Source organism: Eleutherodactylus coqui, chromosome 8, assembly GCF_035609145.1.
Source record: "Eleutherodactylus coqui strain aEleCoq1 chromosome 8, aEleCoq1.hap1, whole genome shotgun sequence".
NCBI lineage: Eukaryota > Metazoa > Chordata > Amphibia > Anura > Eleutherodactylidae > Eleutherodactylus > Eleutherodactylus coqui.
In genome coordinates, this window is record NC_089844.1 from 42,818,431 (window position 1) to 42,962,609 (window position 144,179).

Sequence of the window (144,179 nt, forward strand, 5' to 3'; positions counted from 1 at the left end):
GCCCAATAGTTAATCCAGAGAATTATTTCATATTTAGCTTTCTGTCTATCTCTCTCATATCTACCTATCTATCTCATATCTCTCATATCTCTCTATCTATCTATCTATCTATCTATCTATCTATCTATCTATCTATCTATCTATCTATCTATCTCATATCTATCTATCTATCTATCTATCTATCTATCTATCTATCCCATCTCTCTCTCTCTCTCTCTCTCTCTCTCTCTCTATCGCTATCTCTCTATCTAATATTCTATGCCCATAAATGTTAATCTTAAAATTAGCAGGACATACAAGCTGTAGTGAGATTTTAGCACCATGGAGAGCAACACTGAAAAGAAACCATTGTTTCTGTCCATCTATGAAGATTTTAATAAAGGGATATTTCCACTATCATATCCTACGTGTAATTGCCTTCAATTTTCCATGTTGCAGCTTTCTATGAGAAATTTTCCCTGAGTCCCTCCAGTAATTGGCAGTGACAGGTTTGAGAGCTGAAAGTAGTATACTTACCTTTCCCACCATTCCCCCACTATCAGCTCTCAGACCCATGACTCCGGACTTCATAAGCCCAAGCTAAGTAGTCCCCTCATTCTATGTGCATGCCATGTAGTCTATTGGAAGAGTTCAGCAGCGGGTTTGACGACTGACACTCAGGGAATGGCGGGGAAGGTAAATACAACACTTATAACCCCGGACTCAGTGGGCCAAATACTTTGTTCCCATAAGCTCAGAGAGTACATAGTACTCAAAGCGGGTGACAGATTGCCTTTAAAGATCCCGCCTAATACCTCCATATAATTAGCACTTAGTGTTGAAGCTCAGTTCTCGACATACACTGCTTATAACATGTAATTTCAGTCTTATCCTCAAGGATCTCCCAGTATATTATTGCACCCCTTGAATGTGTCCCTGCTGCAGTCCCCCATAACAGCTACATAGGTGACCCCTGATATCTATAAAGGTCTATAAAGCACTGCAGCGATCGGCTCTTATAACCCGCTAATCATTTCTGTCCGTATCTTTACTTTTAGGTAAACATTGTACAGACTCAGAAAGCACTGCGGCGAGGGTCCGGCCGCGTACAGACGCTCCCCTCAGGACTCTTTTTGATTTGATGAATGTACCAATTCTTGCTTCACATTTAATATCGTTCTCCTTTACGGCACTTTATTTTTGTCTGGTAACTTTTGACCTTTCGCAGATCCCTGGATTTGTTGTTCGGAGTTACATTTCAAATGACTTGTTTTCTGTCCAGAACGCGCCGTGTTTACTGCCTCGTGTTCTCGGCCCCGAGCGAAGTCATTCTGCTCACATTTATAGCTTCTTACAGAAAAAGAACCTGAACAATGCAAATCTTTAAGGAAAAGAGGATTTTAAAGGGGAACAGCATCTTTATGTAAGATACCTATTGTGGGGTCCATGAGATAATGTAGGACTCCTGCTATAGTTGCCACCCGGTTGACAATTAGGTCCAAAGGACGGTGCTAATTAGGTGCAAAGGACGGTGTTGGTATTTATTTTTTACTGGCAATTAATATTGCATTCAACCATCCCACTTTATTAGAGTCCCCAACACTCTCAAGATTGGTGCTTGCCTGTATGGAAATTAGAGCGATCTGAGCAATTCCAAGGAGGCCTGCTCATCAGTACTAGACTAGCCAGGGCTGGGATCTCACGGTCAATCTTGTGGGATTTTCTTATGTAATTGTGTGGAGAGTATACAGAGAATGGTGGGATCAAGAAAAACATCAAGAGAAAAGAAGATCCTGTAGACGTAAACAACTCATCACCCAAAGGGGTCAGAGGAGGATGTCAGGAATCCTTCTGACCAACAGGTTAAGGCCAACTGAGTACAATGCTCATGCTCCAACTAATATGTCTGAATAAACAGAAAGGCGAGATGCCAGGGAGGAAAAAAGCACAAAACTTGTATGACTAAGCAGTAGAAAAACATCTCCCGGTCAGATGGATCCAGATTTCTGTTGCACCATGTTGATGGGAGGTCAGAATTTGAAAGAAGCAGCATGAATCAGTGACCCCTTTCTGTCAGCTGGTTAGAACATGTCGGTATCACCGTCTGATTGCTTCCTGTCCACAGGGGCCAATATTTCTGCAGAACTATTTAATCACGTAATGGAATCAATACCATGACAAAGCGCTGCAGTTCTGAAGACCAAGGGAGGTCCAACATGCTACTAGTTGGGGGTCTCTAATAAAGGGACCATTCAATGTATGTCTTATTATTTGGGGAAGGGGTTACACTTTTGTTCGTTCTTTGCCTACTCTCATTACACTAGAGATTTTCTTGCAGGTAGACTGGAATTTTCTCATTTTAATTAGTTCATGATTGCTAATTAATACAATTAATTTAAATTGGTTCGGCATTTTAGGCATCTAATTGGCATTAAATAGAATTTTTAGGATGCACTAATTATATATGATTTGACACCGAGCACTCGGTCTTCATTCGCCCCTATTAATTGATGTTGTATCATTGGAAGTTATTTGTTAAGAGAAGATTGTGGTGTAATGTTCTCATTGTAAGCAGTTATTTTATATCTTACCAGTTTCTTAATTATCCGGGTAAGGAGTGCGCAGCTCTTGGATTTATGAGCGTCTCAGACTGACTGGTGGGGTAATTGAATAAAACTTCCCGATTATTCACAGTGGATAATCCTTGTGATTTAATTGTCATCATTAATGTGGAGCTGGGACTAATGATATTTCTTACACCTCTGTGATCACATGGAACATGCTATAACACCGAAATACCAGGCAAATGGGTGCAAGATCCGAATAGTACACACCGTTACTGTGTATATGTATGGGACGGGCTTCCAGCAGTGTTCAGTCTCAGGACTCTTTCACATGAGCGTAAGCGTTTTTACGTTTGCTCGTATGCACTGCTAATTCGCATGAATGGACGATTTTCCGTGATCAAGTCTCAAAATTAATTAGCGTTTTCTCTCTATTTACATGGCTGGGTATGACGTATTAGCCCAGCATAAACCCTTGGAATTGCATCAAAAGCCTAAACAGAGGCACCTGTTAGCTTTTCCCTGCATTGGCTGCAGCTAAACTCCGCCCCTCCCTATTTTTTCAGCTCCCATAGGAGCCTATGGAAACAGCCAGAGTATATCGGTTGAAGGATGGATCCAAACCTATCTTTTCGCGCAGTGTATAGAGACATTGCCGATTTCAGTCGCGTATGTTCTATTTTTTCCAGTGCAACGTTTTTACACGCCACAAAATTGCCCATGTGAACGAATTGGAAGTCAGTGCCTCAGATGGTTGCATTTTTCAGCCGGGCATAAAAATGCAGCTACATACCTGGGTAAAAATGCTCGTGTATAATTTAATTTGTACGGATTCTCTCTGTAGGGCCTACATAGTAGTTGTATGGGCTGCCTTTATATATATATATATATATATATATATATATATATATGTGAAAGCCCTCACTGACTCACTCACTGACTCACCACTAATTCTCTAACTTCACGGTGTGGTACAAAGATGAAATTTGGCAGGAGCATTCTTTAGGTCCTATATAGGAAAAATAAAGGGGTCACAACTCCATTAATGAATGCTTAGTGCAAAAGTATTGGCACCCATGTGTAATGTACCTAATCTAATTCTCTAACTTGCCAATGTTGTACAAATATGAAATTTGGCAGGAGCATTCTTTAGGTCCTAAATAGAAAAATAAAGGGGTCACAACTCGATTATTCAATGCTAAGTGCAAAAGTATTGGCACCCCTTTGCAATGGAACTTCCTGGTGTCGTACAAACATGAAATTTAGCACGACCATTGTTTAGGTCCTAAATGGGAAAAACAAAGGGGTCACAATTCGATTATTCAATGCTAATTGCAAAAGTAAGTGCACCCCTATGTAATGTAACTTCCCGGTGTTGTACAAGCATGAAATTTGGCACGAGCATTCTTTAGGTCCTAAATGAGGAGAGAGGGAGGGATGGCACATTCTGCAAAGGGACATCGGTACAGTCAGTCTAAGAAGAATCTAACGCTTCTCTATATGTATACATATTTTATTCCTCGGTTACTCTAAAGAAACCTTGACTTCATAAATTTTTTGTGCGAACAACACATAAACACCTGTATCAAATTAACTCGGGCGAAGCCTGGCATTATATATAAAAGTTTATTTTTGTTGTCTGATCTTTATGCACAGCCAAACATAGATGAATCTGCACCACAGTTGCCACATAGATTAATCATGTGCTTCCGAAGGTCTTAGACAGGGTTTCAGCTCTTTATGACCTAATGCTATGGCTGGTAGGGGACAGGTGGCCAAAGGGGGGTCCCTACACGAGCCCTCTCCCATATCCCTACCTACTTGCCCCCCTGGGCTAAGCCCCAGGGTGACAACTGGGTGGCGGTCCCTAGTCTGAGCTAGTGACAGGGACCCCAAGGGAGAGGGGCAGGAGATGGATGTTCAAGCAAGCCGGGTCAAAACCTACCGAGAGCAAATGACAAAGGGTAACACACAGAGTAGTCGGGGGAAACTAAGTCAAGCTGGGGAGACATGTGCATAGTACAAAAGGATCAAGACAGGAGTGGAGTCAAAGGCATAAATGGGTCAAAGAACAAAACAGTCGGGAACAGTATATGCGGGTGCTAGCAGAGCTATGTGTAACCAAACACTGGCAACCTCTGCTAGCACTCAGCAGTCTGATATATGAAAGTCCCTGCCCAGACAGGGTGGAGAAAGGTGACATGCTGATAGGGGAGATAATAAGAGCGGCTCTCCCCATGTACTATACAAAGAGCCGCACGGCCGGCCGGAGGGAGAGCATCCCCGAGCGTGGCGGGCATGTGCTGCCGGCGCAAGCAGGCAACCACCAACACGAGGGAACCCCAACCGGAGCCACCCGCACTGACACCCTTGGCGCCAGGAGGAGCAGAGCGCGACCGCCGGCCAGCATCTCCCCCAGCGGTGACCCTATACCTAACACCTAACATTTGTGACACATTCACAAATAATCGGAATGCAGCCAAACAACTGGTCAATCTGCACCAAATTTGTCACTTAAATACATTGGGCTCTTCTGAAGCTTTTAAAAAAGGTTTCAGCTCTCTAGGACCTAATGTTCATGACATATTCATGAAAAATCGGAATACGGACAAACAACTAGACCAATCTTTAAAGACTAGATGAGTCTCCACCAAATTTGTCACATAGGTAAAGCAGACATTTTGGAAGGTTTTATGCCATCTTTCAGCTCTCTGGGACCTACTGTAGACAATATATTCACAAAAAATCAGAATATAGCCAACTGACTGCATCAATCTGCATCAGATTTGCCACATAGGTAAATCAGGTGCTTCGGAAGGTTTTGGATTGTGTTTCAGCTCTCCAGGATCTACCGTTTACAACATGTTTGCAAAAAATCGGAATGTGGCCAAATGACCGGATCAATGTGCACCAAATGGACCAATCTACCCCTAAGTAAATTAGGCTCTTCCAGAGGTTTTAGACCAGGTTTCATCTCTATAAGATTTACCATTCTCAACATACATACAAAAAATTGGATTATGGGCAAATGACTGGACCAATCTGCGCCAAATTTGTCACATAGGCAGATCAGGTGCTCTGAAAGGATTTAGACCAGCTTTCAGCCTTATGGTACCTACACAAAAAATTGGAATGCGGCCAAACGACTACACCAATCTGCAGTAAATTTGCCATACAAGTAAATCAGGCGCTTCGAAAGGGTCTAGACCAGGTTTCATCTCAACTTCCGTTTTTGACATATTTGGAAAAAAGGAAATATGAAACCTGGTCTAAAAACTTTCAAAACACTTAATTTACCAGTGTAGCTAATTTCATACTGTAAAGACGTTGACTTTATATGAGTAGCAAATTAAGTTTTTAACCACAAAGAGCTACATTGAATAGAGTTATGTGAAGCCGCGTAATTCTGCTAGTAGTATAAAAGCCCTTGTACATACAGTATAGTAATTAATTAGCCCTTTAAGAAATTATATAAAAAATTATTTAGAAGCAACAAGAGAAAGAAATGCATCTCACATCTCAGATTTGTATCCATCTGTGAGTGCAGAGACATCAACAGAATCTGACAGTATATGCAAATGTATTATGAGATAGTAACATCTAAAAGGGCACGAAAGATCCCATCGTGCAACAGGTCAAGCGGAAAATGTATAGTTTCCAATTTTGGATGCGCTCTCACTTTCTGCTGCGCGTTTCGCGGCACTGGCATTGTTGAAACATGAGCTCTCTGACATTATTTTTAAAAGTTCATTTATTTCTCTGCGGGAAGCGAGCGAAGGAGGAAAAAATACAGCGGCACAGGAGAACAAGATCAAAGAATATTTGCTTTGTGTTTTGCTCTCTGCTCAAAGAGAAAGAGACCAGGAGGACGAGTTCTCCTTATTAGGAATTTAGGATGAGAGGTATAGAGCGGCTGGAGGGACGTACAATACAATGCTTCTGCACAGAGAGAGGGTCAACAACTCTAATGGAAGAGAAATCAGGAGATATCCACTTGTTACTTTACTTGTGATCTCCTTCAGAATTTCTATGTGATGCCGGGAAGAAAAAGGATGATCCTCAAAACAGTGAAAGAAATGAAGGCACAAGATCAACCTCAACACCAACCTCAACAAGCACATAAAAGTCTACTTCCTGCATGGCTAGCTCCAATATAAACCAAATCTCCGGGGATGAAAGTTCTGTACATTGCATACATCACCCGGCTACAGAATCCCTTTACAATCAACTGATAGTCAAATCATAACCAGAGAAAGTCAGATATAAATTCTAGTCAACAGGATGCAGAAAAAGTACAGCCAAAGAGCGGAAGTATTACAGTAGTAATATCCGTGCATATAACAACAGTATTACAGTAATTATATGTGTCAGGACGGGATTCGGGATAATGGAAGTCCCTGAGAAAACCCGCAACCCCTGTCCCTGCCTACTTGCCCCCCTATGCTAAACCCAGGGCGACAACGGGGCGGCGTTCCCTACACTCACTAGGGAAGCGGAACACGGGAAAGACAAATAGACACTGGAGACAAACAAACAGTAGAATGGTCAGACTATCCAGGTCGGCAATAGGAGGGTACGTGGTACAAAGGGGTCAGGCAAAAAACGACGTCAAGTCCAGAAAGCAGAAAGTCAGAAAGCCGGGGTAACAACAGGAGTCAAACAATACGCGGGTGCAGCTGGAAGACCAAACTAACACTGGCAATGCTGGAAGGAAACAGACACATTTAAATGCTGTCAGAACTCCCACCCCAGCCGCTGATTGGGGTGGGGAGCCTGACAGCAGCAGGACCCAATCAAGGAGATGCTGGGAACACCGCCCCCAGCCTTGCTGAGCAGATGGATGCCAAGGAAGCACGCCTGGTAGTCATGGAAATGGGGTCACGGCGTGGGGCGGCACCCGCTGTGTCCCTAGCAACCCGGCGGCGACTCGAGTTACAGCAGCCAGGGGATATCACTAGACCCAGGGCTCTCCTACTCTGCACTCCTGCAGCCCAGTTGGTAGGACCGGCAGTGCGTGCACAGAGGCCCCGAGAGTTGCCAGTTCTGACAGTACCCCCCCCTTCTAAAGGGGGACACCGGACATCCATGACCAGGAGCGGGCTTGAGAGGGAAGGCCCCGAGGAACGATCAGACTAGGCGTGGCGCATGAACATCCCTGGTAGGGACCCACGTCCTATCCTCAGGGCCAAATCCTCTCCAGTAGACCAGATATTGTAGCACACCTCTAACCCGTCAGGCATCAACAAGCCTTTCAACTTCATACTCCAGTTATCCCTGTACCAGAGTTGGAGAGGGCGGGTTCTGGGTGGGTAGAACTGGAGTCACGTACCATTTAAGCAAATTTTTATGAAAAACCTTGTGAACCCTCCAGGAGTCAGGAAGGGACAACTTATACGCCATAGGATTGATAACCTGCGAAACAGTAAACGGACCAATGAACCAAGGAGTAAGCTTCAGGGACTGAACCTTAAGTCTAAAATTCTTGGATGACAATAAAACTTGCTCCCCAACCACAAAAGGTGCCGAGATAGTACATCTTTTCTTAGAGTATTAAAGCAGTTTCTCTTGGGAACCCTGAAGGTTCTTACGAACCTGGGCCCAAACTGTGCACAGTTCATCAGAGGATATGTCAGCAGCCGGATTGTCCAAAACAAAAGGAGCAGAGAGCGAGAACCAGGGATGGAACCCATAGTTACAGAAAAACGGTGACATTTGAGAAGACGAGTTAACATGGTTGTTGATTGCAAATTCAGCGAGAGGTAAATAGTTGGCCCACTGAAACTGGTTATCAGAAAAAAAAAGTCGTAAGTACTGGATCAGTTCTTGGTTCATACGTTCTGTTTGTCCATTAGACTCAGGATGGAAAGCGGAAGAAAAAGACAAATTAACATTTAGATTTTTACAGAAAGCTCGCCAGAGGCGGGCAACAAACTGTACCCCTCCATCTGAAACAATATCCTCGGGGATCCCATGTAGCCGAACAATCTCCTTGATGAGCATTTCTGACAAAAGTTTGGTGTTAGGCAGTTTGCAAAGAGAAACGAAATGTGACATTTTGGAGAAACGGTCAACTATAACCCAAATGACCGTTTTTCCCAGCGAGGATGGCAAATCAGTAATAAAATCCATGAACAGATGGGACCATGGCCTGGATGGAATGGGCAAGGGAAGAAAAGGACCCTCAGGATGTCTCCTGAGATTCTTCCCCCTTGCACAAACCAGGCATGCGGACACAAACAACCGTACATCCCTGGCCATATGCGGCCACCAATAGACTCCTGATAGTAACTCTTGAGTACCCCTGATACCGGGGTGACCAGCTAGGACTGAAGCATGTGTCTCCTCTAACATTTTCAATCTCAGTGACAAAGGAACAAAAAGTTTGCCTTCCGGAAGGGCTTCAGGGGCAGATTGTTGAGGAGCGTGTATAAGAGGTGAAAGATCGGAGGAGAGAGCAGCGAGAACCACCCTGGGGGAGAGAATACTCTCAGGCTCAGAAGGTTCCAGGGTACCAAAACTCCTAGACAGGGCATCAGCCTTAACATTTTTTGAGCCAGGTCTATAAGTCACAACAAAATTGAACCGAGAAAAGAACAAGGCCCAGCGGGCTTGCCGAGCATTCAACCTCTTAGCGGAGTCTAAATAAGTGAGGTTCTTATGGTCTGTGAGTACCGTGATCTGATGACGAGCCCCTTCCAAAAAATGCCTCCACTCCTCAAAAGCCCACTTAATAGCCAGTAATTCCCGGTTGTCTATATCGTAGTTCCGTTCAGTAGATGAGAACTTTCTAGAAAAATAGGCACACGGTCTAATGTTAGTGAGTGTTGAGAGACCTTGGGACAGTATCGCTCCCACACCAAACTCCGAGGCATCTACCTCCACCACAAACGGGCAGGAAAGATCCGGTTGTACAAGGACAGGTGCTGAAGAGAAAGCTGCCTTTAGGGTACCGAAGGCCATAATAGCGTCAGAAGACCAGGTATTCACATCTGCTCCCTTTCTGGTGAGATCTGTTAAAGATTTAGCTGACACGGAGAAGTTTTTAATGAACTTATGATAAAAATTATCGAAGCCGAGGAAGCGTTGAATAGCTTTCAAAGTACTTGGACGGGCCTACTCCGTGATGGCTTTCACCTTTCCAGGATCCATCTGAATATCACATGGTGTGATGATATACCCTAAGAATGATATTTTTTGTACCCCAAAAACACATTTCTCGAGCTTTGCAAATAGCTTGTTACGTCTGAGTCGAGCCAACACGGTCCGAACATGTGCACGGTGGCTCGCCAAGTCGGAGGAAAAAATCAGAATGTCATCTAGATGTACCACGACGAACTCCCCCATGATATCCTGAAACACAGAATTCATGTACCCCTGAAAAATGGCTGGGGCGTTACATAACCCAAAAGGCATGACTAGGTATTCAAAGTGACCGAGAGGCGTATTAAAAGCAGTTTTCCACTCATCCCCTTCCCGAATGCGAATGAGATTGTAAGCTGCCCTGAGGTCAAGCTTCAAAAACCACTGGGCACCAGCAACCTGGTTCAGGAGGTCGGGAATGAGCAGAAGAGTGTACTGGTTTCTGACCATGCTCTTATTTAGCTCTCTATAGTTAATACGGGGCCAGAGACCCCCATCCTTTTTCTCGACAAAGAAAAACCCGGCACCCACTGGGGATTCTGAGGGTCGGATGTGCCCTTTGGCCAAGCTGTCCAGAATATAGTCTTTCATAGACTCTCTCTCTGGAATGGTAACGTTATAGATGCGGCCTTTAGGAAGTTTGGCCCCAGGAACCAAATCAACTTTACAATCCCATTCCCTATGGTGGCAGGGCTTCAGACAATTGCTTAGAGAAAACGTCTGAAAACTCGGAGAGGTAATCTGGTAGGGAAATCCCCTCGCAGGTGGAGATACCCACCTCAACCAGACATAGGTGATTGGCACAGCGGGGACCCCACTCTACCAGTTCCAACATGTCCTAATTAACTACTGGATTGTGCTCCCTTAGCCAGGTTAGACCTAAGATGACGTCCATAGACAAGTCTCTCATCACAAGAAATGTGCAGGACTCAATATGTAGGGCTCCTACCATAAACCTTACATCCGGGGTAACCAGATTAACTAGACCCGCCAGCAATGCAGTGGAATTAACCCGTGAAACCAAAATCGGAGTCTCTAAGCGTAACAAAAACCCCGACAGTTGAGCCACAAAACTAAAATTAACGAAATTATCAACAGCCCCAGAATCAACGAAGGCTTGGCCAGTATGGTAAAAAGAATGGAATTCTAGGGTGCAGGGCAATAACATCTTGGACATCACAGAGAATACCGTAGCTCCTAGACAGTCCTCCCGACAACTGCCTAGGAGCGGAAGTTTTCCTGCCGCGGCTTCTTATTGCAGGTCGCAATGTGGTGACCCGACTCCCCACAGTAGAGACAGAGATTCTTCTTTAGGCGATATATTCCCGTCGATGTTTAGGGTTCATGATTCCAAGCTCCATGGGCTCTGCGGAGGGAGGTGATAAAGTTGGGTCATTAGAAGAAGTGGAAGTGCGGAGTGGACTCGTCCGAGTGGAGTGTCTGGCCCTCGAGCGTCGGTCGGCCCAAATAGCCAGCGACATGGCTTGCTTCAAGGTTCTAGGCTCCGGGTGGGCCACCAGTAGGTCCTTAAGACCCTCAGACAGACCGTCCAAAAATAAATCTTTCAAGGCGGCGTCATTCCACCTGGATTCCGTACAATATTGGCGGAATTCGAAACAGTAGTCTTCCGCCATCTTGCAACTCTGGCGCAGGGCTAGAAGTATAGAAACTGCATAGCCAGCCCGGTCGGGTTCGTCATATATTTGTCCCAAGGCGGAAAAAAAGGCATCAAGAGACAGTTGGGTGGGAGAGCCAGCAGGTAACGAGAAGGCCCAATTTTGGGGCTCTCCTCTCAGGCGGGTAATTACAATTCCCACTTTCTGGTATTCAGTACTGGAGGACTGGAGTCGGAGGTCAAAGTAGAGCTTGCAGCTCTCTCTGAATGCGAAAAACTGACTTCTCTCCCCAGAGAAGCAATCAGAATGCGTGGCCCGAGGTTCTGACACAGTTCCTGGAGCGGAAGGGGGCTGCATGGAACCCGCAGCCAACACCTGTTCCTGTAGCTGCAAGCGGGTGGTTAGGTTCTGGACAAGGTTTGTAAGGACCTAGACCTGGTTCGCTAAAGCTGCCACAGCCTCCATCAAGGGGTTCAAAGTTGTCAGTCGGATACAAGGGCCTGACCTTCCTTTGGCCAGTGTTACTGTCAGGACAGGGTCCGGGATAATGGAAGTCCCTGAGAAAACCCGCAACCCCTGTCTCTGCCTACTTGCCCCCCTGGGCTTACCCCCAGGGCGACAATTGGGCGGCGGTCTCTACACTCACTAGGGAAGTGGGTCACAGGAAAGACAAACAGACACCGGAGACAAACAAACAGTAGAATGGTCAGACTATCCGGGTCGGCAATAGGAGGGTACGCGGTACAAAAGGGTCAGGCAAAAAGCGAAGTCAAGTCCAGAAAGCAGAAAGTCAGAAAGCCGGAGTAACAACAGGAGTCAAACAATACGCGGGTGCAGCTGGAAGACCAAACTAACACTAGCAATGCTGGAAGGAAACAGATATATTTAAATGCTGTCAGAACTCCCGCCCCAGCAGCTGATTGGGGCGGGGAGCCTGACAGGACAAGAGCCCAATCAAGGAGATGCTGAGAACACCGCTCCAAGCCTTGCTGAACAGACGGATGCCGGGGAAGCATGCCTGGTAGTCATAGAGAAGGGGACGCGCCACGGGGCGGAACCCGCTGCGTCCCTAGCGACCCAGCGGCGACCAGAGTTACAGCAGCCAGGGGGTATCACTAGAACCGGGGCTCCCCTACTCCGCACTCCTGCAACCCGGTTGGTAGGACCAGCAGTGCATGCACAGAGGCCCCGAAAGTTGCCGGTTCAGACAATATGATTGTATATCGGGGCATTATTATAGTAGTTATACTTCTGTACATAGGGGGCCAGTATTATAGTAGTTATATCCTTGTACATAGGGAGCAGTATTATAGTAGTTATATTCTTGTACATAGGGGGCAGTATTATAGTAGTTATATTCTTGTACATTGGAGGCATTATTATAGTAGTTATATTCTTGTACATAGAAGGCAGTATTATAGTAGTTATATTCTTGTATATAGAAGCAGTATTATAGTAGTTATATTCTTGTACATAGAAGGCAGTATTATAGTAGTTATATTCTTGTATATAGGAGCAGTATTATAGTAGTTATATTCTTGTATATAGTTATAGACTAAAATGTATATACTTTAATGGAAATTTAACTTAAAAACATGAATGGGCTCACACACATGCGTATCGCATGGACGAACAAAACAACCACACAAAAACACAAAGGTCGCCTCTTCCTTATCTCAGGAAACTTATGGAGGCTAGAAAAATCAATATTGATAAAGGACTACTAATGTTATGTCCTCTATTTTTTATTTGTATCACATAGGAGGTAGGAGGAAGGCTCTATCTGCTGTAGGGCGCCTGTAAGTATAATGCCACCCGCAGAGTATTTTAGGTAGGGAACCTCTTCCTAACAAAAATTCGCCCCTCTGTGATTACAATATAGCGCTTAGCGCATGACGAGATGGTTCAAATAGGAGAAACTCCAAGAGAACTAGACCCTTATGCGCAAGAATTACGGCGCAGACCAGGGTTATTCAATTGCAGTATGCTCGGCTCAACGCGTTTCCCCACACGAATGTGGTTCATCAGGAGCACATATATTTTGAAGAAAGAATGATAAATCAGGATGATAACTGATTCTGCTTTTTGTTGTTTTTTCGTGATAAATAGATATTTTAAAATATTAGAAGAGGGTGGCTTGGGAAAGCGCAATTTATGTGCTCGATCATATATCGACTGGATCACAGCATCTGATTTATTCAGGACAATTTCGAGCACTAAATCGCCATGGCGTATCTCTATAGCCAAGTTCTTGGGAAATCCACACAATGGATAGCTATAGTGAAAAATAACAGTACAGCTAGGGCTGAATGTGATTCACCACAAAAAGCCCACAAGTAGATCTTGCCCAGAACTAGGTATTGATTGCCGCAGGCAAAAGAAGTTGTTGCAGAGATAAATGCAACAGCCCCAAAAAGGCTAATAAGCCCTAGAGATTTTTTGACCCTTATTTGGTGTATTAGCTGCAGATGGTGCAGCCAATTTCAAGAGTCAGCAGCTCATGAGCAGCAAATGGTTGTTGCAGAGATAAATGCACCAGCCCCAAAAGGGCTAATAAGCCCTAGAGATTTTTTGACCCTTATTTGGTGTATTAGCTGCAGATGGTGCAGCCAATTTCAAGAGTCAGCAGCTCATGAACAGCAAATAGTTCTATCATAAAACCCAGTGAGGGTATTAGAGGAGCTATCTAATAGAGCCTGCAAGTAGATGTCAGATATCTAATTCGCCAAAGTATCCCTAAAAGCACCCAATAATAGAAAAACAAATAAATAAAAGGATAAAGCCTGTGGCTCTGATGGTGAGCCACAGGAGTAAAAAATAGAGGACATAACATTAGTAGTCCTTTATCAATATTGATTTTTCTAGCCTCCATAAGTTTCCTGAGATAAGGAAGAGGCGACCTTTGTGTTTTTGTGTGGTTGTTTTGTTCGTCCATGCGATACGCATGTGTGTGAGCCCATTCATGTTTTTAAGTTAAATTTCCATTAAAGTATATACATTTTAGTCTATAACTGTGATAAGGGCCAAATAATTTAGTCTATAGACTTATTCCGTCTCTGTGACAAATATTCTTGTATATAGAAGCAGTATTATAGTAGTTATATTCTTGTACACAGGTGGCAGTATTATAGTAGTTAAAGTCTTCTACATAGGTGGCAGTATTATAGTAGTTATATTCTTGTACATAGAGGGCAGTATTATAATAGTTATATTCTTGTACATAGGGAGCAGTGCTATAGTAGTTATATCCTTGTACATAGGGAGCAGTGCTATAGTAGTTATATCCTTGTACATAGGGTGCAGTATTATAGTAGTTATATCCTTGTACATAGCGGCTGCATTATAGTAAGTAGATTCTTGTACATAGGGGTAGTATTAAAATAGTTATATTCTTGTACATAGGATGCAGTATTATAGTAGTTATATTCTTGTACATAGGAAGGCAGTATTATAGTAGTTTTATTCTTGTACATAGGGGCAGTATAATAGTAGTTATATTCTTGTAGATAGGAGCAGTATTACTGTAGTTATATTCTTCTACATAGGGGGCAGTATTATAGTAGTTATATTCTTGTACATAGGGGGCAGTATTATAGTAGTTATATTCTTGTACATATAGGTATAGTATTATATTAGTTATATTATTGTACATAGGGGTATAGTATTACAGTAGTTTTTATCTTGTACAAAGGGGGTAGTATTATAGGAGTTATATTCTTATACAGGGGGGCAATATTGTAGTAGCTATATTCTTGTACATAGGGAGCAATTGTATAGTAGTTATATTCTTGAACATAGGAGGCAGTATTATAGTAGTTATATTCTTGTACATAGGAGACAGTATTATAGTAGTTATATTCTTGTACATAGAGGGCAGTATTATAGTAGTCATATTCTTGTACATATAGGTATAGTATTATAGTAGTTATATTCTTTTACATAGGGGCAGTATTATAGTAGTTATATTCTTGTACATAGGGAGCAATTGTATGGTAGATATATTCTTGTACATAGGGGGCAGTATTATAGTAGTTATATTCTTGTACCTGGAGGGCAGTATTATAGTAGTTATATTCTTGTACATAGGGGGCAGTATTATAGTAGTTATATTCTTGTACATAGGGGGCAGTATTATAGTAGTTATATTCTTGTACATAGGAGGCAGTATTATAGTAGTTATATCCTGGTAAACAGGGGGCAGTATTATAGTAGTTATATTCTTGTACATAAGGGGCAGTATTATAGTAGTTATATTCTTGTACATAGAAGGCAGTATTATAGCAGTTATATTCTTGTACATAGTGGGGAAGTATTATAGTAGTTATATTCCTGTACATAGGGGGCAGTATTATAGTAGTTATATTCTTGTAAATAGGGGGCAGTATTACATTAGTTATATTCTGGTGCATAGTGGACAGTATTATAGTAGATATATTCTTTTACATAGGGGGCAGTATTATAGTAGTTATATTCTTGTGCATAGTGGACAGTATTATAGTAGATATATTCTTTTACATAGGGGGCTGTATTATAGTAGTTATATTCCTGTACATAGAGGGCAGTATTATAGTAGATATATTCTTGTACATAGGGGGCAGTATTATAGCAGTTATATTCTTGTACATAGGGGGCTGTATTATAGTAGTTATATTCCTGTACATAGGGGGCAGTATTATAGTAGTTATATTCTTGTACATAGGGGGCAGTATTCCATTAGCTATATTCTTTTGCATAGTGGCCAGTATTATAGTAGATATATTCTTTTAAATAGGGGGCTGTATTATAGTAGTTATATTCTTGTACATAGAGGGCAGTATTATAGTAAATATATTATTGCACATAGGGGGCAGTATTATAGTAGTTATATTCTTGTGCATAGGGGGCAGTATTATAGTAGTTATATTCTTATACATAGGAGCAGTATTATAGTAGTTATATTCTTGTACATAGGAGCAGTATTAGAGTGGGTATTTTCTTGTACATAGGGGGCAGTATTATAGTAGTTATATTCTTGTATATAGGAGGCAGTGTTATAGTAGATATATTCTAGTACATAGCGAGCAGTATTATAGTAGTTATATTTTTGTACATAGGGGGCAGTATTATAGTAGTTATATTCTTGTACATAGGGGCAGTATTATAGTAGTTATATTCTTGTACATAGGGGCAGTATTATAGTAGTTATATTCTTGTACATGGAGGGCAGTATTATAGTAGTTATATTATTGTACACAGGAGACAGTATTATAGTAGTTATATTCTTGTACATAGGGGGCAGTATTATAGTAGTTATATTCTTGTACATAGGAGGCAGTATTTTAGTAGTTATATTCTTGTACATGGAGGGCAGTGTTATAGTAGTTATATTCCTGTACATAGAAGGCAGTATTATAGTAATTATATTCTTGTACATAGAAGGCAGTATTATAGTAGTTATATTCTTGTACATAGAAGGCAGTATTATATTAATTATATTCTTGTACATAGAAGGCAGTATTATATTAGTTATATTCTTGTACATAGAAGGCAGTATTACAGTAGTTATATTCTTGTACATAGAAGGCAATATTATAGTAGTTATATTTACTGACATAGGAGTATTATAATAATAGTTAAATGTTTGCCATAGTTTGAGGTGCTCATGACAGCCAAACGTAACTTGAAATTTGTTAATTGTTTTTAATCACATTTGCAAATGAACACAGTTACAGTTTCTAGCTGTGGATGTTTCATAGGAAGCTCCTCTGGAAGCACAGACCTGTTTTTTATTTTGCATATTACCACTACAATTCTTTTTTCCCATACCAGTCTCCTTGTTTAACGGTTCACTTTATCTCTCTGTATTGCAGACAGAGTGCAGTGAACATTTTGGAGAATGTGTTTTTTAGCTTTCACAATGTACGCAAAATCTATCAAAATAAGCCAATTTTGCCAGCTGATGCTCCCGCTCACGGCTGGAATATTGAATGATCGTCAGGTTCCAATCTGAAAGCAATCCTCTTGATCGCACCGTTCGCCCTGTTTACTTTATTCCCACAAAGAAAGGACTCCTGCAGACAGTCATTAAACCTGATTGCCTTTTTTACTGAAGCAAGAAATGCATTTTGGTTATTATTCCAGAGCTGTGAACAGTAAAACCATAACAATAAAATAATCTGCGCAGGTCTGCAAGTGTAGCCTACAGTGGGTGTTGGCTTTTTCTCACATTCTCCATTCTATTTTTGCTGTACTTTGTTCAATTGTGATAAACAGGACGATAAACCGAAAGTCTGTTTTATTCCCATTTGCTGTGCAGTTCAATTCAGTCTTTTATTCCCTGTTATCAGCTATTTTGGACTGGTAAGTGTGTGAACATAATGTTCATCGAAGTTTGCAGTATAAAAATCACGTGTTTTGTTTACATGGGGCAACACTATAGTACTCTCTTAGGGTAAATACAAATGGGCGTATGCGCTACTATGCTCACTGCTATGGAACTTAGTTGTTCATGTACAAGGCAAATTTTTATTTCACCTTTCAAACTCCCTGCTATTCCGCAAGAGTTTTAAAAAAACAACGGGAAGGTACGTCCTACCCTATCTTTTTTGCATGTAGTATTAACACCCAAAAATACCGCTGGTTAAACGAAAACCATTGAAATCAATGATTTTGTTTTGTTCAATTACGTGCCCCTGATGACGGGACACAATTGCACCTTCATGTTTAAGCCCTTATACATAGGGAGCAGTATTATAGTAGTTATATTCTTGTACATAGGGGGCAGTATTATAGTAGTTATATTCTTGTACATAGGGGGCAGTATTATAGTAGTTATATTCTTGTACATAGGGGGCAGTATTATAGTAGTTATATTCTTGTACATAGGGGGCAGTATTATAGTACTTATATTCTTGTACATAGGGGCAGTATTATAGTAGTTATATTCATGTACATAGGACCAGTATTTTAGTAGTTATATTCCTGTACATAGGGGGCAGTATTATAGTAGTTATATTCTTGTACATAGGGGGCAGTATTATAGTAGTTATATTCATGTACATAGGACCAGTATTTTAGTAGTTATATTCCTGTACATAGGGGGCAGTATTATAGTAGTTATATTCTTGTACATAGGGGGCAGTATTATAGTAGTTATATTCTTGTACATAGGGGGCAGTATTATAGTAGCTATATTCATGTACATAGGACCAGTATTATAGTAGTTATATTCTTGTACATAGGGGGCAGTATTATAGTAGTTATATTCTTGTACATAGGGGCAGTATTATAGTAGTTATATTCTTGTATATAGGGGGCAGTATTATAGTAGTTATATTCTTGTACATAGGGGGCAGTATTATAGTAGTTATATTCTTGTACATAGGGACAGTATTATAGCAGTTATATTCTTGTACATAGAGGGCAGTACTATAGTAGTTATATTTTTGTACATAGGGGCAGTATTATAGCAGTTATATTCTTGCACATAGGGAGCAGTATTATAGTAGTTATATTCATGTACATAGGAGGCAGTATTATAGTAGTTATATTATTGTACATAGGGGGCAGTATTATAGTAGTTATATTCTTGTACATAGAGGCAGTATTATAGTAGTTATATTCTTGTACTTAGGGGGCAGTATTATAATAGTTATATCCTTGTACATAGGGGCAGTATTATAGTAGTTATATTCTTGTACATAGAGGGCAGTACTATAGTAGTTATATTTTTGTACATAGGGGCAGTATTATAGCAGTTATATTCTTATACATAGGGGGGCAGTATTATAGCAGTTATATTCTTGTTCATAGGGGGCCGTATTATAGTAGTTATATTCTTGTACATAGAGGGCAGTATTATAGTAGTTATATTTTTGTACATAGGGGCAGTATTATAGCAGTTATATTCTTGTACATAGGGGGCAGTATTATAGTAGTTATATTCATGTACATAGGACCAGTATTATAGTAGTTATATTCTTGTACATAGGGGGCAGTATTATAGTAGTTATATTCTTGTACATAGGGGCAGTATTATAGTAGTTATATTCTTGTACATAGCGGGCAGTATTATAGTAGTTATATTCTTGTACATGGGGGACATTATTACAGTAGTAATATTCTTGTACATAGGGGGCAGTATTATAGTAGTTATATTTTTGTGCACAGCAGCATTATTAGGCCTTAGTCAGATGGGCGTTTTTTCGCGCGATTTGCGGATCGCATGATGGATGCGCATTCACAAATCGCGTGACCGGTGCCCGAAAATCTGCTCCTAGCCGCGTTTCATTAGAAACGGGCCGGGGCTGTCCAGCGCATTGCATTCAATGGAGCCGGCAATACAGCCCGCTCCATTGAAAGCAATGCGCTGCGGGCGAGTGTGGGATGAATTGTCGGGAAGGGCTTAAATATATAAGCCCTTCCCTGCAATTCATCCAGAAAAGTGTTAAACTAAAAAATATATATATACTTACCTGCTCCCGGCAGCCGGAGTTCCGCGCGGCCGTCCTGCAGTGGGTGTGAAGGTGGTGTGAGTCAGACCAGCCCCCTGATTGGCTCAGCGCTGAGCCAATCAGGGGGCAGGTCTGACTCACACCCCCTTCACACCCACTGAATGGGTGTGAGTGAGACCTGCCTCTGATTGGCTCAGCGCTGAGCCAATCAGTGGGCAGGTCTGACTCACACCCCCTTCACACCCACTGCAGGACGGCCGCGCGGAACTCCGGCTGCCGGTAGCAGGTCAGTATATATATATTTTTTAGTTCAACACTTTTCTGGATGAATTGCAGGGAAGGGCTTATATATTTAAGCCCTTCCCGACAATTCATCCCGCGATCGTCGGCAGCCCATTGATTTCAATGGAGTCGGCTGTATTGCCGGCTCCATTGAATTCAATGGGCAAACATCGTTCTTCTCTGCCACAGCTGTTACAGCTGTGGCAGAGAAGAATGATTTGTCTTCTATATGTTCTCAATGGGGTCGGCGCTGCTGCCGCCGGCCCCATTGAGCGCATATAGTGAAGAGAACAGGAATCGCAGATCGCAGATAGGTGCGATCTGCGATTTCTGTTCTATAATTTATCGGACGAGCGCATTAAAAGCGCTCATGTGTCCGATACCATTGCAAAGCAATGGTTTTATAAAATCGCCGGACGCATGCGCAAATCGCGGCAAAAAACGCACGTCTGACTAAGGCCTTATAGTAGTTATATTCTTGTACATAGTAGGCAGTATTATAGTAGTTATATTTTTGTACATAGAGGCGGTATTATAGTAGTTATATTCTTGTACATAGAGGGCAGTATTATAGTAGTTATATTCTTGTACATAGGGGCGGTATTATAGTAGTTATATTCTTGTACATAGAGGGCAGTATTATAGTAGTTATATTCTTGTACATAGGGGGCAGTATTATAGTAGTTATATTCTTGTACATAGGGGGCAGTATTATAGTAGTTATATTCTTGTACATAGGAGGCAGTATTATAGTAGTTATATCCTTGTACATAGTGGGCAGTATTATAGTAGTTATATTTTGTACATAGAGAGCAGTATTATAGTAGTTCTATTCTTGTACATAGGGGGCAGTATTATAGTAGTTATATTTTTGTGCACAGCAGCAGTATTATAGTGGTTATATTACTTTATGAAGCACTGCTTTTACTGAGGGCACAATAACCATAGTTTCTGTAATATAGATTGAGTGAATAGGTCTTGGCAGTTCACACTAGTAATTTGCACTTTAGTTTCTGTTCTCACACAAGCACAGTCAGCTGTTGCATCATGTCTGAAGCTTATTATTGTATACTGTGTATTAATTTATTTTCTATCCAGTGTCGTCAAGCACATTGGCCTTTTGCTAAATCATGAAACAAACACAGAAATTAATTTTATAATCTGATGAATATAGCGTTTTCTGTCCTTGTAAGGCGTGTAAACCCCACAAACAGCGGATTCAGCAGAGTTTTACATCTTATTGTTCATTTTGCTGCCAGTTTGCCGTAGAGCTGTAGATTTCTGTCCTGGAAAGGAGCATTCTGGGAAGTGGCGGTAGATTAGATGGCGCTGTGCCAAGAGCAGTGTGTGCAGGTGCGTTGCAGTATGTAGCCTTGTGGTTTGTTACAGAAGTATCAAGGTTGCATTCATCACTTTCAGCCCCGGAATCCTTTGTTTTATGTCCCATTAATGGATTCAGTGTTTCTCTTTGTTTCCACATTGTTAAAGTCATTGCCAATTTATAGATAAGTAGCTGTAAACATTGCTGTTTGTTCTTCTCAGTCCCTTCTCACGGCATCTGAACCTCATAGGTAAGCGGAATTAGTGTTTCTATCCTTTCATTGCAGCAACATTCAGTAATTAAGGTATATCTGTTACTTTTTGCATATGCCAATAAAAGGTGTGAACAGATAAAAGTTTTCTATAATTTATCATTAGTGGATGCGTTGTTTTTCTCATTTTCTAACAGTCTAGTCCCTCTTTACCATCAAGTATCCAGAAATCCCTTCTGCTTGAGAAGGTGGAGGTAAATGGGGCCGCAGCTGCAACTCCTCTCTGTATGTGAGACAGCACTGTTACATCTGAGCTGCATGCAAAACATCTCATCTGCATCGGACGTAATTAATTGTCCTAAAAGGATGGATATACTCAGAATATTTTCACGTGGATAACAAAAGAGCAAAACCTAAAAGTGAGGAGAGTGTTAAATCTGACCCTAACATACTAATGGAAGAAGACGCTATCTAAAGTGGATCACTCGCCCTGATGAGGGCAACCCCATGTCAGTAACCTGGAGCAACTCTTGAAACTGTAATAATGGTAGAAATGATTAATAATATAAGTAAACTTAGATATTAGACTAGTATGCTGTGAACTATATGATACACCAATCCATATCTAGCTGCAAGTCAGGAGATGAAAAAAAAAATCACAGAAAGTGGCCATATACTTACCAATGTACTGATACAAGAGGGCAGGTAGGAGCACCACATTCCTCAGCATGCAGACAGCCACACTGTAAGTGGTACTGATAACAAATGTATTTTGAGTGCTGCTGCCACTTTTTTGGTTTCTGCTTCTATGTTGCAGCCATAGGTTTAAGGCTGCTTCCATATGGGCGACATGATATCACCCTGAGGATATTGCATCGGTGATCCGTGTGATATTGCTGCGCTTGCGCAATTTTGTGCCGCTACAAAGTCGCACGTAGTGCTACAAAGTCACGTGACTTTGTTGCCCGACATGCATGGATTTTCGGGGTGGGGTTTGAAAAATAATCCCTCTTTGATTTGATCCTCTAATCCAGGAAGGGATTTGATCAAATGATATACCAAGAACCTTGCATTAGTTAATGTGGTTAGTGTGTATACCGTAATTTGGTATATTTTTGATGACAATTGTATTTTGAGTGCTGTTGCCACTTTTTTGGTTTCAGCCAAACTGTACGTATCAGTGATATGCAGTGTGGCTCTGAATGCTGGGGGAGCCCAGGGTGCCTGTGTGGTTCACCTATGAGGTGCAGGGCAAGCGACTGGAATGAAATATGATGTTATTAATAGGTTGTAAGCCTGCATGGTGCACTACACGTACTATGTTGCCTGAGACACTTTGCACACTTCATCTTTGTGCAAGTATTGTACTAAGCAGCCGCCCCCTCAATATAAGGAAGGTCTGTGAGTGGCTGTTCATCAGTACCCTCACCGATGCAATGCTCCACCATATAGTTGTTTGCCTGTCTGTATGTTGAGGGATGTGGTGCTTCTACCTGCCCTCTTGTATAGTACATTGGTAAGTATATGGCTGCTTTCTGTGATTTTTTTTTTCAAGTCAGAAGATAGATGTAACCAACACCCTGGATAACGCTAATGCTAAGCAGACTTATCTGAACTATGGTATAGGACAGGAGCCACTGACATAACTAGGAACACCTTCAGACAAGAAGTATAACTGGCATCCTCTGTGAGGAGGAGCCAAAATTAATGTGAACAGGCAAGTGCTGATTGGTTGGCTGGGATGCAAACCTCTAAGCCAACCAATCCAGGGAAGTGCTCATGTTGAAGTCCAATGACAACATGATATATTGTGCCACCATGTGGATCACGTGAGCCGGGGTTGATGCCGTGACATCACCTCAGTTCCAATATGACACAGCCAACCATGCATGCTGTGAGACAAAGATGCTTGAAGCTCCTGGGCTTCAATGCACCATCTGTAACAGGTATCCCACCTACAATGTACCATTTATAATACTGGTGTTTGTTATTCAGCAGAAGGGCTTTTAGATTCTCAAACACCAGGGACCATATGTGACTGCTCCCTGCATCTAAAAGTGAAGTGGCTATGACCTCCACATGGAAAAATCCTGGTAAGCCAGCTAGGCCATGGACTGGTCTGGCCAGGTAGCACTGGTATCAGCATCTTGGCAGATGCCCGACACACCGCACTCCAGTTGGCTCACTGCAGCTGAATTATGGTTTGTGTAAGATGGGGCACTTGCTACAGACCTCACTCTCTCATTGGGGTCCAGGGAGCAGCTGTAGGCTGACTACTTTAGGGTAATCAGGAAAGAGAAATATCTGTGGATGAATGTTCTGTCTCTAGATGGGACCAATCAGCTGTAGATGGACCGCATTGACCATAATGGGGTTCGCCTGTTTTCCGCTGCCTGGCCCGCTGAATTTTCCAACACAAGTATGAAATTGGCTTGAGGTCTAGTTCAGACGAGCGCTGTTAGCAGTGCTCAGAACGTGCTTCCAATGGGAACCCAAAGGTACCTATAGAAGCGTTCACATGAGAGAATGTTAGGCTTGCTGAATCAGCGCACCTAACAAAACATAGAACATATGAGTGCAATCTCACATGTCGTCTCTGAGGTGCGCACAAAGATAGGACGTGTCCTGTCTTTGCTGCATGCTTTCCATATACTCCTATGGGAGCTTTGAAAGCACGTAGCTCGCACCTCGGATCGTGTGAAAGCGTGACTTCAAGTAGCTGGAAGCAGCCCATTCACGCCATCTTTACAGCACTACAGCCATGATCTTTTCTCACGTCTATAGAGCACAAAAACAGCGCTCATCTGAACGAACCCTTAGAGGTATATCTTATTAATACAATACTATTGGAATTATGAGCAGCAGAGGTAAGGCCGACAAATAAAAGCTCATCCGTGTTGTGTTCACAAAAAGATTAATGCCTTTTCATCCATGTGCAGTTCTGTACAACCACTTTGGCAAATGGTGGAGCATGCATAAATATCTGAAAAGTTGCAATTTTGATGAGTGTGCCAAAATTTGGACGTTCAATTCTAGGAAATTGACGTACAGGGCATAATACACATATAGATAGATAGTATATAGATAGATAGATTATAGATAGATAGATAGATAGATATGGGATAGATATGAGATAGATATGAGATAGATAGATAGATATGAGATAGATATAAGATAGATAGATAAATATAAGATAAATATGAGATAGATAGATATGAGATAGATAGATAGATATGAGATAGATATAAGATAAATATGAGATAGATAGATATGAGATAGATAGATAGATAGATTGAAAGATAGATAGATAGATAGATAGATAGATAGATAGATAGATAGATAGATAGATAGATAGATAGATAGATATGAGATAGATATACGATAAATATGAGATAGATAGATATGAGATAGATTGATAGATATGAGATAGATAGATAGATAGATAGATAAGAGATAGATGGATAGTTAGATATGAGAGCTAGAGATAGATAGATAGATATGAGATAGATGATAAATAGATAGCTAGATAGATAGATATGAGATAGATAGATAGATGGATATGAGATAGATAGATATAAGATAAATATGAGATAGATAGATAGATATGAGATAGATATAAGATAAATATGAGATAGATAGATATGAGATAGATATGAGATAGATTGAAAGATAGATAGATGATAGATATGAGATAGATAGATAGATATGAGATAGATAGATAGATAGATAGATAGATATGAGATAGATATAAGATAAATATGAGATAGATAGATATGAGATAGATTGATAGATATGAGATAGATATAAAATAAACATGAGATAGATAGATATGAGATAGATATGAGATAGATAGATAAATAGATAGAGATATAGATATGAGATAGATAGATAGACATGAGATAGATATAAGATAAATATGAGATAGATTGAAAGATAGATAGATAGGAGATAGATAGATAGATAGGAGATAGATAGGTAGATGATAGATAGATAGATAGATAGATAGATAGATATGAGATAGATAGATAGGTAGATGATAGATAGATAGATGGATAGATAGATAGGTAGATGATAGATAGATAGATGGATAGATATAAGATAAATATGAGATAGATAGATAGAATGATAGATATGAGATAGATAGGTAGATGATAGATAGATAGATATAAGATAAATATGAGATACCTGTAGATAGATAGAATGATATACACACACATACATATTTGGTATCCCTATGTTCCTTTTTAATAAGAAATGCATACCATATATGATGATCAGTGCATTTCAAAAAGGGAAAATGGCGGTGGAAACATTGATGCCCATTTATCACCGGTGTTGTGCCAGAATACTGACGTACGCTGACTCTCCACCTTTGTGTTTGGCAAGAATTTAGAGACATTTATGAAATACGTTTAGAAAAACACAACAGTTCAGACAGCGCCAACGGATAGTGAGCAAGTTCTCCGGTATGCTATTTTCCTATCCTCCGTACAGGAGGAGAGCTGCAATGACAATGTGAGGGGTCCCCCAATGAAGAACAAACAGCAAGTTTTAAGTAAAAAAAAGTATGCGCTCGTTGAAAATGCAAATAAGTAAAATAAAGAAGTCCGTTAGGTGGAAAACATAAAAGGAAAAGAAATAGAATGGCACTTACTCGGGAGGAGGGGGTGTATTGAACAAGAAGCCCCCTCCTTTAAGTGCTGACTCCTCTAGATCCTCTCGATCGCGCATGCTATTTGCAGCAGGCAGGTTGATTTTTCCGATTTTATTTATAAAATAAATTCAGATTACAGGCAGGCAACGCGTTTCGGTGCGACAAACAGCTTTCTCAAGCCAATGCATACATATACAAGAATAAAAACATACTGACATTTATAGGCATCTAGGTCTCACTTTCATTTTGTGTGGCACCATTTTATGGGTGGAGTCGTGTAGTTCTAGAGGCAGGAGCTTATTGTGATAGGTTTGGATAGGTCACATGATCAACGCGAAACGCGTTGCCTGCCTGTAATCTAATTTTATTTTATGAATAAAATCGGAAAAATCAACCTGCCTGCTGCAAATAACATCCGCGATCGAGAGGATCTAGAGGAGTCAGCACTTAAAGGAGGGGGCTTCTTGTTCAATACACCCCCTCCTCCCGAGTAAGTGCCATTCTATTTCTTTTTCTTTTATGTTTTCCACCTAACGGACTTCTTTATTTTACTTATTTGCATTTTCCACGAGCGCATACTTTTTTTTACTTAAAATTTGCTGTTTGTTATTTATGAAATAAGACTTTTACAAAAAATTTCAAAATTTGCCGGAATCTTCCCCAGCAGCTGGGTGGTGTGCAAAGTGACTCCAAATCTCCAGACCGATTTATAGATGTGACACATTCATTAACATTGTGCAACATTTAATATATTTGTTATGTTTTAAACGAGAGAAAGAGAAAAAAAAAGCTGAAAAGTGGCATCAAACCTCCCCTGATGATAAATGACTCCCTTAGTGCTTTTTAGGGGGTTGTTTCTTTTTTATTAGCTTTATACCTTTCCTCTCCTAAAATAAGCTGAGTGCTACATACATTTTTCCTAAATGTGTTTTTTTTTATCTGCAGTTTGTCCTGCAAAAAACGAGACCAAACACGGCTATACTGAAAAAAAAGGTAAGCAAAAAATATTTCCAGCTGTACAATTTGTTCTGTTCTTTAATGTTACAATCTGGAACCTCTCTGAGGGGTTAATATGCAGTAAAGGGACCTGAATTATGAACCAATTATATTTACATGAGACATCATTTAAATGTTTACAATAAAGAAGAGACTGTTTTGGAACATTTTTCACATTTTGATGTACTATTAGGGGCTTGTGTGTTCTCTATTCCCGCTTCCACTACGGGTACAGCGTGTTCATCTTGCAGCATCCGCACAGCTCATTAAACATTCTCTCCATCTATTGTAGCTGCTGGAGAGTCTCTATCAGTGCCGTCCGTGAGTTTTTCTTCAGGAGTTATAATGTAGAATTGTTATTTATGCACCTGATAAGTTCCCACAAGTCTCCGGCACATTCTTTCTTGAGGAATGATCAAGCAGCCGTTCATTAGCTATTATTGTCTTTTATGGATTCGTAAACACTCGACAAGGAGAAACTCAAGAATGTTCTCAGCAAAAACTTCTTAATGGATCGCTGTGGAATGTACCAAATTTTTTGTCAAGTGGTTATAATGTAGCAATTTTGTCTTTTACTATAGCAATTTCAATTAAGGCAGGCTTAGTGATGAGTGTTCTCTTCTTACTTGCGGAGAAAGGAAAAGAATATATGGGATCCTGTTATCTATATGTCGCCTTTGGGTTTGTTGGTCTTTTGTTTAAATCAAGTTATTACATATTTTTTTTTCCTTTTGCAATCTGTGTATTAGTTATAGAGCATGCCCACACTATTCTCCTATAGAAGTCAAAAAGTGATGATCATAGCTCACCTCCTCCCCTTCCCTGCACAGGTCACAAAACATGCCCATAACATTCTCCCATGGAAGTCAATAGGTAATGGGGACAGTTCAGCTCCTTCTCCCTCCTGATGCACAGTAACATCTATACAGGTCACAGAGCATGCCCACAACATTCTCCCAGGAGTTGATAGGGACAGTTTAACTCTTCTCCTTTCTCATGAATGGTGTAATCTACACATCATTTTCTGCTGAAACCAGTTATTGTCTGCAGCGGTCATATGCGTATATGGACTGCCACTGTTGCAGTCAAGTAAACTAAGGTCAACAAAGAGGACAAGAGTCATGCTTGCCGGACTGACAGGGAATATGGCTTAGTTTTATATTTGTAACCATTTCCTGCCCTATGTCCAATTTTGCAAAAACTTGGAAACCATCTTTAATACATTGCACTCAGCTGCTGAGCTGTGGCCCCACCCCTGCTTATCATTATTTAGGATTTTTTTCATGGACTTATGATTTGCACCTTGGACTTTCTGATGTTTTGTGCCATTCACTTCATACTTTGCTATAGAATTCATAATGCTGTCCTATTCCTTCCTGTACTGCAGCAGGGGATCATGACCTCAGTCACTACCCATCATCTTTTATGCCATCAACGAAGACATTCATCACCATCTCCGGATGAATGACGCATACTGTGGACTCTCAGGCATACACAGCCTGGAGCTTCTTCCTTGCACTCTTCGACCAAGGATCCCGACCCCTATTGACCTTCCAAGTCACCAGTCCAGGGTCGGCAGTGATAAAAATAGTCTACTGTCAGATGATGAACATAGAAGAGGAAAACAAGAGTATGCAAGGTTTGAGAAATTGTCTGCAGTTCCTAGTAACCTACCGGAGAGGGCAGATCTGATAGAATTATTTTGAAACATTAAAAGAAAAGTATAACTGGGTCCTTAGTTTTGCATCTTAAGCCTTGATGTATGGACTGAATGATCACTGCACTAGGAACACCTACTCATTAATAGATTGGTCCACCTTTATGCAGATCTTGGCTTTGAGATGTTGGGGAACAGCTTCTACAAGGTGGCAAACATCCTCTATCCCCAATTTACCCCATGCCCACTGCAGCAGCTCCGTCAGTTGATGCACATTTTGTGGATAAGTGGGAGCAGATCGCACGGCCCTTTCCAGCATATCCCAAACATGTACAATGGGGTTACAATCCAGTGAGTTTGGGGGTCAACGAATGTGAAGATCTCATTGTCGTATTCCTCCAACCACTTTCTCGTGAGTCAAGCTCAATGACATGGAACATTTTCATGTTGAAAGATGGCACTGTGGTCGGGGAAGACATCCTGAAGATATGCATGTAGATAGTCATCAGGTCCTTGCAGCATTCATCATTCAAGGATTGTGGTATGATGACCAACGGTCCTAGGCTATGCTGGAAATATTCTCCTCAGGCTATATCATTGCTATCGCCATCTCATTTAACCCCAAGCAATGCACCCATGGGATATGGCTTCATCAGGTCAAGAAGGACACCCTTGTCCATATCCAACTATTGAACTTCAATTGATACAGGAGATGTCACATGATCATTGCAGAAATTAGTCCCACTTACCCACTGCTGGGTCAGTTGATCCACTATGGTACATTGTTGCCAAGATACCAGTTGTGCTACCAGACACTTGCCTTTATGATGAACCACACATGGCATGCCACTGTGTGATCTTCTGTTGAATGTCTGTCTATGGTTGAACCAATCTTGGTTCACTCTTGATGCCATGGTTTGGGACCGGCGAAGAAGTACGACTGTTTCAGAAATACTGGCATCACACCTCTGGGCACCAACAATCTGCCTGCTGTTAAAGGCACTCAAGTTGTCATTTTTACCTATAACTGACAAATGTTGCCTTATGCTGTTTAGAGGAGAGGTCAGCATATTATCAGAGAGCAGATAATGATATGGCCATCACATGGTACTACATTGCTGATCACAAGATCAGGAACGCTATATTTTCTCCTTAGGGAGAGCACCTAGCAGATTAGTGAGTAAGCAGACCTAAAGGGCAATTATTGCTCCTCTTGGTAATATGCAAATAAGGGAGCTGAAACAATACCTCTGCAGTGCCACCTATTGGATAGCAGCATTCCTGCAAGTCAAGATCACAAGTTGTCACACACCAGCTGTTTCTAATGCAGTGATCATTCAGTGTATAATGTTTAGGGTGGCTCCACACCAGCGTGTTTTTGTGTGTGCATGCGCACGCACAAAAACACTCTTCTATTTGCAGCAATGCATTCCCTATGGTGTGTGCACATGTCCGTGCTTTACAGGCGTGTGCCTGCAAAGATAGGACATGCGTGCACCATAAGGAATGCACGCATTGTTTTCAATGAAGCCAGGGCTGCTGCCGGCGGCTCCATTGAAAACAATGGTCTGCCGGCACCCCAGTATTCTTTTTCAGGGAAGGGCTTCACATAAAAACTCTTCCCTGACAAAGAAACATTTTAGTGTAAAAAACAAAATAAATAAAATATATATACTTACCTCTCTGCCGCTGCCGTGACCCCCGCGGGGATGAAGAACACATCTGCCGCATGCGGCAGATGTTTCCTTCATCCCCGCTAGTTAAAAGAATTCCCTGCTGCTACATCTACCACATCTGTGACAGATGCAACAGAGGAATTCTTCAATTCTCTACCGCAGCTGTCACACATGTCAGCTACGGTAGAGGATTCTGCTGCCGGCAACCACTTTAATTGAATTCAGGGAAGGGTTTTAAATATAAGCCACTCAGCCAATCACATTCAGCTCTTTCAGCGGGGAGGCTTTTTTCAATCCCCGCCTGCTGATAGATTAGCACCACACTGCAGGGGACAACAGGATAAGACTTGGCTGAGCCCCGCAGCTGAAGCAAGGTGAGTATCTATTTTTTTTGTTTTTTTAAACCACTTTCACTTGATTTTCAGGGAAGGGCCTATATTTAAAGCCCTTCCCTGAAATCAATTGCCGGCAGCAGAATCCTCTCCAGCAGCTGTCATGTGTGACACATGCGGTAGAAAATTGAAGAATTCCTCTGCTGCATTTGTCACAGATGTGGCAGATGTAGCAGCAGGGAATTCTTTTTACTATCGGGGATGAAGTAAACATTTGCTGCATGCGGCAGATGTGTTCTTCATCCCCGTGGGGATCACGGCAGCAGCGGACTGGCAAGTATATTTTTTATTTATTTTTTTTTTTTAACACAAAAATGTTTCTTTTTCATGGAAGGGCTTATATGTAAAGCCCTTCCCTGAAAAGGAATGCAGGGGTACTGGCAGACCATTGCTTTCAATGGAGCCGCCGCCGGCAGCAGCCGCGGCTCCATTGAAAACAATGCATGGACCTGCATTCACGCGAGTGTTTGCACATACATGGGTGCGCACCTATGTACGCACTTATGTGCGGACAAAAACACGCTCATGTGAAGCCACCCTTAGTAAGCTTTGGCTACTGTTAATTAAGGGTACTTGACAGTGTTGGGAGGGGACACCTATGGTAGGCTCTATTCGTGTCCCCATTAGTGAATTGACCATAAATATCAGATTGTTGAAGGTCTAACTCTCAAACCTGCTGTTGATCCATTGAGCAGTGGCAGGCTGGTGAGCATTGAATCCCCTTTATTCTTTACTGAGTAGAGCTCCATATCTTTGGCTGTGGCCGTGCTTGGTACTGCAACACTCTGAGGCTCAATCCCTCTGAAGTTAGTGCAAGCACGGCCTGGTAGTGCCATAGCCCTTCCTTCAGCTGATCAGGATATACCATCAATTTTGTAGTTCTGGAGAACCCATGTAACCAATCCCCGTGTATCAAAAGACGACCACTCAGATAGCGGTGCATAAATAATGTATCTCTGTAATAAGGATCCTAGTTATAGGTGGTGGGAACACAGCAGATGCACGGGGTCTTGAGGGGGCCAAAAAACTTCTCTGCCACATAAGCAGCCAACAGTATTATACATGACATGTGGAATTAGTTAGTCTCCTTGGGGTTCAGGAGCTTAATTTATGCCTCCGACGGTAATGTATGTTTAGGGAATGCAGGTGGTGCAGTTGCATCCAGGCCCTGGTGCAAAAGGGGGTCCAAACACTCATCTGCCACATTAGAAGACATTGGTTTTATACATGGAGTATGGTAGTCAGGGGCCTCTGTTACAGGTTTGTAGCAATTTGCGCAATTGACTACAATGGCATGTTTTCCTGCACCCTTCCAGTAGGAGGCAGTGCGCTCTTGCAGTCAGGTAGCCCTCCTTGTAACAGCACCCCAAAAATATGATTAACGACTTACGAATTTAACGACTTCAAAGTGCTCTTTCCTGTAGGTAGTCATTTCCTGAGGCTTTATTTCTTATTATTTAAAGTCAAGTTTAATATAACTTTATGAAAATCCCTAAAACAAGTACGGTAACTTAAGAATAAAAACAAACAAAATTCCTCTCCTGTTATTTGATCAGGGAATTAAAGTAATTTGTGCTGATTTATTGCACTGCTGTCATTACTTACAGCTTCCTTTCCTCCCACTTCTATTTCTCTTCTTTTAATTACCTTGTTTTGTCTTTTTGTCTGCTTTTAAAACTGAAGAAGCTGGTAGTTTTTTTCCCAAAAGCTTGTCTTAAAAAAAGAATGGTTCGTCAGAGCTGTAAAATGTCCCCGAGCTCTGCTTTACTCATTATGTTCCATGCAACCTTGCAACATAATTAATGAGAGGACAACAATGGTAAACATGGCTGAGCCGGATGTAAATGTGTGTAAACTTTCAAAATCAGTCTGAGTTGTTAACTTTTTGAGAGTCTCTAACATAAGATTACAAAACAGAACGCAGATATTCAGAATCAAATAGTTCCTGAAGGCAAATCTGACACATAGCGTTGGCAAATGACTGCAATTCAAATCACGGTGTTTTGCCATGATGTTACCGCCATTTTCTTTACTGCGTCCGGCCGCGATTTTTTACACACCCCATCATTGCGTTAAAAAGCACGAAAACGTGATAAATAGAGCAGACAAAGATAGTAGCATTAGAGAACGCCACATTCGAGTGCATCTCTGCAGGGCCCCATTGAAAACAATGGTAACGTTTTACCCCAATTACTTCCGTGTTCAAAATACTGCAGTAATCGCAGCAAAAAGGGCAGGTGTAAGAGTTGTCTTACTCATCCTTGTGGATGGTATGAACTAGCACACTACTATAAAACTGCCCTATGAGCAAGAATATAACTACTTTAATACTGCCCCTATGTACAAGAATATAACTACTATAATACTGCTCCATATGTACAAGAATATAACTATTATAAAACTGCTCCATATGTACAAGAATATAACTACTATAATACTGCCCCTATGTACAACAATATAACTACTATAATACTTCCCCCCATGTACAAGAATATAACTACTATAATACTGCCCCCTATGTACAAGAATATAACTACTATAATACTGCTCCTATGTGCAAGAATATAACTACTATAATACTGCCTTCTATGTACAAGAATATAACTACTATGATACTGCCCTCTATGTACAAGAATATAACTACTATAATACTTCCCCCTATGTACAAGAATATAACTACTATAATACTGTCTCCTATGTACAAGGATATAACTACTATAATACTGGTCCTATGTACAAGAATATAACTACTATAATACTGCCCCCTATGTACAAGAATATAACTACTATAATACTGCTCCTGTGTGCAAGAATATAACTACTATAATACTGCCCCCTATGTACAATAATATAACTACTATAATACTGCTCCTATGTGCAAGAATATAACTACTATAATACTGCCTTCTATGTAGAAGAATATAACTACTATAATACTGCCCTCTATGTACAAGAATATAAGTACTATAATACTGCCCTCTATGTACAAGAATATAACTACTATAATACTGCATCCTATGATCAAGAATATAACTACTATAATACTGCCCCCTATGTACAACAATATAACTACTATAATACTGCTCCTATGTACAAGAATATAACTACTATAATACTGCCGCCTATGTAGAAGAATATAACTACTATAATACTGCTTCTATATAGAAGAGTATAACTGCTATAATACTGCCCCCTATGTACAAGAATATAATTATTATAATAGTGCCACCTATGTAGAACAATATAACTATTATAATACTGCTTCTATATACAAGATTATTACTACTGTAATACTGCTCCTGTGTAAAAGAATATAACTACTATATTACTGACCCTTATGTACAAGAATAAAACTACTATAATACTGCCACCTATGTAGTAGAATATAACTACTATAATACTGCTTCTATATACAAGAATATTACTACAGTAATACTGCTCCTATCTACAAGAATATAACTACTATATTACTGACCCTTATGTACAAGAATAAAACTACTATAATACCGCCCCTATGTACAAGAATATAACTACTATAATACTGCCCTCTATGTACAAGAATATAACTACTATAAAACTGCTCCCTATATACAAGAATATAACTACTATAATACTGCCCCTATGTATGAGAATATAACTACTATAATAGTTCCCTTCTATGTACAAGAATATAACTACTATAATACCGCCCCTATGTACAAGAATATAACTACTATTATACTGCCCTCTATGTACAAGAATATAACTACTATAAAACTGCTCCCTATATACAAGAATATAACTACTATAATACTGCCTCCTATGTACAAGAATATAACTACTATAATACTGTCCCCTATGTACAAGAATATAACTACTATAATACTGCCCCCTATGTACAAGAATTCAACTACTATAACACTGCCCCCTATGTACAAGAATATAACTACTATAATACTGCTCCCTATGTACAAGAATATAACTACTATAATACTGCCCCCCCTATGTACAAGAATATAACTACTATAATACTGCCCCTATGTACGAGAATATAACTACTATAAAACTGCTCCCTATATACAAGAATATAACTACTATAATACTGCCCCTATGTACAAGAATATAACTACTATTATACTGCCTCCTATGTACAAGAATATAACTACTATTATACTGCCCTCTATGTACAAAAATATAACTACTATAAAACTGCTCCCTATATACAAGAATATAACTATTATAATACTGCCTCCTATGTACAAGAGTATAACTACTATAATACCGCCCCTATGTACAAGAATATAACTACTATAATACTGCCCTCTATGTACAAGAATATAACTACTATAAAACTGCTCCCTATATACAAGAATATAACTACTATAATACTGCCCCTATGTACGAGAATATAACTACTATAATAGTTCCCTTCTATGTGCAAGAATATAAATACTATAATACCGCCCCTATGTACAAGAATATACCTACTATTATACTGCCCTCTATGTACAAGAATATAACTACTATAAAACTGCTCCCTATATACAAGAATATAACTACTATAATACTGCCTCCTATGTACAAGAATATAACTACTATAATACTGCCCCCTATGTACAAGAATTCAACTACTGTAACACTGCCCCCTATGTGCAAGAATATAACTACTATAATACTGCCCCCTATGTACAAGAATATAACTACTGTAATACTGCCCCTATGTACAAGAATATAACTACTGTAATACTGCCCTTATGTACAAGAATATAACTACTATAATGCTGCTCCTATGTACAAGAATATAATTACTATAATACTGCCCCTTATGTACAAGAATATAACTACTATAATACTGCCGCCTATGTACAAGAATATAACTACGATAACACTGCCCCCTATTTACAAGAATATAACTACTATAATACTGCCCCCTATGTACAAGAATATAACTACTATAATACTGCCCCCTATGTACAAGAATATAACTACTATAATACTGTCCCCTATGTACAAGAATATAACTACTATAATACTGCCTCCTGTGTGCAAGAATATAACTACTATAATACTGTTCCTAAGTACAATAATATAACTACTATAATACTGCTCATATGTACAAGAATATAACTACTATATTACTGCCCCCTATATACAAGAATATAACTACTATAATACTGCCCCCTATGTACAAGAATATAACTACTATAATACTGCCCCTATATACAAGAGTATAACTACTAAAATAGTCCCCCCTATGTACAAGAATATAACTACTATAATACTGCCTCCTATGTTAAAGAATATAACTACTATAATACTGCCCCCTATGTGCAAGAATATAACTACTATAATACTGCCCCCTATGTACAAGAATATAACTAATATAATACTGCCCCTATGTACAAGAATATAACTACTATAATAGTGTCCCCTATGTACAGGAATATAACTACTATAATACTGCCCCCTATGTACAAGAATATAACTACTGTAATACTGCTCCCTATGTACAAGAATATAACTGCTATAAGACTTCCACTATGTACAAGAATATAACTACTATAACACTGCCCCTATGTACAAGAATATAACTACTATAATACTGCCCCCTATGTACAAGAATATAACTACTGTAATACTGCTCCTATGTACAAGAATATAACTACTATAATATTGCCCCCCATGTACAAGAATATAACTACTATAATACTGCCCCCTATGTACAAGAATATAACTACTATAATATTGCCCCCCATGTACAAGAATATAACTACTATAATACTGCCCCCTATGTGCGGCTACAAACGGACCTGGATAAGATGGGGGCTTGGGCAGAAAAATGGCAAATGAAGTTCAATGTTGAAAAATGTAAGACTATGCACATGGGCAGGAGGAACGGATGTCACAAATATTCACTTAATGGGGTACCGCTGGGGAAAAGTGATATGGAAAAGGATCTAGGGGTATTAGTGGATAATAGACTAAACTGGAGTAACCAATGCCAGTCAGCTGCTGCAAAGGCAAATAAAGTCTTGGGGTGCATTAAAAGAGGTATAGGGGCGAAGGACGAGAACATCATCCTCCCACTATATAAGGCACTTGTCAGACCTCACATGGAATACTGCGTACAATTCTGGACACCGGTGCTCAGGAAAGATGTCACAGTGCTTGAAGGGGTTCAAAGAAGGGCAACTAAACTAATACATGGAATGACGGGACTGGAATACCCAGAGAGGCTATCCAAATTGGGACTATTTACTCTAGAAAAAAGAAGGTTAAGAGGCGACCAAATAACCATGTATAAGTACATGAGGGGACAACACATGGATCTCTCCCGTGATCTGTTTACACCCAGGACCACGACGGTAACAAGAGGACATCCGCTACGATTAGAGGAAAGTAGGTTTCATCACCAACATAGAAAGGGGTTCTTTACTGTAAGAGCAGTTAGACTGTGGAACTCTCTACCGGAGGAAGTGGTGATGGCAAAATCGATAGAGGAGTTTAAAAGGGGACTTGATGTCTTTCTGGAGAAGAAGTATATTACAGGATATAAATATTAGGTTAAGGGTCAATCCTGGTATACAGGCAGGTAGGAACTATTAGGGGTTGATCCAGGGAACAGTCTGATTGCCATTAGGGAGTCGGGAAGGAATTTTTCCCCCAAAATGGCTAATTGGCTTCTGGCCTTGGGATTTTTTGCCTTCCTCTGGATCAACACAGTAGGATAGACAGGCTGGACTAGATGGACAATGTCTTCATTCGGCCTTACATACTATGTTACATACTATGTTACTATGTACAAGCATATAACTACTATAATACTGCCCCCTATGTATAAGAATATAGCTTTTTTTGCCAACTTTCTTGCTATCTGATAAGCTATATACAGATTCCCCGGCCGCGCCATATTTGTCTTGTATCTACCCAGTTATTGTAGTATATACTTCTTTCATCTAGCAGGCAGTTTTGTGTAGATTATCTGTGATGAGCTTCAGATGAATAATTAATAACGGTTCAATTAACTCATGAACAATTCCATTGAAGAGAACTCTGTAAAGCGACTTGTTAAATAAACAATAGAAATTCAGTATAAAATATTAAGATGCAGCCCTGGAGGGGGTAACTTTATAACCAATTATGAGATAGTCGGTGCATGAATGAGCTGCGGTGATGCTGCTCAATGAATCGCCCCAAGGGGGACATGAATGTCAGAAGTGATGACAATGATACTGGCATATGAGATATCTCAGGAGATGGAAGACATAAGGAAGGATATAGTTCCGTCAGCCAATTACTGCTTCGGTAGTTCAGTCCCCTGATCGCTGGTTAATGATTTCTGGAATATGAATGAGGATGTGATATTAAATGAGAGTCAATGAGCGCAGCGAGTAATGAATGAATGGAGTGGCCATATTGATCACAGCAGAGATGGATTCTTTGTTTTTGGTGCAGAAATGTATTTCCAAGTGATAAAGCACTGAGGTTAGTTATTGCTCCTCGCTCATCTTGGCTTCTCCATGACTGGTTAATTAAGGCAAGCAACTAATCATTCTATTGACATCTTCATTATGGGACTGTAAGAAGTAAATTAGGTTCGTTCGGTCTATTGGAAATTTTCCTGTCGCTGCAACTTCATTCATTCTGATGGGAGTCATCCTATTAACCAGGTCTGCTCATGCCTTACGCTTCAAGATGACACTGGTCTGAACACAATTGGTAGACCTTAGCAGAAGTATCTGTGTCCACAATCAGCCATGTATCACAAAACAGCTGATTTACTGCAAATGGACAATAATGCTAAGGTTATGTAGGAGAATAGTTTATCGTATCTGTGGGGTACTTCCATGTGTGGGTGGAATAGGAGACAGAGCACGGACGCCAAAAGGCAATACTAAACATTACTTGTACGTATGAGCAAAAATTTCAAATGTTCTGTTTAGCCGATTTGCTGAATTTTGTCAGAAAGTTCAGTTTGGTCCAAAGTTGTTTGAGCCAGAAGTTCAAAAAAACCCCTAAAACTTTTATTGAAAACTGCATAAAAGACCTGAAACAGTGGTGGTGCTGCTGAATGGTAAGTACTGTTGCTGATGGTGTCCTAGTTTCTAATTTGACCACGTACAACATCTGCATGAACTTTGTAAAACTCAATGTAGATGTTGTCCTTCAACAAAAGATTGTACTGCTGCAAGGTAACAATGTTAACCACTGAACCAACATTCTTTTCCTTCCTTCCTTTCCTTCCTTGTACCTGGAGGAGAAGAAACACAAAGCGTATATACAGATTCCCTGTAGATGTTGCTCTTGGTCAGATTTTAACCTAGGATCCTAAGACTGCAAGGCAACATTTCTAACCACTGAGCTTCTGCTTCCTCCTCCTGCTTCTTCTTCATGGGAGAAGTTCTTCTCCTTCTCCTGTCCCTGAGGAGCAGGAGAAGGAAGAAGGAGGAAGAGGAATAAAGAAAAATCATGTCAGCTGAGTGGTTACACTGTTGTCTTGCAGTGCTGGGGTCCTGGGTTCAAATCTGACCAAGGGCAACATCTGTGTGGCATTTATATGTTCTCCCTGTATTTGAGTTTCTTGTTCTTCTCCTATGAAAAAGAAGGAAGAAGCATGGTGGCTCAGTGCTTAGTGCTGTCACAGTGCTGGAATCCTAGGATCAAATCAGTCAACATCTGCATGGAGTTTTTACAACAGTTCTAACCACCACCACCAGTCAAAAAATACTTTTTCTGTATCCTCACATTCCAGGACCAGAGCATTTTTATTTTTCAGTTGACAGAGCGGTATCAGGGCTGTGTTTTGTGGGACAAGTTGTAGTTTTTCTTGGTGTCATCTTGAGGTATATATGATATTTTAATTATTTTTTTATTCCTAATTAGAGGAGGCGAGATGATCAGAAAATAGTGGAAATTTCTGTGTTTGATAAATAATGTAATATTTTATAATACAGGTTGTTATAGATCAGGCAATACCAATTATGTGTAGTTTTTTGGTTCTTTTTATTTTTTCAATAATTAAAGCCTTTTGTAAGGGAAATAAATGATTTGTACATTTTTTTCCTGTGAAAACATTTAGATGACATAGTCAGCATTGATTTCAGCATCCGTGAGGTTAAACGATGTAGAAGAGTGATCAAATGAACAATTCCTCATCATTTCAGTTCTTTTCTGGGAAAACCCCATATGTGACAATCAGAGAGCAAATGTGCTCTCTGATTGATGGAAGTGTGATAACATGAACAAAAATGTATGTAACCTCTCCTCTGTGACAGGGAGACATACAGTAGATTCACAGATCTTTTATGTTGCTTCTGTTACCCCCCCCCCCCTCTCTCTCTTCTGCACACACTGATTAAAATTCCTAGATGTAAATGAATTCATGAATATGCTTTTATTATTATTTTAAAGGCAAGAGTCATATCTTCAAATTGACACCAAGAGCATGTTGGTAGTCTTGATAGATCCAGAGCTACAGCTATTTAAAGTAGAACAAGTTCTATTCTTCCAAAAACGTAATGTCCTTTTCCTGCAGAACCAACAGAGCTTGTCCTAAACTGCTGGGGGGTCAATTACTATCGGGCTTCTTGTGACTTCATGGGAACTTAACATGACACTCAGTGTTTTTAGACTCACAGTCCTTGTGGCTACCCTTGCTGTTGACTATCTGGCACCCCATTCCGAACAGGATCCTCCAGGGAATTCTTGAACTGCTCACACCACTCTAATCCCAACCTCTGAAAAAGGCTTTCATCCTTGCAATGCCTACTCGCTCTTCCTTGCATACTTCTCTACCTCAGCAACACAATCCCATCTCCACAGCCACAACACTTGATTACTTACAACAACATGAGTTGAAAGCAAAGGCTTAGAGTTGCAAAAAAAGTAAATGAATGCCTTCGAAATCCCCTTGACTTCTGCACTGATTATGTTACAACGTGGTGAGATTGTCTCTAAGTCACAGTTATCGGCAAACGCAATATAATTAATAACGCACAGACGGTTGTACTGCTCATCAACCACAGGGCAGGGATGAAAAGTAATTGCACCTCTGTGTTGATGACTTCTCTCAGAGGTGACTGAAAAAAGTTGTTTCAGTGAGGTTTTATTCACACAAGTGTATATCAGCCGCCGCTTTCACGGCCGGTCGATAGACGCTAGCATGTGATGCATTGGATTCCAATGCATCGAATGAGATGGACATATTCCTGCAGCGTAAAAGCGGCCGGACGGCCAATATAGCGCCGGGCACTATTATGCAGGGCAGGAAAGATAATCTTGGAACTATCTTTCTGGCCGGAATACGGCTGTGGCTGCATAGACTCCTGTGGGAGCCTATGGCAGCTGCTGGAGTAGGGAGGTGGGAGAGAGCTATCATTCAGCTGAGAGCTGCCCCTGATTGGTCCCTGCGCTGAGCTAATCAGAGGCAGCACTCACTCACCCATTCATGAATTCATGAATGGGTGAGTGAGAGCTGCCTCTGATTGGTGAGGCTGTGACCAATCAGAGGCAGCTCATTCAGCAGGCAGGGATTTTAAATCCCCACCTGCTGAATACTACAGAAAGCAGTTCAGGAGAACTGCCGGCCGGCCGCGGCTGAACTCCGGCTGCAGCGGAAAGGTGAGTATACATTTTTTTTAAATTATTTTTACACATTTTAGGATGATTTTCAGGTAAGGGCTTATATTTTTAAGCCCTTCCCGAAAATTCATCCCGCGCTCGCCGGCAGCCCATTGCTTTCAATGGAGCCGGCTGTATTGCCGTCTCCATTGAATTCAATGGGTTAACATCGTTCTTCTCTGCCACAGCTGTTACAGCTGTGGCAGAGGAGAACGATCTTTATGCTGACAGTGCTGGGGGGGGGGGGGTCTCACTCTTGCCACTATTGTGGCTTAATAGTGAGACCTCGGAGCCCGAAATGCAGCCCTGCATGTTGCTCCTCGCCTGCCCTACCCATTTCTGTGTTTTTTACATGACTTTGGTGATTTGCTAAGATTTTCACAAATGAAAACCTTAGCGGAGCACCAGTCATATACAAAAATGCTCGAGTCGCCCATTGACTTCAATGGGGTTCGTTACTCGAAATGAACTCTCGAGCATCACTGAAAGTTCGACTCGAGTAACGAGCACTCGAGCATTTTGGTGCTCGCTCATCTCTAGAAAATGCACCAAAAATGTTTTTTTTTGCATGTTTTTTTATACTATTAAAATTTTTTAAAACATTTTTGATATCCCTTTAGGGAATTTGAACCATAAAATCTCTGATCACTATGATAATGCAATGCAGTACTTTAGTATTACAGTACATTATCACTCACAATAGTGATCACAAGCCATGGCAGGCCGGGACACCAGTGTATGGCATCTAGCTGCAATGGCAACCGAGTACGCTCCCTCTGTGAGCCCTTTACATGCCGTGATGTACATTGACGCAGGATTTAAGGGGATAACAGCCGGGATTGGTGTGGTCACCGAACCTCGCTGTTGCAGTGAGAGGCCAACTATCAGTCACAGTCACAGCCCTTCTGAGCCCACGCCATCCATAGCACATACATTTACATCCTGTTGCATTAACTACCACCCTGCCAGGACATAAACTTATGTCCTGTGCCGCATTAAGTGGTTAAACCGGTAAACGACTGAAGTTTTAGCATGTAATTTACTTCCACCATATATCTCTGAAATTATTTGAAAACTATTCAGAGAAAATTAATAATCACTTTCATTTTTTTTCTGTCCAGAACGTTGGAAATATTGTTCCCAATTTTATTGTTATTTTAATGAGCATATTTGTAAATGTCAGGGAGTGCGATTCGCGTTCCCCGCTTTAAATGTTATATAAAGCGCTTCTGCAACAATGCGCAAATAAATCACATTCTAATTGGGTAACCAAGGCTTCATTTATTAAAAAAACTAACCTGGCTCCCAAACACCGCACTTAAAGTAATTACAGCCTATTCCTTTCAGGAGCGACATTCTGCACGGATCGAGAAAGCTTTTCCAGGATTAAGTGACCACAGCCTGACAATTAAGAGCTCACTGCACTTCTAAATTGCTAAGTTTCAGTTCATCGGCTCTTTGGGTTGCTTCCATATTTCTTAAAGTGGAGGAGAGAAAAACATTTTGTATATTTGCATACTGAGAATGATTCATTCTGCGTGGAAATCTGAATAAAGTGAGTCAGAGGGTTAGATACAAGAATATAAGCTGAGCAGATATCACTAGTAATGTTCTTGGTGTTCTCCATGGTCTGTATGATGGATCATTGTGCAGATCTACACTGTAGAGAAGAGGGGCGATCAGTAGAGTTGAGTAAATCCATCAGCATTGGGATATGATTGAGGTTTGCTTTGGGCAAACTGAAAAGAATAATCCACATATTCATAAACCCATTGTAATCCAGCGACAGAGGAAGAAGTCTCCAAATTGCTCTTCTCTGCTTGCCCCACCACCGGCGCTAGTGACCCTCTCCCCTCACACCACCTACGATCCCTCTCCCCAGTGGTCATCTCCCATCTCACCACTATATTCAACCTTTCTCTGACCTCTGGCATCTTTCCCTCTTCTTTCAAACATGCCATCATATCCCCACTAAAGAAGCCGACTCTGGACAAGACTAATGCTGCCAACTACCCCTTCATCTCCAAACTACTGAAACGCCTGGTTTACTCCCTAAAGAGCTAAATAGTTTACTCACTAGAGCTAAATAGTGTAACAACTGGACGTTGCATGAAGTACTAATATGAAGCAGGTATTAACACAGTGAAAACAGAAGTGCAAGTAGGGACTCACCATTGGATGATAGGGGCAGAGTATGATGGCAATTTGATTACGAATATCGTGAAACTAGCAGTGGGAAGTAGAGCAGATAGTATTAACTGATATAAAACCTGTCACAGCTCGCTGGCCATGTTGGGTTGAGACTGGGGTAACATAACGGTGTTAGCCCCAGCCCATGTGATCCACGTGCTGGAGCATGGTTAGTCTCATTCCATCATTAGAGGTTAACATGAGCACTTCTCTACTCGTATGTGAGTAGTTTGGTCTGTACATACTTATTCTGGCTCCTCCTCATTGAGGACTATGGTTGTACTTCTCATCTGAAGGTGTCCATGGTCAAGTCGGTGGCTCCTGTCCTGTTCCTCTGTCCAATATCTCCTGACTATTGCCATTTATTGCACTAAACATTTCCCTGTTTTCCAACTGGAGACAGTCAGGGTTGCCCCAGGTTCCTAACATAGGGTCACCTTCTTTAGGGCAGGTGCTCCAATTTTAGGTAGGTTCTTGTTGTAGTAGTGGGGTAGGGACAGATTTCCCATTTTGGTTTTGCTATATTTTGTGTTCTCGACGTATATTTGTGCATATCCATCCTTTTTGGTCATCAAGCAATGTTGGATCTGGACAAGGTGTTTTGCGCCCAGCTCTGATATAACAGAACCAAGATGAAGAACCTGGGAAAGTGTGAAAGCATAGACATTTATACATGGTCGAGCACCTTGTTATATTTAATGTGAAGCCTACATAAATGTTGGATTTTAGGGATTTCAGTGTTAGATTTCTCTTTAGGATTAAAGAGACTCAACAAATATGTCTTAGGGCCATGAAGGACTAAATAAAGATAAGTGTCAATATTGGGGTGTGAGAAGTCAACATGATGGAGAACAATTACTATTTGAAATAATAAATATACGACCTGATATTTCTGTATTGTATTTCAGCTTCTAGTCTTTAACTAATAGGATATAAGGAGTTGCTGGAACTTCTTCCATAATTACATTAGCTGTTCTCACTTTCTGCTCCATGCAAATAATTACAACACTTTCCTACTAATTTAATGCTTATTAGGAATTAGCGAGTTGTTGTGGTCTTCCTACTGGTACATTAATGCATTATATTTAGATATTTATTTCAGCAGTGTCGCTGCTTAGTTACCAGAGGGCTTTACTTTCCAAAAGTCAAGAAAAGTCAAGTAAAGATAATAGAATATGTAATTAATATATAATATTAAAGTAATTGAAAACTGGGAATTACATGAGAAAAAGAAAAACTGTACTTTAAAGAGACCAATCCTTATTCTTTGTCGTGAATTTCACGTAGCAGTTCACAATAGGACTATCAATTCTCATTGCAGCTTTTTAATGAAACTTTGAAATTCTTAAAAATTAAAAGTCTGTCCACCTGCTGCGACCACCAGAACAGCGAATACATAGGACCTAAAGAGTTATGCCAGAATAGACTTTTATTACCTATCCATCCAATAGTTGATAAAATTCTGATTGATGGGCATATCACTGCTAAGACCCCTGCCAATCCCAAGAACGGGGGTCTCATATCTCCCTCTCCTTCTCACTGCACCCCCCAGAATAAGGAGGATATTGAGCGGAGCTGCAGTCGAGCATGTGCAGTGCCGCTCAATTCATTTTCAATTGGATTGCGGGAGAAAGTCAAATGCTAGTACTTAGTTATTTCCATCAGCCCTATTGAAATTAATGGAGTGGTGGCCACACATGCTTGGCCAATACTACATATGAACTGACAATGCTGTGGATGGATGCAGTAAGCCAGCAGCAGCAATGAGAACAGAGATACTTGGGACTCCAGGTCTTGGAATCTGGAAGAGTCCCAGTGGTTAGACCCCCACAGATCAGACTATTATCACTTACTCTATGGAGTCAATGCTTCCTGCTTCAGCGGAGACCAAAGTGGAAGGGACCCAGTTAGCGATGCTGGATTGTAGGCACAGTGGAAGGGTGAGTAATGGCTATTTTATTTTTTTACGCCATCTTCTACCCTTGGGCAAGTTTTTCAAAGGTCGGAGAAAAAACACTTTAAAGAGGTTATTTCAAAATTGAATTTTGTCACCTATCCATTGCTTGGGTAATAAAAGTCAGATTGCTGGGGATCTTACCACAGAGACCCCCACCTATCCTGAGAAAAAGGGATCCCATGCTCCCTCTTCTCTTTACTGCAGGCTTGCTCCACTATAGAAGTGCAGTGTAGATTGAATGGAGTGGCAAGCGGGCATGCACAGTGCCACTCTATTAATTTCAGTGTGATTAGCAGAAATACCTGGATACAAACATTTGACTATCTCTGGTATTCCCACTGAAGATGAATGAAGTGGCACCGAGCATGCTTGACCGCCACTCCATTTAATCTTCTCCTCAATGCCGGTGCATTCAGAGAGTCTTTAGTGAGAATAAGAGGGGGATATTGGACTCCTGTTCTCAGGATCAGTGATGAATACCCCAGGATCATGCACCTATTGCCTATTCTATGGATAGGCAATAAAAGTCAATTTTGGGAATACCCCTTTACGATTTATGGATAAACCTTAAAGTCGGTAGAGCATAAGACTCTTAATCTCAGGGGCGTGAGTTTGAGCCCCACGTTGGGTGATTCGGCTCTTCCTTTAGGGTATTGGACCAGATGACCCTGGAGGTCCCATTCTATGTATTATAAGATAAAGGCTTTTGGGGTAGAGCGGTGCACCCATGATAGAGGCAAGCTCTGCCTTTCCAATGCTATGGGCTCATAAGTGACATTACAACACCATTCCCACCTCCTAAGATTAGATGTGGGGCACTACATGTCCCTGCACTACCACCAACTTAGGCTGGCACAGATGCCCAATAGAGTGGCTATACCAGGAGGAGTCACCCATTATGATTCTTATTACTCGTTATAACCACCTGACCAATCCGAGATCTCTTTCCTCCAGTCTCCTTGCACAGTCCAGACATCATTTAGCATTTTTCTTGCAAGTTTTGAAATTCCCTCTGGAGCGTCCCAACTTCCCACGATGCACCAGGTTCCTCTATCTGTATAATTCATCTTCAGTTGTCATTGAGACTTTGGATATTAGTCAGCTTTATGACCATCTGGAGTGCGGCTTCTCGTTTTTATTTATTAAGAAACAACAGGAGATGCGCCCGCCTTAATAGAGTTTCATAAATACGGCTCGGATTAATTGCTCGAGGCGTCGTTAATGCTTAGTTCATCACATTGTATAAATTACATATCTGCGATTTATCCATTTCCATTCCTCTGCTGACTCCAAAGGGAGATCCAATTATTCCGTAACGCGCAGATATTGGATTCTGTATTACTTAATCCGGCCAGGAGGCCTCGACCATATATATTGCTCTCGATTGCCAAAAAATAAAGCAGAGCGAGAGGTTAATATTTCCAGAGCGGTGTCTCCACCCTTTAACTAAACAGAAATATATTACTGGCTGTTTTCTCCTAGCAGAATGCCCCAGAGATGTAGAAACGCTCCGTAAATCTGCCCATAAATGAGCTGTTTATTAAACGAGACCACCAGGGCGACTCCTTAAAGATGGATAGATTTAATATGGAGAATATATTGCTAGTAGCTGGAAATAAAGACATGCTAAGGACGTAATATGTAGAGATACGACACCGACAGTGCCGCGCCTGAAGATCTATGTGATATATATGCTGCTGGCTGATACTGAGCTTCACATCTGCTGATGAATGATGCCTGCACTTAGTAATTCCAGCATAAACTCATGAAATCCTGGGACAGGTCATATCTTTACAAGTTATTAGAGCATATTGACTTATGCATGCAAAATCAATTCAGATGCATTGTAATGTTAAGCCTTGATGTGTTGTTGATATCTAGTTTGAAGAGCCCATTACCACCCCCCGGGTACCACCTAACCATTAAATGGGTTATCCCACTTCTATCTGTTTTACTGCAGGAAGCAGACAGCTCTGTGCATTGCACAGTGGCCCGGTTTGGTACTGCAGGCTGAGTCCTATTGAAATGAATGATACTGCAGTACCAATTCATGCCACTGTGGAATGTATGGAGCTGTCTGCTACTTGCAGCAAAATAGCTAGAAGTGGGACAAACCCTTTTTAATGGTGGACATTTCTGGGGCCTCAAGAGTTATCACCAGACTTCAAATGACTTTTGTCATTATATTCATGCAAGATGAACAGGTCCCTCCTATGTAAGGATGTAGCAACTGGAGGAAGACACTATAGCAATTATGTGAATTGTAAAAAGGAATAGGATCTAGCATAAAACTCAGGATTATAGTTGCAAGAAAAAGTAAGTGAACCCTTTGGAATGACCCTGGATTTCTACATTGATTATCATATTGATTGGTTTATAGACAAACACAGTATAAGTAATAACACACAGGCAGTTGTGTCATTCATGTATTTTATCATAATCATCCACAGTGCAGGTAGGAAAAGTAAGTGAACCCTTGCATTTAAAAGTCTGTAGATTCCCCTTTAGCAGCAATCACCTCCAACAAATATTTTCTGTAGATTCAAATATGATTTGCACAGCATTGAGGAGAATTATGGACCATTCATCCCTACAAATGTATTTCAGATCATCATTATTTCTGGGATGCCTTGTGTGCGTAGCCCTTTTCAGGTCTTCCACAGCATCTCCATAAGGTTAAGGTCAGTACTCCAGAACACAAATCTTCTCTTCCCACTATTCTTTAGTTGATTACTTGTGTCTTTTTGGTCATTGTCTTATGGCATCACCCAATGTCTTTTCAACTTGAGGTCTTAGACGACTGCTCTTACATTCTCCTGTAAGATGTTCTGATGCACCTGAGAATTCATTGTTTCCTCAATCATTAGAAGGTGCCCAGGTCCTGAGGAGCAAAGCAGCCCCAAACCATGATGCCTCCTTCACTACAGCTGAAAAACTACAGAAATTCAGCGGCAGGATTTCCCGCCCGTGCCCGCTGCCATAGGATTGCATTAGGTAATGCAATCCTATGCAGATAGCTGTGATTTGGCCGTGTGAACACTCGCACGGTAAACAAATCATGGTATGTCCTATTTCTGTGTAAGTCTCGCAGAGGCTCGCACAGAAACGTCACTGGTGACGCGCTGGCTTTGTTCTGCGCATTCGTGGCTGTGCGACAGCCAGCGCAGAGCAGAGTGAGACACCAGGAGGAGGTGAGTGCCAGGTCACTGCAGCGGCACAGCTGGCATCCGGCTGCGAGAATTTTTGCAGCAAGATCCGACCCGACCGTCTGTAGGAGGCCTTACTCTTTCTCACTGGACTGTGAATGATGAATGATACAACTGTATGTGTGTTTGTTTATAATTCTGACTTAAGAGACAACCAGACCACATTATATTAGTAAGCAATGCAGAATATAAGGCGTTCACTTACTTTTTCTTGCATCTGTATGGTTAGTAACAATGCTGTATCTGCAGCTGCAGACTATGAGGGCGGAATTTATTTTATACTAGCTTACCCGTCGCACGTTGCTGCGAAGACAGACATACATACAGTACATACATTGGTTTTTATATATCTAGATAACAACCAATCACAGCGCAGCTTTCAAGTTACCTCAGCGGTATAATATATAACAACGAATCACAGCGCAGCTTTCATGTAACCTCAGTAGTATAAGAAGTAGCAACCAATCACAGCACAGCTTTCATGTTGCCTCAGCAGTATAATATATAGCAACCAATCACAGCACAGCTTTCATGTTACCTCAGCAGTATAAGAAATAGCAACCAATCACAGCACAGCTTTCATTTTACCTCAGCATTCTCAATATCCAGCAATTGTCAAGCGAAACGTTCGGCGGATGCATCATTTTGTAGTTGAACACGCATCCCATTGCTCATAATGCCTTTTGCTTTCGTGCTTGAGATGGAAATCAAACGATCTTTGTCTGGGGGGCATAACTGTCGATAATGCTCACACGCGCGCCACCTATCGTAGGATAGTTGTACTACGCCAGTAATCTTCCCAGGAGTGTACTCAACAACTTCCAAAAGTCTCATGGCAATTGGATGAATGTGTCAGAACCGGCAACTCTCGGGGCCTCCGTGCCCGCACCACCGGTCCGGCCACCCGGGGTACAGGAGCGCGGCGCAGAGGTACCCCGGTTCTTGTGATCTCCCCGGGCCGCTGTAATACTGGTCGCCGCCGGGTTGCTAGGGAGGCAGCTGGTGCTTCTAGTCGCTTGACTACCAGGCTGGCTTCCCTAGTAACTGTCTGTGCAGTGAGACTGGGGGCGTGCCCCCAGCACCGCCCTGATTAGCCCTGCTGCTGTCAGGCTCCCCGCCCCAATCAGCTTCTGGGGCGGGAGCGCTGACAGCATTTAAATAGGTGTGTTTTCCTCTCAGGCCTTGCCAGTGTTAGTTTGGTTCTCCAGCTGCACCCGCGTTTATCCTGACTGCTCTTGTGACCTCGGCTTTTCTGACACCTGCTTTTGGACTTGACTACGTTTTTGCCTGACCCCTCCGTACTGCGTACCCTCTTGTTGCCTACCCGGATTGTCTGACCATTCTACCGTTGCTTGTCTCAGTGTCTGTTTGTCTCCCGTGTCCCGCTTCCCTAGTGAGGGTAGGGACCGTCGCCCAGTTGTCGCCCTGGGGGTTAGCCCAGGGGGGCAAGTAGGCAGGGACAGGGGTTGCGGGATATCTCAGGGAACCCCATATCCCGGACACTGTCCTGACAGTAACACTGGCCGAACTAAGGTCAGACCCTTGCATCCGCCCGGCAACTTTGAGCCCCTCGATGGAGGCCGTGGCGGCTGTAGCGAACCAGGTCCAGGTCCTTACGACCCTTGCCCAGGACCTAACAGCCCGCTTGCAGCCACGGGAACAAGTGGCAGCTGCAGGTCCCATGCAGCCCTCGTCCGCTCCAGGAACGATGTCAGAACCTCGAGCCACGCTTCCGGATTGCTTCTCCGGAGAGAGAGATCGGTTTTTTGCATTTAGAGAGAGCTGCAAGCTCTACTTTGATCTCCGCCCCCACTCCTCTGGTACTGAATACCAGAAAGTGGGAATCGTAATTACCCGCCTGAGGGGAGAGCCCCAAAATTGGGCTTTCTCGCTACCAGCTGGCTCTCCAGCCCGACTATCCCTTGACGCCTTTTTTTCCGCCCTGGGTCAAATTTATGACGAACCCGACCGGGCGGGCTACGCAGTCTCCAAACTTCTGGCCCTGCGCCAGGGTTGTAAGATGGCGGAGGACTACTGTTCCCAATTCCGTCAACATTGTACGGAATCCGGGTGGAATGATGCCGCCCTAAAAGACCTATTTTTGACCGGTCTGTCTGAGGGTCTTAAGGACCTACTCGTGGCCCACCCGGAGCCTAGAACCCTGGAGCAAGCCATGTCGCTGGCTATTCGGGCCGACCGACGTTTGAGGGCCAGACACGCCGCTCGGACCACCCCACTCCCCACGTCCACTTCTTCGACTGACCCGACCTTTTTACCTCCCACCACCGAGGCCATGGAGCTGGGAGCCATGAACCCCAAGCAACGACGGGAATACCGCCTGAAGAAGAACCTCTGCTTCTACTGTGGGGAGCTGGGTCACCGCATTGCAACCTGCGCTAAGAAGCCACGGCAGGAAAAACTTCCGCTCCTAGGCAGTTGTCGGGAGGACTGTCTAGGAGCCAAGGTACTCCCTGTGTTGTCCAAAATGTTAGTGCCTTGCACCCTAGAATTTCATGCTTTCCACCGTACTGGGCAAGCCTTTGTTGATTCGGGGGCTGCGGCTAATTTCGTTAACTTTAATTTCGTTGCTCAACTGTCCGGGGTTTTGTTACGTTTAGAAACTCCGATTCTGGTTTCAGGAGTGGACTCCACTCCTTTGCAAGCAGGGGTGGTTAATCTGGTGACCCCTGAAGTAAGGTTTACTATAGGAGCCTTACACGTGGAAACCTGCACTTTTCTAGTGATGAGAGATTTGTCTGTGGACGTCGTCCTAGGCCTCCCCTGGCTCCGGGAGCACAACCCGGTAGTAAATTGGGACACGTTGGAACTGGTAAAGTGGGGTCCCCGCTGTGCCAATCACCTTTGTGCGGTGAAGGTGGGAATCTCCACCTGCGAGGGGAGCCCCCTACCAGAATACCTCTCCGAGTTTTCTGACGTGTTCTCCAAACAATTATCTGAAGCTCTGCCCCCTCATAGGGAATGGGACTGTAAAATAGACTTGATTCCTGGGGCCAAACTTCCCAAGGGCCGCATTTATAACGTTACGGTTCCAGAGAGAGAATCCATGAGGGACTACATCCAGGACAGCCTGGCCAAGGGGCACATCCGGCCCTCAGAATCCCCGGTGGGTGCCGGGTTTTTCTTCGTTGAGAAGAAGGATGGGGGTCTCCGGCCCTGTATTGACTATAGAGAGCTAAATAAAATCACAGTCCGAAACCAGTATGCTCTTCCACTCATTCCTGACCTCCTCAACCAGGTCGCTGGTGCCCGATGGTTTTCTAAACTTGATCTCAGGGGAGCATACAACCTCATCCGCATTCGGGAGGGGGATGAGTGGAAAACCGCCTTCAATACGCCCCTCGGGCATTTTGAATACCTAGTTATGCCTTTTGGATTGTGTAACGCCCCCGCCATTTTTCAGGGGTACATGAACTCAGTGTTTCAGGATATCATGGGGGTGTTCGTGGTTGTATATCTAGACGACATTTTGATTTTTTCCTCCGACTTGCCGAGTCACCATACTCACGTTCAGACTGTGCTAGCTCGACTCAGACATAACAAGCTGTTTGCTAAACTCGAGAAATGTGTCTTCGGGGTACAAAAGATATCATTTTTGGGGTATATCATCACGCCATGCGACTTCCAGATGGATCCTGAAAAGGTGAAGGCCATCACGGAGTGGGCCCAGCCAGGGTCGTTGAAAGCCCTTCAACGCTTCCTCGGCTTCGCCAACTACTATCGCAAATTCATTAAAGACTTCTCCGTGGTGGCTAAACCTCTAACGGACCTCACCAGAAAGGGGGCAGATGTGAGGACCTGGTCTTCTGAGGCTCTGAGGGCCTTCAATACCCTAAAGGCGGCGTTCTCGTCTGCACCTGTCCTAGTACAACCGGATCTGTCCAGTCCTTTTGTGGTGGAGGTAGATGCCTCTGAGTTTGGTGTGGGAGCGGTACTGTCCCAAGGTCCCTCCACTCTCACCAACCTTAGACCGTGTGCCTATTTTTCTAGGAAGTTTTCGTCCACCGAACGGAACTATGATATAGGCAACCGGGAATTGCTGGCGATTAAGTGGGCTTTCGAAGAGTGGAGGCATTTTTTGGAAGGAGCCCATCACCAGATTACTGTACTCACTGACCATAAAAACCTCACTTATCTAGATTCCGCTAAGAGGTTAAATGCTCGGCAAGCCCGCTGGGCCTTGTTTTTCTCTCGGTTCAATTTTGTTGTTACCTATAGACCCGGTTCTAAGAATGTCAAGGCTGATGCCCTGTCTAGGAGTTTTGGTTCTCCGGAACCTTCCGAGCCGGAGCCTGAGAGCATTCTCTCCCCTGGGGTGGTCCTCGCTGCTGTCTCCTCCGACCTTTCACCTCTCATTCACGCCGCTCAACAATCTGCTCCTGAAGCCCTTCCGGAAGGCAAATTATTTGTCCCGTTGTCACTGAGATTGAAAGTGTTAGAGGAGACACATGCTTCAGTCCTAGCTGGACACCCCGGTATCAGGGGTACTCTGGAGTTAGCGGCCAGACTCTATTGGTGGCCGCACATGGCCAAGGATGTACGGGTATTTGTGTCCGCGTGCCCGGTTTGCGCAAGGGGGAAGAACCTCAGGAGACGTCCTGAGGGGCCTCTTCTGCCCTTGCCCATTCCGTCCAGGCCATGGTCCCATTTGTCCATGGATTTTATTACTGATCTGCCATCCTCGCTGGGGAATACGGTCATTTGGGTAATAGTTGACCGTTTCTCCAAAATGTCTCATTTTGTTCCACTTGGCAAGTTGCCTAACGCCAAACTTTTGTCTGAGATGTTCATCAAGGAGATTGTTCGGTTACATGGGATCCCCGAGGATATTGTGTCTGATAGAGGGGTTCAGTTCGTCGCTCGCTTCTGGCGAGCCTTCTGTAAAAATCTAAACGTTAATTTGTCCTTTTCCTCCGCTTTCCATCCCGAGAGTAACGGACAAACGGAACGGATGAACCAAGAACTTATCCAGTATCTGCGACTGTTTGTCTCTGATAACCAGCATCAGTGGGCCAACTACTTACCTCTCGCCGAATTTGCTATTAACAACCATGGTAACTCGTCGACCCAACTGTCACCTTTTTTTTGTAACTATGGGTTCCATCCCCGGTTCTCGCTTTCTACTCCTTTGGTCTCGAACAATCCGGCCGCCGACATATCCGCCGAAGAACTGTGCACAGTTTGGGCCCAGGTTCGTAAGAACCTTCAGGGTTCCCAAGAGAAACTGCGTAAATACGCAAATAAAAGACGTACTATCTCTGCACCTTTTGTGGTCGGGGAGCAGGTTTTATTATCATCTAAGAACCTGAGACTTAAGGTTCCCTCCCTGAAACTTGCTCCTCGGTTCATTGGCCCATTTACGGTTTCTCAGGTTATCAACCCGGTGTCATATAAGTTGGCACTTCCTGACCCCTGGAAGGTCCACAAGGTTTTTCACAAGAACTTGCTTAAGAAGTATGTGACTCCAGTTCTCCCCACCCAGAACCCGCCTCCTCCCTCTCTGGTACAGGGGGAACTGGAGTATGAAGTAGAAAGGCTTGTGGATGCCCGACGGGTTAGAGGTGGGCTGCAGTACCTGGTCCACTGGAGAGGATTTGGCCCTGAGGATAGGACGTGGGTCCCTGCCAGGGACGTTCATGCGCCACGCCTAGTCCAGGCATTCCACAGGGCCTTCCCGCTTAAGCCCGCACCTGGCCATGGGGGTCCGGTGTACCCCCGTAGAAGGGGGGGTACTGTCAGAACCGGCAACTCTCGGGGCCTCCGTGCCCGCACCACCGGTCCGGCCACCCGGGGTACAGGAGCGCGGCGCAGAGGTACCCCGGTTCTTGTGATCTCCCCGGGCCGCTGTAATACTGGTCGCCGCCGGGTTGCTAGGGAGGCAGCTGGTGCTTCTAGTCGCTTGACTACCAGGCTGGCTTCCCTAGTAACTGTCTGTGCAGTGAGACTGGGGGCGTGCCCCCAGCACCGCCCTGATTAGCCCTGCTGCTGTCAGGCTCCCCGCCCCAATCAGCTTCTGGGGCGGGAGCGCTGACAGCATTTAAATAGGTGTGTTTTCCTCTCAGGCCTTGCCAGTGTTAGTTTGGTTCTCCAGCTGCACCCGCGTTTATCCTGACTGCTCTTGTGACCTCGGCTTTTCTGACACCTGCTTTTGGACTTGACTACGTTTTTGCCTGACCCCTCCGTACTGCGTACCCTCTTGTTGCCTACCCGGATTGTCTGACCATTCTACCGTTGCTTGTCTCAGTGTCTGTTTGTCTCCCGTGTCCCGCTTCCCTAGTGAGGGTAGGGACCGTCGCCCAGTTGTCGCCCTGGGGGTTAGCCCAGGGGGGCAAGTAGGCAGGGACAGGGGTTGCGGGATATCTCAGGGAACCCCATATCCCGGACACTGTCCTGACAGAATGGTGTAGTAATGCATAAAGAACAGACAGACAGACATACATTCATTTATATATATATATATATGACATCAGTAAGTGAGAGAATTAGATTCCGTACGTAAAATTTGGACGCTAATTTTTTTGCACTTAGAATTGAATAATCGAGTTGGGACCCATTAACTTTTCCTATTTATGACATAATCAGTGCTCGTGCCAAATTTCAAGTTTCTATGACATCGCGAAGTGAGAAAATTAGATTCCGTACGTAAAATTTGGACGCTAATTTTATGGCGCTTAGAATTGAATAATCGAGTTGGGACCTATTAGCTTTTCCTATTTATAACATAATCAATGCTCGTGCCAAATTTCAAGTTTCTATGACATTGGGAAGTGATGGAATTAGATTCCGTACGTAAAATTTGGACGCTAATTCTTTTGCACTTAGAATTGAATAATCAAGTTGGGACCCATTAACTTTTCCTATTTATGACATAATCAATGCTCATGCCAAATTTCATGTTTCTATGACATCGCAAAGTGAGAAAATTAGATTCCGTACGTAAAATTTGGATGCTAATTCTTTTGTGCTTAGAATTGAATAATCGAGTTGGGACCCATTAAATTTCCTAATTATGACATAATCAATGCTCGTGCCAAATTTCACGTTTCTATGTCATTGGGAAGTAAGAGAATTAGATTCCGTACGTAAAAGTTGGACGCTAATTCTTTTGCGCTTAGAATTGAATAATCGAGTTGGGACCCATTAACTTTTCCTATTTATGACATAATCAATGCTCATGCCAAATTTCATGTTTCTACGACATTGGGAAGTGAGAGAATTGGTGGCAATGATGGAAATCAAACGATCTACAGGGGGGGGGGTGTAACTATCGGCGCTCGCACGCGCACCATTTATCATACGATAGTTGTACTATGCCTATAATCTTCCCAGGAGTGTACTCAACAACTTCCCAAAGTTTCATGGTGATCGGATGAATGGTGTAGTAGCGCATAAAGGACAAACAGACAGACATGCAGACAGACACGCATACATTCAATTTTATATATATAGACTAGCTTACCCGTCGCGCGTTTCTGCGAAGACAGACAGACATACATTTATTCGTTTTTATATATCTAGATAACAACCAATCACAGCGCAGCTTTCATGTTACCTCAGTGGTATAACATATAACAACCAATCACAGCGCAGCTTTCATGTTACCTTAGCAGTATAAAATATAACAACCAATCACAGCGCAGCTTTCATGTTACCTCAGCAGTAAGAGAAATAACAACCAATCACAGCGCAACTTTTATTCTGCCTCAGCAATATAAAAAATAGCAACCAATCACAGCGCAGCTTTCATGTTACCTCTGCGGTATTATATATAGCAACCAATCACAGCGCAGCTTTCATGTTACCTCAGTGGTGTAATATATAACAACGAATCGCAGCACAGCTTTCATGCAACCTCAGTAGTATAAGAAGTAGCCACCAATCACAGCACAGCTTTCATGTTATCTCAGCAGTATAAGAAATAGCAACCAATCACAGCGCAGCTTTCATTTTACCTCAGCAGTATAAGAAGTAGCCACCAATCACAGCGCAGCTTTCATGTTACCTCAGCAGTATAAGAAATAGCAACCAATCACAGCACAGCTTTCATTTTACCTCAGCAGTATAAGAAATAGCAACCAATCACAGCACAGCTTTCATGTTACCGCAGCATTTTCAATATCCAGCAATTGTCTTGTGAAACGTTCGGCGGATGCATCATTTTGTAGTTGAACACGCCTCCCGTTGGTCGTAATGCCTTTTGCTTTCGTGCTTGAGATGGAAATCAAACGATCTTTGTCTGGGGGGGCATAACTGTCGACGACGCTCGTACGCGCGCCGCTTATCATAGGATAGTTGTACTATGCCAGTTACCTTCCCAGGAGTGTACTCAACAACCTCCCAAAGTGTCATGGCGATTGGATGAATGGTGTAGTAATGCATAAAGGACAGACAGACATTCATTTATATATATCAGGAAGTGAGAGAATTACATTCCGTACGTAAAATTTGGACGCTAATTCTTTTGCGCTTAGAATTGAATAATCGAGTTGGGACCCATTAACTTTTCCTATTTATGACATAATCAATGCTCGTGCCAAATTTCATGTTTCTACGACATCGGGAAGGGAGAGAATTGGTGGCAATGATGGAAATCAAACGATCTACGGGGGGGCGTAACTGTCGACGACGCTCGCACGCACTCCATTTATCGTAGGATAAATGTACTATGCCTATAATCTTCCCAGGAGTGTACTCAACAACTTCCCAAAGTTTCATGGCGATCGGATGAATGGTGTAGTAGCGCATAAAGGACAAACAGACAGACAGACACGCAGACAGACACACATACATTCAATTTTATATATTTAGACTAGCTTACCCGTAGCGCGTTGCTGCGAAGACAGACAGACATTCATTCGTTTTTATATATCTAGATAACAACCAATCACAGTGCAGCTTTCATGTTACCTCAGTGATATAATATATAACAACGAATCGCAGCGCAGCTTTCATGTAACCTCATTAGTATAAGAAGTAGCAACCAATCACAGCGCAGCTTTCACGTTACCTCAGCAGTATAAGAAATAGCAACCAATCACAGCATAGTTTTCATGTTACCTCAGCAATATAAGAAATAGCAGCCAATCACAGCACAGCTTTCATTTTACCTCAGCAGTATAAGAAATAGCAACCAATCACAGCACAGCTTTCATTTTACCTCAGCAGTATAAGAAATAGCAACCAATCACAGCACAGCTTTCATTTCACCTCAGCATTCTCAATATCCAGCAATTGTCTGGCGAAACGTTCGGCGGATGCATCATTTTGTAGTTGAACACGCCTCCCATTTCTCGTAATGCCTTTTGGTTTCGTGCTTGAGATGGAAATCAAACGATCTTTGTCTGGGGGGCATAACTGTCGACGACGCTCGCAGGCGCGCCATTTATCGTAGGATAGTTGTACTATGCCTATAATCTTCCCAGGAGTGTACTCAGCAACTTCCCAAAGTTTCATGGCAATTGGATGAATGGTGTAGTAATGCATAAAGGACAGACAGAAAGACAAACATACATTCATTTATCTATATATATAAAATTGAATGTCTGTCTGTCTGTCTGTGTGTTTGTCCTTTATGCGCTACTACACCATTCATCCGATCGCCATGAAACTTTGGGAAGTTGCTGAGTACACTCCTGGGAAGATTATAGGCATAGTACATTTATGGTACGATAAATCGCGCATGCGTGCGTCGTCGACAGTTACGACCCCCCCCACGTAGATCGTTCGATTTCCATCATTGCCACTAATTCTCTCACTTCGCGATGTCATAGAAACTTGAAATTTGGCACGAGCATTGATTATGTCATAAATAGGAAACACTAATGGGTCCCAACTCGATTATTTAATTCTATGCGCCAAAGAATTAGCGTCCAAATTTTACGTACGGAATGTAATTTTCTCACATAGAAACTTGAAATTTGGCACAGGCATTCAAGATGTTATAAATAGGAAAAGCTAATGGGTCCCAACTCGATTATTCAATTCTATGCGCAAAAGAATTAGCGTCCAAATTTTACGTACAGAATCTAATTTTCTCGCTTCCCAATGTAATAGAAACTTGAAATTTGGCACGGGCATTCAATATGTTATAAATAGGAAAAGCTAATGGGTCCCAGCTCGATTATTCAATTCTATGCGCCAAAGAATTAGCGTCCAAATTTTACGTACGGAATCTAATTTTCTCACTTCCCAGTGTCATAGAAACTTAAACTTTGGCGCAAGCATTGATTATGTCATAAGTAGGAAAAGCTAATGGGTCCCAACTCGATTATTCAATTCTATGCGCAAAAGAATTAGCGTCCAAATTTTACGTACGGAATGTAATTTTCTCACATAGAAACTTGAAATTTGGCACGGACATTGAATATGTCATAAATAGGAAAAGCTAATGGGTCCCAACTCCATTATTCAATTCTATGCGCAAAAGAATTAGCGTCCAAATTTTACGTACGGAATGTAATTTTCTCACATAGAAACTTGAAATTTGGCACGGGCATTGATTATGCCATATATAGGAAAAGCTAATGGGTCCCAACTCGATTATTCAATTCTAAGCGCAAAACAATTAGCGTCCAAATTTTACGTACAGAATCTAATTCTCTCACTTCCTGATATATATAAATGAATGTATGTCTGTCTGTCTGTCCTTTATGCATTACTACACCATTCATCCAATCGCCATGACACTTTGGGAGGTTGTTGAGTACACTACTGGGAAGGTTACTGGCATAGTACAACTATCCTACGATATGTGGCGCACGTGCGAGCATCGTCAAGAGTTATGCCCCCCAGACAAAGATCGTTTGATTTCCATCTCAAGCACGAAACCAAAAGGCATTACGAGCAACGGGATGAGTGTTCAACCACAAAATGATGCATCCGCCGAACGTTTCGCAAGACAATTGCTGGATATTGAGAATGCTGAGGTAAAATGAAAGCTGTGCTGTGATTGGTTGCTATTTCTTATACTTCTGAGATAACATGAAAGCTGTGCTGTGATTGGTGGCTACTTCTTATACTACTGAGGTTGCATGCAAGCTGTGCTGTGATTCGTTGTTATATATTATACCACTGAGGTAACATGAAAGCTGCGCTGTGATTGGTTGCTATATATAATACCGCAGAGGTAACATGAAAGCTGCGCTGTGATTGGTTGCTATTTTTTATATTGCTGAGGCAGAATAAAAGTTGCGCTGTGATTGGTTGTTATTTCTCTTACTGCTGAGGTAACATGAAAGCTGCGCTGTGATTGGTTGTTATATTTTATACTGCTAAGGTAACATGAAAGCTGCGCTGTGATTGGTTGTTATATGTTATACCACTGAGGTAACATGAAAGCTGCGCTGTGATTGGTTGTTATATTTTATACTGCTAAGGTAACATGAAAGCTGCGCTGTGATTGGTTGTTATATGTTATACCACTGAGGTAACATGAAAGCTGCGCTGTGATTGGTTGTTATCTAGATATATAAAAACGAATGAATGTATGTCTGTCTGTCTTCGCAGCAACGCGCGACGGGTAAGCTAGTATATATATATAGATGACATCAGGAAGTGAGAGAATTAGATTCCGTACGTAAAATTTGGACGCTAATTCTTTGGTGCTTAGCATTGAATAATCGAGTTAGGACCCTTGAACTTTTCCTATTTATTACATAATCAATGCGCGTGCCAAATTTCAAGTTTCTATGACATTGAGAAGTGATGGAATTAGATTCTGTACGTAAAATTTGGACGCTAATTCTTTGGCTCTTAGAATTGAATAATGGAGTTGGGACCCATTAGCTTTTCCTATTTATGACATAATCAATGCTCGTGCCAAATTTCATGTTTCTATGACATCGCGAAGTGAGAAAATTAGATTCCGTACGTAAAATCTGGATGCTATTTTTTTGGCGCTTAGAATTGAATAATCGAGTTGGGACCCATTAACTTTTCCTATTTATGACATAATCAATGCTCTTGCCAAATTCCAAGTTTCAATGACATCGCGAAGTGAGAAAATTAGATTCCGTACGTAAAATTTGGACGCTAATTCTTTGGCGCTTAGAATTGAATAATCAAGTTAGGACCTATTAGCTTTTCCTATTTATGACATAATCAATGCTCGTGCAAAATTTCAAGTTTCTATGACATTGGGAAGTGATGGAATTAGATTCCATACGTAAAATTTGGACGCTAATTCTTTTGCGCTTAGAATTGAATAATCGAGTTGGGACCCATTAACTTTTCCTATTTATGACATAATCAATGCTCATGCCAAATTTCATGTTTCTACGACATTGGGAAGTGAGAGAATTGGTGGCAATGATGGAAATCAAACAATCTACGTGGGGGGGGGGGGCGTAACTGTCGACGCTTGCACGCGCGCCATTTATCATACGATAGTTGTACTATGCCTATAATCTTCCCAGGAGTGTACTCAACAACTTCCCAAAGTTTCATGGTGATCGGATGAATGGTGTAGTAGCGCATAAAGGACAAACAGACAGACAGACAGACAGACACGCATACATTCAATTTTATATATATATAGATAATGAGGCGAGGTCATCAATATTCAATCAATGGTGGTTTGCCACTCAGAACCCCCCATGATCAGCTGTTCAAAGAGAGCATAGAGCTTGTGTATACCAGGCCCACTGCTGTACATTTCATAGTGGCAGTGCCTGGTATAGCAGTTTGATTCCATTTACTTGAATGGGACCGAGGTGCTCTTAGGCCCCGTGATGAATGAATCTAACATTACTGACTTGAGAAGAGGCTGTGGTGCTAATGCGAATGTTAAAGCCTCTTTAAACAGGTGGTTAGTGGATGTTCCAGGTGATTGACTCCACTGATCGGATATTGATGACCTATCCTAGTTCCAGAAAGCCCCCTTTAGGCCTTGTTCACATGGCAGATTCTTTCGTCTGAAAAATGCACAGTAGAATCTGGAATATAAACCCGGGGCCCTTCGATTTCTGCTATGAATTTGCATTTTAAATGCTGCAAATCCTCATGTGGATGTAGTCCCATTCAATAGATGAAATCCATGTGTGGCCCTTAAACACGCTTTCCCTTTTAAAGGCCCACCACTTTTTAATGCATTCATTATGCAGCTATCCCCCTGATATAAATAATTTGGCTAGTGTTACATTGGTTAGTTATTTCTTTCTGTCTGAATCTCTTGGCCTTTTTCTCCTCAGATGGTCATGTGATTTCAGTCCTGATTGGCTCAGATGTACTTAGGGTATAGATTAATTTTCTAGTTATATTTTCAGTTTGTGTGATGCTGTCACGTAGATCTACCATAGAAACAGCCTACAGGGGGGACACAGGCACTCCAGTCACAGTTACTGATGATGATCACGCACTTCCTGTCACACAGGTATAATAGAAGAGATCACAGCTCATCCTCATAACTGTAGCTTCTATAGGTGAACACAGAAGGTAATGATAATTAAACTGTCCACTCAGCAGTCAGAATGGTACAGCCTCTGCTAATGTGGCATGGGATTGATGTGAAACTGAAAGTACAAAAATCTCACTCTCAAGATGGTAGCTGATAAGCATCAGACACGGGGCTGCAATACATGGAACTGACTGGACTACACAGGGGAGTGTTATGGGCAATCAGATGATGGGTGCAGGGATGGAAAAATATGTTTTCACCAGAGTGGCCCTTTAAGAATTGGCATGTCAACTCTTTTTTTAGTGCATGGAAAATTCAGCTCTGTATGAACAGATTCCCATTGGAAATAATGAAACCATGTAGATTCCAAACTGGATTTCAGCATGGAATCTGCATCATAATCCACACTGTCATTTTGCCATGTGAATAAGGCCTAAAAGGCCAGCATATCTGATTATTATGTGTGTGGCCAATGACTGATAGATCTACTCTCGGCACATCCACATGATGACATCCGCCCCGCTGTTCATCTGACATACACCTCCCTGGCATATAACAGGTTGAGGTCCAGGTTAAGTGACTCTACTTAGGAATTCTCCAACCTATAATTTCCACTGAATGCTGCATTTCAATACGCAGATGTCCGGAGCATCAATCATCCATCCGGTAGCCAGCATAGGTCGCATCTGTCTACAAGATTAGGGCTGATCCTGTCAACACCCAAGAAGCGTAAAAATCATTACATCCATCACCTGGGAAGCGTTTTAGAAAGGAAAGGTCATTTCATGGATGATTTAGCCACCAAGCTAGCGGAACTCTATGGCGGTGACCTCGTCCTTAACCCTCTCACGGCTGATTTAGATGAGATCTTAGTGTTCTAAGCTGATGGAGAGAAATGTTCTTAGGAATATATTCGCTACATTTTCTCTACATTCAGATTATACGTAGGATTATGCGGACTGGACTGTGTTACCATCATGTGAATGGCAATGTGAGAGTTGTGTAAATGAATTTGGGTGGACATCGAATTATTACTGTATTAGGAACAGCTGGTGGTGACATCTTGTGATCAGTAACGAGGTACCATGTAACGGCCGCGTCACAACCTGCTCTCAGATAATGTGCCGACCTCTCCTCTGCGCAGCAGAAGGTCACATTTATCAGTCATGTGTAAGCGTGGTCGCTCAGTCCCACTTTTTGACTGCTACTGAACCATGGTATCAAGAGGGTATCAAGAGCTCTGTCCATGGAAGAATAAATATTTACTGCGTCTTTGAATGTGGTGATCCCAAAAACAAATTATATTTCTCTCCTGATCTATCATCTTATACTAGTTTTATTCCCTCTGCCATGATCTCTGCCCTCAATGGTGTGCTGTGTATGGAGTAGCTGTTCTATATTGCAGACAGCTTCTCCTGTTCACAGCACCTGCTCCCTGCTGTATCTCAGAGCATTGGGTGATGAGAAATGTACCCAATGCACTGGGATCCTCACCGTGAATCAGATCTGGTAGGAAGCTGGCTCTGGGATTGGGAGAAGCTGTCTGCAGCATAGAATGGCTTCTCCTTCACAGCGAACTACCAGGGACAGAGCCATCACGAATGGTGGAGATCTCAGTGGGGAGGAATAAAACTAGGGTGGGGGAACAAAGCTTGGGGCAGAGAAGAACAAAGGGTTAAAAATTAATAACACAAACAAAGATTTATTAATGCAGCATTAAAATGGGAGTGAGAATAGTGCAGACACAGCTGAAGTGCCCTATTCTGCTATGCAGTTAGGTGAATACGGATTTCCATAGCAACGTCTTTGCAGCATAGCAAAAGAAGGGTTTTGATTGAAAAATGTACAGACTGAGCTACTATATCACGTTCCAAAAATGTGTAAAATCACTGATTCCGTACATTTTTTAAAATTTAAATGACAGTTACACTTTTAGAAACTATTGTAGACATTTTATCCTTCATTATACGTCGCAGCGTTATCGACATCTCGGGGCGTGCGCTTTAAATGACAAATTCCTCTCTTCTACATCTGCATACAGCACAGAGAAGTTGACATTTTCCATGCATAAACTGAAAGGCTTTCAGTCTACAGAACGTATTTGTAGCAAGGAATGAAAAGCAAATGCGCCAATGAAAAAAGCATGTCAAAAACAGAATGGCAGACCCGGAATTGTGTAAATCATGTTTTCTTTTCCTGTCAAGTACAAAGTAAAAGGTGTCACTGGAAAGACTCATTTATGTTTAATAGGCCGGTTATAAAAAAAAAAAACAAAAAAAAACAATCTCTTCTAAGCAGAATACTGCCAATGCATGAATGCAATAATTTCAAAATGGCCGCCGCGTCCCCCTCCTGGGCCTGTGGAATGACAAAAAACTAATTGCTTTATAGTGAATGACAAGCGAACATTCTTCTGTGGGTACAATAACACTAGATCCATCTTTATCCTGCTCACTCTTTGGAAGAAGATTGCAGTTGACTCGGGACCATTTTTAATTAAAGTGATTACCACTTGGAATTTATCAAAGGAAGGCGTCGTTCTAGGAGACGCGCTCTGCACCGCGATCCGCAAGCCTCACTGCATCTAACAACTCTGGTGATTATTGCAGCCCTCTCTGGGTTCTAAATGGCAGAAAAGTAGGAGGAATAGGCAAGTTTTGATGTATTTAGAAGTCATCATATTATAATGATATGCCGAAAGCCAACATACTTTGCTGCTATATGCACATTTTGTCTTGCAGACGCACGCGCCGGTGAATAATGCCGCCATGAAGTGAGGCCGGGGGCTGCTGACAAGTGCAAATGTTGCTCTACTCTACAGTCATAATAGAATCTCACATGCTATTGTGCGAATATATAAGAGACGCGGCTCCGAGGAAGAAAAGAAAACGGATCCAGCACCTAAAGGGTTGTAGAACCTTCAGAATCGATACATAAAATTCTAAATGTGACCTTGATTTACAATACAGTGAAGAAAGAGACAGAATTATAGACCGAAGGGCTGGAATTACAGGAGGAAGTAAGAAAAGCAACAGAGGCAAGAGAAATAGAACTTCTTAAGTCTTTAAGTTTTTCCTCCTCTTCCTTCTTCTTCTTGCTTCTTCTCTTTCTTCCTCTTCCTTCTCCTTCCTCTCCTTCCTCCTTATTCTTCTTTTCCACCTCCTTCTTCTATTTTTATCCTCCTCTTCTTTCTTCTTCTTCCTTCTTCTCTTTCTTCCTCTTCCTCTCTTTCCTCCTTATTCTTCTTTCCCCCCTCCTTCTCCTATTTTTTCCTCCTCCATCTCCCTCTTCTTTGTTCTTCTTCCTTCCTTCTCTTTCTCCCTCTTCTTTCTTCTTCTTCAATTTTCGGAAAGTTGGTTTTAAATCAGTATGGCTCCAATAATAGTTCCTAAAGGAATCCAACTTTCCCATTCTCCCGAATGCAGATCTGTCTAGACATTGGGAGACGGACCCTTAAAGGGGTTGTCCAGCCCCTTGATTTTTTCCCAAACAACTTACAATCCTGTAAAATAACGAAAGGAGTAATACAATACCTTTCCCCTGTCACTATGGTACAGATATATCCTGGGTCCCCCCACCAGTCTCAGTTCACCAGCATTGGTAATGGGTTGACATGACATGTGACCATTGGAGCTAATCAGTGACTACCACAGCTGATGATTTGTATCTTTGTGCAAGCCCATTCTATTGGGTTATATTTATTTTTAAGTTTGGCACATTGATAGTCAAACTATTTCTACAAATGACCCGACATATGGTTAATGGGCTGCATTTCAGCTGATACTAATCTTATGTGTATAGACAACTTAAAAGGAGGTGCTTAAAGGGGTTGTCCAGTTGTAAATGATTGATGATCTATCCTTAGAAGAGGCTATTAATAGTAGAGCAATGGGGGTCTGCTGCCTGAATTTGTGGAAATCCCAGGAAGCAGCCCCCCACCAATCTACTGCTGATAGCAAATTATGAGATAGGTCATTAATAGTTTACAATTGGACAACCCCTTTAATTATATTTGGGTTGTACAGGCATGTTCAAGGATTTGTGCTAAGGCCATTAAAGTGACCTCTTGTTTCAGCACAAACTTTTGACCTGGGACCGGAGTTAGCATTTGTATTTCCAGCTGTGCTGATGCCACTCTGATCCATCAGTTCCAGGTCCAGTTTTCAGCTGTTTAAGATGGCAGAAGCAATTTTCAGACTACCTAATCCATACCATGTATTAGTAGTGTTAGATTATATCTATGTGTTATACCTGCTCTCTAATTGACAAGACCTGGTCACATGATCAGTTCTGGCCAATCAGAGAGCAGTGCACAGTGTACATTTGTTAGCTTGAAAATGACAGTGGCCATCTTGGATGGCTTAAAACAGGATCCCAGACTGGTGGATCAGAGGGACATTAACAGAGAAGAACACCAGCAAGTAATACAATTTCCCCCTTTTGGTTACAGAAAACAAAGAAGTAATATTAGGGGTGATGGTGTTAGATAATGGAACAGATGGTGGTGATGTTACTAGATAACAGGTAAGAGCAAGTAGGTGATAGTCAGATCATGGTGTAGACAGATAACACAGTTCACACCACAACTCTATAGCTAGCATAGAAGACAGAACACACACAGAACAGGACTGTCCACACCTAATGTCTGGCCACCTGCACAGACACTGGGCAAGACACTGTTCAAACACATAATACATATACAGGCATGCAGAAAATCAAACCTTAGAGTGAAGGGATACCAGCCTTCTCTTGCAAAGGGACTGGTATATATATGCAGCAGACCAGTGGGGATTGGCTGGCAGGAGAAACTCCACACCCAGCAAGCTCAATTATCCCTCACCTGTGAAGCTTTGCTCATGGAAACCTGTAGAACTACAGGTCCCAGAAGCACAACCTAACACTAATAAGCTAAAAGGCTAAGAAGCAAGAGCTGAACTTGAAATGACCATAGGAACAAAACTACACTGAGAAGAGATAAAGCTAGACTAGAACAAGATACTAAAAGCGCACAAGGAATACTGAATATAAATGCACATAGCTTACACTATAACCAGCAACAAACTGTTAAGCCCGGACTAATTAAAGAGAGGCTAGCCAATCAGGACCTCCTCCCCAAACAAGTCAGCTGCATTAGTGTAGTCAGATGACCCACCAATGAATCAGTTGTGAGACAGTTACAGAGTAACTGCCCCAACAACAGGCTAATAGATAGAAGAAGATGATACATTTAGCCCATGGATGTCTATGGACACCACAGAACATGAATCTACTATATACGTGCATGAGTCCTTACTTGCACAATTATGACAATATGGTTGTAGGCTTTCCCACAGTCCTATGTAAATCCACAGATAACACATTAAAGGGGTTGTCTCGCGCCGTAACGTTTTTTTGTTTTCTTTTGCATAGGCCCCCCGTTCGGCGCAGGACAAACTCAAGGTATGTGTTAAAATAAAAAAAATATATTACTTACCCGAATCCCCGCTCTGCGACTTCTTCCTTCTTCCTACTTCTTCCTTCTCCAAGATGGCCGCCGGGATCTTCACCCACGATGCACCGCGGGTCTTCTCCCATGGTGCACCGTGGGCTCTGTGCGGTCCATTGCCGATTCCAGCCTCCTGATTAGCTGGAATCGGCACACGTGACAGGGCGGAGCTACGTCATGACGCGTAGGAGGGGGCAGAGCCAGAACGCCGCTCGTGCCCGGACCGACCAGAAGGAGAAGACCCTTCTGCGCAAGCGTGTCTAAAAAAGCAAGCAGACCCCGAAATTAGACGGAGCCATGGAGACGGGGACGCCAGCAACGGAGCAGGTAAGTGAATAACTTCTGTATGGCTCATATTTAATGCACGATGTATATCACAAAGTGCATTAATATGGCCATAAAGAAGTGCTGAACCCCACTTGCTTTCGCGAGACAACCCCTTTAAGACAACTCTGTTGAGGGATGTAAAAACTGCAGTTGCACCTGAGCACCTGTCTTTAGGTTGGGTGGAGGGCACGGGCACGTGGTGCATGTGATGCAATGATAACAGCACAGTGATGCCATCATGAAGAATGCGACCAATACACCATTTATGGTACATACTTATAGTGTATGCAGATCCTATACAATGTCACCAAAGATACATGGAGTCCTGTTACTTGAGGCCTCTAACAAACGCAGCTCTGCTGCATCTCTCCTCAGAGCAATTGCATATGGAATGATCAAGGGCACCTGGAATATTAATGAAACTCTCCCCCAAGCTTCATTTCTTTCCTTTCCCTCCAATCAAGATCTGGCATCAGGAATAAATGCAACTGGAACTGCCATCTGCTTTCCCCATTTGTATCTCATTACCGGCAGCCCAGAGAGTTGTGTTTGTGTCTAAACAGGAGAATATGTTTCTCTGGACTGGAAATGAAATGTTTCTGTCGCCTTCCATTCCTCTCATTGATTGGAACTAAATATTCTCCCTGTGAACAGTTTGTGATGGAGCCTCCCCCGGTTCAGATGAATGCCGCTCTCCCAACACAAACCTTGCAATTCAGTAAGAGCCAAATTGCTCTGTAGAGGAGATATACGGCTCGGAAATAGAGGCATTAGTTTTGCCATCTAAATAACTTTACACATGATCAATTCTCCGACTGGAAGACAAATAGATGGTGCCGGCGCCAGCATGCAGCTTTGCTTTTTACTGTTTTGTTTCTGCTCATCATATAAAGAAGATCTATTATGCAGGATGGATGAAGTCAATTCGGTGAATTATTGCTATAATGCACGGATGATCGCAATACGGCCGCATCCGTCATTAAATAATATCTCGATAATCAGCAAAACTTCTACTTATTGCATTTATAACAGATCTGACACTGAAGACTTATCGCCAAATAGACATCAGCAGAAATATGCCTGCTCCAGCGGTGCAACCCGAGGCCAGGTGTGCCGCAACCCAAGGCCATGTGTGCTGCAACCCAAGGCCAGGTGTGCTGCAACCCGAGGCCAGGTGTGTTCTAACCAGAAGCCAGGTGTGCTGCAACTCGAGGCCATGTGTGCTGTAACCCGTGCCCATATGTGCTGTAACCCGAGGCCAGGTGTGCTGTAACCCGAGGCCAGGTGTGCTGTAATATAAGGCCAGGAGTGCCGCAACCTGAGGCTGTGTGTGCTGCAACCTGAGGCCAGCTGTGCTGCAACCCGAGGCCAGCTGTGCTGCAACCCAAAGCCATCTGTGCCCTTCACTGACTGCCTCTTAAAGGGCTTTATCAGTTACTCGATGACCCAAGTCCATTTCCATTCTTACCTAATTCCTATGAAAGATTATTAACCCTTTTCCAACGTGTGGCATACCTACACGGCTCACATCAAATGTTTGTGCATGGAGCGGGCTCAGGAGCTGAACTCGCTCCATACATGGCTGATTTCAGACATCTTTGACAGCTGACCTGCAATCGTGGCTGTTAATCCCTTAAATGCCCCAGTTGCCCTTCCACCCCGGTGAGATTGAAGGGAGCTGCCAGCGGCAGCAGCGCCAACCCCATGGAGAACATATAGTGAAGATTGCAGCTATGGCAGAGAAGCGTGATGTTCTCCCATTGAATTCAATGGAGCCGGCGCTACAGCCGCCTCCATTAAAAGCAATGGGGTGCCAGCAAGCCCAGCAGTGATTTTCGGCGAAGGGCTTTAAATAATAAGCCCTTACCTGAAAATTATCCCTAAAATGTGTGAAAAATAAAAAAAATCTATACTCACCTCTCTGCAGCTGCCGGGGCTCAGGCGCGTCTAGCTGGGTCTTCTCCTGCACTGCTATGAAGTGAATTCAGCAGGCGGGGATTTAAAATCCCTGCCTGCTAAAAGGGCTGCCTCTGATTGGCTGAGCACGGTGACCGATCATAGGCAGCTCTCAGTTATTAAATGACAGCTGAGAGCTGCCTGTGATTGGTCCCTGCGCTCAGCCAATCAGAGGCAGCACTCACCCATTGATTAAATTCGTGAATGGGTGAGTGCTGCCTGTGGTGGTGTGGCTGCTGATGCCCAGGTGCGTTACCTGATGGTGGGCACCAGAGTGTAGTATTTTCAGTGGGGGAGGTCTGGGCAGGCAAAAACAGGTACAGAAACAAAGTCCAGGCAGATGGTCAAGGCAGGCAGACAGCTATAGCACAGTGAAGTAATCAGCGCTGGGTCAGGGAGAACAGAAGTCAGAGTAGTCGTGGGTCAGGCAGGAGTCGAAAACCAGAAGGGACACAAATGGGGGCTTTGACATAAAAGGCTACAAGAGACTAACTTGCTTAGGCATCCTCCATAGGGAGAGGATGCCTAACATAGGTAGTCAGAAAAGATTGGTGGAGGGTCTGATAGGGATGAGTGCAGTGGCCCTATAAGAGGCCCGACAGGATTGTGCACCCTAAGGGTAGATGGCAAAGAGCAGGCAAAGGTTCAGCAGCATAGCGGAGGACAATGTGCAGGCTGCAGGAGTTGGTGGCAATCGCCCATGGGTCCAGTGACAGGTGAAGCCGCTGCGGTAGCACATCGTGACGTATTCTTGTGCTATCTCTTCTCCAGGTAAATGATGCACATACACCTAATCATCTACATGATGTAAGACGTGATTAATCAGAAAAGGCCGCCTTCTTGCAATGTTCCATGGTCCAGTTCTGATGTCACATGCCCATTGTAGGGGCTTTTGGCAGTGGACAGGGGTCACATGGACACTCTCTCCACTCTCTCACATCTCATGTGATCCAGACTCCCAACCTCTCGCATGAGTAGCAGATAATGGTGAATAACTCAATGTTTGAAATCAGCTGTAATAAATTAGTAATTATAAAAGAGACAGGATCTATCTATCTTTCTATCTATCTCATATCTATCTATCTATGTAACATCTATCTCATATCTATCTATGTCATATCTATCTATCCCATATCTATGTCATATCTATCTATGTCATATCTATCTGTCATATCTATCTATCTATCTATCTCATATCTATCTCATGTCTATCTCATGTCTATCTCATATCTATCCTTCTATCTATCTATCTATGCATCCCATATCTATCTATCTATCTATATCTCTCTCTCATATCTATCTATCCGTCCCATATCTATCTATCTATCTATCTATCTATCTATCTATCTATCTATCTATCTATCTATCTATCTATCTCATATCTATCTCTCTATCTATCCATCCCATATCTATCTATCTATCTATCTATCCATCCCATATCTATCTATCTATCTATCTATCTATCTATCTATCCCATATCTATCTATCCCATATCTATCTATCTATCTATCTATCTATCTATCTATCTATCTATCCATCCCATATCTATCTATCTATCTCATATCTATCTCTCTATCTATCTATCTCATATCTATCTCTCTATCTATCCATCCCATATCTATCTATCTATCTATCCATCCCATATCTATCTATCTATCCATCCCATATCTATATATCTATCTATCTATCTATTTATCCCATATCTATCTATCTATCTATCTATCTATCTATCTATCTATCTATCTATCCCATATCTATCTATCTATCTATCTATCTATCTATCTATCTATCCCATATCTATCTATCTATCCCATATGTATCTATCTATCTATCTATCTATCTATCTATCTATCTATCTATCTATCTATCTATCTATATCTCTCTCTCCTATCTATATCTATCTATCTCATATCTATCTATCTATCTATCTATCTATCTATCTATCTATCTATCTATCTATCTATCTATCTATCTCATATGTATCTATCTCATATGTATCTATCCCATATCTATCTATCCCATATCTATCTATCCCATATCTATCTATCCCATATCTATCTATCTATCCCATATCTATCTATCTATCCCATATCTATCTATCTATCCCATATCTATCTATCTATCCCATATCTATCTATCTATCCCATATCTATCTATCTATCTATCTATCTATCTATCTATCTATCTATCTATCTATCTATCTATCTATCTATCTATCTATCTATCTATCTATCTATCTATCCCATATCTATCTATCCCATATCTATCTATCCCATATCTATCTATCTATCCCATATCTATCTATCTATCTATCTATCCCGTATCTATATATCCCATATCTATCTATCTATCTATCTATCTATCTATCTATCTATCTATCTATCTATCTATCTATCTATGTTACGATCGTGTGGGCAACCCAAGCACGGGAGCCCAAACGATCGTACCCAAAATGGGACAGAAAGGATGGAATGGACGCACACAGGTATCACCAGGGTCACACGGTATTCACACAGGTTTCAGGCAACTGACATGCTCTACGCGGGAGGATGGCATGCCCCACCCTAAGCGGGGGATTCGCCCCAATAAAGGGTGGTCCAGCGGTCTTCGGATCTGGGCCCTAGCTGAACCTAGGAGCCACGCCACAGAACAGGAGACATACACATGCTACATGACAGAGACAGAACCACAGGATACACAGAGCCAGAATACACAGCATACAGCAGCCACAATGCAACCACTAGTAACAGATAAGCTGATTATAAATACGGTACCAGGTATTGGTTGACATTTTGTACAAAACATGGAAGCTAGCGGGCCACTTCATGGCTCCTGGTTATACCGCTAGTCCCTACACTAACCAGGAGTCCAACAGAACCTGTGGTGGAAACCCAATATATAATAGCTATATTGGGTTTTGGGCCTTTTTGTAGAGGACATCGGACCTGTATTCATGAATTGACATTCTGTATAATCAAATGTCATGTTTGCCTTCTGTTCTTACATTTACACAATAAGCATACTTCCTTTAAATGAAAATATCTTTTTCTCTAACTCTGCTGAAAAGATGAAATTTAACATGAAACCGATATATATATATATATATATATATATATATATATATATATATATATATATATATGTTTCTCCATCTGTTTGTGCCTTTAGAAGAAGTGAGGATTAGACAGTTAACCGCACTTAAGACAAGTACCGCTTTTAGATACCGTAATAAGTACCCAAGCAATTTTACTGGAAACGTATGCAAATAACATGGGAGATGAATGCAATTACTAATTCATGACATTGCCTCCAATCATCTCGGCTGGTCTACACGTGGGGTACGAAGTAGAATGAAATAGTACCCACCCTCTCCAAACTGCTACCACGTGACGGGCAATACCAGATGACCGGATGAAGGAAGACGCTTATCCAATAATCAAACAATACGTTGTATCTATGTAACCTTTTGCCTGCCCCAAAAGGGCAGATATGTTAACTTTATAAAGAGGCTAAACGCCCAAGAATAAACAGGAAGTTTCTTAATCTGAACTTGAGTCAGACTGGTTACTTCGGACAGTGCGCACTGTCCCCCCAGCCTTTAATCATTCAATCTGGAAGGGTGTAGACATTCCTAATCGATTAAGTCGTTGGACACAAAAGGAAATCCACGACAAACCAGACAGAGTTCACACAAAAAGCTGAAACAGGACAGGACACAGATAGCAGGTCACGCAGCAGACTGACAAGAAACTGACAGAATTTAAACGTACAAACGGACATGAACCAGCAAGACACAGGTCACTCAGCAAACTTGCAACAGGACATAACAGAGCACTGGACACAGCCAGCTGCAACATATAAAAACCCAGACAGACTCCACCCAGAGCTCACATGCACACAGATGGAACTCACAGCAAGTCTATGTGTCCTCATACCAGGGGGAATCGACAGTCAGCCACAGAGCTGACATAGGGGGCTGTGTCAGGGATCCACCAACTGACACACTGGAAGCAGAGAGACACAGACCTACTTGCAAACACAGATCAGAGTGGGAACAAGCTGAACATGACTGATACAAGTTGGAGAACACAGAAGTAACATGACTGCTCACCCTGGGGACCCAACCAGAGACAGACCAGGAGCTGGGTTTATATGTGAGCACAGATCCAGGTGATTGGCTAGCAGGAAGTACCACACCCAGCCAGCTCAATTAACCCTCCACCCCCTGTAGCTTTGCTGCTAGGTGTACATAGTACAACAGATCCCAGCAGCACACCCCAACAATCAATCAATCTATCTATCTATCTATCTATCTATCTATCTATCTATCTATCTATCTATCCATCCCATATCTATCTATCTATCTATCTATCTATCTATCTATCTATCTATCTATCTATCTATCTATCTATCCATCTATCTCATATCTATCTATCTATCTAATCTATCCATGCCATATCTATCTATCTATCTATCTATCTATCTATCTATCTATCTATCTATTTCATATCTATCTATCTATCTATCTATCTATCTATCTATCTATTTCATATCTATCTATCTATTTCATATCTATCTATTAGAGATGAGCGAACACCAAAATGTTCGGGTGTTCGTTATTCGGAACGAACTTCCCGCGATGCTCGAGGGTTCGTTTCGAACAACGAACCCCATTGAAGTCAATGGGCGACCAGAGCATTTTTGTATTTCGCCGATGCTCGCTAAGGTTTTCATGTGTGAAAATCTGGGCAATTCAAGAAAGTGATGGGAATGACACAGAAACGGATAGGGCAGGCGAGGGGCTACATGTTGGGCTGCATCTCAAGTTCACAGATCCCACTATTAAGCCACAATACCGGCAAGAGTGGCCCCCCCCCCTCCCAACAACTTTTACTTCTGAAAAGCCCTCATTAGCATGGCATACCTTTGCTAAGCACCACACTACCTCCAACAAAGCACAATCACTGCCTGCATGACACTCCACTGACACTTCTCCTGGGTTACATGCTGCCCAACCGTACCCCCTCCCCCCCACAGCGCACACCAAAGTGTCCCTGGGCAGCCTTCAGCTGCCCTCATGCCACACCACGCTCATGTCTATTTAGAATTGCGTCTGCCATGACGAGGGACCGCAGGCACACACTGCAGAGGTTGGCACGGCTAGGCAGCGACCCTCTTTAAAAGTGGCGGAGCGATAGCCCACAATGCTGTACAGAAGCAATGAGAAATAGAATCCTGTGCCACCGCCATCAGGAGCTGCACACGTGGGCATAGCAATGGGGAACCTATGTGCCACACACTATTCATTCTGTCAAGGTGTCTGCATGCCCCAGTCAGACCGGGCTTTTAAATTCATAGACACAGGCAGGTACAACTCCCTATTGTGAAGTCCCTGTCGACCCACAGCATGGGTGGCTCCCTGGAACCCACCGGCGGTACACAGAAATATCCCATTGCATTGCCCAACACAGCTGAGGTAGTAATGTCGTGCTTAATGCAGGTGGGCTTCGGCCCACACTGCATGCCCCAGTCTGACTGGGGTTCTTTATAAGTGTACAGATGTAGTAAAGACTCTGTGTGCACCTACAGCATGGGTGGGTGCCAGGAAGCCACCGGCGGTACATAGAAATATCCCATTGCATTGCCCAACACAGCTGAGGTAGTAATGTTGTGCTTAACCCTTTCCAATCCAATTTGTATATGGTTTTCCTAGGGGGCTTACTCTTTTTCTGCCGTTATACAACGGCGCTATATGCTGGCTAAAGCCAGTACTGCATGAGCTGACACGTAGGATAGGCTCCGACAGCAGAGAGGCTGGCAATATACAGTAAGAGAACCCCGACGGACGTCTACCAACAACGGAGCTGTACAGCCTTAAACCCTAATGTCTTCACAGGTCACACAGTGGACTGGAAAGGGTTAATGCAGGTGGGTTTCGGCCCACACTGCATGCCCCAGTCAGACTGGGTTTCTTTATAAGTGGAAACAGATGCATTTATAATTCCCTGTGGACCCACAGCATGGGTGGGTGCCAGGAAGCCACCGGCGGTACATAGAAATATCCCATTGCATTGCCCAACACAGCTGAGGTAGTAATGTCGTGCGTAATACAGGTGGGCTTCGGCCCACACTGCATGCCCCAGTCAGACTGGGGTTCTTTAGAAGTGGACACATGTATTAAAAACTCCGTGTGCACCTACAGCATGGGTGGCTCCCTGGAACCCACCGGCGGTACATAAAAATATCCCATTGCATTGCCCAACACAGCTGAGGTAACGTCAGCTGGAATGCAGGTGGGCTAAAAATTAATTTGATTACACTGTAGGCGAGGGCCCACAAAAATTGCTGTATCAACAGTACTAATGTACATCCCAAAAATTGGCCATGGCCAGCCAAGAGGGCAGGTGAAACCCATTAACCGCTTTGGTTAATGTGGCTTAAGTGGTAACTAGGCCTGGAGGCAGCCCAGTGTAACGAAAAATTGGTTCAAGTTAAAGTTCCAACGCTTTTAAGCGCATTGAAACTTATAAAAATTGTTCAGAAAAATTATTTGAGTGAGCCTTGTGGCCCTAAGAAAAATTGCCCGTTCAGCGTGATTACGTGAGGTTTCAGGAGGAGGAGCAGGAGGAGGAGGAGGAATATTAGACACAGATTGATGAAGCAGAAATGTCCCCGTTTTGGATGGTGAGAGAGAACGTAGCTTCCATCCGCGGGTGCAGCCTACGTATTGCTTACGTATCGCTGCTGTCCGCTGGTGGAGAACAGAAGTCTGGCGAAATCCAGCCTTTGTTCATTTTGATGAGTGTTAGCCTGTCGGCACTGTCGGTTGACAAGCGGCTACGCTTATCTGTGATGATTCCCCCAGCCGCACTAAACACCCTCTCCGACAAGACGCTAGCCGCAGGACAAGCAAGCACCTCCAGGGCATACAGCGCTAGTTCAGGCCACGTGTCCAGCTTCGACACCCAGTAGTTGTAGGGGGCAGAGGCGTCACCAAGGATGGTCGTGCGATCCGCTACGTACTCCCTCACCATCCTTTTACAGTGCTCCCGCCGACTCAGCCGTGACTGGGGAGCGGTGACACAGTCTTGGTGGGGAGCCATAAAGCTGGCTAGGCCCTTAAAGACTGTTGCACTGCCTGGGATGTACATGCTGCTCGATCTACGCACATCCCCTGCTACCTTGCCCTCGGTACTGCGCCTTCTGCCACTAGCGCTGTCGGCTGGGAATTTTACCATCAGCTTGTCCGCAAGGGTCCTGTGGTATAGCAACACTCTCGAACCCCTTTCCTCTTCGGGAATCAGAGTGGGCAGGTTCTCCTTATACCGTGGATCGAGCAGTGTGTACACCCAGTAATCCGTCGTGGCCAGAATGCGTGCAACGCGAGGGTCACGAGAAAGGCATCCTAACATGAAGTCAGCCATGTGTGCCAGGGTACCTGTATGCAACACATGGCTGTCGTCACTAGGAAGATCACTTTCAGGATCCTCCTCCTCCTCCTCCTCCTCCTCAGGCCATACACGCTGAAAGGATGACAGGCAATCAGCCGGTGTACCGTCAGCAGCGGCCCAAGCTGTCTCTTCCCCCTCCTCCTCATCCTCCTCATGCTCCTCCTCCTGTACGCGCTGAGAAATAGACAGGAGGGTGCCCTGACTATCCAGCGGCATACTGTCTTCCCCCGCCCCCGTTTCCGAGCGCAAAGCAGCTGCCTTTATGGTTTGCAGGGAATTTCTCAAGATGCATAGCAGAGGAATGGTGACGCTAATGATTGTAGCATCGCCGCTCACTACCTGGGTAGACTCCTCAAAATTACCAAGGACATGGCAGATGTCTGCCAACCAGGCCCACTCTTCTGAAAGGAATTGAGGAGGCTGACTCCCACTGCGCCGCCCATGTTGGAGTTGGTATTCGACTATAGCTCTACGTTGTTCATAGAGCCTGGCCAACATGTGGAGCGTAGAGTTCCACCGTGTGGGCACGTCGCACAGCAGTCGGTGCACTGGCAGCTTAAAGTGATGTTGCAGGGTGCGCAGGGTGGCAGCGTCCGTGTGGGACTTGCGGAAATGCGCGCAGAGCCGGCGCGCCTTTACGAGCAAGTCTGACAAGCGTGGGTAGCTTTTCAGAAAGCGCTGAACCACCAAATTAAAGACGTGGGCCAGGCATGGCACGTGCGTGAGGCTGCCGAGCTGCAGAGCCGCCACCAGGTTACGGCCGTTGTCACACACGACCATGCCCGGTTGGAGGCTCAGCGGCGCAAGCCAGCGGTCGGTCTGCTGTGTCAGACCCTGCAGCAGTTCGTGGGCCGTGTGCCTCTTATCGCCTAAGCTGAGTAGTTTCAGCACGGCCTGCTGACGCTTGCCCACCGCTGTGCTGCCACACCGCGCGACACCGACTGCTGGCGACATGCTGCTGCTAACACATCTTGATTGCGAGACAGAGGAGGAGGAGGAGGAGGAGGAGGAGGGTGCTTTAGTGGAGGAAGCATACACCTCCGCAGATACCACCACCGAGCTGTGGCCCGCAATTCTGGGGGTGGGTAGGACGTGAGCGGTCCCAGGCTCTGACTCTGTCCCAGCCTCCACTAAATTCACCCAATGTGCCGTCAGGGAGATGTAGTGGCCCTGCCCGCCTGTGCTTGTCCACGTGTCCGTTGTTAAGTGGACCGTGGCAGAAACCGCGTTGGTGAGGGCGCGCACAATGTTGCGGGAGACGTGGTCGTGCAGGGCTGGGACGGCACATCGGGAAAAGTAGTGGCGACTGGGAACTGAGTAGCGCGGGGCCGCCGCCTCCATGATACTTTTGAAGGACTCCGTTTCCACAACCCTATACGGCAGCATCTCAAGGCTGATGAATTTTGCTATGCGGACGGTTAACATTTGAGCGTGCGGGTGCGTGGTGGCGTACTTGCGCTTGCGCTCCAACAGTTGCGCAAGCGACGGCTGGACGGTGCGCTGAACTACACTGCTGGATGGGGCCGAGGACAGCGGAGGTGAGGGTGTGGGTGCAGGCCAGGAGACGGTAGTGCCTGTGTCCTGAGAGGGGGGTTGCATCTCAGTGGCAGGTTGGGGCACAGGGGGAGAGGCAGGGGTGCAAACCGGAGGCGCTGAACGGCCTTCGTCCCACCTTGCGGGGTGCTTGGCCATCATATGTCTGCGCATGGTGGTGGTGGTGAGGCTGTTGGTGTTGGCTCCCCGGCTGAGCTTTGCGCGACAAAGGTTGCACACCACTGTTCGTCGGTCGTCAGGCGTCTCTGTGAAAAACTGCCAGACCTTAGAGCACCTCGGCCTCTGCAGGGTGGCATGGCGCGAGGGGGCGCTTTGGGAAACACTTGGTGGATTATTCGGTCTGGCCCTGCCTCTACCCCTGGCCACCGCACTGCCTCTTGCAACCTGCCCTGCTGATGCCCTTGACTCCCCCTCTGAAGACCTGTCCTCCTGAGTAAGCGTTGCACACCAGGTGGGGTCAGTCACCTCATCGTCCTGCTGCTCTTCCTCCGAATCCTCTGTGCGCTGCTCCCTCGGACTTACTGCCCTTACTACTACCTCACTGCAAGATAACTGTGTCTGATCGTCATCGTCCTCCTCACCCACAGAAAGTTGTTGAGACAGTTGGCGGAAGTCCCCAGCCTCTTCCCCCGGACCCCGGGAACTTTCGAATGGTTGGGCATCAGTGACGATAAACTCCTCTGGTGGGAGAGGAACCGCTGCTGCCCAATCTAAGCAGGGGCCCGAGAACAGTTCCTGGGAGTGCTCCCGCTCCTGAGCAGGTGTTATTGTAGTGGAGTGAGGAGGCTGGGAGGAAGGAGGAGCAGCAGACAGAGGATTCGGATTGGCAGCAGTGGATGGCGCAGAACTGCGGGTAGACGATAGGTTGCTCGAAGCACTTTCTGCCATCCAGGACAGGACCTGCTCACACTGCTCATTTTCTAATAACCGTCTCCCGCCTGGACCCATTAATTGGGCGATGAATGTGGGGACGCCAGAAACGTGCCTCTCTCCTAATCGCGCAGCAGTCGGCTGCGACACACCTGGATCAGGAGCTTGGCCTGTGCCCACACCCTGACTTGGCCCTCCGCGTCCTCGGCCGCGTCCACGTCCTCTAGGCCTACCCCTACCCCTCAGCATGCTGTATTACCAGTGATTTGATTTCACAGGCAGGAAATAAATTGGCGCAAGACTGCAGGCCAAATATAATTTTTTCCCTTTTTTGAAAACGAAAGGCCCCACTGCCTCTAGTGAATGAATAATCTAAGTTTAATAACTGTGCTGTTTTCCTGCTAATGTGTCACAGAACGTGAGGGTAGCAGAGTTATTAACTGTGGCAGAGCAGGTATTTTTTTTCCCAATTAAGGAAAGCAAATGGCGAAGCCAGGAGTAAAACGTAGCTGGGTGCGTATGATTTTTAAAGGTGTCACACGCAGCCGACACGTGTCCACCGCCCTTAGGACGGACAGAGGCCGGACAAATAGAATTATTTTCCGTTTTTTGGCACCAAAAGGCAACACTGCGTATATTCTATGAACATGAGAAGTTTAATAACTGTGCTGTGTCCCTGCTAATGTGTCACAGAACGTGAGGGTAGCAGAGTTATTAACTGTGGCAGAGCAGGTATTTTTTTTCCCAATTAAGGAAAGCAAATGGCGAAGCCAGGAGTAAAACGTAGCTGGGTGCGTATGATTTTTAAAGGTCACACGCAGCCGACACGTGTCCACCGCCCTTAGGACGGACAGAGGCAGGACAAATAGAATTATTTTCACTTGTTTTACAAGCAAAAGGCAGCACTGCATATATTCAATGAATAATAACTGTGTTGTGGCCCTGCCTATACAATTCTTTCCCTGCAGTATCAATGGAGGGTGCAATGCTCTGCAGAAGCGATTTTGAGAAGCAAAAAAAAATGCAGCACAGCTAACAGCAGCCTGGACAGTACTGCACACGGATAAATATGGCCCTAGAAAGGACCGTTGTGGTTCTTGAAGGCTACACTCACTCCTAACACTCTCCCTGTCTATGCAGCACTTCTGTCCCTAATGCCAGGTGCAACGGTCTGCAGAGGCGATTTTGAGAAAAAAAAAATTGCCACTGCTAACAGCAGCCAACACACAGCTATCAGTGGCCCTAATAAGGACCTTTGGGGGGTCTTGAAGCCTACACTAACTACCAATTCTTTCCCTACAGCAGCTCCGGTACAAACAGCACTGTCCCTCATCTAAATCACACGGCATCTGAGGCGAACCGCGGGAGGGGCCGACTTTTATGTTCGGGTGACACCTGATCTTCCCAGCCACTCACTGCAGGGGGGTGGTATAGGGCTTGAACGTCACAGGGGGAAGTTGTAATGCCTTCCCTGTCTTTCAATTGGCCAGAAAAGCGCGCTAACGTCTCAGGGAAGGAAGTGAAAATAACCAGAACACCGCATGGTGTTCGTTACGAATAACGAACATCCCGAACACCCTAATATTCGCACGAATATCAAGCTCGGAAGAACACGTTCGCTCATCTCTACTATCTATCTATCTATCTATCTATCTATCTATCTATCTATCTATCTATCTATCTATTTCATATCTATCTATCTATCTATCTATCTATCTATCTATCTATCTATGTATCTTATGTCTGGTGATCTATAACTATTGACTCAAAATATTAAATATTCTCCATTTCTTTAGTTTGAACAATATATCTGAGATTAACCTTTTCCTGATTTTCCAGCTGAGTAAATTCCAATTATTCTCTGCATTATGCGGTAAGTTTAAGCTTAAAATTCATCTCCAGGTGCGTCATTAGTGATTTTAATTAGACTTCCCCATTAGCAATCTGTGTGGCTTCTGTGAGCTGGAAAACTTTCGCTTTCCATTCTGTTGAATTCTCTTGCAAATTTCTGAGGTTGAGAATCTTTCCCAGCAGTCATTCCTGATGTTCTGAGTCGTAGCTGAGGAAGATGAAGGTGACACAGAGAATCAAAGCCACAACCTGACCTGAGTAGTCAGCAATAATGATGTCCCATCCCAGCAGGTGATGGGACATTGCAGGTACTGTATATCTTAAATAACCAATCACTGTGTAATAGAACACTTGTAGGAGGCTGTCTAGGGAAACTATCAGCAAGCATGTCGTTTTTAACTAGAGATGAGCGAGCATACTCGTTAAGGGACAATACTCGAGCGAGTATCGTCCTTTTCAAGTACCTGCCTGCTCGTCAGAAAAGATTCGGGTGCCGAGGGGTGGCGGTGGGGGAGAGCGAGGGTGAATGGGGGGGAAAATCTCTCTCTCACTCTCCGCCCCCTGCTCACTACCGCAACCCACCGCCCACCGCCGGCACCCGAATCTTTTCTGATGAGCAAGCAGGTACTCGAAAAGGATGATACTCGCTCGAGTATTGTCCCTTAACGAGTATGCTCTCTCATCTCTAGTTAAAAACGCATCACACAAAAATCACAAAGTGCAAACTTGCGATGTGTTTTTAACATTCGAAAGTCCCATTGGCATTTGCATTAAAAAAACGCAAGTGTGTGGGAGCCCTCAATGTATCACTGAGATATCTTTGGACCTCCTTCCTTTAGGCCCAATGCATACAGACATATTTGCATTGCGGAATCCGGAGCGAGCGTCCCCCTTCGAATTCCGCAGCAAATACTGCCCATAGACATGCTATAGAAAATCGCTTCTCCATGTCCACGAGCGGAAAACAACTGCGATTTTCCGCTTGCGGAGGGTAAAATCACAGCATGTTCCATTTCGGCGAGGATTCCATGCGGACGGCTTGTATTGAAGTCAATGGAAACCATCCGATCTCTGCACCGTCTGCATCATCAGAACTGCACATGTCTGCCGGAGCGCCAGCCGGCACATCTGCATTACAGATAAAGAACACTCTGGACAGCTACGGGATTCCGCATGCGGAATCTGACACGGCCGTGTGCATTCGGCCTTAGCCTTCAAGACTGTGGCAATTCATCCCGGCCTCCATCTACAGGAATCAGAGGACCCAAAGTATACTGAGAAAACCTCCCTCACACCATTATTCCCCCGGCCTGACAGGAAGTGACTATTGATTCATTCTACTTGCGCCAAATTGTAACCCCCCGTCAGCATGGCAAAACCAAAATCTGGATCCATCTGAGCAGACAATGTTTTTCCAGCACTAAGGGCTCATTCCCACGAACATAATTTGACCTCGTATGATGCACGCGAGCTCGTAATACCTGGTGAATAGAGTCAATGAAAGGACATTTCCTTTAATGGATCCATTCACACTTGTTCATATTCATTGTGTGGGATGAGCAACACCCAACTTTCCCCCCAAAAAACAGCATGTTCTATTTTACCGTGTACTACGTACGTACAGGCCTATTGTTCTCTATGGGTTGTGTATTAAACGCCGTGCATACATAATACATTGTGTATGTGCAACGTTGAATATGCAATGCCGCTATAAGACAGAGTGGAGAATTAAAAAAAGAAGTCAGTCACACTGCGCATGATGGCGCACGTGAGATACGCTGTCATACGCAGTGCACAATTGCTGCAATATGGAGTTGTATTACTGGGCTATCTATGTTATCAGGCGCAGTACAGAGGGGTTTGGTTTAGGGGATATGGTATGCCTCCCTGAAGAGGTGCGTTTTTAATGCATGCCTGAAATTATGTGTATCAGGGATTGCCCGGATGGTTTGGGATAGCGCATTCCAAAGGACTGGTGCTGCTCTAGAGAAGTCTATTATGTAACTCATGTTGATTTGCACAAAACTCCAGGTTAGATTTCTCTATAAGGCTCCATTCACACGGGGCAGTTTGGCTGCAATAAAAACAGCACCAAAAAGTGCATTTGCGTGTGTTTTTTGCCACATTTTACCATAAGCATAGTAAAAGCACACAAGGTTTCACCAATGCACTTTTCCTGCAGTTTTTACCACAACCAAACCACCCCGTGTGAATGGAGCCCAACTGTGGGCAGAAGAAACAGCAGTTTATCTCTGTCCTCTGAATCCCAACCAGTCACAACCTGTCACAGAGATATACTGCAAAGATATCAAAAACTTAAAGGCCCACTCGGGTGATTTTTTTTAAAGAATTCATTATGTAGCCATCCCCCGGTATATATAAGTTGGATAGTGTTACTTTGGACTCCTTTGAAGAATGTGTCTCTAAAGAGTATGTGTGCCCTCTGAAAAGTATGTGCATCCCCCAAAAATTGCACCCTTCAAAAGTATGCGTGCTTTTTCCCTCTGGAAAGCATGCATACCTCCAAGAAGTATATGGACCCCTGAAAAATGTCTCCCCAAAGAGTATCTGTGCCTCCAAAATGTATGTGCCCCCTGAAAATTATGTGCACCACACCAAAAAGTTCTCCCTCAAAATGTATGTGTGCCCCTCTTCCAGGAACGTATGTGCAGCCACCAAGCATATGTGTGCCCCTGCCCCTGGAAAGAATGTGCACCCCCAAAAAGTATGTGTTTGCCAGAATAGTGTGACCGCAAAAAGTATGTCTGCCTCCCAAAAAGTGTGTGTCCCCTGAAAAATATGTGCATTCCCACCAAAAAGTGTACCGCTTCAAATTTATGTGCGCCCCTCCTCCTATCCCGGAAAGTATGTGCAACCCACAAAAGTGTCTATGTTCCTTCCCCCAGAAAGTATGTTTGCGCCTAAAGAGCATATCCCCAAAAAGTATGTGCGCACCCCAAACAGTGTGTGCCCCTACACCGCAAAAGTATGTACAATTCCTAAAAAAGAATGTGTGCTCCTCCTGAAGAGTGTGTCTCTGAAGAGTATGTGCGCCTCCCAAAAACTGTGTGCCCCCTGAAAAATATATGCATTCCAACCAAAAAGTGCACCGCTCAAAATGTATGTGCACCCCTCCTCCTGGAAAGCATGTACAACTACTAAAAAATATATGTGATCCTTCCCCGGGATAGTATGTGCACCCCTAAAGAGTATGTCCTGAAGACTATGTTCATCCCGCAAAAGAAGTGAACCCCTCCCCCGTCATTCTGACTGTATGCAGAATTCGCATAGGGCAATCTGCACACGGATTTGCCCTACTTAAAGGCGTGGATCAACAGTAAATTCAAGTGCAAATCTGTTGCAGAAGTTCGGGGCTCCAGAGAGGATTTCTAGGATGGATTTTGAGGTAGAATCTGCACAGAAGACGTTTTTCTAGAGTCCAGTGTGTATTTTTCGCACTGTGGGATTTATTTCTAGCATAAAATAACTATAATGTTGGTCTGAGAAATCTGATAAAGTCATTGGACAACGGGCGTTACTGTCCTTCATCCCGTGCAAAGTCAGTTTGGTCTCCCCAAAGATGAAGTCCACGAGGAGGACGGAGCTGCAGTCTATGGAATGTGATATAATTGTCCATACACTAAGATATGGTTATAGGAGATTAATGATTGTACATTGCCATCCTGGATAACCTAGACTAGTATCCGGAAAATAGGGCATCTCTCGGAGAAGGGCCACACCGTAATTAGCTTCTCATTAATCTAGTCCTGGAACATGGAGGTTCAGTGCCGACTCACAAGGACAAACAGTTCATCTTCAATATAATTTATCTTTCATTTCCATGAAAGTAATTTTCCTGAACGTAGAACACATTAGATATGATTCCAGGCAAATCAAAGTGATATATAGTGAGGGCTATATCCTATGAAAAAAGCAGTCTGTGGAGACTCCGTAAAGGTCAAAACTTAAGGGGATTGTCTACTTTGGAAAACGCATTCCTCCATAAACTGTACTTGTAGATTTCAAGGAATTCTTTCACGGACTGTCTTGTTCCTCCTGGAAGAGGCTGTCTTGCCTTGAAATACGTAGTTTGCTGGATTTCATAAAAATTTATGAAGCCTCACTTCTTGGCCTTCAGGCTTGCCTTCATCCATTGTGGTTACATCAGAGCAGAGTCCTTCCTTTGGACCATATTTCAACTTCACGAAGCTGCCATCTTTATTCACCTAGTAATTATCCTGGTCTGGCAGCACCTTTTCCACCTGATGTGCTTTTTACACCCATATCGAAGGTCAGCAAATGCCCATTGGGGCTAAAAGCGTGACTTAACACTCATGTGAAAAGCTCACCCCCCCCCCTCCCCCCATCCCTCATTCTGGAATTTTCCACTGCATTGCTGGGTCTCTTAAGTGGCCCACTAATGCAACTCTAGCATCTATGGAAGTTGCTTGGGTCTTAAAAAATTAGTGAGTACAAGCCCCAAGTTTTAACATCTATCACCAAAAATGCACTTACCTCCAGTGATAGTGATTACAGTGCAGTTACCTCCACTGATTACAAGTGACCTTGTTTCCAATTAGTCATCCACTTTCCTTTTTCTTCTTTATCCTAGTCCAGACCTCCATGAAGATTTCTTCCAGCCATGATTCATCTCTACACACTTTCCCCATTTTACCACTGTCTTCAATGCCCCTCTCTGTGCCCTCCATAGTACAAGTGCCCAATTCCGTGCCCCGTACAGTAACACTGCTCTCTTTGTGGCCCAAAAATAAAAAGGTGCCCCCTAATAGTAATTATTCCCCATTAGTGCTCAATACAATAAAGAATACCTCCTTTGTGCTTTGCAGCAATAGTGTTTTCCTATTTAACTCCCACAGAGAAACATTGCCCACTTTGTGCCCTCAAAAACTAGTAGGGACTCCTCTGTACCCCCACATCCTCATAGGACCCCAATATCCTAAAATAGCTTCCACAATATTATAAAACCCCACTGCTCCCCCTGCCCATAAAACACTTTGCTCACTCCTGTATAACCTTTACTTCTTACTACCTGTCAGACTGCACAGTGCACTGTGGCCAGTGTGTATACCGTGGCCTGACTCCCCAGTGTACTGTATGAGCACTAGAGTGACAGGGGGCTGTGCAATCTGACAGGCAGCATGAGAAAGAAGTAAAGTTTATCCAAAAGTGATTGCCAGAGTTTCAGTGCAGGGAAACCCAGTGATGGCTACCATTATGGCAACGGGGGTCTCTGGGCTCCCTAGCTTAAGAGCCCAGTCACAATTGCAGTGACCTCTATAGCTACACTACTAATTGGGAATCACCAATCAATTTTTTGTAGCTACTTGCTGTCGTATGAGGTGCTCCGTCCCTGACTTCCTATACATCACCCCTCATTATATTGGACCCTCAGCTCACCTGTTCAATGCAGCTCTGAGTTCAGTCGTATTGAAGTTCAAGCTGAGGTGAAGGTTGGAGGGAGTCCCTAACCACCAAGAAGGTTGCTGCAACTATGGCCGGAGGTTCCTGGGTTGACAAGGTGGAAGATGGTTCTGTCTGGGCTGCAGCAGCTGTTTTCCTCAAGCTCTCATAGTAGCCTTCTCAGCTGTAGTGAAAAAGGATGTGAAAAGAACTGGTAGGGAGGCGCAACCCTCAAAGCTACTAGAAGATGTAGATCAAAGTCCAATGTGTGATGGTGAAAGCACTTCTTTTTTATTATTTTTTCACAAATTAAAAACCAGCAATAGAATACGCGTTTCGGGGAAGAACCCCTTCGTCAGTTCAGATGGATAGGACAACAGGATGCCTGGGAATGACACGACTCCAAAGATGTATTGGATGTGTCGGAGGTCCTGTGTGCAGGAGGGCAGGGGAGAAAAAAAGTGCTTTAACTTTTTTTCTCCCCTGCCCTCCTGCACACAGGACCTCCGACACATCCAATACATTTTTGGAGTCGTGTCACTCCCAGGCATCCTGTTGTCCTATCCAGCCGAACTGACGAAGGGGTTCTTCCCCGAAACGCGTATTCTATTGCTGGTTTTTAATTTGTGAAAAAATAATAAAAAAGAAGTGCTTTCACCATCACACATTGGACTTTGATCTACATCTTCTAGTAGCTTAGAGTGTTGCGCCTCCATACCAGTTCTTTTCACATCCTTTTCCGCTACACTCACGCCCACACTGGTGGAGTGTCATCTGGTTGGCAGCACCTCCACTATTCAAAATACTCAATCATTGAAAGCTCCTTGTACTCCATAAATATTCCACCACCCTCACTGGGTCTTGCTCCACCCTCCTTTTTCATTTCTTTTTCTCAGCTGTAGGGGAAACAAGGTCATTGATATCTCATGCTTGGGGTCCATCAGCATAACATTTCCTTAAACTATGCCCAGGGCATGATGGGTGGCTGGAAGCTGCAGAGTTATTCTCCATAGGAATAGTTGGCAGACATCTTTGCTGTGCAAAACTTGAACGGTTTATTAACAACTTTAACTTTCTAGCTGGTCTGGCAGAATAACTGTTTCTTAATCCCTGCAATGGTTTTATATATATAAGGGCTTAAACAGATGAAAATCACGGCCACATAACGGGACAAAACAAAATCATTGATTTCAGAGAAAAGATAAGACCTATCTTCCCACATTTTTTTCAAACTCCTGTGCTATGGCACTAAGCTTGAACGTCCGTAGGAGAAAGAAAACCAGTCATGCGCAACTACGCTCCATAGCGGTGAGCAAAGTTGTACATATGGCCATCTGAAACCGCTCTAAATGTCAGCAATGGTAGCAACAAGGCTTTCTCCACCCTCAGTTCTTGGTACGGAAATAATCCTCTTGCTGAGCGAATGTAACCGAATTAGCAAGTCTTTCAGCATAGCCATGCATGTTACCGAGTATTAAGGTGTGGGTACTCACAGTCCAATAGTGCCAATCAAACACTGACAAGTTCAAACTGGGTCCTGGCTGCCACAAGCTGCTGTCGAGAGAACCCCTGGGTGTGATCATTCCAAAAGAAAGTGCAGTTGGAGCATCGAGTCTTCTTTACTGCCCATAGGGTGATTAGGCCATGTTTTGCAGCAGAGCTACTGCACTCTCACTGAAACCCGCTTAATTCTTCTCTCTTTCTGGAAACCAGTCAGAGATTGCAGGATCTAAACAGTGAGCGGACACAGCCAGCGACCTCCTGTACATTTAGCCCTCCAAATTATATTGTACCTTAAAGGTAAGGGTTACCATTAATGTAAACCCAACCAAAAAGACTTTACAACTTAACGTTATTCCCTTAAGCAGCGAGCTGAGGAGGGCAGAAGTAACTTGTTTTCAAACTCAGGCCTAGTCAAGGTTAGTGGTGGCTACTCTGTGTGGAACAATGGCCGCGCAGTAAACAGATGAGGATGAGTGATGTCAGCAATTGGTAATAGTTCAACGTGACGCCAGTGCCTCTGAGTATGGTGTAATGGTGAAATAAAGAGTCCAGGCCGAAGAGCTTATGTAAAACCAAGGCACACAGTTTTTACTGACTCTTGCAAATAAACAGAAAATAGAATTCACTTGGCAATTTTAGCAAGCAGTAGAAATCATCAACAGTACTTTGTACAGTCATGTAACAACAGTTTTTGATTCCATAACTCTCTCCCTTTTGGGTAGATGAGACTGCCAGATTAAGTTATCTGCGTGTTGCATGGGGTGGTTATTTGTGGAGGAATGGAGGAATTAGCATGGGCTTGCCGGAGGACACACTGACTGTTTGCTGCGCAGGGACTGGTTAAACTCACAATTACGTTAACTACTCTCCGTCCATCTTCTGCAGGGTCTGCCATGGCTCTGGTTCCTTCCAGCAGGGTTGAAAGAGACTCTGCTCTCCCTTAGGCGCTGTTGGGTCCCATCCTTCTCTGCCTCCCAACTTTTCTCTCTCTCTGCGCTGCTCTGTCTTTCCGAGCTCCTCGCACACACCAGCTCTCTCTGACTTTTGAGGCTACTCTCCCCTTCCGGTTGACTCAGTTCCTCTACCACACCCTGGCTTTTCCCGGGCTTTGCAAAACTCTTCCAACTCCACCAATCAGAAAATTACATGCCACCAGGCAACCAGAATTGAATGGTTGCTAGGCAGACTAGCTTTAACCCATTGTAAAGGAGAAACAGGGGTTTCTCCTCTGAAGGGTGCCTACTATGTCCCCATAAGGGCTTAGAGCAAGGTCCCCAGGGCTTGGTAAACCTCTTGACTACCCTGTAGGATACTCTGGGCCCCTACAGTATGCCACATATACAAGAGCCTGGCCACACTGTTTTCTGCACCATTTGTTTCACGTACAGATTGCAGCAATGTGTCCTGGCATGACCACGGGTCTCTGGACCCAAACTTGAAGCATCATAAGCACATATGATGCTCTACGTTTGGGTCTGGAGACCCATGGTCAGGCCAGGACACACTGCTGCACTCCATACGTAAAACGGATGGTGCAGAAGACAGTGTGGTCGGCCCTAAGAATTGAAGAAGAACTGATCAGCTTGGAAGATATCCTTGTGTGATGGAAGTCTCAGTGAAGCCTTTCACCTAATGACCATACCTCATTGTCAACATGTGATGTGTTTTCCTCGAAGAATGCCTGTATTATTCACAGCTCTGTATAGTAAATCAGTAGAGATGAGTGAGCACCAAAATGCTCGGGTGCTCGTTGCTCGAGTCGAGCTTTCCGCATTGCTCGAGGTTTCGTTTCAAGTAACGAACCCCATTGAAGTCAATGGGCAACTCGAGCCTTTTTGTATATGACGGATGCTCGCTAAGGTTTTCATTTGTGCACATCTGCAAAACCTACGAAAGTAATGGAAACGACACAGAAACGGATAGGGCAGTTGAGGGGCAACATGCAGGGCTGCATCTCAGGTTCCCAGGTCTCACTATTAAGCCACAATAGCGGCAAGAGTGCCCCTCCCCCCAACAATTTTTACTTCGGACAAACCCTCATTAGTAAGGCACACCTTAGCTAAGCACCACACTACCTCCAACCAAGCACAATCACTGCCTGCGGGACACACCGCAGCCTCTTCTCCTGGGTTACATGCTGCCCAACCCCCCCGCACACCCCTGCGTCCACAGCGCACACAAAAGTACCCCTGCGCAGCCTTCAGCTGCACTCATGCCACACGCTGGCCTCATAGCCACACCACCCTCATGTCTATTTATAAGTGCGTCTGCTATGAGGAGGAACTGGAGGCACACACTGCAGAGGGTTGGCAGGGCCAGGTAGCAACCCTCTTTGATAGCCCACAATGCTGTTGAGAATTGATAATAATTTGACATTCGATCTTTATTCCAATCCTTTGCCACCTCCGCCAAGAGCTGCAAATGTGGGCATAAAGGGGATTCCGCTGCCAGCCCAGCACTTCTACACATCTCCACAATGCAGCAATACTCGGTGTGGGAAGTATGTGAGCGGGCCCTGGGTCAGCCTCTGTCCCAGCAAACACCCTGAGTGGCCCAAGATGCTGCAAGTGACATAGCAATGGGGACTACATGTGTCCACACACTACTCATTCTGTTTGGGTGTCGGATACCTCATTGACAACGCAAGGGGTAAACCATCTGCACTCTGCACCCTACCCAAGTCTGTCAGCGTTTTGAGGGGAAGACAGGTAAAACACCTCAATGGGAAGTCTGTGTGCACCCACAGCATGGGTACATAAAGAAATCCCATTGCAGTGCCCCGCATAGCTGAGGTTACGTGATAGAAAATACATGTTGGCTTTTGCCCACACGCCATGCCCTAGACATTCGTGTTTTTTTTTTTTAAAGTGCCAGGCAGGTACAACTCCGCTATGGCAAGTCTGTGTGCACCCACAGCATCACAGCATGGGTGGCTAGCAGGAACACACAGACGGTACAGAAAGAAATCCCATTGCAATGCCCCGGATAGCTGCGGTTGCGTGAGAGGAAATACATGTTGGCTGCGGCCCACGCGCCATGCCCTAGACATTCTGTTTTTTGCTTTTTTTTAAAGTGCCAGGCAGGTACAACTCCGCTATGGCAAGTCTGTGTGCACCCGCAGCATGGGTGGCTAGCAGGAACACACAGACGGTACAGAAAGAAATCCCATTGCAGTGCCCCGGATAGCTGCGGTTATGTGAGAGGAAATATATGTTGGCTGCGGCCCACACGCCATACCCTAGTCAGTCTGGGTTGTTTTTCGGGCCAGATAGGTAGAACACCGCGATGGGAAGACTCAGTGCACCCATAGTATACACAGACCCCAGTAATATTCCTGTAGCAAAGGTATAAGCTGAACCCAGTAATAGTTATGTGGCAGAAGTCTAGGGAGACCTCAGTAACATTTCTGTAGTAACAGTATAGACAGACCCCAGTAACATTTCATTAGCAGAAGTATAGGCAGACCCCTGTAACATTTATGTAGAAGCAGTATTGGCAGACCCCTGTAACATTTGTGTAGCAAGAGTATATGCAGACCCCTGTAACATTTTTGTAGCAGCAGTATAGGCAGACCCCAGTACCATTTCTGTAGAAGTAAAGGCAGACCCCAGTAATATGTCTGTCGCCGCTGTATAAGCAGACCCCTGTAACATTTATGTAGCGGACGCATAGGCAGACCCCAGTACCATATTTGTAGCAGAAGTATACGCAGACCCCAGTAACATTAACATGGTGGAAGTATAGACAGACCTCACTAACATTTCTGTGGTAACGGTATAGACAGAGCCGAGTAACATTTCTGTAGTAACAGTATAGGCAGATCCAAGTAACATTTCTGTAGCAGAAGTATAGGCAGACCCCTGTAACATTAACATGGCAGCAGTATTGGCAGACCCCAGAAACATCCTTGTGGCAGCAGTATAGGAAGACCCCTGTAACTTTCTTGTAGCAGAAGTATAGGCAGGCAGATCCCAGTAAAATTTCTGTAGTAATAGTATAGGCCAACCTCTGAAACATTGGGATACCATGAGCGTAGGCGAAGGCCAGAAAAATTAGTTGGATAAGAGTGTAAGCATGGGCCCCAAAAATTAGTGTACCAAGAGTACAAGTGTACTGCCGAGAGGGCAGGTGAAACCCATAAACATTTTTTTAAAGATACAGCTAACTGTTGCTTAGTTTGTAACAGAGCCTGTAGACAGCCTTGTTGAAAAAATTGGTTCATGTTACAGTCTCAATACTTAGAAAAATTGTAAAAACATTGGTAGATGTAGATGAGCCTTTTGGGCCGCAGAAAAATGCGCCGTTCAGCGCAATGACATGTTGTTTCTGGAGGAGGAGTAGCAGGAGGAGGACTAATGTCAGAGACAGATTGACAAAGCTAAATGCCCCGTTTTACCGGTGACAGAGAAAAGTGCTTTTATCTGCGGTTGCAGCGTAAAGAATCTTTAGGTTCCGCTGCTCTCCACCGGTGGAGAAGAGAAGTCTGGGGAAATCCAGGCTTTGTTCACCTTTATGAATGTAAGTATGTTGACACTGTCAGTTGACAGGCGGGTACGCTTGTCCGTGATGATTCCCCCAGCTGCACTAAACACCCTCTCTGACAAGACGCTAGTGGCAGGGCAAGCAAGCAACTGCAGGGCATACAGCGCAAGTTTGTGCCACGTGTCCAGCTTTGACACCCAATAGTTGGAGCAGAGGCATCACGGAGGACGGTGGTATGATTGGCTACGTACTCCCTCACCATCTTTTTACAGTGCTCCCTCCGACTAAGCCTTGACTGGGGAGTGGTGACGGAGTCTTGCTGGGGAGCCATAAAGCTGGAAAAGGCCTTGGACAGTGTTCCCCTGCCTGCGCTTGAACATGCTGCCTGATCTCCGCGTGCTTCCCTGCTACTTGGCCCTCAGAACTGCGCCTTCTGCCGCTAGCGCTGTCAGATGGGAAGTTTACCATCAGTTTGTCCACCAGGGCCCTGTGGTATTGCATCACTCTCGAAACCCTTTCCTCTTCGGGAATGAGAGTGGAAAGGTTCTCCTTATACCGGGGGTCGAGAGGGTGTACACCCAGTAATCCGTAGTGGCCAGAATGCGTCTAACGCGAGGGTCACGAGAAAGGCAGCCTTACATGAAGTCAGCCATGTGTGCCAGGGTGCCAGTATGCAAGACATGGCTGTCCTAACTAGGAAGATCACTTTCAGGATCCTCCTCCTCATCCTCCTCCTCCTCGTCCACAGGCCATACACGCTGAACAGATGGGAGGCACGCAGCATGGGTACCCTTAGCAGTGGGCCCAGCTGTCTCTTCCCCCCTCCTCCTCCTGCTCCTCCCCCTCCTCCTCCTCCTCCTCCAAAACGCGCTGAGATATAGACAGGAGGGTGCTCTGACTATCAAGCGACATACTCTCTTCCCCGTCTCCTGTTCCGACCGCAAAGCGTCTGCCTTTATGCTTTGCAGCGAACTTCTCAGCAGGCATAGCAGAGGAATGATGACGCTAATGATTGCAGCATCGCCGCTCATCTGGGTGGACTGCTCAAAGTTTCCGAGGACCTGGCAGATGTCTGCCATCCAGGCCCACTCCTCGGTAAAGAATTGGGGAGGCTGACTCCCACTATGCCGCCCATGTTGGAGTTGGTATTCCACTATTGCTCTACGCTGCTCATACAGCCTGGCCAACATGTGGAGCATAGAATTCCACCGTGTGGGCACGTCGCACAGCAGCCGGTGCTCTGGCAGATTAAACCGATGTTGCAGGGTCCGCAGGGTGGCAGCGTCCATTGTGGACTTGCGGAAATGTGCGCAGACACGGCGCACCTTGCCGAGCAGGTCTGACAAGTACGGGTAGTTTTTCAGAAACCGCTGAACCACCAGATTAAAGACGTGGGCTAGGCATGGCACGTGTGTGAGGCTTCTGAGCTGCAGAGCCGCCACCAGGTTACGGCCATTGTCACACACGACCATGCCTGGTTGGATTCTCAGTGGCGAAAGCCAGGGGTCAGTCTGCTCAGTCAGACCCTGCAGCAGCTCGGGGGCCATGTGCCTTTTGTTACCTAGGCTGAGTAATTTCAGCACGACCTGCTGACGCTTGCCCAACACTGTGCTGCCACGCCGCGCCACACCGACTACTGGCGACATGCTGCTCACATTTCTTAATTGAGAGGTAGAGGTTGCGTAGGAGGAGGAGGGGGAGGGTTTAGAGGAAGTGGCATAGACCGCCGCAGATACCCAAACCGAGGAAGGACCCACTATTCTGGGGTGGGTAGGACGTGTGCGCTCCCAGGCTCTGACTCGGTCCCAGCCTCCACCAAATTCACCCAGTGTGCCATCAGGGAGATATAATGACCCTGCCTGCCAGTACTTGTCCACGTGTCCGTGGTTTAGTGGACCTTCCCAGTAACCGCATTGGTGAGGGCATGATTGATGTTGCGGGAGACGTGCTGGTGTAGGGCTGGGATGGCACACCGGGAAAAATAGTGGAGACTGGGGTCCGAGTGGCGTGGGACCGCCGCTGCCATCATGTTTTTGAAAGCCTCCGTTTTCACAATCCTGTATGGCAGCATCTCTAGGCTGATCAATTTGGCAATGTGCACATTTAAAGCTTGAGCGTGAGGGTGTGTGGCGGCGTATTTGCGCTTGCGCTCCAATGCACTCACACCCTCCCCTCCGAAGGACAGCGGAGGTAAGGGTGTGGGTGCAGGCCGGGAGGCACTCGTGCCTGTGTCCTTAGAGAGGGCTTGGATCTGAGTGGCAGGTTGGGGCACAGGGGGAGAGGCAGTGGTGCGACCCGGAGGCGGTGAACGGCCTTCGTCCCACCTAGTGGGGTGCTTAGCCATTATATGCCTGCGCATGCTGGAGGTGGTGAGGCTAGTACTGGTGGCTCCCCGGCTGATCTTGGCGCGACACAGGTTGCACACCCCTGTTCGTCAGTCGTCCGCGCTCTCACTGAAAAACATCCACACCTTTGAAGTCCTAGGCCTCTGCACGGTAGCTTGGCGCGAGGGGGTACTTTGGGAAATAGTTGGGGGAGTCTTCGCTCTGGCCCTGCCTCTGCCCCTGCTCACCCCACTGCCTCTTCAAACCTGTCCTGCTGCTGCACTTGCCTCTCCCTCTTAAGACCTCTCCTCAGTTGGCTTAGTGAACCAGGTGGGGTCAGTCACCTCATCGTCCAGAGGCTCTTCCTCCGAATCCTCTGTGCGCTCCTCCCTCTGACTTACTGCCCTTACTACTACCTCACAGATAGACAACTGTGTCTCATCATCATCATCGACCTCCTCACCCACTGAAAGCTCTTGAGACAGTTGCCAGAAGTCCCCAACCTCATCACCTGGACCCCGGGAACTTTCCAAAGGTTGGGCATCGGTCACGACAAACTCCTCAGGTGGGAGAGGAACCATTTTTTCCCAATCAAGGCAGGGGCCCGGGAACAGTTCCTGGGGGTCAGCCTGCTCATCAGAATGTGTCATTTTCATGGAGTGAGGAGGCTGGGAGGAAGGAGGAGCAGCAGCGAGAGGATTCAAAGTTGCAGCAGTGGACGGCGTAGAAGACTCGGTGGTCAATACATTGCTAGATGCATTTTCTGCTATCCACAACATGACCTGCTCACACTGCTCATTTTGTAATAAAGGTCTACGACATGGACCCAAAAATTGCGATATGAAGCTGGGGACCCCAGAAACTTGCTTCTCTCCTAATCACCTGGATCAGGCATTCAGCCTATGCCCACACCCTCACTTGGACCTCCGCGTCCTCGCCCGCGTCCACAGCCACGTCCTCTAGGCCTACCCCTACCCCTCAGCATGGTGTATTTCGAATACAGCAGACACAGAGCATTGTAAAAAATTAGGCAATTATTTTCCGGCACTTGGAGGCTGGCAGCAGTTATGTTACGCATACTGTAGGCCAAAAAAATTATACGCTAGGCTGCAGAAAGGCCTAGCTGGCTAATAGTGAGCCACTACAACTCCTAGTAGCCACGCAGTAAACTGCACACGCGCACAGGTAGTCCTAAGGAGGATTTTTTTTTCCAGATGTTTTAAAAAAAAAACAGGAGCCTAGATAGCGTGTATATGTCTTTTTCTCTATCAGTGGCTGTGGGCGTACGCTGTGCGTGAAGTTGACGGGGCGCACAGAGTGGTGTAAAAAATTAGGCAATTATTTGCCTGCACTTGGAGTGTCACAGCGGTTATGTAACACACACTGTGGGCCGAAAAAATTATACGCTGGGCTGCAGAAAGGCCTAGCTGGCTAATAGTGAGCCACTACAACAGTAATGCACACGCTCACAGGTAGCCCTAAGGAGGAGCTTTTTTGGGGTACTTGTTGACAGGATTCTACACTACCACTGTCCTTGCCTGACCAGTACTGCCCCTGTACTCAGTATAATTGGCTGCAGACTGAGAACGCAATAGTCTGCAGAGCCCAAGACATTATAGCTGTAATGGGGCTGCATGCCCGAGATGAAAAAAAAAAAATTGGTGCAAAACTGCTCCCAGCCAGCCACAACAGTAATGCACCCAGTCAGATATGGCCCTAAGAAGGACCGTTGTGTTCTTGAAGACACTAACATTCTCACTATAGCACCAGTAGCACTCTCCCTAATCTCTGCCAGCGTGTGTCTGAGGCGAGCAGCGGGCGGGACTGCTTTATATACTCGGCGGTCACTTGATCTCGCTAGCCACTCACTGCAGGGGGGTGGGATAGGGCTGGAACTTCACAGGAGGAAGTTGTAATGCCTTCCCTGCATGTCTATTGGCTAGAAAATTGCACTAAACATGCAGGGAGGGAAATGGAATTGACTCGAGTACCGCGTGGTGGTCATCTCGAGTAACAAGCCTCTCAAGTACCCTAATACTCGAGCGAGCATCAAGCTCGGACGAGTACGCTCGCTCATCTCTATAAATCAGGAACTGATTGGAAGCTTAAGTCATCTGAAATAAACGAGTGTATTAGGGTTGCTTGCCCCAAATGGATATTTTTTCTTTATGTTACTTATATAGGCAGAACATGCAAGGTCTGCAGTCACATCCCACATCGGTCTCCTCATTTCCCCTATGACTGCCACGGCCAAGTGTGCATCACCAGCATTAAATATAAATAATCCATGATTCCTAATACGCCGTTGCCTTCCTGTCCTAATTGGGTGCACTTTCCAGGCTGAATTAAAGTCAATTGAAGCACTTATTTTACCAAATGATTTGCAAAATAAAGAGTTCCCATCGGGAGCAATTTCTGTGTCTCACCCTATAATGGGAGCTGGAAGATTTCAGCAGCAATTACTGCAGATAATTACATGACAAAGGCAAGAATAGTCTTTAAAAAAACGCCTAAGTACTACCGCCAAAATATTGCAAGTTTTTTGTCATCTAATTCCAGAGTCAGTCTTATGACAGGTGTCACTCTCAATGTAGTAAGTGTCATTTGTGGAGGATTATAAATAATTGAACACTTGAGTCTTCTGTTTAAGGAAGGTGGATGTAGAATCAAGAGGGTTCTTGAAGAATATCTACATGAGAGGACTCTGGGCGGAGATCCAGAAAATCTCACTAATCTAATATATACACTCATTGTCAAAACCAATTCCTCCCCAGATGAAGTTGTGGGAATAGAATTAAACTTTCTCTGATATAAGTAAGTGATTACAATATCAGAGCAAAAGGACCATTTATTGTGGAGAACCAACTCCTTATAGGGAGGCTCTAGTACCCTCTTGTCCCACCTCTAGCTTGGATACAAGATGCGATATGAGTGGGCATGGAGGCTCTAGTAGCATGCCGGACCACCTCTAGCTTGGATACAAGATGTGATACGGGACGGGTACGGAGGCTGTAGTACCCTGTTATACCACCTCTAGCTTGGATACAAGATCTGATACGGCGGGCATGGAGGCTCTAGTAGCGTGTCTGGCCACCTATAGCTTGGATACAAGATGTAATATGGGACGGGTACGGAGGCTGTAGTACCCTGTTATACCACCTCTAGCTTGGATACAAGATCTGATACGGGGGGCATGGAGGCTCTAGTACCCTGTTGTACCACCTCTAGCTTGGATACAAGATGTGATATGGGTGGCCATGGAGGCTTGAGTACCCTGTTGTACCACCTCCAGCTTGGATACAAGATGTTATAAGGGTGGGCATGTGTAGTGGCCCAGAGCGATGGGGCTCCCCATAATGTCTGCTATACATTGTTTGTAATGTCTTGCCTATTGTCCTTGAATGAAGAATGAATCAGCAAAATGTGTATTGGAGTTTGCAGCGCTGAATCAGTTAATGTCTGCATATGAGCTGTCTCTGTCTGGAAATGTATAGTTTTGTGTCACACACAGAGACCTGTCATTCTGTGTGGGCCAGAATGGAGGAGGCTGAGAGACATCCCCAGCCGTCCCTGGGCCCGTTACACCCAGAAGATGCCAGTGGTGTTAACCCACTGAGGATCTGATCAAGAGATTGAACCACCATCGCAGTTTGGAGTATATGCCTGGTGTGAGTGCCGACCGGTAGAGAGCTGGAGAGTAGAAGAGGTGTTTGTGCCAGGCACGGAGCCCTACAGACAACTGAGACTGTAGATTCCTCAGTGAACTCGTGATTCCCTCACAGTCACCCCACTTTGTAATTTCTATACCAATTGTCCTGCTGGCATGAATTGTATTGTGCTTGGACTGTGAATAAGTTTCACAAGTAAAGGAGCAATGCTGACCATTCCCGGCTTTGCTGTTTAAACCTGCTCTGTGAGTGTGGACCAGTTATTTCATCATCCGGATTTACTGCAGAAGAAGAACGGTGGCTTCCCCCATGACAACCGATCGCCAAGGTAAACCGCACAGTGGGTTACCCTTTTTGAAGTTACGTAGATGGATCCCATGCTGCCCTCAGGGTGGGAAATGGTAGAGCCCTGTGACAAGGCCTGAACTCTACCCTGCTGTCTCCTTGGCTGAGGGCCCGCTCCTCGGACGCTGCACATGAAGGCTCTATTACCCTGTTTTACCGCCTCTAGCTTGGATACAAGATGTTATACGGGTGGGCATGGAGGCATACAGGTTTCATACGGTATCCTACGGCATGTTGGTCCACATTTGCTGTAACTGAGCCTTTAGATCGTGCATAGTCATATTGTAGTGGCCCAGTACAACTGGGCCCCTCCATCACTCAATGCATGCATTTGTCTATGTGATGTCAGTGTCTTCTGTGTTGCATGATTGATGTGTATTGCACAGCTGCAGCACTGATGGAGTTAAGTGTCTGGTGTCTTGGTTATGGATCTTTTAAACCATCATGTGACTGTACTATATATATGTGATTGCAAGGTGTGGGGAGAGAGAGAGAGTTGGGAAGTCAATGTAGTTGGTGCAAGATAGTTCTGCAAGAGGACCACACGGGCACCTTCAGCTCCATGTGGCCCAGAATGGAAGAGGCTGAAAGGAGAGTTTGATGGCTGCAGGGGACTACTACCCTCAGGAGTTGGCAGCATGTCTACGTTCAACAGTGAGTGTATACCAGTAAAGACTGAGAGAGAGGAAAGTGTGTTGCCTGGCCCAGGACCTACAGATAACTAAGACTGTGGTTTCTCCTGCTTACCCATGAGTTCTCCCTGTAACACCACTTATCAAACTGCTGTGAAACTGCTGCTAATTGTACAAAGTTCTGTTCAAGGAAAATGACCAGTCGCCCATCTGTTTCGGGAGGTTGTGTCTTAAACAGTACCTGTGTGTGTGTGTGGATTTATTCCGCCAACCAGGAATTCCCCCACGGAAGCTGCATAAGAGAGGATTTACTCCACCAGCTAGGAATCCCCCTCAACAGAAGAAACGTGCCGTCATGCATGACACAAAACAGGACTAATCTAATCCAGAATTGAGTTCCCCATTTATTAACCTGCCCTCAGCTCTTTGACATGTCACCAGTTACCCTCCGGGTGGGAGACAGTAGAGCCACTGTAACAAGGCCCAAACTCTACCCCACTGTCTCCTAGGTTGTGGCCCGCTTCTCAGACGCTGCAAGGTGGGGTTAACTTGGCGTCACAAACAGGATGAATCTCATATGCCTGTTCCCAACAAGCCGCTAAAGAGCCGCAAAAGAGACGTTTTCCTGCCATTGTTTCAGATGCGGAAGAGTTGTGTTCGCACAACAGTTAGAGAAAGTTACTTCAGGTTTTAGGGCCCCTGTGTTTTCTCTAACGTCCAGGACAAGATCCCTCTGACTCTTATATATAGATCACGGGTCCTCTGAGCCTACGGACATTTGTCAGAGTGGTGCCAGACTAAGTTGTGTGATCAAGATGTAAGAAGAATTTGTACATAGTAGAAATGCTCTACAGATTACAGAGAGACTGAATGGTGTTGTTAAAACATGTGGAGTTGCCTGCGTTACACGGTGAGCAACAAATTGTAAATGTGGACTGTGACAATACTCAGAGCCAAGATGGCACCCAGCCCTCATGTTCTACAGTAAATTTCCAGCCCACAAAAAGTTCTTGCCAAGTAGTTCCCGGCAAGGCTGAGGAAAAAGTAGGGGTCAGCCTCACTGCGGAGCAACAGTCTGCAGCTGAGGACTTCTCACAGGAGACACACCTACATCTTTTGGAAAGTGAGGATATGGCTGATTACACCTCTCTGCACTAAGCTCCAGCGGGATACCCCCCATCACATCCCCGATTCTATTCAGGTAATGAGCCCTTATTGTCCCCCCACTTCCAAAAGGTCATCTTAAGGAACCCTCCAGATGGGAGTCCGTATGGTTGAGAGACCTGAAACCTGTCAGAAAGAGGTCTCCTCCAGCTTCAACTGCTTTGGAAGAGGCCGTGTCTGCTTCCAGTTGGGGAACCTCTAGGCCACAACTGAAGTCTGCCTACATGTCCTGGATTGTTGCTCACCAGGACAATACTAAAACCCGAGCTGCTATACATCCTTGGTTGTGTCCCCATATGCGGGACTTTGAGAAAACTGAGGTGCAACTCTATATCCAGGGGCAGAAGTTACCGGCATCACTTTTTCCAGAACTGCGTTGCCCTCTTCGTGGACCACCACCTATTGTTACTTCTTTATGGGACGCTGGACAGTTAATGGATGAGGAGGTAAGGTCCTTCCTATGCCCATGCCTATCCCTTGGTTCTACTATTGGCATTAGTTCTTGGAGTAGCATGCCCACACCCACCGGATTCAGTTCTGAGTCAGAGGAATTGGAGGATTTGCTAGTACACTAAAGGACCACTTGATGTTAAGAGACTCCCATGTTGTGAGGCTTTTTGTGCCTTCATAAACCCTTGTTTTTGTCTTTTCTGGACAATTTTGAAAAGGACTTTTGTTGGTTACTCCTTTTTCTCTTCTAAAGTTCTGATAAAAGACATTAAAGTTTATCCCTTAGAATAGGTGCTATATATATTTTTGGAATTGTGCAAAGTTCTGTTCAAGTAAAACGACCAGTCACCTGGCTGTTTTTGGAGGCAGTATCTTAAACAGTACCCGTGTGTGTGAATTTGTTCAGCCAAACAGGAATTTCCCCATGGAAGCTGCCCAAGAAAGGATTTACTCCACCAGCTTGGAATCCCCCGTGACAGAAGAAACATGGCATCGCGCGTGACACAAAATAGGACTAAGGGAATCCGGTATTGGGTTCCCCGTTTATTAACCTGCCCTCGGCCCTTGAACATGTCACCGGTTACCCTCCGGGTGGGAGACGGTAGAGCCACTGTGACAAGACCTAAACTGTACCCCGCTGTCTCCTAGGCCATGGCCTGCTTCTCGGACACTGCAGTAGGATGTTGAAGTTGGCATCCCAGATGATCCCATACATGTTTTATTGGTGATAAATCTGGCAACAGGCAGCTACAGAAGTTTGAAAATGTTGTGGGGGCTTCCTGTGACCCCCTTGTGTGTGCAGCTGAGCATTATCCTGCTGCCTCTTGGAAGCACCATGAGAGGAACACATGTAGCTGCAGGATGTCCTGAACATATCGCTGAGCTGTCATTGTCCCTTATCCAAATACTGCTCCCCCTCTCAAACTCTTGAGTTTTTAGCCTCTGTATATAAAGAATGTTTTCACTCACTGAATCAAACAGAGATCCTGAAAAGTGAGGAATTTAAATTGAATGATATTTCCAGCCTACAAGAATGAGTATTGTAATGCATTTTAGGTATCTGAGGTTGCACTTTCTCAGATAGTGAGTTGAGATAAGTATAGAAATGAACTAAGACTCTGGTGTGACCTCTTGGCTGGTGATCATATGTTTTAGAATAAGAGTGGAGTCGATGATATGGATCAAAGGAGAAGGGCTTTATTTTATTAAAACCAGCAGGTAATGCACTTAGTGGTATGTAGAGCGATTCATCAAAATACTGGAAGAAATAGGTGCCAGCTGAGCAGAAATCGAATGGACCCTATAGTAGTCGCTTTTATCACAAGACGGACCCATTCAGCCAATCAGAGCCACGGCACTCATGAACCAATCACAGCCAGCCGTTCCTGGAGGCGAGGATTTTGATCCTCCAATCCAGGAAGGGCTAGCAGAAGACTGAAGACGAGTGCCAGAGCTGAAGAAGAGAACTGTGCCGGCGCCGAACAGCGCTTCTTAGGTGATGAACTGTATTTTTTTTTTAACTGCATGTTTGCATATATGTCAAGTCCCCCTCCTCCGTGAAAGTCCTCGCAGGTGGTGCTATAAAGTCACGCGACTTTGTAGCACCATGTGCGACTTTGTAGCAACAGAAAATCGTGTTATCGCCGCAAGAAAATGCTGCAATATCGCGTAGACCACCAATGCAATATTGCAGCGATTTTTTTTTTTCGCTTCGCAATCATGTCGCCCATGTGGATGCAGCCTAAGTCTGGCTCTGTCTTAGCGGCAGAACCCAAAAAAAATAACGGAAGTGTTTGATCTGGATTTGTGTTGGATTTGTGATCTGATCTGTGTTGGACATGAACAGCGCCTGATAGACCCCAATGACTATAATCCTGTCGGTTGGGTTGCTGTAATTCGGCCGGGCACTTCAACGGATAAATGAACGTAGCATGATACGTTATTTGGTCTATTGTCTACGGCAGAGACTGTGACGCACATAAGAACAGAGCCTTATAAGACGTAAAATATTGGTTGACGTGTTGTTGTCCTTGTTGTTTTTAATCTTTTTACCAAAAACGAAGATGCAGAACTGTCAATGTTTTATGTAACAAACCAACTCAGAAAGTGTCACACAGAATTGGTCTTATAGAATATGTAAATGCGGCGCTATTGTGCATTATCTCCGCTTCTTGCCTAACGTCCCCTCGAGCCGCGGCAGAAATATTTGTCTTTTGTTTTTTTTCGGTTATAATTTAGGAAAACAGAAATAAAAAAGAGACAAAAAACAAAAACACAGAAACCCAATAATTATTAATGGAACTGCCTAGCTGGAGCGGATTGAAGGCGAGGACCTTGCGACATTTCGGGAGCAGTGATTTATAAAGTACAACTTTGAAGCCTCTGTGCCCAAATGTTCCACATCTCTTATTGATTCCGACCGCTGAATGTTTTATGACAAGCAGCTGCCTCGCATGAATTTTGAGCAGGAGATCAATAAGCAGCTTAAGATGTCATGTGGTGTCTCTGTGATTGACAGCGCTTTTTTACTACAGCCGAGGACGTTGGATTTCAGGTGAATCTACAGAATAGCTCCTGGCTAAAAATACTCCCCCTCCCATCATTTAAGGCATGGTAATTCCAAAAGTCCCACCACGGCGGCCGCGGCGGCTTCCACCACTTTAAAAGGTTTAAAGCATAAATAAATCATAATAAAAAAAAAATAGCGATCCCAGAAGCTCAAGTATAAAACGAGTAAAACTTATTCAATGCTTCCTCTGGAGAACCAGCAGCAAAACTGAGACATCTTCAAGGAATTGTAGCGGGACTGTTCATGCTTTGTCGCTTTCTGCTGCATTTTAGAAACATTATTGGAAACCTGAACCTAGAATAGGATAAGATAAAAAAGGAAATATTAATCCTGAAGTCATCCAATTGTCAAAAAATATACCGTATATGTGTTACTGGTCCTGGGGAGTCCTGGGTCTTATTGAAGGGATCCAAATGGGTTATGTAGACGTACAGGCATCAGAAAAAATGTATGCAAATTAGCTTTCCTACAGAAATAAGAGTTGGAAATAAAATATGAAATTAGTATTTTCCTTCTTGGGAAAGCTGGGTGACAACCAATATGGCCGCCGTTATCTCTTTCATAACGGTTGTCACCCAGCTTTCCTACAGGGCTGAATGATCTAAAATGAAAACACATGCAGATATAGGAAAGGGCAATGTTCAGAGGCCTGGTAAACATACGGGAATTGTAATGGGCTTTCTATGGGTGGTCTCCAGTTTTCTTCAAAAGAGTAGACAAATGTGAAGTTTAACCAATATGATGGCTATAATAGTTACCCTGCTGGTTGACACCAAAGATTACCAGTGATACATTGTATGATGTGTGTTCCTTAGTGGTGTGTTTAAATGGGGCATAAGACTCACACATGGGTAGGCTGAGAGTAGGTGGTATAAGAAAAGGAGTGTGGTAGTCTAGAACAGTCTAAGAGAAGAGTCTACAGCAGAGAGAGAAACAGCAAGAGAGACACTGCAGTGAGAAGGAGGAAAGTGTGAGTACAAACAAAGTATTGGATTATAGAAAAGAATTAGTTTAAGCAAACACAGAAACAAGAAGGAACAGCTTGAGCAAATAGTAACTAAGAGAAGAAAAGAGAATATTCATATTTAAAAAGGAATAGAAGAGAAAAAGAGAGAGAAGCAGGATGGCAAAGCAGCAAAGCATAAGGGATAGAAAGGAATCCTATGCTTCTCACTTGATAAAGTGCCCTAGTCTACAGATGAGTTTTCTGTACCTAATGCCTGCATATTGAATGAAAATGTATATCTACCTCAAGTAACAAAGTAATGTGAAATGTATGAAGTATGTTGAAGCTGCCCATATGTGAATAAATTGTCCTACTGATTCAAAGTTTAATCTTTCCTCCTGGAGTTCCTTCTCACCACTGCAACATCTGCACTAAGGTACCACACTACATTCAAGGTGAAAGGACGAATTCCTTTTATTTAATTTTTCCCATTTTTATTATTATTATTATTATTTTATCTGGTCTCAGTATACGGACTGGTGTCACGAACTTGACATAAATTACCATCTTAGGGCTCAGTCACACGGGTGCATCGGCGCTCGTGTTACTGCAGCCAGCAGACGGCCATACCTGAAGACGGACATCTCTCTGCAGCGCCGGGAGGAAGAACATGTGACCGGCTCCATTACCGCCTCTTGCTAGTGACAGAAAGCAGCAGAGCCACTGTAACTACCATTAATGCTGCCCACCCGTGGCCTGGTGTGTTGCATTGCTGCTTTCTTAACAAGCAGAATACAGGCAGACTGACTATTAGTACAATTGTATAGTGTTTTTTTCCTCTTATTGGGGGGTGCCATAAAATTCCACACAGGGTACCGCACAATCCAAGCCTGACACTGACCAGATAATTATGATGTATCCCATGGGATTACCCATTTAAAGGCATTGGACTGGGCTGCTTGATAATATGATGGTCATAGTGTCCGCTACTGGAAATCCCAGTGATCAGCTGTAATCTGTAGAGAAACCTAGTAGTAAATATTCATTTTCCTGCAGCACCCCCATAGGAAAAAGGAAGAATTGCACAGTGTCCATTCACATCACCGAGTTGTTTCTATAATTAAAGAGTTTAGATCAGAGGGATAGCCCCTGTAATTCAGTATTACTCAGTGTCCAGCTAGTCCCTCAGTTTTGTGCTGCTAGGGGGACCAAAAAGTTTATAAAGGTTAATGTTCATTTCCAGAAGCTTCAAAGAGAGTAGAGAGAATAGAAAGCATACTAGGTGTAGCAGCAAGTGCAGACAGCTGGATAAGGAAATCAACATCAATCCTCATACAGCCTTGTTATTGCGTCTGAGGAAGAGAAAGCTGTCAGGTACTACATTGCAGGATTTGTCCCAGGACCCCATATAAGCAGTATGGGATTTTGTTGTAGGCAGCGGTATCTCCAGTCACCATTTCTGGAATTGGGTGTTTGAAAACAGACTATATTGAATGTCATCCTGTACTAGTCAGAATCAGGCATACATTTCAGTGAAGGCACAGTGAGCTACTGGGATGTGCTAAATGCATGACCAGATATACGCCTATTCATGTAGTAAGCACACCGCGCACCAGAGAAAATCGTACTGAGCCCAGCATTGGAAATGCCAGACTTTGTAAATTTTATGTTTGCGGAAAAAAAAAACTAAAACTGGCCCAGGTCTCTTTTTCTGGATCTCTTATTAAAAGGGACTGCACATGGATGACATCTGAGAGCTGTCCATTTTTTGGTATCTCCCAGTGACTTCAATAGGCGAGTGTCATTCGCAAATTGCATCGGAAGAGTGTAAAAAAGTGTTGTGCGTCTTGCAATAATGACTAATATGGGGTCATATGCTGCCTCAGTGCTATCCATTTTTTAATTGGACACCACAAGGATTCAATATACGTTAGCTTGCTGGAGCCCTATCGCTGTTTTCACACACGTCAAAAAACATGCCAAAATTCGCACCAAAAGGTTTGATTTTTTTAATGTGAATTTTGCACTGTGGATCTGCCATGAAATTTCCACTGCGAATATGTTTCGCCTTGGGCACAGTTTTAAGGCGGCCTCACATGGGTGCATTTGTGGCTGCAAAATCTGCACCTCTAAGTCACAGCAAATAGAACCCATCGATTGATTTAGGGAACTTCAATGGGTTCTTTCACATGTGGGGAAATGCGCGGGGAAAAGTATGGGACATGCTCCATTTTCAGGTGCAATAGCGCACCGGAGGCCTCCATCTGCACAAAATTCATGATTTCACGGGGTTGAATGCTGCCACCTGGGCCTACTAGGTCAGCTCACTGAGTCAGCTGACCCGAATACAAGTAAGTTGACCAGGTTACCGAGTCTGCTGACCCACCTACAAGTAAATTGACCTGCTTACTGAGGCAGCTGACCTGACTACAAGTAAGTTGACCCGCCTACAACTAAGGTGACCCGCTTACTGAGTCAACTGACTAATCAAATCAACTATGTAGGCTGTCCCACCTACTCAAAATGACACTATCTGGACCGCGCCAATGTAAACGGTTCTGGGAGACAATAGTACAGTAAAAATGTCAATCTAGGTGTAATAGCCCATGATCATGGGCCCTGCTTAGGAAATATTCGCCTCGCAATAGTGTATATTCGCTTATGTCCATGTGCAGCTGCCCTTATCAGAGGAACCCCCCCCCAAAAAAAGGAATTTAAAAATGATACAAAAGGGATAGTATTTTCTGTGTGGAACAAATCTGAAGGTTTGCAGCTTCCCCTTCAGTGACAGCAAGCAGAGATCTTGAAAATAGTGGGAAATTGAAACACGAAATAAACTTAAAAGCTGCTGATTTTTTTCTCCTCCAATGATTCAGCTGTATGAGTGGAAAATCCCTGTAAATGTATTAAAATGTAAATATTCAGGTCTTCCTGCATCCATATGTATTTATGTTCCTGAGAATATCGGCAATATTTCCAGCATTTATGAGCACAAGAAACAGCGAGGCAAAGAATGTGAAACCAAGAGATGAAAAGAAGTCGTTGCGAGATGGTTTCCCGTCTTCTAGTGATATCTCAGTGTGACGCTGCTTGTGTCGGCTCTCTGCTGGGTAATGACATTATATGCAGCAAGGTAATTGTCAGCGCTCCCCAGGTATTGAAAACATGGCTTATATGATTATTGCTCCTGCAGCAGCTGTAATGAGCAGGTCAGCGGGGGAAGGTCATCCTCCTCTGCTTCTATTAATCTGTTTGTGGGGAAAAAGCATAAAGCAAACGCAGCTTCACAGGCTGTGTACACTGAAAAAACACAAAAATACTAGTAATTATTGGCACAGAACAGGTAATTTAATTACTATAATACCACCCTCTATGCACAAGAATATAACTACCATAATACTGATCCTATATACAAGAATATAACTACTATAATACTGCCCCCTATGTACAAGAATATAACTACTATAATACTGCCTCCTATGTACAAGAATATAACTACTATAATACTGCTCCTATGTACAAGAATATAACTACTATTATACTGTCTCCTATATATAAGAATATAACTACTATAATACTGCCCCCTATGTACAAGAATATAACTACTATAATACTGCCCCCTATGTACAAGAATATAACTGCTATAATACTACCTCCTATGTACAAGAATATAACTACTATAATACTGCATCCTATGTACAAGAATATAACTACTTTAATACTGCCTCCTATGTACAAGAATATAACTACTATAATACTGCTCCTATATACAAGAATATACCTACTATAATACTGCTCCCTATGTACAAGAACATAACTACTATAATACTGCCTCCTATGTACAAGAATATACCTACTATAATACTGCCCCCCCCTAAGTACAAGAATATAACTACTATAATACTGCCCCCTATGTACAAGAATATAACTGCTATAATTCTGCCCCCTATATTCAAGAATATAACTACTATAATACTGCCTTCCTATGTACAAGAATATAACTACTGTAATGCTCCTATATATAATAATATAGCTACTATAATACTGCTCCCTATGTACAATAATATAACTACTATAATACTGCCTCCTATGTACAAGAATATAACTACTATAATACTGCCTCCTATGTACAAGAATATAACTACTATAATACTGCCTCCTATGTACAAGAATATAACTACTATAATACTGCCCCTATGTACAAGAATATAACAACTATAATGCTGCCGCCTATGTACAAGAATATAACAACTATGCTGCCCCTTATATACAAGAATATAACTATTATAATACCACCCTCTATGTTCAAGAATATATCTACTGTATTACTGCTTCCTATATACAAGAATATTACTACTATAATACCACCCTCTATGTTCAAGAATATAACTACTATAATACTGCTTCCTATGTAGAAGAATATAACTACTATAATACTGCCCATATGTACATGATTATAACTACTATAATACTCCCCTATGTACAAGACTATAACTACTATAATACCGCCCCCTATGTACAAGACTATAACTACTATAATACCGCCCCCTATGTACAAGAATATTACTGCTATAATACCACACTTTATGGACAAAAATATAACTACTATAATACTGCTCCTATATACAAGAATAAAACTGCTTTAATACTGCCCCCTATGCACAAGAATTTAACTACTATAATACAACCTCCTACGTACAAAAATATTACTACTATAATACTGTATCCCTATGTATAAGAATATAACTACTACAATACTGCCCCCTATGTTCAAGAATATTACTGCTATAATACCACTCTTTATGTACAAAAATATAACTACTATAATACTGCTCCAATATACAAGAATATTACTACCATAATACTGCTCCCTACATACAAGAATATAACTTCTATAATACTGTCCCCTATGTACAAGAATATAACTGCTATAATACTGCCCCGTATGTACAAGAATATAACTACTATAATACTGCTCCCTATGTACAAGAATATAACTACTATAATACTTTCTCCTATGTACAAGAATATAACTACTATAATACTGCCCCCTTTGTACAAGAATATAACTACTATAATAAAGCCTCCTATGTACAAGAATATAACTACTATAATACTGCTCCTATATACAAGAATATAACTACTATAATACTGCTCCCTATGTACAAGAATATAACTACTATAATACTGCCCCCTATGTACAAGAATATAACTACTATAATACTGCTCCTATATACAAGAATATAACTACTATAATATTGCTCTCTGTACAAGAATATAACTACTATAATACTGCTTCCTATGTACAAGACTATAACTACTATAATACTGCTCCTATATACAAGAATATAACTACTATAATATTGCTCTCTGTACAAGAATATAACTAATATAACACTGATCCTATGTACAAAAATACAATTACTATAATATTGTCCCCTATGTACAAGCACAAAACTACTAGAATACTGCCTCTTATGTACAAGAAAACAACTACTATAATAATGTCCCCTATGTACAACTACTATAAGGCCGGCTTCACACGAGCGTGACGGGCTCCGCTGCAGAATATTCCGCAGTGAAGCCTGTCACGGCGCCCCCCAGAGACCCCATACTTACCAGCGGAAGATAGCGTGAAGACGCTTCCCCGCCCACCGCCGTCGCGTCATGTGACACGCCCACCGCGTCATATGACGCGGCGGCGGTAGGCGGGGAAGCGTTTTCACGCTATCTTCCGCTCGTTACAGCGCGAGATAGCGTGAACGGACGGCTTCCATTGACTGCAATGGAAGCCGTCAGCGCGTACACCCGCGGCAAATAGAGCATGCTGCGGGTGAGGACGGGAGATTTCACGGTGCGAAATTCCGCGGTGGAATTCCGCACCGTGAGCATTGTGCTATTAGGTTCAATAGAACCTAATAGCAGGGGGCAACGCAGCGGATTTTTGCCGCGAATTTACACAGCGTAAATCTGTTCGTGGGAAGGAGGCCTAATACTACCTCCTCTGATCAAGAATATAACTACTATAACCCCTTAGTGACCAAGCCCGTTTACGCCTTAATGACCAGGCCAAATTTTGCAAATCTGACACGTGTCACTTTAGCATGAAAAAAGACCAGAAAGGTTTTGCATATCCAAGCGATTCTGACATTGTTTTTTCGCCACATGTTGTACTTCATTTAGGTGGAAAAAAAAGACCGATAGAATTTGTGTTTATTTATTAAAAGCGCCAAAATTGGGAAAATTTTGAAAAAATCGTCATTTTTTTAACATTTCCAACTGCAATATCTCAAATATGTGCAAACATAATATAGAAATTTTTGCTGAGATTTATATTTCCATCCGTTTACTTTATTTTGGGCGCACATTGGAAAAACTTTCGTTTTTTTTTAACCATTTAGGAGACGTACAAATGTAACATTACTTTTCAGCATTTTGAGGAACACTTTGTTTTCCTACACCAATCCAAGATGGGAAAGGCTCATAGGCGTCAAAATGATAGATACCCCCACAAGTGACCCCATTTTAAAAACTACACCCTTTAACGTATTCACTGAGGGGTGTCATGAGTATTTTAACCCCACAGTTTTTTTTCAGGAGTCAATGCAATTTAGAAGAGAAAAACAAAAATTTCATATTTTTGCAAATATGTCATTTTAAAGACAGGACTTTTTTCTATAGTACACATGAAAATTAGGATTTGCACCCCAGACTGGATACCCCTGTTTGTCCCGTGCTCAGAAACATACCCATTGTGGCCCTAATCTTACGTTTGGATGCACAATGGGGCCCAAAATGAAAGGTGCAATCGGTGGCTTTCGGAACAGAAATTTTGCTTGAAGGAGATTTAGGCCCCATTGCCCACTTGTAGAGCCATTGAGTGACCAAAACTATGGAGAACCCCCACAAGTGACCCCATTTTGAAAAGTAGACCCCTTAACGAATTTATCTAGGGGTACGATGACTTTTTTGACTTCACAGTTTTTGAATGAATCTAAGCCAAGCCGAAGGAAAAAAATTACAATTTTCATTTTTTTGGTAATTCTGTCATTTTAAAAGCAGTTTTTTTGTACAGCACATATATGAATGAAGACTTGCACCCCAAAATGGATACCCCTGTTTCTCCCGTGCTCAGAAACATACCCATTGTGGCCCTAATCATATGTCTGGATGCACAATGGGGCCCAAAATGAAAGGAGCAACCGGTGGCTTTCGGAACAGAAATTTTGCTTGAAGGAGATTTAGTCCCCATTGCCCACTTGTAGAGCCCTTGAGTGACCAAAACAATGGAGATCCCCCACAAGTTACCCCATTTTTAAAAGTAGACCCCTTAACGAATTTATCTAGGGGTGCGATGACTTTTTTGACTTCACAGTTTTTGAATGAATCTAAGCCAAGCCGAAGGAAAAAAAATACGATTTTCATTTTTTTGGTAATTCTGTCATTTCAAAAGCAGTTTTTTTTGTACCGCACATATATGAATGAAGACTTGCACTCCAAAATGGATACCCCTGTTTGTCCTGTGCTCAGAAACATACCCATTGTGGCCCTAGTATTACGTCTATATGCACAATGGGGCCCAAAATGAAAGGAGCAACCGGTGGCTTTCGGAACAGAAATTTTGCTTGAAGGAGATTTAGTCCCCATTGCCCACTTGTAGAGCCATTGAGTGACCAAAACGATGGAGAACCCCCACAAGTGACCCTATTTTGAAAAGTAGACCCCCTAACGAATTTATCTAGGGGTATGATGACTTTTTTGACTTCACAGTTTTTGAATGAATCTAAGCCAAGCAGAAGGAAAAAATTACAATTTTCATTTTTTTGGCAATTGTGTCAATTTAAAAACTGTTTTTTTTGGAAAGTGTACATAGGAATGAAGACTTTCGCCCCAAAATGGATACCCCCATTTGTCCCGTGTTCAGAAACATACCCATTGTGGCCCTAATCTACTTAAAGGAAACATAGCTAGGCCTATAATGGAAGGAGCACCCGTTGGATTTCAGGGTACAACGGAATAAATTCCAGTCCCCATTGCCCACATGTAGAGCCATTGAGCGTCCAAAACGATAGAGAACCCCAACAAATTACCCCATTTTAAAAACTAGACCCCTTAACAAATTCATCTAGGGGTGTACTGCATATTTTGACCCCAAAGTATTTGAATGAATCTAAGCAAAGCAAAAGGAAAAAATTACGATTTTCATTTGTTTGACAATTTTGTCAATTTAAAAACTGTTTTTTTTGTACAGTGTACATAGGAATGAAGACTTTCACCCCAAAATGAATACCCCTGTTTGTCCCGTGTTCAGAAACATACCCAATTGTGGCCCTAATCTACTTATAGGACACATGGCTAGGCCCATAATGGAGGGAATGCCCGCTGGATTTCAGGGCAGAACTGAATAAATTCCAGGCCCCATTGCCCACTTATACGGAAAAAGAATTGACTTCCTAAAAATAATCCCCCCCCCCCCCCCCCGCCATCCCCATTTTTTGGCATTCCCTAAATATTAGATAAAGGTAATAATATAAACTGCGTTTTATGTCCGAAGACAGGGGTAATTACGGAGGCTGGTTGGGCTGGGCACATGGGGCAAGAAAACTGTGTATCCCCCCTCCTCTCATGTATTTTGGGGTTTTTTTCGTAACCTCAGCGGCGGGGATGGGGTGTAGAAAGTGGCGCTGTGAGGCTCTGTAATCTTGCTGCGGTGCAGCGGTCTCACAGAGAAGGCGCTCAACAAGCTGCTCCTGGAACTGCAGGAAGACGAACGTTCCCGGGGCTTCTTGTAAATTATGGATTACTGGTAGAGGTCTGAATAACGCCGGGCTCACGTAGCCGTAGGCGGAATCCGCTTGCCGAGGCCTGCAGCGGATTTCAGCTGTGAGCCCGGCTGTGACCCTGCGTACGGTTGCGTAATGTACTGCGCATAACTGCCTACTCACACAGGCGTTTTTTTTGTTTGCATTTCCCGCGCCATCGCTTAGAGATGACTCGGGTACCCGCAGCCCGTACACAATGTGTTTGCATATGGGGTGCGAGTATATCCGCGGTCATAAAGCACAAAGGGCTCTAGGTCGCAGATATTCGTGGTAAAATATAGCATGCTGTGTTCTGTTTCTGCGAGTGGATTCCGTAATTCCGACCCGCTAATTGGGGGGAATTGTGTAATCCAATGCATGCGATTGATCCGTGGATTACCGCTGATCAAGCGCATGCAGAACCTGTAATTCCTCTCCGGTCATGTGTGACCGGCCTAATGTTAGATCGCTACTTTATCACGTGACCGGGGACCGCTCAGCGAGGCCACTGGTCACTGCTCCAAGCACTCAGCGACCGTTAGTCGCTGGGAGCAAGGAGATTTAAAATTTCCTGGGCTTCCCGGCTCCTGCGAATGTGTCCGGCATTTTGCCGGCGGGCGCATGCGCAGCAGCCGGAAGGGTCCATGGAGGATAATCGCATCTGGATTCAAATGCGGAAGCCTCCGAGAAGATGTTTCATCTCCTCTCACCGATCGCATCGGTGAGGGGAAAAGAAACTGCCACTTTTTAAAGAACTTTTACGTGATCGCCATTATGCATTGGATAACGGCGATCACGTGACCAGTAACCGCATACCGCAGCTACCCGTGACATATCCAGGCTCTTGGCTACCTTTTGTAGCCAGCAGCAGGGAGATTTTATATTTCTTGGGCAATCTTTCACTTTTGCGCATGCGTCCGCCATCATGCTGACGGGCGCATGCGCCGAAGCTGGGGTAAGATCTGCGGATCAACATCCCACCAGGGAACAAATCCAGGACCTTGGGTACGTAATTTCATCCCCCCTTACGGATACGATCCATAAGGGGAGATGAAACTTTAACTTTTTAAACTTTTTTTTACTTTTAACTTTTTTTTTTTTTTTTTACTTTCGAACTTTATATGATCACCGTTATCTGATGGATAACGGTGATCATATGACTGGAAACCGCATACAGCGGTTCCCAGTCATATCTCCCTGCACTCGGCTATCTGTGACAGCCGGGTGCAGGGAGATTTTGAATTTGCCGGGCTCGCCGGCTTCTGCGCATGCGCGCCGCATCAGCACATCGCAGAAGCCAGTGGGGGGTCCCGACACCGGCCGGAGGACATCGGCGGACCTGAGGTGAGTATTTTCACCTCCCCTCATGGATCGGATCCATGAGGGGGGGTGAAATTAAGCTGATTTTTACTTTTTAAAAACTTTTTTGCGATCGCCGCTATCCGTTGTATAACGGCGATCGCAGTATCGGGGACCGCTCACCGTGGTCCCCGCTGACATCTCCTGCCTCCCGGCTACCTACAGGAGCCGGGAGCCAGGAGATTTTAAGTCTCCCGCGCCGCCGGGCCTTCTGCGCATGCGGCTGACGTAATGCCGCCTGGCGCGCATGCGCAGAAGGACGGCTACGGCGCCCGGAGCATCGGGACAGCTGGGAGTCGTGCGGCGGACATCGGTGAGTAATTTCAGCTGCTCCGATGGATCCGATCCATCAGAGCAGCTGAATCTTTAACTTTTATTGCACTTTTATTTACTTTTTTGCGATCGGCGCTATCCATTGCATAGCGCCGATCGCAATGCCGGGGGGGGGGGCTCCGAACAGCCCGGGATGACAGCTCCATGCTGTCAGCTACCTGTGGACACCAACAGCATGGAGCTGTCACGTCCACAGCCCGAGGGGCATTATTCTCTGCAGGAAGCATGTTTTTACGTCCTCAGAGAATAAAGCCCACTTCGGGAGGACGTAAAAACACTATGGGCTGGTCGTTAAGGGGATAATACTGCTTCTATGTACAAGAATAAAACTACTATAATACTGCCTTCTATGTACAAGAATATAACTACTATAATACTGTCTACTATGTAAAAGAATAAAACTACTATAATACTGCCACCTATGCACAGAAACATATCTACTATAATACTGCCACCTATGTGGAAGAATATAACTACTATAATACTGCCACCTATGTACAGGAATATAACTACTATAATACTGCCTCCTACATACAAGAATATATTTACTAAAATATTGCCACCTATGTACAAGACTATAATTAGTATAATACTGCTCCCTATACACAAGTATATAACTACCAAAATACTGCCAGCTATGTACAGGAATATACTACAATACTGCTCCATATGTACAAGAATATAACTTCTATAATACTTCCCTCTCTATACAAGAATATAACTTCTATAATACTGCCCCCTATTCACAGTAATATAACTACTATATTATTGTCACCTATGTACAAGAATATAACTACTATAATACTGCCACCTATGTACAGGAATATAACTACTATAATACTGCTTCTACGTACAAGAATATGACTACTATAATACTGCCCTCTATGTACAAGAATATATCTTCTATATTACTGCTCCTATGTACAAGAATATAACTACTATAATATGGCCGCCTATGTACAAGAATATAACTACTATAATACTGTCCCCTATGTACAAGAATATAACTACTATAATACTGCCCCCTATGTACAAGAATATAACTACTATATTACTGCCCCTATGTACAAGAATATAACTGCTATAACACTGCCCCCTATGTACAAGAATATAATTACTATAATACTGCCCCCTATGTACAAGAATATAACTACTGTAATACTGCTCCTATGTACAAGAATATATCTTCTGTAATACTGCCTCTAGCACAGTAGTAGAGTAGAGCTCTGACTATTGAACCCTCTGGTATACTTCCCAGTGTTATGTGTGTGGTGACGTTCGGGTATCGGCGGTCGGATATTGATCAAGATGGGATGTGAGAAGCCTGGTGTTATTTATCTGGTTTAATGTCACATTGATTCCATGTGAGAAGGTCAAGTATAGGTACACTTGGATGTGGAGTGCTGAGATAGACCTGTGGGACCCTGCAGCTGAATGGAGCCCTACTAAGGTCATATAATAGGTAAAGATTAGCAGATAGGGTGGGCAGTATAATGCATGTCTGACATGTAATCCCAGGGTGCGACTGGAGGAGTGAACTCTCCAATCACCTCATTACTTCCTACTGAAATATCAGAAATAAGAGAAGGAAAGCAAGTTCTTCCTTGATTTTTAAAGGGAGACCTGTGCTGCAGAGCTGGTAACAATATATTATAATCTCAAGGCACAGTACGTGTCTAAGTCCATCATGTGTGATACAGTATGCTGAGCTGTGTATCTAAACCTACCATGTCTGCCAAGCCAGTCTAACTCCATTGTAACCACTAACCATTTTAGGAAATACTATGAGCAAGGAGAGTTCTGGGAAACAGATGCCCCCAATAAGAGGTTGTGTGTCGAGACGCAAGGCAGGGTTAAGGAAGAAGGAGAAAGAGACAGGCAGCTATTTTGTGCCTATTTTTGAGGTCTGATAGAGGTGTCCTGAGAACTGCTGAGATGACAAAAAGGCGGCTTTCCATCACAATTGGTTTAGTCGGCAATGCAAACAAAGAGGAGCGGGTACCTGGATTACTGCTACTGTGAGCATATTGTCCATAGCTCAAAGACATGGCCTGCCCCCTGGCTTGGTTTTAGTTGCCACTAAAGCAACTTCCAACAGAGGTAAGAAGCTGTCCTTGGAACACAGAAATTTGGTCGTCAACGCAAATATCCAAAGTAGCATTTTAGTTCACACGTCCCTGACCTCATCCATGAGTCCCACTTTGTGCCAGTTGTTTCTGCCCTGTACCCGTAATTCCATGTCTGCAAGGACCTCCCCCTATTTCAGGTACTATTAAAAAACTGTTGCATGGTTTATAACCCATTTCATACAAGGTTGAAGACTATTCCACTACCATTTCTTCTTGCCAAGTACCCTTCCTGCGGAAAAAAAATAAAAGGGTTTGGAGAAAACACAAGTATTTCTGTAGTGGCCCAGTATATGCTTTCCTGGCCCCCTCCATAATGTCATACATGTATATCTTATGTAGATGCTCTGTGCAAAACTGTCTTGTCCTTCTGTTATGTGTATTGCACAGGTGCAGCAAGTGAGAGGTTAAGTGTCTGCAAATCCTGGAGACTTTCTGTAAATGTATCAATTTATGTCCTGTCACGTGGTATGAGTAAGGCTATAAATGAAAGCGCTTAAGAGCGGGAAAAGAGGAAGAAGTCGGTTCAGGGTCCATTTTCTGGAGCTGATAGAGCAAAGCAAAAAGGCACATGAAGGCACCTTCACCCCTCTTGTGTTGAAGATGGAAGAGGACGAGAGATTTCCCGAACGCAAGGATCAGTGTGATCAGTAAGTGATCCCCCAGAGAGAGAGAGCATGAGCCAGTCCTAAATCTTTCATATACAAGGCCCAGTGCAGTGGTACTAATCTTCTCCCAAATGTTCACACCCAAGTGTCCTGAAGTCTGGGACCACTGGGTGGAGGTACGCATCTTCAGTTCTAGCACCATTCTGTCTAAGAGAAACAGAAAGGCAAGACTCCACGGGCAAAACAGTGCAATAATTTTATCACTGAGCAGTGGAAAAACATCACCTGGTCAGATGAATCCAGATTTCTGTTGCCCCGTGCTGATGGGAGGTCAGAATTTGGCGCAAGCAGCAGGAATTGATGACCCCTTCCTATCAGTTGGTCAGAACATACCAGGACCTGCATTAAATTTGCAGCACTACAAGAAGCCTCCTGTCCGTAAGGGCCGACATTCCTGCAGAATGATTTCATCACCTAGTGGGAGCTACGACACCATGAATTGCTGCAGTACTGCAGGTCACAGGAGTCCAACTCACTACTAGATGGGGTCTAATAAAGCAGCCATTCAGTGTAACGAACCCCTGTTGCTCTCTGACCGATTCACTAACGGACAGCTGATCATGGGGGAATCCCACTGCCCGACGACACCCCCTCCTCCGTGATCAGCTGCTCCAATAACTATTTTTCTGACATTTTTATAGCATAAACTTTCTTTCGGCACCACAGATGGCAGCTTCTTGGCACACAAATCAATTGAACTCCCTTTAAAATGACTGTAATTGCAAAAAGGAAAAGATTTGATGCGACTTCTGCGCAGTCATAAAGGGCCCTTGGAGAGTTTAAAGCCTAATAGAGACCATTGTGGATAGTAAATACCATTAAATTAAGACACGAGCTGGGAGTATGGGGACTGCAGACATTTTAGAGGACTCTGAATGCTGAGAAGATGCCTCGGGGGAGTAAATATCTCTTCAACGTTGACTTTTGATGAGCAAGTAGGAGATGCATCAGCTAATTAGCGAACTCCTTACAAGGAGAAATATAACGTGCCGGACTCATACAAAGCAAGGTGGAATATTCTACAGGGACGGGGGAAACAACTGGACACAAACCAGCTCTTGTCTATCACCAGGCGTTCTGTATGTAATTAGCTCTCTTGTTTCCCATCAAACAAGAAAAAAAAATTAAAGAGCTATTCCAGGAGTCCCTACGGGCGGCAGGGAGGCGGCGGCGCTCGCTCATGATAATCACAGGATTTATCTGAAGAAATGCACTTATTGTATTATTTAAATGTACTTTTGCCTCCTTCTACAGCTTCATGCAATGTGGTTTTAATCCTGGACCTCCTGTTTCAACATTATGGTGCTGCAGACCTGCCAAGAACTAAAGTGGTAATATATGATTAGAGATAATCAATGCCACCTCTTATCCATTCACTATAGAGAGCAGCAGTGACATCACTAAGAATGCAGTCTGTCCATTCAGCAGACAGCAGTGGTGACATCACTAAAAGTGCAGTCTGCCCTGTCACTAGAGAGTCAATCCCCTTCCTCCTCCCCCACTATTTTTGTGTTCCAAATTCAAAGGATTAAGTTACGAGCTGCTCGCAGAAGCATTGGTACATCAAACAACACTTTGTGTAAGAGTGACAACTAATTTATTTGTTAACAGACAACAATATTTATAGTTTTTAGAAAAACTAGAAAATGAGGCTTAAGAGGCACCTCACTTATAAATAGCTTATTACAATTCACTTATTACCTTGGTTATTAAAACTCAGCAAGTGCAGTGACGCCAGTCTCCAAGCAGAACCTCCCTCAGGTCTTGCAACGTGTTTAGTTACATTAACTATAGAGATGAGCGAGCACCAAAATGCTCGGGTGCTCGTTGCTCGAGTCGAACTTTCCGCAATGCTCGAGGGTTCGTTTCGAGTAACGAACCCAATTGAAGTCAATGGGCGACTCGAGCATTTTTGTATATCGCCGATGCTCGCTAAGGTTTTCATTTGTGAAAATCTGCAAAACCCAAGAAAGTGATGGAAACGACACAGAAACGGATAGGGCAGGCGAGGGGCAACATGCTGGGCTGCATTTCAGGTTCCCAGGTCCCACTATTAAGTCACAATAGCGGCAAGAGTGCCCCCCCCCCTAACAATTTTTACTTCGGACAAACCCTCATTAGCAAGGCACACCTTAGCTAAGCACCAGACTACCTCCAAACAAGCACAATCACTGCCTGCGGGTCACACCGCTGCCTCTTCTCCTGGCTTACATGCTGCCCAACCCCCCACACGACCCAGTGTCCACAGCGCACACCAAAGTGTCCCTGCGCAGCCTTCAGCTGCCCTCATGCCACATGCTGGCCCCACAGCCACACCACCCTCATGTCTATTTATAAGTGCGTCTGCCATGAGGAGGAACCGCAGGCACACACTGCAGAGGGTTGGCAGGGCCAGGCAGCAACCCTCTTTAAAAGGGGTGGGCCATAGCCCACAATGCTGTACAGAAGCAATGAGAAATCCAATCCTGTGCCACCTCCGTCAGGAGCTGCAAACGTGGGCATAGCAATGGGGAATCCATGTGCCACACAGTATTCATTCTGTCAAGGTGTCGCATAGCTCAATCGACACTGCAAGGGGAAAGCCGTCTGCACTCTGCCCCCTACCCAAGTCAGTCAGTGTCTTTGTGCCAGACAGGTCAAACACCGCGATGGGAACTAAGTTTGCACCAACAGCATAGGTGGGTCCTAGGAAACCCAAAAAATGAACAATAAATTGATCTGAGTGGCCAAACATGGCAGACTTGCACCGCGCCCACGACATAGGCCTCGGCCCACAGCTTCAGCTATCCTAGGCAGGAAGTGGACTTTCACTGCACACAGGACATGGGCCTCTGCACAAACCCTCAGCAATCGCGGGCCTACAGCGGACTCCAATGCTAGCGTAACTGTGCACGTCTCATTAGCGCTGTATTGCTTCTGTAGTTTGTCCCAATGCAGTGCCCCGGATAGTAGAGCTAACGTCAAATTAAAAACAGGTGGGATTCGGCCTACACTGCATGCCCCAGTCAGACTGTTTTTTTTTTATAAGTATACACAGGCAGGTACAACTCCCTAATGTGAAGTCTGTGTAGTCCCACAGCATGGGTGGGTCCCAGAAAGCCAGCGGGGGTACATAAATAAATCCCATTGCATTGCCCAGCACAGCTGAGGTAACCTCAGATTAAATGCAGGTGTGATTTGGCCCACACTGCATGCCCCAGTCAGATTGGGTTTCGTTATAATAGACACATGCAGTTACAACTCCGTGTGGACCGACAGCATGGGTGGGTCCCAGGAAGCCACCGTCAGTACATAAATAAATCCCATTGCATTGCCCAGCACAGCTGAGGTAACGTCAGATTAAATGCAGATGGGCTTTGGCCCACACTGCATGCCCCAGTCAGACTGGGGTTCTTTATAAGTAGACACATGCAATTACAACTCCGTGTGGACCGACAGCATGGGTGGGTCCCAGGAAGCCACCGGTGGTGCATAAATAAATCCCATTGCAGTGCCCAGCACAGTTGAGGTAACGTCACATTAAATGCAGGTGGGCTTCGGCCTACACTGCATGCCCCAGCCTGACCGGGGTTTTTAATACAGAGACACAGGCAGGTACAAATCCCCTATGTGAAGTCCCTGTGGACCGACAGCATGGGTGGGTCCCTGGAACCCACTGGTGGTACATAAATAAATCCCATTGCATTGCCCAGCACAGCTGAGGTAACGTCAGATTAAATGCAGGTGGGCTTCGGCCCACACTGCATGCCCCAGTCTGACCGGAGTTTTTAATACATAGACCCAGGCAGGTACAAATCCCTAATGTGAAGTACCTGTGGACCCACAGCATGGGTGGCTCCCTGGAACCCAATGGCGGTACATAAATAAATCCCATTGCATTGCCCCGCACAGCTGAGGTAACCTCAGATTAGATGCAGGTGGGCTTTGACCCACACTGCATGCCCCAGTCAGACTGGGGTTCTTTATAAGTAGACACATGCAGTTACAACTCTGTGTGGATCGACAGCATGGGTGGCTCCCTGGAACCCAATGGCGGTACATAAATAAATCCCATTGCATTGCCCCGCACAGCTGAGGTAACCTCAGATTAGATGCAGGTGGGCTTTGGCCCACACTGCATGCCCCAGTCAGACTGGGGTTCTTTATAAGTAGACACATGCAGTTACAACTCCGTGTGCACCTACAGCATGGGTGGCTCCCTGGAACCCACCGGCGGTACATAAATAAATCCCATTGCATTGCCCAGCACAGCTGAGGTAACGTCAGATTAAATACAGGTGGGCTTTGGCCCACACTGTATGCCTCTGTCAGACTGGGGTTCTTTATAAGTAGACACATGCAGTTACAACTCCGTGTGGACCGACAGCATGGGTGGGTCCCAGGAAGCCACCGGCGGTACATAAATATATCCCATTGCAGTGCCCTGGACAGCAGAGCTAACGTCAGATTAAATACAGGTGTGCTTCGGCCAAGAATGTTTTCATTGTTGAAGGAGGAGGACGGGGATGTTTTTGAGGCAGTCCGTGTCCTGTCCCCGTGTCCATGGTTATATGCACCTTAACAGTAACCGCGTTGGTGGGATAGTGGTCGCGACTGTGGACCTATTAGCACGGTTTTATTCCGTTGGTTTTCAGAATGTGGCGAGAATTAAGTGGGCCGTGGTGGGGGGCTTTCTTATTGTGTCGTTTAAGGTGAAATCTTGGACTGCCGCCAGACGGACCACTGCGAAAGCATTTGCCAAGAATGTTTTCATTGTTGGAGGAGGAGGACGGAGAAGTTTTTGAGGCAGTACGTGTCCTGTCCCCGTGTCTGTGGTTATATGCACCTTACCAGTGACTGCGTTGCTGAAAAGTTATCGCGCCTGGGGAACCTAGTAGCGCGGCCTCGCCACCATCATGTCTTTGGGAAGCCTCCGTTTCCACTACCCTGTAACATTGCAGTAGCAGCAGTATAGGCAGAGCCGAGAATTAGCAACATTTCAGCGGTAAGAGTATGCACAAACCCCTGTAACATTTCATTGGCAGCAGTGACGACAGACCCCACTAACATTTCATTTGCAGCAGTATACACAGACCCCAGTAACATTTCAGTAGTATCTGTATAGACAGACCCCAGTAACTGTTCAGTAGTATAAGTCTAGACAGACACCAGTAACATTTCAGTTCCAGCAGTGCGGACAGACCCCGGTAACAGTAACGTAGAAGCAGTATGGGCAAAGCAGCAGATAAACATTTCCCTGGCAGCTGTGTAGGGAGAGCAAAGTATTTGTAACATTTCAGTAGTAGCAGTATAGTCAAACCCTAGTAACAGTAACGTAGAAGCAGTATGGGCAAAGCAGCAGATAAACATTTCCCTGGCAGCAGTGTAGGGAGAGCAAAGTATTTGTAACATTTCAGTAGTAGCAGTATAGTCAGACCCCAGTAACATTAATGTAGAAGCAGTATGGGCAGAGCCCACTATTAGTTACATTTCTGTAATAGCAGTATAGACCTGCCCCAGTAACATTTCCGTTGAAGCATTATGGGCAGAGCCCAGTATTAGTAAAATTACAGTAGTGACAGTATACACCAACCAAGGTAACATTTCAGGAGCAGAAGTATCGGCAGACCGAAGTAACATTTCTGTTGCTGAAGTATAGTCAGACCCCTGTAGCATTACTGTGGCAGAAGTATAGGTAGGCAGAACAGAGTTACATTTCTGTAGCAAAATTGTAGGCCAACCCCAGACACAGTGGTCCACCATGAGTGCAGGCGAAGCCCATAAAAATCACTTGTATTACATTGCAGGCGAGGGCCCGAAAAATTGGTGTACCAACAGTACTAATGTACCCCAGAAAAATTGCCCATGCCCAACCCAGAGGGCAGGTGAAACCCATTAATCGCTTAGCGTACTGTGGCCTAATTTTTAACTAGGCCTGGAGGCAGCCCAGTCAACATAAAAATTGGTTCAGGTGGAAGTTTCAATGCTTTAATGAGAATTGAAACAGATAAATATTATTTAGAAAAGTTATATGAGCCTTTTGGCCCACAGAAAAATTGCCCATTTGTGGTGATTACAAGAGGTTTCAGGAGGAGGAGCAGGAGGAGGAGGACGAATATCATAGACAGATTGACAAAGGTCTTTAGGTAGCGCTGCTGTCCGCTGGTGGAGAAGAGAAGTCTGGAGAAATCCAGGCTTTGTTCATCTTTATGAGTGTAAGCCTGTCGGCACTGTCAGTTGACAGGCGGGTACGCTTGTCCGTGATGATTCCCCCAGCTGCTCTAAACACCCTCTCTGACAAGACGCTAGCCGCAGGGCAAGCCAACACCTCCAGGGCATACAGCGCGAGTTCGGGCCACGTGTCCAGCTTTGACACCCAGTAGTTGTACGGAGCAGAGGCGTCACGGAGGACGGTGGTACGATCGGCTGCGTACTCCCTCACCATCTTCTTACAGTGCTCCCTCCGACTCAGCCTGGACTTGGGAGGTGTGAGACAGTTTTGCTGGGGAGCTATAGAGCTGGCAAAGGCCTTGGAGAGTGTTCCCCTGCCTGCGCTGGACATGCTGCCGGATCCCCATGCCTCCCCTGCTAGTTGGCCCGCTGAACTGCCTCTTCTGCTGCTAGCGCTGTCAGATGGGAAGTTTACCATCAGTTTGTCCACCAGGGCCATGTGGTATTGCATCACTCTCAAACCCCTTTCCTCTTCGGGAATGAGAGTGGAAAGGTTATCCTTATACCATGGGTCAAGTAGTGTGTATACCCAATAATCCGTAGTGGCCAGAATGCGTCTAACGCGAGGGTCACGAGAAAGGCAGCCTTACATAAAGTCAGCCATGTGTGCCAGGGTACCTGTACGCAACACATGGCTGTCCTCACTAGGAAGATCACTTTGAGTATCCTCTTCCTCCTCCTCAGGCCATACACGCTGAATGGATGACAGGCAAGCAGCATGGGTACCCTCTGCAGTTGGCCCAGCTGTCTCTTCCTCCTGAGGCTCCTCCCCCTCCTCCTCCTCCTCCATGCATTGAGATATAGACATGAGGGTGCTCTGACTATCCAGCGACATACTGTCTTCCCCCGCCTCCGTTTCCGCCCACAAAGCATCAGCCTTTATGCTTTGCAGGGAACTTCTCAAGAGGCATAGCAGGGGAATGGTGATGCTAATGATTGCAGCATCGCCGCTCACCATCAGGGTGGACTCCTCAAAGTTTCCAAGGACCTGGCAGATATCTGCCATCCAGGCCCATTCCTCTGTAAAGAATTGAGGAGGCAGACTCCCACTTCGCCGCCCATGTTGGAGTTGGTATTCCACTATAGCTCTACGCTGCTCATACAGCCGGGACAACATGTGAAGCGTAGAGTTCCACCGTGTGGGCACGTCGCAAAGCAGTCGGTGCACTGGTAGATTAAACCGATGTTGCAGGGTGCGCAGGGTGGCAGCGTCCGTGTTGGACTTGCGGAAATGTGCGCTGACCCAGCGCACCTTGCCGAGGAGATCTGACAAGTGTGGGTAGTCTTTCAGAAACCGCTGAACCACCAAATTAAATACGTGGGCCAGGCATGGCATGTGCGTTAGGCTGCCGAGCTGCAGAGCCGCCACCAGGTTACGGCCGTTGTCACACACGACCATGCCCTGTTGGAGGCTTAGTGGCGAAAGCCAGCGAGCGGTCTGCTCTGTCAGACCGTGCAACAGTTCGTGGGCTGTGTGCCTCTTCTCTCCTAAGCTGAGTAGTTTCAGCACGGCCTGCTGACGCTTGCCCACCGCTGTGCTGCCGCGTGACACCGACTGCTGGCGACGTGCTGCTGCTGACAAGTCTTGATTGCGAGGTAGAGGTTGCGTTGGAGAAGGAGGAGGAGGAGGAGGAAGGTTTAGTGGAGGTGGCATACACCGCCGCAGATACCAGGACCGATCTGGGGCCCGCAATTCTGGTGGTGGGTAGTACATGAGCGGCCCCAGGCTCTGACTCGGTCCCAGCCTCCACTAAATTCACCCAATGTGCCGTCAGGGAGATATAGTGGCCCTGCCTTGCCAGTAACCGAGTTGGTGAGGGCGCGTATGATGTTGCGTGAGACGTGGTCGTGCAGGGCTGAGATGGCACACTGTGAAAAATAGTTTCAACTGGGGACAGAGTAGCGCAGGGCTGCCGCCACCATCATGTTTTTGAAAGCCTCAGTTTCCACCAGCCTGTAGGGGAGCATCTCCAGGCTGATCAATTTGGCTATGTGGACATTTAAAGCTTGAGCGTGTGTGTGTGTGGCGGTGTATTTGCGCTTTCGCTCCAACGATTCTCTTAGCGACAGCTGGACGCTGCGCTGATAGACATTGCTAGATGGGGCCGAGGACAGCGGAGGTGAGGGTGTGGGTCCAGGCCAGGAGATGGTCATGCCTGTGTTGTGAGAGGTGGGTTGGATCTCAGTGGCAGGTTGGGGCCCAGGGGGAGAGGCAGTGGCGCAAGCTGGAGGTGGTGAACGGCCTTTGTCCCACCTTGTGGAGTGCTTGGCCATCATATGCCTGCGCATACTGGTGGTGGTGAGGCTGCTGGTGGTGGCTCCCCGGCTGATCTTGGCGTGACAAGGGTTGCACACCACTGTTGATCGGTCATCTGCCGTCTCAGTGAAAAACTGCCACACCTTAGAGCACCTTGGCCTCTGCACGGTGGCTTGGCGCGAGGGGGTGCTTTGAGAAACAGCTGGTGGATTATTTGCTCTTGCCCTGCCTCTACCCCTTGCCACCGCACTGCCTCTTCCAACCTGTCCTGCGGCTGCAATTGCCTCCCCCTCTGAAGACCTGTCCTCAGTTGGCTTATCACACCAGATGGGGTCAGTCACCTTATCGTCCAGCGGCCCTTCCTCCGAATCCTCTGTGTGCCCTCACTACTACCTCACTGATAGACAACTGTGTCTCATCGTCATCGTCCTCCTCACCCACTGAAATTTCTTGAGACAGTTGCCGGAAATCCCCAGCCTCATCCCCCGGACCCCGGGAACTTTCCAAAGGTTGGGCATCGGTCACGACAAACTCCTCCGGTGGGAGAGGAACCATTGTTGCCCAATCTGGGCAGGGGCCCGAGAACAGTTCCTGGGAGTCTGCCTGCTCCTCAGAATGTGTCATTTTCATGGAGTGAGGAGGCTGGGAGGAAGGAGGAGCAGCAGCCAGAGGATTCAGAGTTGCAGCAATGGACGGCGTAGAAGACTGGGTGGTCGATAGATTGCTGGATACACTTTCTGCCATCTACGACAGGACCTGCTCACACTGCTCATTTTTTAATAAAGGTCTACGACGTGGACCCAAAAATTGCGATATGAAGCTGGGAACCCCAGAAACTGTCCTCTCTCCTACTCCCGCAGCAGCCGGCTGCAATTCACCTGGACCAGGAACTCGTCCTATGCCCACACCCTCACTTGGGACTCCGCGTCCTCGACCGCGTGCTGGATTAAGAATCGAGCAGAGACAGAGCGGTGTAAAAATGTTTGTGAATTATTGTCGCGCAGTTGGTGGCTGCCAGCGGTAATATAACGCTAAATGAAGCCAGAGATAAATTATAAGGAAGGCTGTACTTAGGCCTTGCTGTGAACTATGCAGTTTGGATGGACGTGAAGTCCCACAGGCCATGCAGGCAAATGCACTAGGTCACCGGCAGCCGTAAAAAGGAATTTTTAAAAAAATCTCCTTATTTTTCTATGCAATGCAGGCTGAGGCTATGCAGTGTGTATTGTAATTTCAATCTATGGGCATCGGGCAGACCGTGCACTTGTGAGACAGCACACGTATAACACAGAGCGTTGTAGAAAATGTGTGGTTTCTTGGCGTACACTTAGAGGCAGACTGAACTGAGGCAACGCAAAGTGCGGACAGAAAAGTGTTTAAATGAAGGCTGCACGCAGGCTCTGCTGTGCAATACAGAGGTACTACAACTCCCAGCAACCACGGAGTTCAATGCACACGGTCACAGGTTGCCCTAAGAAGAACCGTTGGGGTTCTTGTAGACAGGATTCTACACTACCACTGTCCCTACCTGACCAATACTGCCCCTATACTCAAGTACAGACTGCAGCCTGAGAACGCTACAGCCTGCACGCCCGATATACATAAAAAAAAATTGGTGCAAAAGTGATCACAGCACCCACTACAGGTACTACAACTCCCAGCAACCACGGAGTTCAATGCACACGGTCGCAGGTTGCCCTATGAAGAACCATTGGGGTACTTGTAGACAGGATTCTACACTACCACTGTCCCTGCCTGACCAATACTGCCCCTATACTCAAGTACAGACTGCAGCCTGAGAACGCTACAGCCTGCACATCCGATATACATAAAAAAAAAAAAATTGTGCAAAACTGCTCACAGCAGCCACAACAGTAATGCACTAGTTGAGCTGTGGCCCTAAGAAGGGTCGTTGTGGTTCTTGAAGACGCTAACACTGTCCCTATAGCAGCAGCAGCACTGTCCCTGATCTCTCTTAGCGTGTGTCTGTGGCGAGACGTGGGCGGGATTGCTTTATATACTCGGCGGTCACTTGATCTCGCCAGCCACTCATTGCAGGGGGGTGGGATAGGGCTGGAACGTCACAGGAGGAAGTTGTAATGCCTTCCCTGTCTTTCTATTGGCCAGAAAAGGGCTCAAATTTCTCAGGGAAGGAAATGGAATGGAGTCGAGTATCGCATGGTGCTCGCCTCGAGTAACGAGCATCTCGAACACCCTAATACTCGAACGAGCATCAAGCTCGGACAAGTGTGCTCGCTCATCTCTAATAGACGTACATATCAATTAAAAGAACTAATTATCTTCTGTTTTGCTCTATATGCCAATTAGGTGGACAGATATCTGTTTCCCAAACTTTTAATCACTTGTTCTTTTCTCCCGCTTCCCTCTCCCTGGGGGCTGCGTATACTTTCGATTTTGACCTGAGTTAATTGCATTTCTTCATGTTTCATACGAAGTGTCCTAGCATTCCTCAGACTGCCTGGTACATAAACCCAACCACCTGCATAGACGTGTCAGCAGACAGAAAAGTAGGAAAAGAAACTCAAGATGGAACAAAAGCAGGATGGTGCATGAGAGAACATTATGACTTCTCTCACAAAAATAATGACCTTTCATTGTATAACACATCCATATTATACAAGAGGAGGAAGGAGGGAGTATTGAAAAAAGGGAGAAAAAACATGGTGGCTCAGCACTGTTGCCTCGCAGTACTGGAGTTCTGGGTTCAAATCAGGCCCAGGAAACATCTGCATGGAGTGAATATAGATGTTTATTATTATTAAGAAGAAGAAGAAACCTATATAGATATTGCTATGGGCAAGATTTGAACCTAGGACCCGAGGACTACAGGGCAACAATATAAACCACTGAGCCACCATTCTGGAGGAAGAGGAAATCAGACCAATCCTGAACTGAATATTTCACTGAGAATGCAGCCTATGAATTCTCTATAGAGCAGTGGTGATGTAAAGGGGTAGCGCTGCAGCGCTCTCCCCCTTATGGCATACAGCGGCATGCAGTCGGTAGTAGACGCGCTTAGCCCTGTCCCCTTTGGTCTGAAACCTACCAGAGCAGAGGCATGGGAGCAGAGGAGACTGGAGCTGGGGAACAACACTGCTGCACTGTGTGGCTTCCCCTACATTAGCTAGAGTCACGGCCAGGGAGAGGAGAGCAGGAGTGCTCAGGCACCATGAGAAGAGCACCAGGTGGTGCCACTCTGTTGAAGCCTCTCTGGGGCTGAAGAGAATCCGCCCCCCCAATACTGTAGTTGTGACGCGGCTAGCACATCATCGCTATGAATATCGGCCCCACTGCTGTGAAATAGAGCGGGCAAGGGCCCCACCCCATCCTCATGCCCAGGAAAAGTTTGGTGCCATAGGTGCCCAATATTAAAGGCTCTGACTTGCATCACAGCAGACAGAGCAAGAGAAGAGAGAAGGCTGAGACCAGAAATACAGTTCTATTAGAGATAGCAGCAGAGCAGGACAGATGCGAAGTACATAAAGGTGGACAGTAAGTGTAGTGACCAGTGTGCTGTCCCTGTGCTGGAGGAGCAGTGCAAGAAGAGGCTACAGAAGTGGCTCTGATGACTCGGGGGCCAAGACAGACCACGTGGCAGAGAACTTAGTTTCCAAAGCAGACAACACCAGTGGCAACATGGAAGCAAGCAAGCTATAGGATACTTAACAACAGCAGTATGCCCACTACAGAGACAGTGACCATGATGGACAAGTTCGGACTGGAGGAATATCTCCCATAAGGGACTGTGATACAAGGGTTGCGGCAAGGTGTTAATGGTTAGTGATTGACACTGGGCTCTGTATAGTTAGTGAGCGATGTAAGGATTCATGATGCAAAGTGCATTGCAATGGAGGACAGCACAAGTTCGTGCAGTGGTGCTCTGCGCCAATTTCAGCAGTGGCGTTATACGCCAGCTAAAGATATTATAAGATGCATGTGAGACAGTAATGCTGTATTGTAGATGTGGTCTTATATCTACGGTTCTCTGAGTCCGCAATAATACGGATATCTGTAAGTTAGTTATGTACTATGGCACCTACGGTGCATTAGGTCGCGATGTTGGCATGCCGCGGACCTTCGGTAAAACAGAGTACAATGATGATTATGGAGTTATGCAAAGATGCTAGATAGTAATGATGGTGTACGAAGTGTCTTGTTCCGCTGAGATGTAACTCTGTTCTGCCAATGGATAATGTATATGTTGGCAAAGAACGCTGAGTGATGAAAGGTGCACTTTGAATTGTAGTAGATAAATAGGTTACTGTCACTTTAAGATAATTAGTGCACCATTTAAAGTATGGTATTCTGCTAGTTCGTTCAGTGAAGCATATTTTTGTAAAAATGTGCCACCTCCATCTCCGTCTGTCACCGCCGCGCTATCCTAAACTTGTGTCGCACCACCGCCCGTGGCAGTGACATCACTGAGAGTGCATCCTATCCATTCCCTAGAAAAGAGCAGTGACTGAGAATGTAAAGAAGACAGAAAGTCGATCACAGTTTTGTCAGCTTTTACAATCACTTTTGCTCAGCGACAATAAGTCAGGTATAATTATGCCTCATCTCGTCAATGTAACTTGTAAATTGAATGGTTTCCACAACAACACCGACTAATGGATGCGCAGGATGACGCGCCGTCATTTCATCGGTGACAGGTTTGTAGCCAAATAAACAGATAAATCATTAAAGGAGATGTCCCGAGGCAGCAAGTGGGTCTATACACTTCTGTATGGCCATAATAATGCACTTTGTAATATACATTGTGCATTAATTATGAGCCATACAGAAGTTATAAAAAGTTTTATACTTACCTGCTCCGTTGCTGGCGTCCTCGTCTCCATGGTGCCGACTAATTTTCGCCCTCCGATGGCCAAATTAGCCGCGCTTGCGCAGTCCAGGTCTTCTGCTCTTCTCTATGGGGCTCCGTGTAGCTCCGTGTAGCTCCGCCCCGTCACGTGCCGATTCCAGCCAATCAGGAGGCTGGAATCGGCAATGGACCGCACAGAAGCCCTGCGGTCCATGAAGATAGAGGATCCCGGCGGCCATCTTCAGCAGGTGAGTATGAAGACGCCGGACCGCCGGGATTCAGGTAAGCGCTGTGCGGGTGGTTTTTTTAACCCCTGCATCGGGGTTGTCTCGCGCCGAACGGGGGGGGGGGTTTAAAAAAAAAAAAACCCGTTTCGGCGCGGGACATCTCCTTTAATTTCTCAGATGCTAATTTGGTTTTAGTTTTTGTGAGAGTAAAATGGAAATGTCACTTTTTATGAAATGTGTGCAGAGCAAAACAATAATGAAGAAAATGGAAGGTTCATCGTGATACACGGGAGCGCCGGAGACGAGTGCAGAGATTAGACTGTAAGCTCCTGTGGGGTCGGGATGGGAAGGAAGCTTGAATATAGTTCTATGTTATATTGCTTCTACACTATACAGGATCTACATGGCTGTATTTGGCCACAGGTATGGTGGGATACAATGGCGCCATTACTATAAAAACTCAAGTATTTGCCAATGGGGGATAAAGTCACGTAAGAATCACAATAATATGAATACCGCCTTTAGGGCCCAAAACAGAAGACCAAGTAGAAGCAAGCGGTGAGGAAACACATGTCATATAAATAAGCCGACATGCTTTTTCCTGCACTGCACTTTGCCTCCTTTCCTGTAACTTTGGTGTATGATGTTGGTGTCATTAGATGACACACATGCTGAAGTTACAATGTTAAGTCTATTGGCGGTGCTGCTGAGCTTCAGGCATGCGCTGGAATGAGTGAAGCCTTGCTAAGCAACACAGCATACACTGCTAATAGAGATGAGCGAACACCAAAATGTTCGGGTGTTCGTTATTCGGAACGAACTTTCCGCGATGCTCGAGGGTTCGTTTCGAACAACAAACCCCATTGAAGTCAATGGGCGACCAGAGCATTTTTGTATTTCGCCGATGCTCGCTAAAGTTTTCATGTGTGAAAATCTGGGCAATTCAAGAAAGTGATGGGAATGACACAGAAACGGATAGGGCAGGCGAGGGGCTACATGTTGGGCTGCATCTCAAGTTCACAGGTCCCACTATTAAGCCACAATACCGGCAAGAGTGGGCCCCCCCCCCCTCCCAACAACTTTTACTTCTGAAAAGCCCTCATTAGCATGGCATACCTTTGCTAAGCACCACACTAGCTACAACAAAGCACAATCACTGCCTGGATGACACTCCGCTGCCACTTCTCCTGGGTTACATGCTGACCAACCGCCCCCCCTCCCCCCCACAGCGCACACCAAAGTGTCCCTGCGCAGCCTTCAGCTGCCCTCATGCCACGCCACACTCATGTCTATTTAGAAGTGCGTCTGCCATGAGGAGGAACCGCAGGCACACACTGCAGAGGGTTGGCACGGCTAGGCAGCGACCCTCTTTAAAAGGGGCGGGGCGATAGCCCACAATGCTGTACAGAAGCAATGAGAAATAGAATCCTGTGCCACCGCCATCAGGAGCTGCACACGTAGGCATAGCAATGGGGAACCTATGTGCCACACACTATTCATTCTGTCAAGGTGTCTGCATGCCCCAGTTAGACCGGGCTTTTTAATTCATAGACACAGGCAGGTACAACTCCCTATTGTGAAGTCCCTGTGGACTGACAGCATGGGTGGGTGCCAGGAAGCCACCGGCGGTACATAGAAATATCCCATTGCATTGCCCAACACAGCTGAGGTAGTAATGTCGTGCGTAATACAGGTGGGCTTCGGCCCACACTGCATGCCCCAGTCTGACCGGGGTTCTTTACAAGTGGACACATGTAGGTTACACTCCCTGTGGACCCACTGCCTGGGTGGGTGCCAGAAAGCCACCGGCGGTACATAGAAATATCCCATTGCATTGCCCAACACAGCTGAGGTAGTAATGTCGTGCGTAATGCAGGTGGGCTTCGGCCCACACTGCATGCCCCAGTCAGACTGGGGTTCTTTAGAAGTGTACAGATGTATTAAAAACTCTGTGTGCACCTACAGCATGGGTGGCTCCCTGGAACCCACCGGCGGTACACAAAAATATCCCATTGCATTGCCCAACACAGCTGAGGTAGTAATGTCGTGCGTAATGCAGGTGGGCTTCGGCCCACACTGCATGCCCCAGTCAGACTGGGGTTCTTTAGAAGTGGACACATGTAGGTTAATCTCCCTGTGGACCCACTGCCTGGGTGGGTGCCAGGAAGCCACCGGCGGTACACAAAAATATCCCATTGCATTGCCCAACACAGCTGAGGTAGTAATGTCGTGCGTAATGCAGGTGGGCTTCGGCCCACACTGCATGCCCCAGTCAGACTGGGGTTCTTTAGAAGTGTACAGATGTATTAAAAACTCTGTGTGCACCTACAGCATGGGTGGCTCCCTGGAACCCACCGGCGGTACACAAAAATATCCCATTGCATTGCCCAACACAGCTGAGGTAACGTCAGCTGGAATGCAGGTGGGCTAAAAATTAATTTGATTACACTGTAGGCGAGGGCCCACAAAAATTGCTGTATCAACAGTACTAATGTACATCCCAAAAATTGGCCATGGCCAGCCAAGAGGGCAGGTGAAACCCATTAATCGCTTTGGTTAATGTGGCTTAAGTGGTAACTAGGCCTGGAGGCAGCCCAGTGTAACGAAAAATTGGTTCAAGTTAAAGTTCCAACGCTTTTAAGTGCATTGAAACTTATAAAAATTGTTCAGAAAAATTATTTGAGTGAGCCTTGTGGGCCTAAGAAAAATTGCCCGTTCAGCGTGATTACGTGAGGTTTCAGGAGGAGGAGCAGGAGGAGGAGGAGGAATATTAGACACAGATTGATGAAGCAGAAATGTCCCCGTTTTGGATGGTGAGAGAGAACGTAGCTTCCATCCGCGGGTGCAGCCTACATATTGCTTACGTATTGCTGCTGTCCGCTGGTGGAGAACAGAAGTCTGGGGAAATCCAGCCTTTGTTCATCTTGATGAGTGTTAGCCTGTCGGCACTGTCGGTTGACAAGCGGCTACGCTTATCTGTGATGATTCCCCCAGCCGCACTAAACACCCTCTCCGACAAGACGCTAGCCGCAGGACAAGCAAGCACCTCCAGGGCATACAGCGCTAGTTCAGGCCACGTGTCCAGCTTCGACACCCAGTAGTTGTAGGGGGCAGAGGCGTCACCAAGGATGGTCGTGCGATCCGCTACGTACTCCCTCACCATCCTTTTACAGTGCTCCCGCCGACTCAGCCGTGACTGGGGAGCGGTGACACAGTCTTGGTGGGGAGCCATAAAGCTGGCCAGGCCCTTAAAGACTGTTGCACTGCCTGGGATGTACATGCTGCTCGATCTACGCACATCCCCTGCTACCTTGCCCTCGGTACTGCGCCTTCTGCCACTAGCGCTGTCGGCTGGGAATTTTACCATCAGCTTGTCCGCAAGGGTCCTGTGGTATAGCAACACTCTCGAACCTCTTTCCTCTTCGGGAATCAGAGTGGGCAGGTTCTCCTTATACCGTGGATCGAGCAGTGTGTACACCCAGTAATCCGTCGTGGCCAGAATGCGTGCAACGCGAGGGTCACGAGAAAGGCATCCTAACATGAAGTCAGCCATGTGTGCCAGGGTACCTGTACGCAACACATGGCTGTCTTCACTAGGAAGATCACTTTCAGGATCCTCCTCCTCCTCCTCCTCAGGCCATACACGCTGAAAGGATGACAGGCAATCAGCCGGTGTACCGTCAGCAGCGGCCCAAGCTGTCTCTTCCCCCTCCTCCTCATCCTCCTCATGCTCCTCCTCCTCCTCCTGTACGCGCTGAGAAATAGACAGGAGGGTGCCCTGACTATCCAGCGGCATACTGTCTTCCCCCGCCCCCGTTTCCGAGCGCAAAGCAGTTGCCTTTATGGTTTGCAGGGAATTTCTCAAGATGCATAGCAGAGGAATGGTGACGCTAATGATTGTAGCATCGCCGCTCACCACCTGGGTAGACTCCTCAAAATTACCAAGGACATGGCAGATGTCTGCCAACCAGGCCCACTCTTCTGAAAGGAATTGAGGAGGCTGACTCCCACTGCGCCGCCCATGTTGGAGTTGGTATTCGACTATAGCTCTACGTTGTTCATAGAGCCTGGCCAACATGTGGAGCGTAGAGTTCCACCGTGTGGGCACGTCGCACAGCAGTCGGTGCACTGGCAGCTTAAAGTGATGTTGCAGGGTGCGCAGGGTGGCAGCGTCCGTGTGGGACTTGCGAAAATGTGCGCAGAGCCGGCGCGCCTTTACGAGCAGGTCTGACAAGCGTGGGTAGCTTTTCAGAAAGCGCTGAACCACCAAATTAAAGACGTGGGCCAGGTATGGCACGTGCGTGAGGCTGCTGAGCTGCAGAGCCGCCACCAGGTTACGGCCGTTGTCACACACGACCATGCCCGGTTGGAGGCTCAGCGGCGCAAGCCAGCGGTCGGTCTGCTGTGTCAGACCCTGCAGCAGTTCGTGGGCCGTGTGCCTCTTATCGCCTAAGCTGAGTAGTTTCAGCACGGCCTGCTGACGCTTGCCCACCGCTGTGCTGCCACACCGCGCGACACCGACTGCTGGCGACATGCTGCTGCTAACACATCTTGATTGCGAGACAGAGGAGGAGGAGGAGGAGGAGGAGGGTGCTTTAGTGGAGGAAGCATACACCTCCGCAGATACCACCACAGAGCTGGGGCCCGCAATTCTGGGGGTGGGTAGGACGTGAGCGGTCCCGGGCTCTGACTCTGTCCTAGCCTCCACTAAATTCACCCAATGTGCCGTCAGGGAGATGTAGTGGCCCTGCCCGCCTGTGCTTGTCCACGTGTCCGTAGTTAAGTGGACCGTGGCAGTAACCGCGTTGGTGAGGGCGCGTACAATGTTGCGGGAGACGTGGTCGTGCAGGGCTGGGACGGCACATCGGGAAAAGTAGTGGCGACTGGGAACTGAGTAGCGCGGGGCCGCCGCCTCCATGATACTTTTGAAGGACTCCGTTTCCACAACCCTATACGGCAGCATCTCAAGGCTGATGAATTTTGCTATGCGGACGGTTAACGTTTGAGCGTGCGGGTGTGGCGGCGTACTTGCGCTTGCGCTCCAACAGTTGCGCAAGCGACGGCTGGACGGTGCGCTGAGCTACACTGCTGGATGGGGCCGAAGACAGCGGAGGTGAGGGTGTGGGTGCAGGCCAGGAGACGGTAGTGCCTGTGTCCTGAGAGGGGGGTTGCATCTCAGTGGCAGGTTGGGGCACAGGGGGAGAGGCAGGGGTGCAAACCGGAGGCGCTGAACGGCCTTCGTCCCACCTTGCGGGGTGCTTGGCCATCATATGTCTGCGCATGGTGGTGGTGGTGAGGCTGTTGGTGTTGGCTCCCCGGCTGAGCTTTGCGCGACAAAGGTTGCACACCACTGTTCGTCGGTCGTCAGGCGTCTCTGTGAAAAACAGCCAGACCTTAGAGCACCTCGGCCTCTGCAGGGTGGCATGGCGCGAGGGGGCCCTTTGGGAAACACTTGGTGGATTATTCGGTCTGGCCCTGCCTCTACCCCTGGCCACCGCACTGCCTCTTGCAACCTGCCCTGCTGATGCCCTTGACTCCCCCTCTGAAGACCTGTCCTCCTGAGTAAGCGTTGCACACCAGGTGGGGTCAGTCACCTCATCGTCCTGCTGCTCTTCCTCCGAATCCTCTGTGCGCTGCTCCCTCGGACTTACTGCCCTTACTACTACCTCACTGCAAGACAACTGTGTCTGATCGTCATCGTCCTCCTCACCCACAGAAAGTTGTTGAGACAGTTGGCGGAAGTCCCCAGCCTCTTCCCCCGGACCCCGGGAACTTTTGAATGGTTGGGCATCAGTGACGATAAACTCCTCTGGTGGGAGAGGAACCGCTGCTGCCCAATCTAAGCAGGGGCCCGAGAACAGTTCCTGGGAGTGTTCCCGCTCCTGAGCAGGTGTTATTGTAGTGGAGTGAGGAGGCTGGGAGGAAGGAGGAGCAGCAGACAGAGGATTCGGATTGGCAGCAGTGGACGGCGCAGAACTGCGGGTAGACGATAGGTTGCTCGAAGCACTTTCTGCCATCCAGGACAGGACCTGCTCACACTGCTCATTTTCTAATAACCGTCTCCCGCGTGGACCCATTAATTGGGCGATGAATGTGGGGACGCCAGAAACGTGCCTCTCTCCTAATCGCGCAGCAGTCGGCTGCGACACACCTGGATCAGGAGCTTGGCCTGTGCCCACACCCTGACTTGGCCCTCCGCGTCCTCGGCCGCGTCCACGTCCTCTAGGCCTACCCCTACCCCTCAGCATGCTGTATTACCAGTGATTTGATTTCACAGGCAGGAAATAAATTGGCGCAAGACTGCAGGCCAAATATAATTTTTTCCCTTTTTTGAAAACGAAAGGCCCCACTGCCTCTAGTGAATGAATAATCTAAGTTTAATAACTGTGCTGTTTTCCTGCTAATGTGTCACAGAACGTGAGGGTAGCAGAGTTATTAACTGTGGCAGAGCAGGTATTTTTTTTCCCAATTAAGGAAAGCAAATGGCGAAGCCAGGAGTAAAACGTAGCTGGGTGCGTATGATTTTTACAGGTTGCAGACGCAGCCGACACGTGTCCACCGCCCTTAGGACGGACATAGGCCGGACAAATAGAATTATTTTCCGTTTTTTGGCACCAAAAGGCAGCACTGCGTATATTCTATGAACATGAGAAGTTTAATAACTGTGCTGTTTTCCTGCTAATGTGTCACAGAACGTGAGGGTAGCAGAGTTATTAACTGTGGCAGAGCAGGTATTTTTTTTCCCAATTAAGGAAAGCAAAGGGCGAAGCCAGGAGTAAAACGTAGCTGGGTGCGTATGATTTTTAAAGGTGTCACACGCAGCCGACACGTGTCCGCCGCCCTTAGGACGGACAGAGGCCGGACAAATAGAATTATTTTCCGTTTTTTGGCACCAAAAGGCAGCACTGCGTATATTCTATGAACATGAGAAGTTTAATAACTGTGCTGTTTTCCTGCTAATGTGTCACAGAACGTGAGGGTAGCAGAGTTATTAACTGTGGCAGAGCAGGTATTTTTTTTCCCAATTAAGGAAAGCAAATGGCGAAGCCAGGAGTAAAACGTAGCTGGGTGCGTATGATTTTTACAGGTTGCAGACGCAGCCGACACGTGTCCACCGCCCTTAGGACGGACAGAGGCCGGACAAATAGAATTATTTTCCGTTTTTTGGCACCAAAAGGCAGCACTGCGTATATTCTATGAACATGAGAAGTTTAATAACTGTGCTGTTTTCCTGCTAATGTGTCACAGAACGTGAGGGTAGCAGAGTTATTAACTGTGGCAGAGCAGGTATTTTTTTTCCCAATTAAGGAAAGCAAATGGCGAAGCCAGGAGTAAAACGTAGCTGGGTGCGTATGATTTTTAAAGGTGTCACACGCAGCCGACACGTGTCCACCGCCCTTAGGACGGACAGAGGCCGGACAAATAGAATTATTTTCACTTGTTTTACAAGCAAAAGGCAGCACTGTGTATATTCAATGAATAATAACTGTGTTGTGGCCCTGCCTATACAATTCTTTCCCTGCAGTATCAATGGAGGGTGGAATGCTCTGCAGAAGCGATTTTGAGAAGCAAAAAAAAATGCAGCACAGCTAACAGCAGCCAGCACAGTACTGCACACGGATAAATATGGCCCTAGAAAGGACCGTTGAGGTTCTTGAAGGCTACACTCACTCCTAACACTCTCCCTGCCTATGCAGCACTTCTGTCCCTAATGCCAGGTGCAACGGTCTGCAGAGGCGATTTTGAGAAAAAAAAATTTGCCACTGCTAACAGCAGCCAACACACAGCTATCAGTGGCCATAATAAGGACCTTTGGGGGGTCTTGAAGCCTACACTAACTACCAATTCTTTCCCTACAGCAGCTCCGGTACAAACAGCACTGTCCCTCATCTAACTCACACCGCATCTGAGGCGAACCGCGGGAGGGGCCGACTTTTATGTTCGGGTGACACCTGATCTTCCCAGCCACTCACAGCAGGGGGGTGGTATAGGGCTTGAACGTCACAGGGGGAAGTTGTAATGCCTTCCCTGTCTTTCAATTGGCCAGAAAAGCGCGCTAACGTCTCAGGGAAGGAAGTGAAAATAACCAGAACACCGCATGGTGTTCGTTACAAATAACGAACATCCCGAACACCCTAATATTCGCACGAATATCAAGCTCGGAAGAACACGTTCGCTCATCTCTAACTGCTAAGCTGCACCATACACTGCCAAACCAAGAGCGATAGAGAGAGAGAGACAGGGATAGAGAGGGAAACAGTCAGAGAAAGAGCGAAAGAAAGACAGAGAGAGACAGCGATAGTGAGAGAGACAACGACAGAGAGACAGAGAGAAAGCAATAGAGACAGAGAGAGCGATAGAGAGAGAAAAAGCGATATAGAGACAGCGATAGAGAGACAGACAGACCAAGAGAGAGCAATAGAGAAGCAGAGTGAGATAGCGATAGCGACAGCGAGAGAGATAGAGAGACAAAGAGAGAGTAATAGACAGGGAGAGCAATAGAAAGACAGACAAAGATATAGTGATAGAGAGACAGAGATGGCAATAGAAAGACACAGAGAGAGCGATAGAGAGAGCATTAGAAAGAGAGAGAGAGAGAGCGATAGAGAGACCCAGAGAAAGTGATAGAGAGACAGAGACAGAAAGTGGACGAAAGAGACAGAGCAATACCGAGACAGAAAGAGAGATAGACAGACAGAAATAGACTGAGAGAGGCAGACAATGAAAGAGACAGAGAGAGACAAACAAAGATAGAGACAAACAGAGAAAAAAGTATAGATAAAGTGACAGAGAGATAGAGAGAGAGAAAAACAGACAAACAGGGAGACCCGTAGACTTTTTTATATTAGATATCTGCTCCTAATACCAAGTGACACTCTAAATAATCACCTAAGGGCTCAGTCAGACGGGCGTTTCTATGTGCGCATGTTACCTGCATTTGCGATCCCCATCTATAAAGAACCGATGCTTTTCAATGGCAGCGGTCATATGCCCGATATTTACCTGTGCACAACAATGCACAGCGGTAAATATAGGGCAGCGGATTTTAAAATGCAAGTAACTGCGGCAATCTTTTTTTTTTGGATATAAAAAATACCCTGGATACTGTCACATCCAGGTGCTTAACCTTGTGGTCAAAGGGGCCGGCGGCAGCAGCACCGAGCCATTGAGAACATACAGTAAAGATTGCGATCCTTTGGCACAGCCGTGGCAGAGGAGTGCAATGTTCTCTCATTGAATTCAATGGAGCCGGTGCTACAGCCGACTCCATTGAAAGCAATGGGCTGCCAACAAGCCCTGCTTTAAATATAAGCCCTTCCCTGAAATTTATCTCCAAAATGTGTAAAAAAAAAAAAAATATATATATATATATATATATATATATATATATATATATACTCACCTCTCCGCTGCTGCCGGGGCTCCGCGTGTCTAGCCAGGTCTTCTCCCTGCACTGTTCTGAAGTGCTTTCAGCAGGGGGGATTTAAAATCCCCGCCTGCTAAAAGGGCTACCTCTGATTGGCTGAGCACTGTGACCAATCCGATGCAGCAATCAGCTATTGAATGACAGCTGAGAGCTGCATCTGATTGGTCACAGTGCTTAGCAAATGAGAGGCAGCTCTCAGCTGTCATTCAATAGCTGAGTGCTGCCTCTGATTGGTCACAGTGCTCAGCCAATCAGAGGCAGCCCTTTCAGCAGGTGGGGATCACAGATGGTAGCATGTTATGTCTCTGGGATCACATATGGTAACATGTCATATCTCTAGGATAACAGATGATAACATATCATGTCTTTGAGATCACAGATGGTGACAGTTCATGTCATTGAGATTACAGATGGTAACTTGTTATGTCTCTGGAATCACATATGGTAACATGTTTTGTCTCTGGGATCACAGTTGGTTAGATGTTATATATCTGGGATCACATATGGTAACTTGTTATGTCTGTAGGATCACAGGTGGTACCTTGCTATGTCTCTGGGATCACAGATGGTAACTTATTTTGTCTCTGGGATCACAGATGGTAACATGAAATGTCTCTGGGATTACAGATGGAAACTTGTCATGTCTCTGAGATCCCAGATGGCAACATGTCATGTCTCTGGGATCACATATGGTAACTTGCTATGTCTGTAGGATCACGGATGGTACCTTGTTATGCCTCTGGGATCACAGATGGTTACAAGAAATGTCTCTGAGATCCCAGATGGTAACATGTCATATCTCTGGGATCACAGATAGTAATTTGTTATGTCTCTGGGATCACAGATGGTAACTTATTTTGTCTCTGAGATGCCAGGTGGTAACATGTCATGTCTCTGGGATCACATATGGTAACTTGTCATGTCTCTAGGATCACAGATGGTAATTTGTTATGTCTCTGGGATCACAGATGGTAACTTATTTTGTGTCTGCGATCCCAGATGGTAACATGAAATGTTTCTGAGATCCCAGATGGTAACATGTCATGTCTCTGGGATCACAGATAGTACCTTGTTATGTCTCTGGGATCACAGATAGTAACATGTTATTTGGGACCCGGCCGTTTCATACAATTTTTTTTATTTTACTATTATAATGTTTTCTGCTTGTTTTCATTATCATTATCAATAATTTGCCGGAGAAGCGGGATGCTAATAACCCCATTCATAAGGGAAATTAAAATTCTGATTAAATATTTACTAATTAGCAATAGTCAAAATATGTAAAAAGCAAAATAATTAAATATAATTTAATAAATGACTGACTAATGATGTGGTTACTGATGATTACTATTAGCGCTGTGTCTCCCATCTGTGGCCTTCACGTGCCTGCGGGTTCTCGTAATGATCACCATTAATATATATGATGTTGTGGCTCTGCTGATCCTCGTCATTCGGCTTCCTGAGAAGCGGTGGTTAATTTACTGACCTCTTAAGTGATAACATCTATCATATGTAATAATCAATATTGCCTCTGCTGAGTTCTGTCCCGCTACTTTAAATGCGGATTCGATGAACGCGAGATACTCATGTAACAGGGAGACAAGCGCCAATCTAACGTGTGCGGTGATCACGCAGGTCATACTGTGATGTATACAGGGTAGCCCCAAAAAATGTATACAAACTACAACGTGAAAAATTTCTGCATTAAGGCGTCATGTCCACGGGGAAAATCAGATCCGCTGCAGATTCTCAATGGAGAATCTGCAGCGGGTCCCTCCTGCCCCGCGGACATGAGCGCCGAAAATAGTAATTTAAAAGCATTTACCTATCCGGCGCGGGCGGGGAAGGTCAGCTGTTCCTCACGGCCGGATCTTCATTTTCGGCCGGCGGATGAATTCCTGACGCCGGCGGCACGTCGCCGGCACGTCGTCGACGTGCCGCGCGCATGCGCCGGGCACATCCGCCGAGCCGAAGCAAGGGAGATGCGGCCGTGAGGAAGAGCAGAGCTTCGCGGCCCGCTGCGGGTGAGTAAATGCTTTAAATTCCTATTTTAGGTCTCCCGCGGATCCGGACGGCTTCCATAGGCTTCAATAGAAGCCCGCGGGAGCCGTCCACGCGGGAGACCCGCATGAAAATGGAGCATGGTCCAGATTTTTTCATGCTCCATTTTTTTAAAAATCACTTTTATTGATGATCCGCGGGTATTTATGTAGCCGCGGGTGGTCAATGCATCCCTATGGGATGCGGATCCGCATGCGGGAGATCCGCTGCGGATCTTAAATCATATTTTCCCCGTGGACATGAGCCCTAAAGCTGTATTACTTGACTTATATAGACATCAAAGTCACGTTGGACTTCTGCTATCACATTAGGTGCTCAAAGTAGTCACCTTCTGATTTCGGGAAACTACTGTGCGTACAGCATCGGTTACAGCGTCCATAGGGATTGTTCTGCACAACATTTCAATTACTTCCCTTAATGCAGCTGATGCAGGTGGCTTTTTAGGTTACACCCCATCCTGTAGGCCATGGTCATATGGGGTGGATTCGCCGCAGACTTTCCGTTCCGACCCTCCACACAGAAAAAATGCAGCTTGTACAGTAGCAGCATAGTGGATGAGATGCTATGGGAAAAATCTGCACAAAACCCGAGCAGAAATTGACAT